Source organism: Heteronotia binoei, chromosome 2 (assembly GCF_032191835.1).
Source record: "Heteronotia binoei isolate CCM8104 ecotype False Entrance Well chromosome 2, APGP_CSIRO_Hbin_v1, whole genome shotgun sequence".
NCBI classification, from domain to species: Eukaryota; Metazoa; Chordata; class Lepidosauria; order Squamata; family Gekkonidae; genus Heteronotia; species Heteronotia binoei.
In genome coordinates, this window is record NC_083224.1 from 89,643,864 (window position 1) to 89,768,903 (window position 125,040).

Here is a 125,040-nt window from a genome sequence, read left to right on the forward strand (position 1 = left end):
TCAGGGCACTGCCTGTCACATTAGCCTCAGTCAGGGCCAAAGTGCACAGTGTGATTTTTAAGGTGTAGCCTCTGGCTTATCCTAGCCTGGCTCAGACAATCACACATCAGATGCAAAGGAACACATTCCCCTGATGGGCTTCAATTGCAGCCCCCTCAGTGGGACAAATAATGCCTCCTGCAGCTATTTCAGGAAAAATGGCACAAGGCTGAAGCCACACTCCCTATCCAAATTGATTTGGAAAATTTGTTCCCTCCCATCTGTTGAGTGAATGCCTGAATCAGGTTGGGGGAATCTGGACATTACACATTTAAAATTGTACCATGTAGTTTGGCTTGTAGATCTGAGCTGAGCTCATCTAGTACATATGATGAGGGTTTCTTCCCATGCTGAAACTTTTCAGCAGGGTATTCTGTTAACCAGCGATGCAAGTACTTAATACTGCAGTGAGAAAGGGAACTATTCATTACTCACAGAAAGGAACATTAACCAGCTCAGACAGCTGGCTAATGGTCATTGTAAATCTGGATCCAAACAGCTCATTCAATATTGCTTACCAGAAGACAGGTGAAGAGGAGCAGAAGAATAATTTTTAAATCCAGCCAATATGGCTTTCTAATAGCTAACTCAAACAAATTATTCATAACATCCTAAAGAGCAATGCATCACCCAGAGCCTGTAGCTTTTAATCATCAAGTAGCCACAAGGAACTCTTCAATCACCTGCCTTTACCCTGCAATGAAGAAGACATTTGATGTGTGTGTGTGTACACTAAGTTTGTCAAGCTGTAACCATATATCTCCCATAAAAACCCCCCTGAGCAGCAAAGATGAATGAAGCAGCCTTCCCGCTCCCATATGTTCCTTTCCCAGTGTTCTTGTCCAACTCCTTCTGGTATTACGAGTAGATCAGGGGTGGGGAACCTTTTTTCTGCCAAGGGCCATATAGATATTTATAACATCATTCGTGGACCATAAAAATTATCAACTTAAAAAACAGTGTTCCGCCAAGGGAGAATGATTCAAGCCAGCAACATTAATGCAAATAATTATTTTTCTATTTGAAGTCATGCGGAGAGAGCCTAATTTGGCACACACACACATGCACAGCCTGCTACCCTATGCAAATGCATAGGTCCAGGGCTTTTTTGTAGAAAAAGCCCAGCGGGAACTCAGAAGCATATTAGACTATATCCCCTAATATTAGCATATTAGGTCACACACTCATTTGCATATTAGGCCATACCATCTGGAATAATCAAGTGCAAACTGAACAGTGACAGTAACTTTTCCAGGCCCTGCAGCAATTCTGGCCGGCCAGCCAGGCCCTAGGGAGGCTGCCGCACAGTGTCATGCCTGCCCCTGCTGACTCGGAGCAGGTGCCTGCTTCAGACCCAGCCCCTGCTGTGCAGATGCCTTTACCAACATCGGACGTAAGTCCCGAAGGAGCAAGCCAGCAGCAGGGGCCACCTGGAACCGATCAGGCTACACCAAGCACTAGCTCATCCCCTCCTGAATCACCACCACCTGGAGATCGGCTACGCGAGAGGAGACGGCTGGAGTTCAGGAACAGGCGTAGAGAGGCACGCAGGCGTGCTAGGAGGGATCTGAGCCCAGAATACTAACAAGCTAATTAGCCAGCACAGTATATCTGGAATCCTGGCCTCAGTACAAACTGTGCTGGCAACAAATGATCACCCTCGGACGTGACCGCGCCCTGCACCCTCTTGCCTGCTGAGCAAACCTGTCTGTTCCCGACCCGGCTTGACTTTTGGACTGGACACTGGACCCTGCTTTGACTCTGCGACTTGGCTAAGTACGTTGGATATATTCGGCTTGCTTTCCCCGGTTATTGACCCTTTGCATTCCTGACACCGTGCTTTGCTACTCCCTTCGGCTGGACTGATTTATGGTGAAGACCAATTAGGACTGTTAAGATAACGCTTGAGCTCCCTTTGCAAGCACTACAGACGGCAGCCCGCGTCCTGGCCGATTGCCAGGGCAACAGAAGCTGCCCGTCGCTGCCTGCAGGTCTGGGTCGTGACACACAGTACACCTGGGCCCTGTGATCCCTGCCTGGCCCTGGGAAGGCTGCTGCACAATGCGGCTGGGCACCATGATCCTCACTGGCCAGCCAGACCCCAGGGAGGCTGCCACATGGCTTGGTTCGGTCCAGCAATCCCCAAGGGCCACACCAAGTGACCTCAAGGGCCATATATGGCCCTCAGGATGGAGGTTCCCCACCCCTGGAGTAGATGGAAGTACCAAAACAGGAATGGAAAGAAGAGACTGGGGATATCAAGGCAATTGAAAGATATATATGGTATGCACATTCTTTGGGTCGGGATGCAGTCATTCTGCACACTGAGCACAAAGTAGGGTCTGTTTGGATATGAAACATGGTTTCATGATCAAACAGTTGTCCACCTGTTCTTTCTTACCCCTGACTGCTCAACCATCTTGTTATTTTCTCCATCCTCGTTGGCTCTGCTACCACCTTTGAAGCCCCCATGACTTCTCCTTTCCTTTCTCTGTCTACTCCTGCTTCCCTCAATTAATGCCCTTCAGTTGTTGAGCACTATTTGTTTTTCCTTCAGTTCCCCTACTGCATGATGTCTACTCTTGTACAGATGCCACTGTTCAGTGTTTTTAGCATCCAGATTATTTTAAAAGTATTTATATTTTCCTGCTAACCTGAGATTTCCAGAAACACATGCCACAGACCTGTATGGTCTCCCTAATGGATGCTTTGATCCACACACCAAGAATATACCTGGCTGTATATGATAAGACTGATCCAAGCTTGCAGGGGCACATTTTTATGTGATAAGATGTGTTTCAAGGGGTTCAAAACGTTCTTCAAAAACCCCCATTTCACTTCCGCTTGCTGCCCCTCTCAGTAGCCATTTTAAAAAGTGGATCATTCCTAACTACATCATCCAGCCAGCTAGGGAACACATACCCTGTGCAATGATGTCACAGTGATGTGAAAAGCAAAGGAAGCTATAGTAGCTACAAGCAGTGTGACAGGTGAAGCACCAGCTGACCCTGCGCAATTCATCTATAATTTACCCACCACTGCATTATATAATGGGGGGGACTGTCTATGTCTCTGTAGCAACAACTTCCACAGGGAGCCAAAACAAGGGGTCTAGTGGCACCTTAAAGACCAACAGATGTATTATGGCATAAGCATTCAGGGCTTTAGTACATGAACATTTATGTCATGATAAATCTGCTAGTCTTAAGGTATTGATAGGCTCTGTGTTGGTAGTTCTCAACTGAAAACAACTCCCCTACACACTCCATAAACTGAATACATCTTGGGTATGTTTACAGTGAGACATGCTCCCAGTGGCTGTTTCCAGAACTCAGTAGAGGTATGGGTTGCTTGACACTTCCTCCACAACTAGCCTATAAAGAGCATGGCTGGGCTTGTCTTTCTAGACAACAGAAGCTACCAATGGAGGGGGAGGGCTTAACATGTAGAAATGAGTGGTAAGCGGTCACTGTCTATTCACAAGATGGCTGGACTCAAAGTATCACAGACTTTGTCAAATAATTTACTTTGGATATCATTTAGAGAGGACATGATTTTTTATTCATCCTGACATTCTGTGTATGTAATATGGGAAGTACAGACATCAATGCCCAGCAGGGGGCAAAAGAGAATTATTCTCAAACTTGTGTATGTGTTAAATGCTGGCAAGTCACTTCCAACTTATGGTGACCCTATGAATTAATGAGCTCCAAAACATCCTGCCATTAACAGCTTTGCATAGGTCTTAAAAACTGAGGGCCCTTGTTATCCTTGATCGAGTCAATCCATTTCATGCTGGGTCTCCCCTTTCCCCTACTTCCTTCAATTTTTCCCTAGCTTTATTGTCTTTTCCAGTGAGAATTGTCTTCCCATAAACTTAGACAGCCTTAAAAGGAGGACTGCATTAAAAATGCTCATAGAGCTGTGAATGTGCTTTATGCTCTCCTTTTAATGTAAATCCACATTGGTTATTTCCCTTCGGTTCACTGATGTTAGGAAGCAGTTTTTCTGCTTGCTTTCCCACAGCATCATGGTGCATTTGTGCACTTTTGGAGGTTTCCATAGTTTTTCTCCAAACCTTCTCAAACCTGCTTTGCTGCAAAGTTTTCAAAAAGACTCCCTTCAACCTGGATGGCAGCTGTGTGGGTGGCAAAGTTTGGATTTTCCTGCCTACAAGGGAGCCATTTTCTCTGGCATAGTGTCTGAGGCAACTATTTCCTCCCCCCTCTCTGAGGGCTTTTGTTTTTAAAAAGTCAGCAGCTGAATATTATTAAGATGGTACAATGTTGTAACAATCTGTGTACCAGGATGTCCAAATTAGGACCTTACAATGTCTAGTCCCTTCCAGTGTAGACATATCAGGGCAAAGGCAGTGAAAGGGGCTAGAACAGAGGTGGCCGTACTGAGGCTTGGGAGCCACATGTAGCTCTTTCACACATATTGTGTGTGGCTTGGAGAAGGCATTTATCCCTTTAAATCACTTCTCTGAGCCAAGCCAGCTGGTGGCTTGGATAATGCATTTAAAGTTGCTTTCTTTGCACCTCTCTCTCCTTCCTCCCTATTTTTTCCCTTCCTTCCTGTCTTGTGGTTCTCTCAAACATCTGACATTCATGTCTTGCGGCTCTCATACAACTGACATTTATATTTATTCTATGTGACTCTCATGTTAAGCAAGTTCGGCCACTCCTGGGCTAGAGACTTTAAAAATGAACGCTGGGAGTTCTGAAACCAGATTGTTATAATGTAATATTGCAGCAACGCTTTTTAAATTGCCATTAAAAAGCACCTCATAAACCCCTGGTGGCTCAGGGAGACGGGAGGGCCACTGCTGGGAGACTGGGGCAGGGAAACTGCAGGGGCAACAGGAAAACCACACAAGGCTGAGAATGCACATGATATTCTTACTACATGACTATTCAAGGCACAGAAGCCTTGCAGGGAATTTGGCAGCTTTCTGGTGTACCTGCATAGCACACTGTTCACATGTTACAGTTATGTAATTAATTTCAAGAGATGGGGCATGATTCCTCTAGTCTTAATCATGCTGCAAGCTCCTTACAGATTTCCAGGTCTTCTGTCACTGTGGGCAGAAAAGGGTTGCCAACCTCCAAGTGGGGCCTGGAGATCCCCCAGAATTACAGCTGATCTCCAGATGACAGAGATCAGTTCTCCTGGGGAAAATGCCTGCTTTGGAGGATGGATTCTATGGCATTATGCTCCACCAAAGTCTCCCTCCCCCTCACCAAAACTTGCCCTCTCCAGGTTCCAAATCCCCAGGAATCCCCTGGAGTTGCCTGCCATAGGTCAGATGCAAAACTGTAGCTTAGGTCCAAGACAAAACTGTATCTTACATGCAGTCTCATGTCATACATGAGTCAAGCGGGGGAGGGGGGGAATCTGGTTATGAAATTACAGAAATAGGCCAGATCATGATAAGGGGTTTGGCCCCCACATGGACACCTCACCTGAACCCTGATAAGTACACTAACCAAGCTGGGCCTGACCTATAGTTCTTTATATTCAGACTGGTCAGCAGTGTGGATGGATGTTTTTATTCTAATGGCTGGCTGGAGTCAGCAGCCAGGGGGAAGAAGAACTCTGCATAGTATGACTTTCGTTTCTAGCACTGGAGGCCGTTCCAGGCTCCGATTTTGGAAATATGGGCAGGAACTGGACGCGAGCCCTCTTCAAGCAAAGTCCCACTGTTCTGCAGCTCCCTACTCTCTTTCCCCCCTGTGGCAAATCGCAGTTATCCCCCACCCCCACGCTGACGCCTCTTTCGTGGACGGACCTGTGGGTGGGCCGCGCTTGTGCAGCCCCTCCTTCTGCCTGCCCGCCTCCTGCGCTGGCTGGTTCGCAGCTCGCTCGCAGCCTGCGCTCCAGCCCTAGTCCCGCTACTGCCGCGGGGCGGGCAGGATGGAGAGGAGCGCTGTGTAGCCCGTCGCGTCGCCGCCGCCTCCTCCTCCTCCTCCTCCTCCTCTCGGCAGCAGGAAGAGCGGGCGACTGCAGGAGGCTCCGCATGCCCGCTCTCGCCCCAGGCGGCCTCAGAGCCTCGTGCTGCTAGCCGAGCCCGAGCTTCGCCTTGGCGCTGGCCCCGCAGTGCTCCATGGTGGTTGAGGGGCAGCAGCGCTCTGCTTCGGCGCCGGGAGGAGGAGGAGGAGGGCATGGCCGCCCCGGGGGACAGCTGCAGCGTCAAGGTGGCAGTGAGGTGAGATTGTGGGGATTCCAGTGCAGGTGGGCAGACAAAGCGCCGCTTCCCACTCAGCCCCGGGCGCCTCCATTCATTGCCAGGGGGGCGGGGACGGTCTGCGGCTCCGGCTAGAGCTTCGGAGGGATGCCCGGCTGGCTGTGCAGGGGGTGGCGACGGGCGGCGAGACAGCGGGGTGCTTCTGCTGCCTCTCGAAGGGCAGAGCGGCGTGGCGGGGGCAGGCGGAGGCGTGTGTCTGGCTCCTGCAGGGGCGTGCGGGCTCTGCCGGGTGGGTCGGACGTATCCTCCGATCAGCATTGTTCCTCTTTGTCTTTGCTGCTGGGACTCTGCTTTCCAGTCGCTGATTCCCCCCTCCACTCTCCCCGTGCATGTGATAGCTGCATCGATGCAGCTATTTCTTCTCACAGACAAAACCGCCCCATCCTTCTTGCCCTCCTAGTGTGCCTCTTGTGAGTTAAAGCCCTTCTTATGAAGCCCCTGCCCTGTTCCTTGCTACACAAAACAGGTTTGTTCGCTGCTGTTTCCTTAACTGCACATATGCAAATAGAGGGGTCTGGATACTTGCTTGTCTTTTGAAGAGATACAGGGCTGCCCCCCCTCCCCCCCTTCCGAATCTAGCTGAAGGTGAAGCAAGAGAAACAAGGAAATCCTGTATTTCACACATTTGCACTGCATTTTGCTGTCTTTCCTCTCAGTCATGTTTGGGTGTGTGTGTGCTCCTTCTCTCGCCATTATTGATATTTCTGACAAACCTGTCATTGTCAGGTTTCCATTTGGGCTCGCTGGTCTTTATCTTCCTCCAACAAAAATCTGTTTTCCTTGGCCAGCGGTTCATTTTTCCTATACTGGTGTTTGTGCTCCAATCTGGTGCTGTCCACTGAATATCATCCCTTCGGTTGGGTGGGGCTAGGGGGTGAGTCTCTATGCAGTGCCTTCTGTGAATGGCAGTACTGCTTCACACCCACGGAGCACTCCTATCTGTCTCCTCACCAAATGCAATTGCTCCCTGGCTATTTTGTGTGTGCATGCAAGCCATGTCAAGTGTCAGTGGTTCACAGGTACATCATTCCCTTTTCTGTTCACCTGAAGCCAGGCAATTGTTCCCCATTGCAGGGGGAAGATGGTGTTAATGCAGAGGCATACAGTCAGAGGTTTCTTTGTATTGACTCTCCTCACTGAAGATTCCAGATGTGAACATTTTGTTTGTGTTTTGAATTATCGGTGGTAAGATTCTGGAAATAGCATCTAGTGGTAACCACTGTGAGCTCTGGGCTATGAACTGTGCTTTAGGTAGGATGGAGGACAAGTTGGCTTTGTTTCAGGTGCAGCCTTGGAATCTCAGTGCAGTCTGTCATCCTAAAAGCTAAACAGTAAGTTGAACTGGAGCAGGGAGGGCAGAGAAAGGCTCTGCCCAAAGCCCTGATACCAGGCTGAGACTGGGGACTGCCATTTTGGCAGCATTTCATTGTCACTGCCAAGGAGAGAAGTGCACACTCCACACAACAACAGCAGCAGCCATGCTGAAGGCTCTGCTTTGGAGAAAGGCTTCACCTGGGGGCTCAGTAGGATTGCTATGTGTCATTCTTAATTTTGTATCCGGGAAGCCAAGCAAAGCAAGTTGCCAATCCTGGGATGTGCAAGCTGCTATTGGCTGCTCCTTGGTTAGTCTGGCATCACAGTCACACAGAACCTTTTTTGCACAGAAAAAATACAAAGCCTCTGACTGTATGGTCACTGGTGCTTTGCATCTACCCAGGTTTCAGCTCAGTGAGATAATCCATTGGCCTGAAGGTTGTGAAAACAGGGTGGTTTTCCTGCCTCCCTTTCCTGGCTTGTGCACTCTCCACCCTGTCTGTTTTCATTTAGATTGGCTTTATGGGAGGGCCCAAAAGAAAGGAAAGGTAGAATTCAGCCATGTTAAAAGACTCTCCTTTGAAGCGCTAAGGATGTTTCACTCCAGCTAGAAATGCTGGAGGCAACCTCCTCTACCCAGTGGTGCAGATGCATAAAATAATGAAAACTGAGCAAACCTCAAGGGCACCACTCCCAGTGTTGAAAGTTGACCCTTCCTTTCCTGTTTTAGACTAAAAGGCATAAGCAGCCCAGAGAGCGGTCTTAGATGTGAACCTGGAGATAAGACTAGGTAGAAAATTCTGTGAATCAATATTGTGAATATAGCAGGCCCAAATTTACATCATACAAGAACAGAATTTGGTATCTGGTGCAGGGAATTCACTTCCTGAGAATCTCAGCTTTTATTAAACCAAGTATCTAGACCTTATGGAGATAAGCTTAAATGCACCTAGTGAAATCTCAGAAGCCAAGAGAATGGAGTAGAGGATATCAGAGGACAAGGAGTAGAGAGTCTGTATTTTGTGTAGCTTCTTGGATAGCTCCCAGAGGAAGGTTATACAGATATTTCTGTATACTGACTATACAGATATATATCTAAATCTGTTAAATTTGTATAATTCAGGAAAAAAAACATGAGCATGGATTTTTTTCCAGCAAGGTATATTGCTAGCTCCGTACCAGATTCTTTACTATGAGCATTTGCTCCACTGTTTGTGAACAGCAGCTAAGGTAAAATAAGAGAAGGACTGAACTGAGGTAAGGATGCCAATCAATTAAATTTGAGAACTGTGGCAGCAAAAGCAGAGGGTGGGTCTGTTTCTGGTTTGACTGACAGCCTGTGCTCAATCTTTTGTGGTTCTCCCTGTGCACATCAACTGTTTAAAAGTGTACCTCCTATGAGAGAGTTATTAGTATCTGGTACACATAAGAGACTAAATTAGCTGAGGTCAGTGGAAGCTTCTTTTTCTTTTCTTTTTTTTTGTCTCTTTGTGTCAGTCTTGAATGTTGAGAATGTGGCAGATTAATAGAAGTGGCAGAGTAATAGAAGTTTATTTTAAAACCAATGGGCGCCAAAACAATATAGAAAGAAGACTGCAAATTTATACCCTGCTCTTCTTTATAAATCAGAGTCTCAGAATGGCTTACAATCTCCTTTATCTTCTCCCCCCCACAACAGACACCCTGTGAGGTAGGTGGGGTTGAGAGAGCTCTCCCAGAAGCTGCCCTTTCAAGGACAACTCTTGTGAGAGCTATGACTAACCCAAGGCCATTCCAGTAGCTGCAAGTGGAGGAGTGGGGAATCAAACCCGGTTCTCCCAGATAAGAGTCTGCACACTTAACCACTACACCCAACTGCAGCCATTTCTGTTAGCTTCTCCTTTTCCCATTCAAGCTGGTTATGGGAATACCTAGATCTGAATCTTCCAACATTGTATTTACCTGGGTGGATAAATGAGCTTAAAAAATAAGTGGGCTAGCCAAAGAACTAGAAACAGACATATTTCATGCTGGAGAGGCAAGTTCATTCTTCTTACTTTTGCAATGGGAAATATGAAAGGGCCAAACAGCCTAAAACATGTCCTAGGGATTAGAAATCGTGTGTACTTTTCCTTGCATTTCCAGCAGACCTGAACCCTATTTTGGTGGCATTTTCCAGCGGAGCCTTGTGTTCTCAGATGCCTCTCCCCTCTCTTAATGCATGGAAAAAGTAACAAGTGAACTAGAGATTTCCCTTATCCAGGGATCTGCCCATATGCTTTTCAATCTAATATACATTTTAATAGCTATAAATAGTGTTACTATTTTAGAGACTAAGAGTGAAGTCCATGATGCAATTTGAAAGAGACCATCCTCTGCCAGATTGCATGGCAGAATATATTACTGGTCTGTAATTTATGAATCTCATGAATCCATAGCTGCAATATCTCCCAGACAACATTCAAGACTGACACAAAGGACCCTGGACTGAACATCCTGGCCTATTTTGGGAAATGTGTGCAGCAAAAAAGGGTAACCACAAGCCTACAGCTCTGTGCATCGTCAGCCAATGATTCCATGGAACTTTGCTGGAGGATCAGAACAATGAATGGTCATTTGTAATTGGTGCTGAATGTCAGTGATAAGATAGAGGCAGAGTGGGAGAGAACAAAACTGTGCCCCACTGTGTTTCCTGGACTCTTAGAAATACCTATGCAGGTATTATGGAGGGGGTCTGTTGGCAGAGTAGGCCTTCTGAAAGAGGTTACCTGTTTCCTACAAGAAAACATGGAGTGCTGTGGCCACCACCCAGTAAAGAGTCTTCTCCAAGTAGGGAATCTAATGACCAGATGGGAATTCAAAGAATGCTTCTTCGAAAAGAATGCTACCTCCTTCAAGATAGCTGGAATGGAAGCCCTATTTGGTGTCTTCTGGAAACCAGTTGATTTCACCCTCTTAGCAAGCTGAAATGAGCCAAGATGTGCAAGGGTCGAGCATACACAGGTAGTATGCATTTATGCAATCAGCATTTTCACATTATTGGGCTCAGGCTGTAATAGTTGAAATTCATCTAAGGAATTATGAGTGGGCTGTAGTGGTAGAGAAGAGTGTTGGAGTAAGATGGTATTCTGCTTCTGCCAGAATTTTTGTGGTGGGGATGGCCAGAATTTTAAAACATAAAGACGTAGGTTTGAAATTATTTAATATCCTTAGTAACATTTAATTAATATTTAATTAGCTCATTCAAATCATACTAAATAACATAAATTTTCATTGTATAACATTTATAATGAGTGCCTAGTGTTTGTCATCCCAATGTCTTTGCACTTATTCGCCAGAATAACCAAATACTGGAGTAGTGTATAGGTAATTGCGTGTACACATTCCACTGCCTCTTTGAAAATAAAGGAGCTAAAGACTTACTTTTTAAAAAAGGGTGACAATATGGGTAATGGTCTAGTGTCTCCATGAGGGGCTAGGCTGCCATAGAAAGAGGAAATTGCTACTTAAAATTTGTCTTGAGTGCTGGTCCAGTAGCTGTAGGAAAGACATAGGAAACTTTTCTCCATGGTGAGGCTGCTCTGCACCTGTAATGTCTAAAATGGTTTATGACTTGAGCAGTTATCAACATCTGGAGTCTTTACATCACTTCCTGATACTGCAAAAAATTTCCAGTTGGACTGTGGTGACTATTAAAGAAAATATAGTGATCTATTTAGTAGTGTAAACTTAGATGCCGGAGACATGGCAGGTTGCTTATGGTGGCCTTCTTGAAGGTTCTGTGACTCTTAGGCCATATATAGTGATTTTCATCCTTGGGCCATAATAAAACTGTGCACCATCCATTCTCAAGGTCAACCCTATAGTGAGTTGAGCTAAGAAGGTTCCGAGTTGTCCTCCAGTCCAAATCCTTTGAGTCTTGGAGCACAGGTCCATGCTACCTATTGTCTGGCCTCTAGATGTTGGTGTTAATTACCCTGGGAGAAAACTTGAAACTGCAAAATCATAAGTGGGAAAGCTGAATCTTTTCTGCCCCCAGTAGATTAGAACCAGGCACTCCAGTAAAACTAACAAGATATATAATGTGTTGTTATCTCATTCTGCCTTGACTTTGCTGGCATTCCCTTGTTCTCACAACTGTTGAAGGAATGATATTGCAGGTTGACACATGAAGTAGCAAACTAGTATTTTTTTGTAGCCCACTATTTCTTATATGTGAACAATTAACATAAATAGCTTCTGCATTAACTATTACATACAAGTGTATGTGAACAGAAGGATATGGGATTATGGATGATCCTGGAGCAGTGTTCATTTTCCTGGATGATCCTGGAGCAGTGTTCATGTTCATTTGTAACATTTTCCTATCCTAACTAGATATACATTGGTTAGGAAGCCCCATGTGTGCTGTGGACCCTCTGTAGAACTGCTGTTTCTCTCCTGCTTTTGGGAAGGATCTGGTATGAGTGCACCTGAGTAGAAATGAAGAGCATCACCCTTCTGTCTCTGTTTGCAAGCATGCTGAAGGGTGAGGTGAGATCATTCAGTGGAGGAAAGCATTCCTTTCTAGCACAGGCAGGTTCAGAGAGCCTCCTGTAAAAGCTCAGCCTTGCCTTCTGTCTCCCTTCCTGCCTGAAACAGCAATCACCCACCCCTGCCATTCAAGCCTCCATTGGTTGCCATGCATACTTGTCGCCTGTTGCCCCATGGCCCCCTTCTGGTATTTCACATGTGGGAAGGGCTCCACATTACAGACACAAGAGAGGAGCATGGGACAACTGGTGGAGGTTGTGGAGGCTAGGCTGGGCAGGGAAAGAGAAAGTAATCAAGGGGAAATCTGTGAAACCTGCCTGTTCTTTGTTGTTCTTCTTTGCAATACTACCCAAGTGGACTTGGTTCTTTGCTTACAGTGTTATCATTTAAAATGGTTAGATTATAACTCAGACTTCTCTTCTTCTCATAGTTGTGATGTCCAGATGTTTGGGTCTTGGCCCTTGAAAAGTAAGACTTCTGACCTAACCCATTCTAGAATGTTTTCTTTTTGCATTTATATTGTACTAGTGACTTAGAGTCCTCATGATTTTCATATTTTTTATTGATTATATTTTAATGCCACCTCTCTAGAGTCCTGATCAACATGGATTACAACTGAAATAACTGTAAATAATCAATGTAAAAACAAAACAATCCATTAAAAACAACCCAGAACCATATAAATAGCATAACAATAGCTATACAATAGATCAGGGGTGGCCAACGGTAGCTCTCCAGATGTTTTTTGCCTACAACTCCCATCAGCCCCAGCCACTGGCCATGATGGCTGGGGCTGATGGGAGTTATAGGCAAAAAGCATCTGGAGAGCTACCGTTGGCCACCCCTGCAATAGATGATAGACCTGTAGCAGACCATAAATAGCTAAAAAGATAAAACATTTGATTAAAATCTTGGGTAAAAGGAAATGTTTTGGCCTGGCACCTAGAAGATAGTAAGGTAGGTGCCAGGTGAGCATTCCAAGATGAGGCTCCACCACAGAAAAGGCCCCATCTTTAATTGCCACCTGCCTAACCCTTGAAGGCAGGGGCACATAGAGCAAGACTTGGGAGGCTGATTTTAATTAGCAGTCAGACAATAGGGGAGGAGACAGCCCTTCAGCTATCCTGGCTCTCAGAAGTTTAGAACCTTTAAGGTAAGAACCAACACTTTGAATTGTTCTCAGAAACAAATGGGTACAATGCAGATCTTTTAGCACGCTTCGAATCTTTTAGTAACCAATCCCTTACAGTACCCTGGCTGTCACAGGCTAATTGGAAGCTTCCAGTCTAATTGAAGCTTTCAGACCATTTTCAAAGGTAGCCTAACATACGGAGCATTAAAGTAATATAACTTGGGTGCAATCAGAGCATGGATTACTGTGGCCAGATCATGCCTTTTGAGAAAGGATCGTAGGTAGTATTTCAGCCAAAGCTGAAAGGAGATAATCCTTTCCCTCTTATTTTCAGGTGATGTTTACACTACTAGTAACAAAAAATGCCAGTGGCTTCATATTTTCTGCTATGTAATTTTGTTTCATGAGGCTGACCAAATCCCCTTTAGTAATTACAGTCAAGGTATAGGAGTTCCCACTGCTTGGCATGAACTTTTAAATGTCTGCTATCTTGTTGGCAAAAAATCCTGTTGGGGGCCAATCATAAAAGTCCTTACAGATCAATAATTACCAAACCGGAACATAATAATGGAGATGCTGTACATCCTGTCACTACCATCCTAAGCAAGAGTCAGTGGGCTTACTCTGGATGCTACTACATATTATTGCTTTTCTCTGACTTACTGGGAGCATCTAGTGGCCTGATTTTGTCAATGAATTTGATCAGCATATTTCTTATCATCCCAAGGTCGTTAAAGTAAAGCTGGGTAAAAATAGGTGTCTGTATTGTCACTGTGGTGTGCTATCTGATAAAGTCATTCCAGTTTGAATTTGGTGTGTGTGTATTTTTGTTTAAAAAAACTTCCTCCAGTTCTCAGTATCAGGATGATATAGTGGTTAGAGGGTTGGACTACGATTGATGAGACGTGAGTTCAACTCTCCATTTAGTATGGGGGCCCTTGGACTAACCCAGTGTTTCCCACTTGCAGGGTCGTGACCCGGTACCGGGCCACGGAAGCCTCTTACCGGGCCACAGGAAAAGCCAAAGCTAGCCCCACCCCCAACAAAACTAGCCACGGCCCGTCTCTGTGTTGTGCAGAGAGGAACTGGGCTGCCTCTCCTTCCTTCTCCCCCGCTCCCAGTGTTTGAGAGAAAAGCTGGCATCCATTGGCACTTTAGACCCATGAAATGTTCTTCAAGGTATGAGCTTTCACGTGCCTTGCAGTATGTTCTTTTGGGGAGATTTCCCTGGGAGGCCTGGGCAGCAAATAAAGGTGTGTGTGTTTTTTTCAGCCGGGCGGGGTGGGGAGTGGGCATTCCAGTAGCTTTTTTTTGTTACCAAATGACACCTGGGCAGAATTTTTGCTGGCTGGGGTCATCTGATGGTGAGGAAGGCTTTTTTTTTTTCTTTGTCCCCTCTTCTTTCTTTCTTTCCCTGCAAGTGATGCTCTGTCTGTATTCTTGGTGGTGGTGGTGGGGGGGGGAAGCAACTGTGGGAGGGCTTCTAGTGCCCTGGCCCCACTGGTAGACATTCTGGTGTTTTTTGGGCATTGTATGAGGGAATTTTGGACTGGATAGTCCACTGGCCTGATCCAACATGACTCCTCTTATGTTTATGTTCTTTCTTTCCATGTCTTTCTTTTCCTTTCCTTCGATTTATTTCTTTCCCTTTCTTTCTTTCCTTCCATTTTTGCTGGATGAAACTTTTCTGTTCATCATACTGTTGTTGCAGGCGTAGGAGCTCTGCCAATGAAAAGTTGGCACCCCCAGTTGTAGCCAGGTGGCCTTCTATGAGATTTCTGTGTGAGTGAGTGAGAGTAAGAGGTGTGGGGCAGAAAGAGATTATTGGAGATTACTGCGGTATATCTCAACAGCACTGGAAAAGATGGTACTATGAACTTGGCACCATTTTACTGCTCCTGTTTTTAACAGCTATCTGACATCAAAATTAAACTCCTCCTGTAGATATTTAGAAGGATGAAAGTAGTTCACTGGCTAAGTATCTGCACAACAGGTTGCTTTTAAAGGCATGAGAAACACAGCCAGTAAAAAGCTGCAAGCCCCTCATAAATATCCTTTTTGGGATAACTGCAGAAAAGCTTGTATGAATTTCATATAACTTGAAATTCATTCATTAATTGCAGTACACTTCTCTGCTACTTTTCACAGCAATTTCCCAGTGTTTCAACCAAAGAAAAGTATGAAAAATAGCTGTCGAAAGATTTTCTTGAAACCAAGCAAGCTTGGTTGTAGCTGTAGGCAGGGTTCCAGTAGTAGCAGCTGAACAAAGGGCCTACTAAATGTGTCAGCATATTTTGAGGTAGAGCAACTGCCAGGGCCCAGTGTGGGTGGTACACAGTGCTGGCATTCCTGTTGGCAATGGCAACAGCACTCCCAACTGCATACACTGGCCAGTGCTGTTGAGGAAGGGATGTGTAGGTGGTGCAGGCAATTGAACGTGGGAATTAGGAGTGCTTGCAAGCTGGAGAAGAATACACAAACAGATAGGTGCATGCAGGTGTGGGGGTGAAAAGAGAGGACCACCCCACCTTTCACCCCATTTTGGCTCAGCATGAGTTTCAGAGAGATTTTTCTGAAAATGTATTTACTTTTGAAGACGAGGCAGGTTTGAGGGAGTGCCCTGGAAATGACATCACAGGAAAAGGTGGAGTTTTGGTTCAGTGTGCCCCAGAAGTGACATCACTTGGTCCTTGACACCACAGGAAATGACATAATTCCTGTCTCCCGGCTCCACCCCCAAAGTCTCCTGGCTCCACCCCCAAATTTTAGTGGGCCATGAAGGAGAAGTGTAAAAATAACCGTGCCGTGGGAAAGAAAAGTTTGGGAAACCTTGGACTAACCAGTCTCTCTCAGCCTAACCTACTTTACAGTTATTGATGTGAGGCTAAAATAGAGGAGGGAGGAGTCAGGAGAGTATGATAAAAATGTACTAGATAGATGTATCTGGAGACACTTCCTTCTCATTTTTACTGTCCATAGGTCTTTGATTTAGAATTGCCTACATGGTACTGTATAAAATAGAATTCAGGGGTGGCCAACGGTAGCTCTCCAGATGTTTTTTGCCTACAACTCCCATCAGCCCCAGCCATTGGCCATGCTGTCTGGGGCTGATGGGAGTTGAGGGCAAAAAGCATCTGGAGAGCTACCGTTGGCCACCCCTGATAGATCATTGCATTTCCCATACTCTGAAAACCAATTATCTTTTCAAAAACAGACGCCAGATTAGTCACAAGGCAGCACAACATGCATCCCTCTCCCCCTTGGGGTGTATTCTATTCACCCTTCATTTATTGTGTTCTGTGCCAAGTGATTGATAAGTACTGTCTTTTCCCTTTTTTTTTTTTTTTGAGCTTGCCATTATGTGTTGTGCAGGCCTGGTCTGGCACAAAGCTGCCATGTCTTACATGTGCTTCTTTTCCCACATCTGTAATTATCCTCTTAACATTTGTTCTACTGCCTTTTAGCCTGTCACTGCAATTATACTTAGTTTAAGCACAGCGTGTCATGCAAGCAGAAAACGTGGCTATTAAACTAGAAAACAAACATTAAAGAGGATAGTGCTGTTCAGTGGATATAATTTGGTGTCACTGCATACCTTTAAGCCAGATGTGTCAGGGCTTTCATTGCACTATATGTGTGGTTTCAGAGGGTGGCCACACTCGCCTGCAGTAGAATGATTAGATCTGAGTCCTGTAGTACCTTAGAGACTAACAAGAGTTTGTCTCTTGCTGGTTTATACCCTGAAACTCTTGTTGATCCCTAAGGTGCTACTGGACTCAAATCTAGGTATTTGTGTGGTGTTTGGCTTCTTTTTCTTCCTCTGCCTACTTACTGATAGAAAAGTCTGGCTGTTAGCTAGGGTTGCCATTCCCCAGGTATGGGTGGGGGATTTTACTTCTACTCACTGACCCAGCCCCTATGTGCTGCTGTCACATGGACATCATCATGTCTGTCAGGACTAGAGATGTAAAATTTCTGGAAATTTTGAAGCTCGGAAAAAAACCCAGTTTTTCCCGGGGAAAAATGGAAATTTTCAGAAAAATTGAAAAAAATGCTACATTAGCTCTTTTTTCTTTTCCAGATTGAAAGTCATTCTGTTACTTTAGGAACATAAAATATGACTATGGACAATTTTACTTAGCATGAAATTATCACAGCTAGAATATTAAAAATGTAGTGTATCTAAATAATTATTAGAAACAGAATTCACTTTTTAAATAATATTTATTTGTAATTTTAACAAATAGAGCAACAATCTCCTGAACTGTTTACTAGTTTATGTGAAACAGACAAAAAAAAACCCTCCACAAAACATTTTTTAAAAATCAAGAAGTAACAATTATTCATATTTCCTCTCCACAGTATTAAATAAAAATAAAAAACTAATTCTCATTAAAAGAATTGAAGAGGGGGGAAGTGTATAGAAGGGAGTGTAGGACTAAATTTCAATGAATGGACACAGAAATTAGAATAATCTGATACCATACATATTTTTTAGAAATGATTTGGAAAATATTTGAACACATCTTAAAATATTTTATTCGTCATATTAAAATAAAACGTTCCATAATCATTTTTTTCTTTTCTTTTCTTTTTTCCAATTTTTCAGGGAAAAGAAAACTAAAGGCTTCAGCAAAAAAAATGGGGAAAAAGTCCGTCCCCCCCCCCCCCGAATTTTTCCATTTTTTCCCCGAGCCTTCACATCTCTAGTCAGGACTACTCTTACCTTGCCCCAGCATGATCGAGAGGTGTCACACCCCATCGCCACCTTATGTGGGCCGCCACCAATCACTGTCGTTGGGGCAGATCTTTTCCCACCCTTGGAAATTGCCCAAGGTCTCAGATAGGCCAAGAGACTCCCTTATTTAAGTCCTGAGACTGTGGGCAGGACAGACTGGTGTTGGCCAACTGCGCCAATGCCAGTTGGTGTGCCTGTCAGGCCATGCCACCCTTCTTTGCAGCAGGGCAGTGCCAGCTTGATATGCTGCCTTGCTTCAGGCCTGTCTCGCCTTGGTAGGGACTCTCCTCTCTCTCCTCCAGCCCACTTGGATGAGGAGCCCCAACCTCCACCAACTCCACCCACTGCTTGATCTTCTCAGGGCCAGGGTCTCGCTCTGCCCAGCTGGCCCTTGAGACTTCCCTTGCCGGTTGGCTTGCCAGGAAGGAGGGAGATATGATCACCACCACCTTCCCATTGGGGCCTTGACAGTTGAGAGGGTCTGGTTGCTCCACAGGGGTTGGAGGGTGATGGGTCCCTCATGGCCCACTGCCCCAGTGTGATGACATCAACTTCTGGGTGATGTCAGCACACTGAGGATGCTCCGCCTACTCCCAGGATGCCCCCTCCAATCTCCCTGCCAGCAAGATGAAGAGACCTGGTAATTCTGCTGTTAGCCCACTATCTGAAATGTCTATTCAGATATCTGCCTAGCCCTTTTTCCCATGAGAACATTAAAAAGGTTAAAATGGCAACTTGCAGGCACACACAGAGATTTGTTTAGAAGACCTAAGTTTAGAAGACCTAGGAAGAATCTAGGTATTTCTTCCTTAGTATGTTGCTTTTATAGATGCAACAATAAACATTTGAAAAGAACCCCCCCTCTCGCATCATTCTAAGTGTTGTTTTTCTCATTGGCTATAGAAATTGTGATTTTATGTATAGCCTAGTTCCTAAGAAAGTCAACATAGTGTAGGGTATGACACTTAAAGCCAAAAAACCAGGTAGATATTAAAAGAAAAGGGCTGGTTTTAACTTTCTTCCATCCTAATGCTGTAGTGAGTGTTTTAAAAGAGAAAGGTGATCACTCATAACCAGTTCCTTCTTTTATAACCATATTCATGTGTTTTGTACTCATCAGACAATGTGGCCAAGAGATGTGTTAGCAAATAACTATTGGTTGACTAAAACGTCCTGATTACAATGAAGACTGCAGGCAGAAGAAGGGTTACAAGACCCTGGCTAGAATCAAAATCACATTTATATAGGCTGTGATTGGTCTTGCAAACTGATTTGCTTAAATTCATTTGCACATGCTTAATTCAGTTTTTTAAGTCTGGCTAATGTCAGTTCCAAACCAAACTCAGGCACTGCAGGGCAATTTCTGATTAGACTGAATGTCTCCATAGCATTTGGGACCAATTTAATGAAACCTGTTTTAAGACCGATGTTAATTTAACTCAATTCAGCTTTGAAGGTGGAAATAATTTCAGAGAACCAAAACTCAGGCTCTGTCTGCTGTCAAAGTGACTTTGCGAGAGATAAACTGATTACAGTACTTTGTGGGTTTCCTGCTTTCTTGTGCTATGATCAAGCAGGCCTTGCCTTCTGCAGATCAGAAATGACCTACACCCACTGTTGCATATTCCTATGGCTTCAGCTGCTGGTTCTCCCAAGGGTTCTAATTCCTGGTGGGTGTTAGTGTTTCTGCAAGTACTTATGTTTCCCAGGATGGGTTGTTTCTGCAAAGGCCATCAAGTGTACCAGTTTGATCTAGCTGTAAATTTGGCCCTGAATTCTTTCTCACAGACAAAGGAGGTAAAGCAGGGCTGTTACGCAGGGTAACACCATTTTATGATTGTTTGAGAATCAAGAGTTGATTTTTACCGTTCTAGTACAACAACCAGGCAGAAGTGTAATCGACTAATCCAAATTATTATGTGAGAACTCTTATTAAACTGCTGATGAAGTGGGTTTTCAAGAAAGAATAATTTAAAAACTTAAGTTAGCCTTCGTTGAGTATTTCCTGTAGTGTCTGAGAGTTTGTAAGTACTGAGAAAGGGCCAGGAAGCAGAGCTTGTGAAACTGGGGAAGGAAGTAGATTTCAAGTTTATTTAAACCCTGCAGTCTCCAGACCTCAGCCACTTTTGTTAACGTTCTTGCTGAGATGTGGTGTGCTCTGGACCTCTCAAAGACCCAAGACTTCTAGTGCTGGTGATTCCTTTCCCATGTGGCCAGTTGTGGCTTCTCCTCATTGTGAGCTGTCATCCTGAGCTACTTTTGTTGAAGGAATTGGATTTAAATTATAATTTGCTAGTTGCAGTTTGGCTGGGTGTCAAGTTGATGGGTTGATGAGTCATATAAAGGGATGAGAATTTACCCACACAGTAGCAGCCTGCCTCTGCACCACTAGTCTTTATTCTGATGTCACACAAATAACAGGAAGACATTCAGGATAATTTTGGCAGGTATACTTGGTGTGTGTATGGGGGGGGGGGGAGATATGTTTCGAGAGCATCTCTTTAGCACTAGAAAAAGGCTGATTTTTTTTCAACAGAGGTGGCCTTTGTTTCACGGAATAAGAGCTGTGCTGTCCAGCAGTAGGGATGTAAAAGTCCAGAAGGGGAGAGGATCCAGTCCCCTCTCCATAGTTTCTCTCAATTTTCTGAGGAAAACTTTGAGGAACACTGAAACTTCTATGATATATTTTGTCCTATGGAATGAGTAAATTCTTTTTAAGACTAGATTGTACTTGATCAAAGTGTGTTCCATGAAAAGTTTTATGTAAGACAGGCTACTGCATTAGATATTGTCTACTAGGGACTTGGTAGTCAGTTTGGTGCAGTGGTTAAGTGTGTGGACTCTTATCTGGGAGAACTGTGCTTGATTCCTCACTTCTCCAGATGAAACTGCCGGAATGACCTTGGGTCAATCATAACTCTCTCAGGGCTTTTCTGCTCAGAAGAGTTCTCTCAGCCTCACCTACTTCACAGGGTGTCTGTTGTGGGGAGGGGAAGGGAAAAAGCCACTCTGAGACTCCTTCTGGTAGTGAAGGGCAGGGTATAAATCCAGTCTCCTCTTCTTGGAAGGACTTGCAGGGGGCATTTCATTTTCCACTGCATCCTCTTCCCCTCTATGTCCTCTTTGACTTCTCTGTCATTTCCTTTTCCTGCTTCTTTTTCTCCTTCCCACCCACCAGCTTTTATCTGCCTTTTCCTTCTGCTTTCCCTGCTTCCCTGTTCCCAGCAGCCTTTCCCCTGGAAAAGTCTGGCCTAGTTGCATGGTGAGTGGGCCACTTCCTGTGGCACAGTGATTGCTGCTAGTGCTGAACCAAGTGGCAGTGGACCAAGTGGTCATGCATAATTTTATAAACCTCTATCATCTCCCCTCTTAGTTGCCTCTTTTCTAAACTGTAAAATCTCTGACTCTTCAGCCTTTCTTCATAACGAGGGTGCTCCACCAAGGGGTGTGTGTTTGGCTTATCCACCCCACCCCCCAAAAAACCCCTTACCAGTATTTTTCTGATTTCTATAAGCCAAAAAGAGACCCTTTAAAGTGCCTTTCCTAAGCCGTGCTGCTGCAGCTGCTGCACAACTCAGCAAGTGAACTAGTCAGAAGGCATTTAAAGAGAATGCCTTTCCCCACTCCATTGAAAGTAATGGAGGGTGCAGTTATGTGATGTCTACTGGGTCACCATTGTATACATGCTTGTGCACTTTCTCAAATAACTCCAAAAGTTCATGTTGAGCCAGGACTTCCCTTTGCAAAAAGCCATGCTGATTTTCTTCAGCAGTTCCTCTATGTTTCTAATAATTCAATCTTTGATTACAGTTTCTATTACTTTCTTCTTTCCTTCCACCCACCAGCCAACTTATATTTATGTTCCCCTGTGCCTTCAACATTCTCTTCTTTCTACTCCTGACAGTCTCTCCCTGGAAAAAGTCTGGCTAGGATGCATGGCAAGCTGCATGGTGGCTGGGCCCAGTTGCTGGTGGCTGGTGCTGGCCTGGGCCAAGTTGCAGAATGACTGCCACTGCTGGGCCAGGCTGAGCTATGGGGGTGGTGAGTTTCCAGTAGTCTGTCCCCAGGGAGCCTTCCATCATTACAGGATACTACAGGGCATGGGGGGGGGGGTAACTTTTCTAGGGCTGTTTTGGTCTCCCAGTCCATTCCTGCTTCTCTCCACTGTGGCTTTGCTTTACAGAAACCAAAGCTTGGCATTATTATTGTGGTTCACTCGCAACCCCCAACAGTTACTGAGAATTTAACAGGCATTCTTTGGGGGAGCGTCAATTTTTTTCAGATTTTTTTGCTACCTTGTTTTTCATGGCTACAAAATTACCATAAGTCTAGTATCCAAGATTCTTCTAGGTCAGGAAATGGGAACTAGACCAGTAGCAGGAAGCATGTTGTGTGATTTAAACTTGAGTGTAAGCTGGTTGTATTCTTTTTGTGTTCTATGCTGCATTAACAGCATTTGCATAAATATTTCAGATACTTATTTATGTTGAAGGTTCATGTGTGAAAATGCCTTCAGAAATGGAACTGAGCAAGAATAAGGCAGAGTAAATAGAGAAATCAGATGGTGATAAGTTAGCACTCATTGTTCTGAACAAGTTGTCCTCATCTAGCTATCTCCAATACAAGGTGAGTTGGACCCTGCTAGTGCATATGCATAGTGTAGCTAAGGTTGCTGGATGCATGAGGGCCAATAACTCCTAGTGCCTTGAACTACCATCTAGGATCCACTTTGATACCATTTCATCATTGTATTATTACAGTGACACAGCATCCTGAAGGAGCCACATCATGAGAAAGGAAGCTTGTTTCTCAGTCACTCCCGGGGATGGCCCCCGGGGAAAACATAATGGGTAGTTAGGCCTTAAAAGCAAACTCATGAGCCTGCATGGTGTAGTGGTTAAGTGCGTGGACTTTTATCTGGGAGAACCGGGTTTGATTCCCCACTCCTCCACTTGCACCTGCTGGAATGGCCTTGGGTCAGCCATAGCTCTGGCAGAGGTGGTCCTTGAAAGGGCAGCTTCTGTGAGAGCCCTCTCCAGCCCCACCCACCTCACATGGTGTCTGTTGTGGGGGAGGAAGGTAAAGGAGATTGTGAGCCTCTTTGAAACTCTTCGGAGTGAAGGGCGGGATATAAATCCAATATCATTTTCATCTTCTTCTCTAAGCTGACTTAGCGTGAGCTAGCTCACAGATTTTTAGCCTCCAGCTCACACATTTTTATCTTAAATCAGGAAGGATGACCCCAGAGCACACTAAGCAGCAGCTCACAACTTTAATGCCAGTAGCTCACAATGTTAATGCATGTAGCTCACAAAGAAAAATTTTTGCTTATAAGACTCTGCAGCTTCTACAGAATCTTACTCTGCAGGATCCTACTCTGATTTACTCAATAGGGTTTAGTGCCAGGAAAATGTTCTTAGGATGGCACTGTTAAGAGTATTGCATGCATTAATAAACACAAGTCTGTTTGTTTCCAAATGGAAAATAGACTTTGGATTGCCACTAATGGTAGGTACTTAGGAGAAAAATAGATGTGAGGGCCAATCTGCACATTACCTGCACATTACCTGACTAGATCTCCTAACTTTTTAAATATTAAAAAAACAGCAAGGATTCTGTGATTTGGATTAGAACTGTGGCGCTGTAGTATTGTAGTGTTATGCTCCTCCCCTTGTTCTATTTCCCCTTGTTCTATTTCCCCAACTGCAGTCGCTTCCTCAGTTGACATCAACCCCTGTATGGAACAGCAAAAAGGATCCACATGGCAGAACATAGATTTGTAGGCCCTGTTCCAGCCTGTTTTCCCAGCACCTGGAGGGGCTTTTCTCCTTCTGTGTTCAACCACTTCTGCCAGCTTCCCTTCCAAGTTTTGAGGCCTTTGTCTCCCCCACTGCCAAGCACCTGTAAAATGTACTGGGTTCAAAGCATGAGGATGCCCAAGAGATAGTGAGTTCAGCTCTTTATTCAGTGATTCAGCATAGTGAGAAAGGAACAGAACTGTCTGACAGGACCAACAACCCTGCTTGTATGCATGCAAACCTCCCCACCCAAAAACTCATTACCATCATCCCATTACACACAACTATAGGTTAATAGCTGGCCTAACGATCCCTGATGGGCCTCCTTCCTGAATCCAGGTGGCTATTGTTTTAGGGTCTCCAGCTCAGCCAAGTCTCTGCTGGCCCTAAGGCCAAACTCCAGTTCCAATACATAACACTCCTCCCCACAAAGTTTCCCAACACCTAACAAACATAGTCTCTAAGATGTGCTGGTTTCCGTCACTCCCTGTTGGACCGACGAAGCTCCTCAGGTGTAGCTGAGGAGTGGTTCTCTTGTCTGGGCTGCCGGTGCCAGGCTGCTGGAAGGCTGAGGCGGTGGAGTGGTAGCAGGGTCCCTGATGTCGGAGGTGCCCAGTGGGGGTTCCTCCGATTCCTGGTGGTCTGGCTGGGCGCTGACTCCCGCTGGCTCCTGCAGCGGCACCAACTGGGGTGTCTGATGTAGCATCTGGCTCTTCAGGGAGCATGCGGCAGCAGAGTTGATCCACGTGTCTGTGCAGGACTTGGCTCCCATCGGTCAAGACCTCGTATGAAACTGGGCCCGTGACTCGGGTGGGGATCCATGCTGGGCCACTGCTGAAGTTCCGGGGCTCTATCTGGGTAAAGACGGTCCATTCCGGTCGTCAGGTGGCGGCCCATGAGAAGTTCTCTGGGCTACGACCTGTGGTAGCACTAGGGGTCACTCGATGGCCGAAAAGGAACGCAGCTAATCGGTGGTTCCAGTCCCTGTGATTAAACTCCGGAAAGACTCTTTTGTGGTGCGCACCATCCGTTCCACCTGTCCGTTGGTGGCCGGGTGGAACGGGGCAGAGCGGATGTGCCTGATGAGGTAGCGACCCAGAAACTCTTGGAACTCCTCTGAAGTGAAGGCCATTCCATTGTCTGTGACCACCGTGTCTAGGATGCCATGTGTGCAGAAAATCCTACGGAGCGCTCAGATTGCCGCTCGGGAGGAGGTGGAAGTGACTGGGACTACCTCCAACCACTTGGTGTATGAGTCCACCAAAATAAAGACCATCGAGGAAGCTAGAACATGGCTGACTACCAGCACTGGGTAGGTGTGGTCTTGTAGCACCTTGTTCAGCGTACACTTGTAGTCCACACAGATGCGAACATCTCCATTAGGCTTTATGGGGGTGACAATAGGGGTTTCCCAGGTTGCGTTGGGTACTGGTTCTAGCACCCCTTGGGCCACTAGATGGTCTAGTTCCACCTCAGTTTTAGGTTTGAGCATAACAGGGATGCTCCTGGCCTTCATTCTGATTGGCCGCACTTGGGGGTCTAGATCTAGGGATACTGCCTTCCCCTTCTTCCTGGCTCTCCTTTTAAAATAGCATGTCCAAGATGGTGAAGGTCTATGTGACACAGAGAAATCAATATTAGGATCAAAAGTTACAATTTAAATGAAAATGTTCACAAGCATATTCTTAGCACAGCACCAGATTGAGCAAGGGATTAAAAAGAAACAGGTAAAACACAATTCCCCTGTCTATCCCCTCAATACATGCCCTATAAGATACTAAATATATGGCAATTTCATTTGCTTAGAAAATTACAGATCTTTTACAGGAGTTGCATTACCTTCAGGCCTCTTTCAGGTGTGCAGGCTGGTATATGGCAGTGACAGCCACCTTCAGACCTCAGTTAAGAGCTCTGTCTGCTTTGATGAAATCAGCCACCAAGAGCCTTTCTATCCTTGCTCCTAGGAGTTTTATCATATCTCTTTCTCCACCCACTGACCAGGTCAGGCTGGGTCAAAGAAGCTTTCCCTGAGGTTTCCAGGAGTTTCCTCCTGAAGTCCTTCTAGTAGTTAATTCCTCCAAATCTCTGTTTTCTGCTGGGGCTTGATCATGTCATTGTTTCTTGCTGGAGCTGTTAGCATTTCTTAAGAGGTGCCTGAGGTGAGGCTGGAAATCCATTGGACTGACTTTCATCTTCCTGTCTGTTCTCAGCACAGAAACTTTTTAAAAACTCCTGGTGAAGGTTTTACTCAGTTCATGCCTCCATCCAAAAATGTATTTCTTCACAATCCATATTGTCTCTGACTTTCCCCCCAGTATCACAGCTAACAGCAGCTCCTTGGCTACAGTTTCTACTGGGGAAAGTATCGAGGGAAGGTTCAAACTTCCCCCTTTTCTCAGTGTCATGGCCTGATCAGACAGGAGCTCTCCACAGCTGCTTGTTAACATTAAAGAAAACATTGGGAGGCCCTCTCATAGATCTCTCACTTGACATCATGTCTCTTCACAGGTTATGGAATACATAGGATATGTCTGGGATACCCATCTTGTGCCCTGTGTGTCAGTCACAAGTTGCAGAACCTGTTGCAGGTTCTAAGTTCCCATGCATGCGTTGCCCAGTTCAGACCATGACTAGTATGCACAGAGAATGAGCTTTAGTCTACCCCCTCAACCATTTTCCTGATTTGAAATTATCTGCAGTGGACACTAGCTAGTTGGCAAAAGCCATGAGTGTGTACATGATTTTTCTCAATGGGCCAAGTATAAATGAGGCTCCACATATATGGGAATCTAGGAGAACCTGCAAGTAATATTTGACTGTTACACAAGGGGACGCAGGGTGGGGGTCTGTGATTCAACCTGTGTACTCCTTAATGTGTGAAGAGACCTAAAGTTGGGTGATGTTGCACATATCACCCTATGGAAATTTCATCCTTTGTTCCTCCTTCCCCAGTGCATGGAGTAGACTAGGAGATAAATGCACCCAGCAGCTATCATTTGGACATATATGCCACAATGTTCACTGGTATGGAACATCCTTCCAAGTAAGGTATTTAGTATCAGTGCTGGCAAACTGGAAGGGCTGGAAACCATCTGGCAGTCATCCATTCTAATCCCTGGTATTGAGGCAAATGACAGCAAATGGTGTGTTCAAGAAGATAGCAAGAGATGCTCTATATTCCTGTTTTATAGATGAAGCTAATGCATGTCTTATCCTACTGTTTCTCTTGTTACTATTTTTAGGTTCTCAGTCACATTTAAGCACAGTCTAACTATTCCCTTCTTTTGTTTTGTATTTCAAACTTTGAAGGGGGAGGGGAACTGTTTTTTTAATGACTGCTCTTATTGTCCTGATGTGAACTGTTTGATTGACTCAACATACTCTTCAAGGTACACCTGTTTTCCTGGCCACAACCATTGCACTGCCAGACATTTCAACATTATCCCTTGTCTTAATCATTCTGTGCTTTAGCTCAGCCTATTCATGATGCTCCACTGATCTGCTTTTTTTCTCCTTCTCTGTCCACTATGCAAATGGGACTATCAGCTCTTTTTGAAAAAGACCAATAGGCCAAGGCTGGGTTGCCCTTCTGGTAGCTGAAGGGTTATGAGTCAGATCTGAAGAGCATGAACTCCAGTCGAGTGTTATGAGGTCAGTCCCTGCCTGCTTGTGCCTGTACTTCAGACAGTTCTGTTTTTCTTTGTACTAAATCTTGCTTTGAGGGCTCTGAACATGTGAGGCAAATGAAAGGACTGGAGTGCTGACAATGATAGTTCTCTTCTCTGCGTTATTCTTCTGTTCTAGAATATTTCCTGTCTCACAACTATGTGGAGCTTCAAAGTTTTTGTGCTTTTCATGTACAAAAGGACTTCATTAAAGGTCATACTCTTCAGTTACTGAGGGTCATATTGCACATTGTGTAGGAGATTCTTGATGAATCTTCTGATATTTGCTTTAGAGTGGTCAGTGATATACTTGCTAGTGGTCAGTGAGACCACATGGAGAATGCTGAAGGCTTTTTTCAGAGCAAAAAGTTGCAATTCCCAAATTTAAAAACAAACCAATCCTTCCACCCTAAGCTACTGAATACATTTGGGTAAGAGAACAGAAAAATAATACTTTTATGAGTTGCTGGGACATGGAGCATGCACAAACCTAACAGCATTTTCCTGCTTTCACTCCGTGCATTCAGTACAGTTGCAAAGGAGAACAGAAAGAGTTGAATTTTAATTTGGAACCCTTTCTTGTAGCCAGTGCCTGCAAATATCATACAAGGACAGGAGTCTGCAATGCAGGAGCTTTTAAGGTCTGCTGTTCTATAGGTTTGTCATGTTTAGAATAAGGGTTGTTCTTTAAAATAAAGAACAGCGGACACCCAAAAGTCTGCTGATGCTTTTGATACTACAGTGAATGCAACAAAATTGAGGGAGCAGCTGGCCTGGAGCCCCTGAATGTCTTCTGGTGGTGATAAGCTGAGAAAAGCTAGCAGGTCTGCTGTGAGGCACAGATGTTGGTTATGAAGACTCTAATTTCTGCCAAATGACATTGTACACTAAATTGTCAACCAAGGAGGCACTGTGAGGTGATGTGGCATTGCTCGGCATTACTTTGTTCTTATGTATTTTTAGTGCATATGCAGACTGAACATATCTGCATAGGAGAGGGATGGTGGCTCACTGGCAGAGCATCTGCTTGGTAAGCAGAAGGTCCCAGGTTCAATCCCTGGCATATCCAACAAAAAGGGTCCAGGCAAGTAGGCGTGAAAAACCTCAGCTTGAGACCCTGGAAAGCCGCTGCCAGTCTGAGTAGACAGTACTGACTTTGATGGACCAAGGGTCTGATTCAGTATAAGGCAGCTTCATATGTTCATAATTGGTGGACCTGTCTAGTTATAATAAAATTCTGGCAAATGGTTTTACTACACCCAGATTATGGGCATTCAGATGCCTTGCTTGCTACAAACTCTTCTATTAAATTTATGTGAAGATCTTCAGCTAACAAAGCCTCAAAAGGAGTTGCTATTGATTATGTTTACAGCGGCTAAGTATACTACTGGTATAAAATGGAAGGCCCAATCTGCCTTGATTCAAACATGGTTACTTAAACTGTGGGAATATTTTCAGCTTGAAAAAATAACTGATAATAAATTTGCCTCTGATTTCCCTTGAGCTCATACTTTTTTCTTCATAAATGGGAACCTTTCCTTTCATGGCTTTACAATTCAATATGAGTCAATATCATTTGCAGAATATCTTTCTCTCCTAGCACTGCATTGACCATGCCTGCCTCCTCCCTCCCATCCCCCCTTTTTTCTCTTTTCCTTTAGGTTTGGTTTTAAAAAATTAATTGTACCCAACATCATTTATATCAGGGGTGGCCAGTGGTAGCTCTCCAGATGTATTTTTGCCTACAACTCCCATCAGCCCCAGCCATCGGCCATGCTGGCTGGGGCTGATGGGAGTTGTAGGCAAAAAAAAACATCTGGAGAGCTACTGTTGGCCACCCCTGATTTATATGATCACCAGAATCATCAACCCTTACACTGTTTGGGCTTCTGGATATTTCCTTTGTTTTTGTATTTGGTCAGCATTTGGTATACAGAGAACAATATGTAAGTGTTGATATTTAATGTTTCAATAAAGTTTGATCAGCTTTTAAAAAAAAGAATATGCAGACTGAGAGTTGCTTGATGGTGGGTTTGTTTGAGGATTAGTACTGTGCAGTTGCTTCCAAGTAACAGCAGCAAGCTTCATTGAGATGGTTTAACTTGTCTGTCTAGTGCATTTTTATCCTGCCCTACTTCCTAATTCAGGGCAGCATACATACCTCCCTGTTCCCCACTTGATTCGCCTAACAAGATAGGATAGGCTGAGAGAAAATGATAGACCCAATGTAGGATCCCCGGGTGGGGGATCCCCCAGTTTTCAGGGCTTCTGCCCGCCACTGGCCAGCTGGTCAGCAGTAAAAATCCCACTCCCATACAGCAATGTCCCCAATGCAATGACATCATGTGTAAGTGATGCTCTAGTTTGATGACAAAATTCTATGGTTTGAAGGCAATCTTACCATAGAGTTTTGCCCTCAAACCAGATGTCACTTCCATGTGATGTCATCATGTTGGGAATGTTGCATTGCTATTTGAGGGCAGAGCCTTGCCCACTCCTGGAATGCTGCCTCCCACCCCCCGCCAGCGAGTCACAGGGACCTGGGACCCCTAACCCAATGGCTGAATGAGAATTTGGACCTTGGTCCCTTGGATCCTCTGAGACTCTAACCCATAGGCATCAAACTCATTTGTTATGAGGGCTGGATCTGACATAAATGTCACTTTATTGGGCCAGGCCATGGATGCCATAAAATGCAGAGGGGTAGTAGGTGTGAAGATACCAGTGTTGGCAATGCGACAGGAAACCTAGGTCTCAGTTCCATCCAAGAGGATTCAGTCCAGGAGGATGCAAAGAAGAAATAGACATGAGAAACCATAACATCCTGTTGTTGACCTAAGAGCAATTTACAAAGGAATTTCAGAGGGAAATTGGAAAGAGAGATTGATTCTGTGAATTTAGGCAGATCATTAGAAGGAGGGCAGGAAGGGTTGCAACAGTGCTTAGTTCTCATGGCCCTTTGGGATCGGGCAACATTTTTTTCTCCAGGCCAGTTTAGCCAGGGATCCTGGAGAATTTTTTTTTTTTGCCATCTTCTGGGCATGGAGCAGGTGTTACTGGGTGTGTGTGGGGAAAGGTATGTGTGTATTTCCTGCATTGTGCAGGAATTTGGACTAGATGATCTGGGAGGTCCCTTCCAACTCTATGATTCTATGCTGAATTGCAATTGATAATGAACCTCAAGACAATGCATCCTCCTGGACTAAATTGAGAGCTAGTTTTCCTGTCTCATTATCAGTGGGTGCGCATCATTTGACATCTGAAACCACTCCACTCTCCAAGATACAAGGACCAATCCAAGTATTCTAATCCTAAACAGAGTCTTTTTGAAAGAAAATAATCCAGATGGAAACAGAGAAATCCAATCTTTTTTTTAAAGTTTCAGAATAAGCCAAAATAATTTCCTCAATGTACATTGTGCTTGTGTTTTTTTCCTCTCTCTCTCTTTCCTCCCCCTCCCTTCCTCCCCAAAAGAGGAGGAGCAGCTGCAGAGAAGGAAGCAGAAGCTCTGGGGGGGGGGCGGGGGTGGAAAGATAAAGGGAGGGGAAGGAGAGAGAGGCTTGTCTTTGCATCTTTCTTTTTTGCACGAAGCAGCCATGGAGTTCTATGTGTGTGTGTGTATGAGATAGAGAGGAGAGGGAGGAAGGGAAGAGACAGGAAACAGGAAGTGGGAAGCAAAGAGCCACTGAGAAAGCAAGCTATGGTGCAGCTGCAGCAGCTGCCCAGGAGAAGGAAGCTGCTCAAGGGCCAGATTTGAGCCCTGTGCAGGCTAGATCTGGTCCACATGCTACTTGTTTGAAACCCCGGCTCTGACCACTATAAAACACTGCCCCTCTACAAATGTAGTTCCTCAGACTTATAGCTTGACCAAGCTCTAGAAGCCATCATGAGATCTTTGTACACAAATAGTGGCAGTGGCTAGGACTGTACTTTAATGGTTTAGGATGGTTCTACCCTTTCTTTGAGAAGAAAAACCAGGCTCCAGTAACTCATGCTTTACATCCAAGTTGGATTACTGTGATATACTGTAAATGGTCTGCCTTCAAACAGCACCCAGCATTGGTTCAGAATGGAATGACTAAATTGTTGTCAGTTGCTGACCACTAGGACCATATTACACCCATCTTACAGTTTGTTGCTGCTAGTTTGTTTCCTGGTCCAATTTCATGTACCTTTAAACTCCAAAATATTCTGGATCTAGGGACCTAAAGGGACTGCCTGTTCTTTTTTTAATGCCTGTTCCCATAGAAACCTACCCATGTATTAAAATCTGCCTCCCAGGCCTTTCTGGATGGGCCTTCAATCATCACAAGGACAGCAGGTCCACTCCATTCCATCTCTTCTGGCGTTTAGAAATGGTGCACTTCAGAAGCAAAATACAAAATCTTTGTTGTGGCTATTCTTGCTTTTGCTATTTGCTTCTGCTCTCTCATGCTGGTTCATTATGTTACATGCTGTTATACTTTGTCTTTTATACTTGTATTTTTAAAACAAGATTTCCCCCCCCAATGTGATGCTTTTTGTATTGGGAATTTTTATAAAAGGTGGGATGAAAATATTCGAATTATAAATACTAGGGGTCCTTAGGCAAGATTCTGGCTCTCATTTCAGTTTCCTTCTGTTAAGTGGGGTTAGTAATGTTCTCAGGGCCGTCATGTGAATTTCTGAGGTAATATATGAAATGTGCTTTGTGCACTCCAATGTATGAAATCCAGAATACTATGAGAACTAAGTGCAGAAATGCTTGTATGAATAGAGTCTTTGTGTGGGGAAGGGCACTATCCAGATCCTTGATACATGCAAAACTAGTATTTGGGTGGTGGTGGGGGGTAGCAATTAGGGATGTGCAAAAAAAAAAAAATTCGGAAGTACATGGATTCGGAAGTATATGGGGGAAAAAATCGGAATCCCGTATATTTCTGAATTTCGTAGTTGGAACAGCCGCATATACGGTAGATTTGCGGCTATTTCCGAATAAAGCCTTATATGGCCTAGGACCTGCCTACTTGAAGGACCGTCTCTCCCCACATGTTCCCCAGAGAGTACTGAGATCGGGAACTCAAAATCTCCTGATTGTCCCCGGGCCAAAGGAAGCCCGTTTGAAAACTACAAGGGACAGAGCCTTCTCAGTAATGGCCCCTTCCTGGTGGAACCAGCTGCCGGAAGAGGTAAGGGCCCTGCGGGACCTTGTTCAATTCCGCAGGGCCTGTAAGGCAGTCCTCTTCCGGCTGGCTTACAACTAACCAGCACTGAAACACTGATACTTGAAATTGAGTGTAGTTGCTAGACCGCCGTATGTCTTGAATGTTTTAAGTACATAACTATGTGAATGTTTAGATTTTAATTATGTAAATTATGGAATGTCTAATTTTTATGCATAATTTTATATTTTCATGTCAGATTTTATATGTTGTAAGCCGCCCTGAGCCACCTGGTGGGAAGGGCGGGATATAAATCTTAAATAAATAAATAAAATAAATAAATATATGCCCCCATTATACCCTATGGGCCGTTTAAATCAATGGCAAATAGGGTATATTTGAAGCCGCCTGGAGGTGAGGGGGTTTGAGGGAGAGCCCCCAAGTTTTCAAGGGACCTGAAGGGGACTCTCCCCTACAAACCCCCCAAGTCTCAAAAAGATTGGGCCAGGGGGTCCCATTCCAGGGGCACCCAAAGAGGGTGCCCCTATTCCACCATTATACCCTATGGGCCATTGAAATCAATGGCAACATAGGGCATAATTAGAGGCTACTGGGGGCAGGGGGTTTGAGGGAGAGCCCCTAAAACTGCAGGGAACCAGCAGGGGACTCTCCCCTACAAAACACCCAAGTCCTAAAAAGATTGGGCCAGGGGGGTCCCTGTCTTTGGGCTCCCCAAAAGGCCCATTGCCAACAATGCTGGGGAAAGCCCAATTAGCCACTTCCTCCACTATAATTGCTGTGGCTGCAGCAAACCCAGATGCCAGCTCTCCAGCCCTGCCCCAAACAACACGGGGAGAGCTGGCCAAGCACAACAAGCCTGCTGGTTCTGGGTCTCTCACCCAGGTGCCAGCTTCCCCCTCCCCAAAACCAGAACCAGGAAAAGGGACAACAGGAGAAGGCCAAGAAACTCAACTGTTAAAAAAGTGGACTTTTAAACAATGAAAATTAGGCCAAACAGCACCTCCCCCCCCAAGAACCAGAAGAGAAAAGGAACAGCAGCACAACACAGCAGCAACAAATCAAACACAGAATCCTTTTAAAACAGTGAAAAAACTTAACTTTTAACAATACAGGAACTTTGCCAACCCCCCCCCCCCAAAAAAAACCCCTTCACCCTAACCCCAAGAAATCCAAGCCACCCAAATCAGGAAAAATAAAAGGACACTGCACTTTTAAAAGTCCTCTCACTAAAGTAAGATATGGGCAAATTGGCAAAAAAACCCCCACCCCAGCAGAACCCCCTAACCCCAAATAAGCTAGTACCCACCACCCAAATCTGGACAAGTAAAGGGACTCTGAGTCTTAAAAAGTCATTTTACCAACTAAAATAAAAACAAGAACCCCAAGACTGTCTTACCTTTTAGACGGCTTCTCTTACTCCAAGCAAGTCTGGTAAGGCTGAGCAGCAGCAGCTGCCTGAGGCCAAGGGCCAGTACAGCACAATCTCTCTCACACAGAGACAAAAGAACAACATTGTTGCTGATGGCTGGAGGATCAGCTACACAAAAGCCCTTCAAAGCATGCATTTGCAATGCATTTTGCAAATGCATGCTTTGGATTGGCTGCTGGGGCTCCTCTTCCCCCTCCTCCCCTTCCTGATCCCAGGGAGGCTATGGGAGAGGCGGGAAAGGAGGCAAACAGTTCCCCTGAGGCTGCAGAAGCCTCTTTCCCGCCTTTTGCATTGACTTCTGTATACTTCCGAATATTTATACGGAAGTATACTGGGAGCTATACTTGGCTCCCGCATAATGGGCCCCAATTGGAATCGGCTGTATGCGATTCCGTATACAGCCGAATCAGGGGTGATTTGGCGGTTGATTCGGTTCAGCCGAACCGAATGCACACCCCTAGTAGCAATGGCACTGGCACAAGATTCTCAGTATACAGTCTTGCAGTCAACAGGAAAAAAGGTTTCTCCCCAAGCAGTGTTTGGAGTTGTAGAGAGCATATAAGCCTGTCTATTTATTGCCTTCCTTAGCTCTTCCTGCATGGTTCATCTGACCCTCTAGGCTCTGGGGGAGTATCACTTACCAGATGCTGTCAAAATATTCTGCTGTTGTTACATGAAATGGAGGACAGGCTTGGGACATGGTGTATACGAAGAGGAGTTTACATGTAAATCTATCCCAGATTCCCTCTCCAGGGAGGTATGAATGAGGAGATGGTGCTGTGAACAATGGGCTGTTTCTCTTAAATACTAATATGTGATTCTCTTGCAGCCACAGACTTGTATAAGGTTTATCACATGATGTGACTGCAGCACTGCTTGAGGGATTTTTACCAGGCTTGGTTCGCTTACTCCCCCAGTACAGCAGATGCTTTATTTATGGATTAGAAGGGATTTAGATTATTTATTTACTTCATTTATAGCCTGGATTTCTCACTGAGACTCAAGGTAGATCACAAAATATTTTTATTTTAAAAACCATGTGATCAGACAGTATAAGATATCTAATAACCAATGCAGTAAAACCAGGATTGCAGAATTAGAAAACTGTATAAGGTATGTCATACCATGAACAAAGCAGAGTGTGGATTATAAAGCTAGAAAAGACAATACAATAAAAGCAAGACAATGCAATAAAAATTGGCGTGGACTACAACCCTATTGCCTTTTAAAGTGCTCTCCTGGGCTGCTAAAGAGCCCCTGATAGAGAGGAGTAAGCTGCAGTACTGCAGTCCAAACTATCTGTTTACGACCTGAGTTCAGTTCCGGTGGAAGTTGGGTTCAGGTAGCCAGCTCAAGGTTGACTCAGCCTTCCATCCTTCCGAGATTGGTAAAATGAGTACCCAGTTTACTGGCGGTAAAGTGTAGATGACTGGGAAGGCAATGGCAAACCACCCCATAAAAAGTCTGCCATGAAAATGTCATGATGTGGTGTCACCCCAGAGTTGGAAACGACTGGTGCTTTCACAGGGGTCTACCTTTACCTTTACCTGGACTGTTGCATTACACTGTCTTTATGAAAATACCCTTCTGGATGTTTCCGTTTTGCACATTCTGTGGAATGATAGAAGCATGGGAGCACTTGTAATAACCAGCCCCTTGAACTGAACCCAGTAACTGAGTCACTGGAGAAAGGGTGCGATATGTATGCTTCACCTAGTTCCGAATAGTAACCAAGCTGTTACATTCTGTGCTAAATGAAGTTTCCAAGTTGACAGTAAGAACAGACCCATGTCTGATTTTTTACACTGTCTCTAATTTTTGTGATTGTAACCCTATTGCATTGTTTGTTGGATGTCTCATGCTATCTTACTGCATTATCTTATACCGTGCAATCTGCCTTTAGTCTTAGTGAGGAAGGTGAGCCATAAGTTAATAAATTAATAGTCTAGCCTTGCCAGATTTTCAAACTGTAGATCGGGTTGACACTCTTATAACTATGGAAGGCTTTAGTGTTCTGTATAAAATTATTGGTGAAGAAGAAATCCCAGCCCTTGAAAAAGACTTTACTTCTGGTGGAAACTATCATTGAGCAAGGGACCTTAGGAGCAAGAGACCTCAGCATTTTTCTAAGAGTTGCATTGTCTTCCAGAGTTTTTTGTTGTTGTCTTGTTTAACAGTTTTCTGAGCACTCTGTTTGAAGGACTTTTGTTTGTAGAGTGGATTTGTCTAATGAGATGTGGACTGAGAAACTTACTAGTGCTTAGTTACTGTTGGAGACACATGATTTCAGTACTTTTGTTACCATTGGAAATATATGAATGGAATATTTCAAGCAGTTTTGTATAACTATTGCATATAATATATAAATCTTACTAGTAATATAAGACATTTACTTTACTGAGTATATTTTCGTGTGTTCTGCATAGCCTATAAAAACCTGACAGTTTAATAAGAAAATAGATCCAGCTACAAAGGGACAAATTATAGGCTTGCCAATCCCCAGGTCCCAGCGGGGGTTCTCCCACTCTCCCAGGCTCCTCCCCCCCCCCAGTCAGCTGGCCGGCATGGGTGGGGGAAGCCTCTCCCCACAGCCACCATGTGACTTTCCACCTCCGGAGGCTTCAGTCTTCGACTGAAAGGCTTCCTCTTGGGATGGTGTGTCCATGTTACTTTGAAGAAGTTGGCAGCAACTCATAAGTAGAGATGCCAATCCCTCGCTTCAGAGTCACCAGAAACAGTGCGGTTGGGGGGGGGGAGGGAAATGTCTGTTGGGCGCTTCATTATTCCCTGTGTGGAGATCGATTCTTATAGGGTATAATGGGGAATTGATCTGGAGGTATTAGGGGCTCTGGGGGGCTGTTTTTTGAGGTTGGGGCACCAAATTTTCAGTATAGCATCTAGTGCCTTTCCCCAAAACACCCCCAAGTTTCAAAACCATTGGACCAGAGGATCCAATTCTATGAGCCCCAAAAGAAGGTGCCCCTATCCATTATTTCCTATGAAAAGAAGGCACTTAAAAAGGTGTGCTGTCCCTTTAAATGTGATGGCCAGAACTCCCTTGGAGTTCAATTATGCTTGTCACACCCTTGTTCCTGACTCCGCCCCAATGTCTCCTGGATCCACCCCCAAAGTCCCCAGATATTTCTTGAATTGGACTTGACAACCCTAGAACAAAACCACAATCTCACTTCATGTAGCCAGCTATTCAAATATTAATTTGGTGCAAGGCTTAGAAGTGGAAGATTCCACATTTGCAACAGGCCACTATTTGTCCTTGCATCCAAATCACAAGTTTGTTTGTTATCTACAATCTAAAGGTTTAATACTGGTGCATAAGCAACAAAACAAGTTTTAGCTTGGGTTTCAACATAACCACAAAAGGGGATGGGGGAGGGGAGGAAAGGGAACATGCAAGCCCAAGGATTTCAAAGGCTAATTTGGATAGCCAGTGTGGTATAGTGGTTAAGAGTGGTGGACTCTAATCTGGAGAACTGGGTTTGGTTCCCCACTCTTCTATATGAAGCCTGCTGAGTGACCTTGTGCAAGTCACAGTTCTTGTAGAACTCACTCAGCCCCACTGATCTCAAAGGAAATCCATCTCTTCTTCATTTCTGTAAGTATAAGGTGTGGTTTATCATCATGTCTTAATGCTGTTAACAGAACAAAAAGGAAAAAAATGCCAAGTGATAGATGACTGATTTCTTATAGAAAGTCCATACACATTTTGCCATGCAGGCTCCATCAGGGGTAATCTATAAAAACATAACATTGTATTTAATACAGATAATAGAAAGACCCCTTGACAACAGTTACAGTTATTAAAAATTGTATTTAAAAGATGGGATCAAAATTAATTTTCAAAAAAAGATACATATTTGTCAATTTACAATATGATATAAACAAGCTATACATTGAACATGAAGCAAGACAATGAAAAATGTAATCTATGAAGTAAATATTGACCAGAACTTTTACCTAGTGCTGGAACTGTCCACAGCAGTTAAATTCTTTTACAGTGGGGAATGATGCAGCACTTTTTATACATTCAGTGATTAGCTGAGCAAGGTCAGAAGCCCCAGATCACAGTTTAACCCTTGAGGTGCCAAAGTATACAACCTCAAAATCCATTTCATTTCCTTTTTCAACAGAACTTTTCCATTATGATGGTAAAATTTATATAAACCCCCAAAACTGAAATCAGTGGGTCCATGTTCTTTTTTCTATGAAATGCTGTACCAGTGTTCTGTATCACGCATACCCTTAACCATACATGCTCAAATGGTTATTAATATGTAGAACTGATGGACTGCTTAAATGAAGATATCAACTTGCATTTAAAAAAAAATGTCCCTGTCCCACAAGAATTTAAAGATAGGCTTGGAAGTGAATGGGCAGGGTATCCCTTACAGGGATGTCAAACTCATTTGTTATGAGGGCTGGATTAGACATAAATGGGACTTTGTGGGGCCAGGCATGTGTGTCATATGTCAGGTAGTGGAGATATAAACTTTATAAAGGACACAGACAAACACGATTAAAGATATTATTTTATTTAAACTATAAACCTGCTTAAAACTCTTGCAGTATTTTGTTTAAAATGGAAACATGAAGGAATAGTGGGATTTGGCAATGCAATTTTAAAAATAAAACATCAAGAAAAAGCAAAAGAATCACAGCAGAAACTAAAAATATAAAATGCTCTGAGCCTAGGAAAACATGAAATGACTGGGCATTACAAGCTTCTCCCTTCTCTGGGGCTACTAACATTGGGAATGGCTCTCCAGTGTAATATCCCCCTTTGGTTGTGGGTTCCCAGGTTAGAATATTCACTAGGCACCAGTTCTCAGATCCATTAAGCAGAGATAAGCTGGGTCAAAGCATCAACCCTTTATTTTCAAGGATACAACTCCAGGAAGCAACAGCTTCAGCTGGCCATAGAAACACTGGAAAGTGAAACTGAGATCTACTCCATTGAAACACATTGCATCACAGACAATGTTGCAAGGAAATCGTGGAATGGATTTTCTACTAAGGTGTCTGGGCCCTATCTGGGCACAGAGACCTTAAAGGAAAAGCCATTTTGTATTTTCCTTGCAGCCTTGCATGCCCAGAAGAGCTTTCTGCTGCAGCTGGCAAAGACGAGGCAGAAGGATCTAGGAACTTTGGCAGCCTCAGAGTTTCAAAGGGTGAGGACAGGAGGTGTGCGGGGGGGGGGGGGGGGAGTAAAAAAAACATGGGTCTAATTAAAGCCCTGGGTGGACTAGTTCTTGCCTATGGGCCAGACATTTGACACCCCTGCCTTATCACATTCAGGGCAAAGCCTAGCACTGTTGCTCTGCCTAGGTTTTCCAGGATGCACAAACACAATGACAATCAACAAGGCAAGAAACAAGAACAAGGTCTGTAAAACAGTCCAGTCAGGGAGCCAAAGGTTCTGTCTAGGGGTTGGAGGAAAAGAGATTTCAGGGTCCAGGACTTGGAACCAGAACAGGGTCTGGCTCTCTAGCTATGAACACAAACAGAAGTTAGCAAGGATAAAATACAAAGGCAACAAGTCAGGATAGAGCAGGTCAGCTCACAGAGGTGTGTGACATACAAAGTTGAGCCTTGCTCAACATGTTCCTTTTCTCTAACTCATTCCCTTAAAACCTAGGTGTTGCATCTTACTACTGAGTGCATCATCCTCCAGGTGAAACTTTTTTGCTTTCCTATCAGCTTGTCATTCCTGCTCTTGCAAAGACTCTGCTCCAGGAATTAAACACTGATCACTGAGGGGTGATCAGATAGACAGTCCTTCATCTCTCTAAAACTGCCAAGTGCTCTCGCCTTCTTCTGTGCTCTGCTGGTTCAGGAGAAACCAGTGGTGACTGATGCTCTGACCTCTGTGTCATTTCTTCTCCTGCCAGAACGAGCAGCCTGACTGTGGCTGAAAAGCATTCTTGTTTCCTGATGCTTCTCTTGATGGATCTGCTTCTCAACCCAGCTGCTCAGCCAGGTATTACACCACTGTAGGGCCCAACTTTTCCATTTCCTCCTTCTCAGAGAAGGCTACTGGCTGGCCCATGACATCCCTGGTCCAAGGATGAGGATCTCTGCAGTGCTGTTTCCCCGTAGATGTTTTGCCCCATCCTGACTTCCTTACTGCAACACTATTTGGGGTAGTGTTCACATAATGTTGTTCTTTGTTTGTCTTGCTTCTGGGTTTTCACTGCTTTACTGCAACCCAAACCAGGTTTGGTATGATGTTTTTGATGGAAACATTCCAGTCAAAGCACCTTTGGAAAGTACATTGATGGGAAAATAGAAATTTTTGCATGTCCTACTTACATTAGGGCCATTTTCCTTACCTCACCCCCTGGGGCCACTATCCTCCCCACACCACTGGAAGGATTTTGGGGGGCTTTTGAAAAATTTGAAATAGCTAGCTTACTCTTCCAATCCTCTTATAATTGCACAATGAAAGGGGCTAGAAATCTTAACAACAGCAAAAGAAAGCGGAAACTGGTACATTGTTGCAAAAGATAATTATAATTTTATAATGCTATTTAACTATCTAAATTGAATTAATTTTGATTTTTTTTTAAGCTTCCAAAAGCCTCCCACTGTCAAGGGAGGAAGTGATAACTACAAAAGGCTGAGGCAAGGAAGGTGGGAAGAAAACTTCATCCCGAATGCTCTGTTGCCACTGTCAACGCCTCTGCATAGTTTTTTTTTCTTATAAATGCGGCACATGTTGCCATTGTTTTCAGTAGTGTTTATTTTCAGCTAGTCATAAATGTTGCAGAACTAGAAACTATTTACAGTTTTTAAAAAGTCAGATTGATCAAAACTAGTGTTTAACTTTTGTAATTTTTTAAAATAATACTGCTTTAAACATTGCCTGGTTTTAATGTTTTTGCTGGTGTTGTTTATTGTTTGACTTTGTTTATATTTCCTGGTTGTAATCTAAAAAAATCAAATTGTTCAAAACCAGTTGTGAAATCTGAAAGAAATGTACATTTGAGCAAAACAAGCTGAACCACCCCCACCCTTACCCACACAAACACACACACAAATGCAGGCCAAATTGAAAGTAGGCTTGCTTGCCGTTCCATTGTCTTGTGCAAGGCAGAATGAGGAAAGGTGATAACTGAGGGGATGGGGACAGAATCTGTAACATATGTATTGGAGGTTAATGAGGTTTTATTATATTTTGTATTTTTTTAATTTTGGAATTGTAAGTCATTTTGAGCCACAAGGGAAAGTCAGGGTATAAATATTTAAATCTATCAATGAAATGAAATAATAAGAATGAGGATTTATCTAAAATGTCCATAACTTTTGTTGTGCCTTTTTTTCCCTAGAAAAATTTCTCTCTCAAAATTGTGCTGTCTGCCATTTGCCAAAAATATTGCATAGTTACAATATCATTGCTAAATGTTGTCAGTATAGATCCTGCAAGCACAGATTAAATAACACTCAACTCCGAGAAAAGTGATGTCTTTTACATAGCCATCTCAGATTATGCTGGTCTTTGTCATTCCTTCTTCCCCAGCCTATATTTTGGGAGATAGTAGCTCTTCCCATGATAAATGGTACCCTAAAGCCTCATTATTTGTGCCTCATCTAATCTATATTTCATGGTAATAGTCCCATGGTCATGGGCATTATTGCTTAAATAGCCTCTTCCTTGATCTTCTTACATATTGAATTATGCCCAGGGAAACTGAAGCATTTGTTTAAAGGAAGTTCTGGCTGGTTCTCAAAATATGCTGTAGGTTCTGTTATGAGCTTCAGAGGATATATGGCCTTTTACTGTACACATTCCTATTGGGGTATGCTCTGTATGAATTGCATTTTAGCTGTCTGTGGAGAATACTTTGTGGGACTGAATAATCCAAGCAAGGATTTGGGAATGCAAAATGACTCAAGCCATACTAGTTGAATTGGAAGGCTTGTGTCCAGCAACTACAGTGAGAAAAGCTGCTAGTTTATTTCCTCTCTTGCTGTGGTATTGCTTAGATTATTTGATTTTGGTGGAAAGAGGGTAAGAGACAAACAATATTTAACATTTTCACCTCTTTCTCCAAATCAAATGTGCTGTATATCCTTGGAAAATAAAAATATCCAAATAAATGCAGATCAAAGCTCAACAACAGATCAAATAGTTTGTTGTTGTTTTTTTAAAAAAGAAACCTTCAGTCTGCTTAAAGGAAATGAGGCAATAGCAAGGCTGGAATTTAGAGATCTGCTGCCAGTCAGAGTAAGCAGTGTGGAGTTATGTGGGCAAACAGCTTGACTCCATTCAAGGCAGTTCCTTACATCATCATTTGTTTGCTCTTACAATTGACTTGAAAGGTGAAATATGAAACCAGAGTGATATTAGACATTTTCCCTTGGGAAACTCCATTCCAGTGCATTCAGCAGCAGCATAACACTAAATAGGGGTAACTGGCAGCATCTGGAGCTTTCAGAAATTGGAACAGCCAATTTTGGCTTTTCACAAATTTGAACAGATGCGGTTCTCCAGTGTGTATATCTGCAAGTAACTGAGTCACTTTGCAGTGGATCAAGTAACAGAGCCAAGGCTCCTCCATGTTACATTTGAGGATAGAGTAGCTAATAGCAGCTTATCCTGTCTTGAGCTACTTTTTCCAGAACATTGATACCTTCTTAGGCTGTAGTACCTGGACACATTTGCTGCTATAGAGCCTTGGGGAAATGGGGGTGCTGAATCAATGCCAAGCACTGTCTTTCACTAGGGTGATGGAAACGGCTTGAATAAGGCAGAACCTGTGGCATTTTTGTCTCAGAGGCCAGTACTAGTATAGGGTAGACTTGGTTGATGCTAATTGATCTGAGGGGAAGCCCATTATAGAGGCCTCCCACTTGTTGCCCACTGAGTCTCCTGGTAGAAAACTGAATTAGGGGCAAGCATACTTTTTAAAAAGTATGTTGCTAAAGAAAAGATTGGCGACTCCCGTTCCAAAAGAACCAAAACCATGTTTGACGGTCCTTATAGACAGCTGTGCCTGCCAGCCAAAGGAGTACATTGTAGATAAAACTGTATTTTTTAAGATACTTGATTGGCACTGTGCATAGAAGTGTGCTCATTCCTGTGAAAGTTGTCTAGTTTAATTTTAAATTAAGAAAATAATTGAAGTTATGCATATATTAATCTGCCTAATTCTTTTCCTGTTAAACTGTGCATTTTCTTCTTCTCTCCTTCTTGCTGCACATTTGAGGGAGGTGTCAGGTGTGATAGTGGGGAAGAGAAAAGCTCTTAGGCAACCAGGCTGTATCCACATTAGTGCTCTGATGCCTAGTCCATCTGCTCATTCTACATTCATAGACTCAGTAAAAGTTCTTTAAAGGTTCATAGCCTGCTGATAGTTCCACTATTCATTTCCCAACTGGTCAGAAATGGCTTCATGGAGGCAGCTTCAGGATAGCACTAATGCTCTTACTGTAGATCTAATGGTCTCTCTTAAGCTCAGTGGCAGGAAAATACATTTGCTGATTGAACCTGACAGGCTCAGGATTTCCCCCCGTTACCAGGGCCTTTTAGCTAGATCAGTTAAATGCTTAACTTTGAAACTGTTCCAGACACTGTACTTGTCCATCTTGAGTTTCTAGTCCTCATATTTACAGAATAAAACAAGAAAATTGAACAAGTTATCCTGGTAAGTGTGCTCCTCATCTTGTCTCTTGTGAGTGAGAAAACCCTAAAGTCTGACTGGCATGCAAGAGAAGCCATGAAAGAAGAGTCCTTCAGAGAATGGTGGATCATTAAACAGCAAGTTAAGGATCTTAATAAACTTTCTTTCCATAGTGTTAATGACTAACAAGCAGTTGCTAAGTGCAGTGCATAGTATGTGAGAATGAATTAAAGCTGTTTTGAGTAGAATTGTGGTAGGATGTATTCTGGTATCTAAAACAAGACTGAGAAGGAGTCAGTGTTGACTAGGAAATAATAAGACAGAATCCTCTCTGTGGGGATCTTCCTGGATCAGAAAAGTCTATACAGTGAGCCTGCCAGAGGAGGCGGGGGAGGCTGGCAAAGCAAAAAATCTCCATCTTGGCCTTGAGGCCATGGCTTTCACTGTAAGATGAGAGCCCATTTGTGCTTTGGATGCCAGCCCAATTGGTTCCCCTCTCTATAAATGTTGGCTTTTGCTGATGAAGCTGAACAGCCAGACCATTGTATGTGTCAGAGTTACTGGAGAAATTGCCTAAGTGGTGTTTTGTATAGTATGTTAGTGTGCTCCCTTTTGGGGTTTCTGTCTCCTCCCTCTCCTGCAGAAATTCAGTTGTCATGGCAATCATGTCATGGGGACTGCTGCTTTTCCATCCTGGCTGACACAGAAGGGACACATGGACTACCAGTCGAGCAGCCTGTCATTTGCATAAAGTGCTCTGTGAAAATTAGTCACAGGATATTCAGCTTGTTGATGCATAGCATATCTCTTGCAAAGGCTGCTGTGAATGTAGCCCTCTGTACATGACTGTTCTGTTTTACATGAATTGGGGGCCTGCCAGCCACACAGTCACCATGTCATATGAATTGGGTAATGTGTGGATTTTCCATGCATGTTCAACTTCTGTTCATATGAACCAGAACCCTGATTTTCCAATGTTCTGGTTTGTATGAATGGAATCTGTATGTGCTTTAAAAATCCCTGTGTTGCCCAGTTCACAAAATATGGTGTGGTGTGGGTCTGTGACAAAGTGGTATAACATCTGCTTTCAATGCAGTCAGTTCTGAGTTCAATTAAAAGTTAGTGGACGATTGAAAGACTTCTACCAGAAAACCTGGGTAACTGCTGCTAGATAGAGTAGTCAGTATTGACCTTGGTGGACCAATAATCTGATTCTGTATAAGGAAATTTTATGTATTTATGTGATATTGCCACATGTATTAGGTGTATCATGGAAATCCACATGCTCCTGACAAGTGTATCCGGCATGCTTCCTGTCTGTGTGATCAGAATGTAATATAAAATCTGTTGTGAGATGTACCAAAGAAGTCTATCACTCTTGCCAAATTGGCTAGAGTTTCAGGTGCATAGTGTACCCCACCTTTCCAAAGACATTATTTAGTGTGTTTGACCCTTAATTTGTGGTCATTTCTTTCGAGACAGCTGAAACACTTAGTTTGCAAACAGTCCTTTGTTGTGGAAAGCCTCTATCTCAGATGTTCTAAGGGAGGGTGATTACATTTGTGTAACAATTGAAATGAAATTTTGCTGAAACACTACAGCTGGGTCCAGACCAGCATATTAAGCTGGCGCATGGACGGGATGTGGGCGGACCAAAAAAGCATGACCAAACATGCATGCCTGCCTCCTGTCCCAATCCTGCCCCCGGGCCATCCCACTCACGTTGCAAAAAGCTACCAATTCAGAAATGGTAGCTTTTTGCAGCATGGCTGGGTTGACCCTTGGGCGGGTTGTGGGTGGGAGTGGGACAGGCGGCAGATGTGTGTGTTTGGTTGCACTTTTTTGGTCCACCCGCATCCCGTCCATGTGCTGGCTCAAAATGCCAGTCTGGACCCAGCCAACTAAACTATTTTTTTTGCATCAGTTACATTTTTTGTTTTGTGGACAACTGGTGAAAGTATGCGTAAGGTGAATGAGTAATCAAGGTTGCAAAAATTTAGAGCAGTGCTGAACTGATACTGTCAGCTCCAAAATGAGCTACAAGGTAATGTCCATTGCAATCGACATGTTTTTCAGGTGGCTGTTTTTTCAAATGGAAGATCAGCCTTTGAAGGGTTCAGCCATCACAGACAAGACAAAACCTGAACAGAACTTTCTTTATGCATTGTCAAGGCATTCATGACATGTTTCAGCTGTGCTGATTTGTGATCCTTCCTCAAAACGCTGATAGCTTTGAAGTCATAGGAATACAAGTCCGCTCTGCAGCGCATTCTCTCTGCATATACACTTTAGATCAAACTCAGTAGTGTCTGTTTGTGCTTAGAGGACCTTGCTAATGGCATATCCACACCATCTCTCAGTGAAGGGAGTATGGCAGATGGTACCACTGTGAGGGTATTAAAACAAGTCCTAGTATGACCTCCCCTTGCCTAATACTCCAGCCCACACACAGCAGGGTTAAGCCTCTGGCCTTTTGGGCAAGTACCAGTTTATATTCTTCCCCTCCCCACCCCCAAAAGGAGGAGAGGGCAAATAAAGGCAGCAGCTTGCATGAAGGACTTGGAATGAAATGAGCCATCAATAGGTCTTTTCTAATGCGGATTTGTGAGGTCCTTGTATTGAATGAATAAAGCCCTTTGTGCCTCTGGCACTCTTGTGTTCACCAAGCTATGACACAACTCAGAAGGGGGACACCTGCCAGGTCATGTTAGTGCCCTTACCAGTTACCTTGTGACTTCTTAAGCCTTGGTTACATACAGTATAATAGCTTAGCTACTTCCATCACTCTGATGCAAAGCTGTCAGTTTGTTCCAGGTGCAGGAGGTCAGGGTGGGATTGGGGGTTAAGCTTTTCAGAATTGGGGTAGAGGGTGATAAGACAGCCTTGTCCTGACAGCCTGATCCTACAGGAGGTATATCCACCCAATCTCTAAACTGTGATTAATTTAGTAACTAGCTGTTGGAGCAATTTGCTTTTTCACATAAATAGACTTTTAAGGCTGTAATGTACTGAGTGACGAGACGGTTTGAAGGCAACATACTTTATTCGGTGGTACATTACAAGAGAGAGAACACGCAGGCCGGGTCCCGCTTATATACATTTCCCGGAACTTCCCCCCAGTCTGACCAGTCCAATCCTGACCAGTCAAACTTCCCGCCACAGATCTTGATGGGCGGGGCGTATAGCGAGCTACATCCGGGGACCCGTGGGTTTGCCTGGGTTGCCTCTGTAGCGATCGCCTTGCGGTACCTTAGCTTATGTTTCAAGACATAAGAAAGGCCAAATTCCAAAGTATTACATTAGGTATGACTAAGACCTTTAACAGTGATTTCTCCCACATTTGATTCAGCAGACACCGCCCCCCCCCCCTCATTGTGCCATGTTATGAACTCCTTTTGAAACCCCCACTGAACATATGAACATATGAAGCTGCCTTATACTGAATCAGACCCTTGGTCCATCAAAGTCAGTATTGTCTTCTCAGACTGGCAGAGGCTCTCCAGGGTCTCAAGCTGAGGTTTTTCACACCTATTTGCCTGGACCCTTTTTTGGAGATGCCAGGGATTGAACCTGGGACCTTCTGCTTCCCAAGCAGATGCTCTACCACTGAGCCACCATCCCTCCCCCAATTTCAACAGTTACTTGTAAACCTATATGGAACCCTGCTGCTCAAGACAATTAAGTCCAAAGCCTTGTTTGGGAACAGAACACTGATGTTATGATTCTCTGAACTTTCAGCTTTGCCTTTATTGCAATATTGTTAAAGCCAGGTGGGATCTCTATAAACAGTAGCTAGAAGAATGAGATGCTAAGTTCTTGCTTGGGTATCAATATGGTGACTGTAGAGTAGATAAAATTTTATGGTTTGGCTGACATCAGAAGCCTCTCTAGCTGCGGTGTTTGTACCATGGAATAACAACTGGTGTGGGATCTCCCTGTTCTCCCCTAAAAGTTGTTTAGGGAATAATTGTCCTCATCTCATTTTGTTTTGCAGGATCCGTCCTCAGATGCCAAAGGAGAAGATCGAAGGATGTCATATCTGCACATCAGTGACACCTGGCGAGCCCCAGGTCCTCCTGGGAAAGGACAAAGCCTTTACCTACGACTTTGTCTTCGATTTGGATACGTGGCAGGAACAGATCTACACAACCTGTGTGAGCAAACTCATCGAAGGCTGCTTCGAGGGTTACAATGCTACCGTGTTGGCATATGGCCAGGTATGGAATTCTTTTGTCCTCGTCTCAATCTTTGTCACGAGCAGAGTCTTTGTTTTATACCCTACTTTTCTCCCCAGTGGTGACCCAAAGTGGCCTCACAACCAGCCTGTGAAGTAGGTTAGGCTGACTGGCCCAAGGTCACCCAGCTAGCTTTCATGGCAGAGTGGGAATTTGAATTCCTAGTCACACAAATTTAGCCTAACCTACCTCACAGGATTGTTGAAGATAGGAGAATGATGTATGCAGCTTTGGGCCTCCATTGGGGAGAAAGTGTGTGTGTGTGTTAAGTGCTGTCAGATTGCTTCTCACCCATGGCAACCCTATGAAATAATGGCCTCCAAAACATTGTATCAACACCTTGCTCAGGTCTTGCAAACTGGCTTCCATGATTGGGTCAATCCATCTCATATTGGGTCTTCCCCCTTTCCTGCTGCCTTGAACCTTTCCTGCCATTATTGTCTTTTCCAGTAACTCTTGTCTCCTCATAAGGTGACCAATTTTGGGAGAAGAGAGTGGTATAAATGAAACAAAGATTACATAAACAACCAAACCCATGTGTCCCAGATCCTAGTCTGGCACTGTAACCACTTCCATAATTTCAGCTATCTGCTGCTTATATCAGACCAAATGATTGTCTTCTGTGGCCCCAGTGGTATTGATGATGAGATTCTGCAAATGTGATAAGAGTTTCTTGTATGAAGTGCCCTTTAATAATTGTTGCATTAATCTTAATTGACCTGGCCTTTATTGACAAATTAATTTTAGTGGTTTCTGTATATCTTATATGAGTAACATATATTTTTATAATTTCTTTAAAAAAAAGTCATTAGCTGCATCTTTATTTGTTTATTTGTTGTACCAGTTCTTCTTCCAAGAGTGCAATTTTGACTTTGCAGTAACCTTTGGAGACAGTCTAAGCTGAGAAACAGTTGCTTGCTCCAGGCCACTCAGTGAATTTTATAGGAAGCAGTGTGAGAATCTGAATGTCACAACTCAGTGCCCCAGGCCTTGGACCACACTGCCAGTCACCAGCCCTCAGGAAGGGCTGGGAGAGAATCTGAAAGGAATGAATTGGATATAAACTGAATACCTTGTAAGATGTTGTTTAAAAGTATTGCACAAATAAATGAAGTAAATGATTCCAAATTACCCTGGATTATCAAGACCTCAATTTTAATTTTAAAATGGTTCACTTTTTAAAAGTATATCTTTTTCCTCAAACAGAATTCTGTCTGTTGGAGTAATCACCAGAGCAGGGTTAGGTGTTTCTGAATTGGAATTACAGAGGGAGACAAGGGGTGTACTGAGCATGGAGACTCAAAGGTGCATTCTGTGTTGCTATGTGACAATGATGTTTTGTTCTTGAGGCATGTTCATAAAACACCTGTGTTGTTCCCTTTCTAGACAGGTGCAGGTAAGACTTATACTATGGGCACTGGCTTTGATATGAGCATTTCTGAAGAGGAGCTTGGCATAATCCCACGGGCCATTACCCACTTGTTTAGTGGCATTGAAGAGCGAAAACGGGCTTCACAGGAACAGGGTGTGCCTGCGCCAGAGTTCAAAGTCAGTGCACAGTTTTTGGAGGTAGGTGCATTGGTGTTTGTGTGAAAATGGGGTTATGGTGATGTGTGAGAACATATAAATGTGCATTTGCCTTCTGCTGAAGAATGGAGGTGGATTTCTCGTTCCAAAAAATGCAGGGGCTGGGCACTGAATGCCATCAGTGATGGTGTAGGGTCAAGTGCAAATTACAGGATGGGCCATGCATCTTTTTATTTTATTTATTTTAAATGATATTTTTATGCCTCCTCTTAAGAGTCCTGCTGAAGGCAGCTTACAATTAAAATAATGTAACAACTTAAAATAAACCAACTAAAAACAGACCTTTGAACATAAACAGCACAAAACTATCCACAAAACAGAGGCAGCCAATAAGATAAAAACCCCTAATTAAAAGCCAATGTAAAAGCACATTTTTGGTTTTATTTATTTCTGTTAATTTATACCCCATTCCTTCCGTGAATGGCTCAGTGCCTAAAAGAAAGTGAAGAAGAGGCTAGGTGAGCCTGAAGGAGGAGGGGGATCCAGAGGTGAGGTGCTGTCAAGGCTGACCCTGCTTTGGTGTAGTCAGGTAACCAAGATTTACCTGGGTTTGATCTCAGTAACTCCTGAAGTAGCACACACCACAAAGCAAAAGAAAGCTTTATTGAAGACATGCAAGAAAAGGTATTAAAAACAAGGCAAGAAGAATATATTGGATTTATACCAACCCGTCACTCAGTCTCAGAGTGGCTTATAATTTCCTTCCTTTCCTCTCCTCACAACACCCTGTGAGGTAGGTGGGGCTGAGAGAGCTGCTCTGAGAAAACTGCTCTTGAGGGAACAGCTCTGAGAGAATTGTGACTGACCCAGTAGCTACATGTGGGGAATCAAATCAATTCTCCCAGACTACAGTCCACTGCTCTTAACCACTGCACCAAACTGGCTCTCAAGTGGCAATGTAAAAGCACAAAAATAGTCCAGTGGCCGTGTAAAAGCACAAAAATAACAGACCTGACTACTTACTTAGGTCCTGCAACAACATAGTTGGTTCTTAGAGAATAGAGTTCCAAAACGTAGTACAGATATCTTCTTGGCAGCAAGGAGGGGTAGGAAGGAAAAAAGTAATGGGTAAGGATTCTTCTCTGTAATGCAGATTATACTTACAGAAAAATGTTGGCCATAACCCCCTGACCTCCTCAGCCAATAACTTGGCAGTATCAGTGGAACAGTTCTGCATTGTAAAGCAGAGATATTCTGCCATGCTTTTGGTTGAGGACAGCAGTGGGTTCCACCTTGTCTGGCACCCGTTTTCCTGCCTCCCCCCCATGAGGCAGTGGCACAATCTAAAGTCTCTAGCACCATCTGAAAATGTTTTGTGTATTATTTCTTGGTTTTTAATTGTTTTACTAATTTATGTATGTGTTTTATTGTTGTTCACTGCCTTGAGTGTTGTTTGCATAGGTGGTCTAAAAAGTTTAATTTATAAACAAATAGACAAACTTTCTAGGGTGCAAGTGAGCTCCCCTCACATACCAGATTCACATCTGAACTGTGTGAGCTAGTTAACAAATCTGAGTAGATGATCTTGGCAAATAACTGCCAGCATGGGGTGGGGGTGGCTGACACCTGCAGAGAACCTAAAACTTACCTGGAAGAATCTTTTAAAATGGCTTCTATCTTGAAAGGTACCACCACAGAAAATGTTCTGTTTCTCGTTGCCACATACCTTCCCTCTGAAGAGGAGGCACAGAGAGCAGAGCTTGAGAAGCAGATCTAAATTGGCGAACTGGGCAGTATGAGAGGAGACAGTCTTTCAGATACCCTGGTCCCAAACTGTTTAGGGCCTTAAAGATAAAAACCAGCACTTTGAATTGCACCTAGATATAGATGGGTAACCAGTGCAGAAGTTTCAGCACAGGGATAATATCACCTCTGTACTCAAGCCCTGACAATAGCCTGGGTGCCACATTTTGGACCAAATGCACCATTTGCAAAGGTTGCTTCAGTATGCAAAGGAAGTCTGAGAACTAGGGGGCACAATTAAAACTTCTAGTGGCAATTTCGAAGACTCCATTAAGGATACCTCTTCTCTTTGGGCATGATGGAGCATTTTCTTGGTGAATTCCATCTGATTCAGTCACTGATCCATAGATCAATCATGAAGGAGACTTGCTTCTTTTCTTAGTTCTTGCTGGGGTTAGCAGACCAGACCCATTTGAGATGTTTTGAAATGGAGCTCCTGGATCTCTTTTAGTCTGTAAAAGCTAAATGACAGCCATGTGGACCCAGACTCAGATTGAGGCCATAGAGATAGTTTGGGTTAACCCTGTCTTCTCTACATGGCAACTAACTGAGCCCCTCTGCTGTTATTGACCTGTAAAGGAATAAGAAAACCACTTGTATTTTTTAAAGAAAATATTTTACTTCATTTATATCCTGCCTTTCTCCCCAGTGGGGACCCAACACGACTTACAATCAGGGGTGTCAAACATGAGGCTGGGGGACAAATCAGGCCCCCGAGCAGCTGTCTGTCATCTGCTTCCTTCTCCCTCTCTCTTGCTTCCTTCTGCATCTCAGCTTGCTTTGCCAGGCTTGCTCAATTGCACAGGAGCTACAGAGCAAAGCCTCTATTTTCTCCATTGACTGAGGCTTCTCCCTAGGAATAGAAGGGAAGAGGAATAGCTTGCTTTGCCTGGCTCTCTCAATTGCACAACAGAGCTACTGAGTCAAGCTTCTCTTCTATTGGTTGAGACTCCTCCCCCTCCTGGTACCCTGGGGAAGGAAGGAAGGAAAGAGCCAGAGTTTCCTTCACCCAGTTCACTGGATTGCATGGGAGAGATACAAAGAAAGCACCATTAAGACCAGCAAGTTCTAATGTTCTTAAAAGGCTTTTAAAAAAATCTTTGACTGATTTCACACTAGGCTTGCTCCGGGTGGACACTAGGCGCACCAACTCGCAGGTCCAGGGCAGCTTGTGCAAAAACAGACAGAAGCGCCGGGGGCAAAAGGGCTCTCCACCTGGAACAAGCCCTAGTGCGAAATCAGTCACAGTGTTTGTCTGCATCCTTTATAAAGTTTATATCTCCGCTACCTGGCATTATATTTTATGACATAAATGGCCCGACAAGGTCTCATTTATGTTGGATCTGGCCCTCATAACAAATGAGTTTGACACCCCTGACTTACATCATTCCTTCTCCTCCATTTACTCCTTACAACAACCCTATGAGATAGATTAGGCTGAGAGTGTGTTGTCAGGAATAATGGGAAAGGGAATAATGATAACAATTCCTATTAATAGGGGGGTTTTGGTAGTTTTTGTATTTGTGTGTGTGTGTGTGTGTATCTGTACCTGGAAGTCATGTTGACCTCTGGTGGCTGACCCCCTATTGGGGACCTGGAGAATATTCAGAGGTGGCTGAATGAACCCTGTTCCTGTTCTTCCGACTGCTGGTATTTCAAGGACAGTCTCCCATCCCAGTACTTGCCAGAATCAACCCTGCTTTGCTTCTAAGATCTGACGAGATTGAGCTTGCCTAGGCTATCCAGGTCAGGGCCATGTTAACAGATATTTTGTAACCCAAGATGTACCTGTTTTTGAGCCATTTATTTCAGTTAAGAATCTAGAATTTTTGTAACACAACTGTAGACTTGTTAATTCCCACACAGCCTTTGCTGTTGTAGTCACCAGTGGTAGTATTAGCCCTGCGTTAATCTTCAAGGCATTCTCAGTGCCAAAGGACTTACTCACTATAATAGTTCTGTAGTGGTGAACTCTTTGATAATCAAACAACCTTATGTCAAATCATTTTGGTTTGTGTTTTTGCTCAGCTGTACAATGAAGAGATCCTGGATCTTTTTGATAGCACACGGGACCCTGACTCCCGCCACCGGAAATCAAACATCAAAATACATGAGGATGCCAGTGGTGGTATCTACACTACTGGTGTCACATCTCGTCTCATTGGCTCGCAGGACGAGGTGGGTGACTTCATTCTTTATACATATTATTTTACCTTTCTACTTCATTAGTCTGAAGTAGCCACTGCCTCCCAACTCTGTGCTCACAATAATCTGTCTTCACCCTTAAACATGCATCTACAAGATCTTTCTTCATCCTTAAACATAAACTACAAGATGGTGTCCAGCATGGAGCAATGAGCAAATGCTCCTCCGATTTCTACTCACAACTATGGGATTTGAATTGATTGTTGGTGAGCTGACCTGGCCTTGGTGTCTGTTGTACTTAGACGACCAGTGTGTAGGTCCTGGGATATGCTTGGAGCTGTCGCTGACAATATGCTGGGTCTGGGAGTGATTTTCTATGCTTCGGCGTGTCTGCCAGCTTGTCTGCCAATTTTCAAAGAGAGCATCTGCACTGCCATGGTCTGTCTTGAGACAACTGTGGCACCCCTTCTACCTTCCACAGCTTGTACTGAACCAGCAATGGGGGACCTGCCAGCAACCTTCCTCAGATTGTGCAGGGTCTCTCCTCTATCTTCAGCAGCTTCCGTTGAGGTAACACTTTTTTCAGCCTGTGCTGAACTGGCAAGCCGTGACCTGACTTTCAACCAACTTGTGGCAGTTTCCTCCCTCCCTGTAGAGTAGAGTGTTTTCTCCACTCTACTCCAAGCGCATTTACCATCTTGCCTTTGGCTTGTGTTTGGGATTGGTAGTGAAGGCAGAAACAACAACCTCATCATGGTTGGAAACTTGCAGACTCCGCAGTTCCTCTGACAGGCTATGCAGTAGCACTGGATGATTGTCACAGCCTTTTCAGACTGACTGTGTTTCCTTGCAGGCTCTTCCCTATGTTCCATAGATGATTGAATGTGCCCAGACACTGTTTCAGTGTTTTCCGTCCAGTGGAGGAAGGGATGAGGAGATGGACTTGGTTACCTTTTTAGCCCTTTAGTCAATGCTGGGCTGATCCAGATGGTCCTGGATTTGAGGATTTTAAACCAAGGGAGAAGGAGCCTAACCTACTGTAGACTATCTTGGGTGTAAATTTGTATGGAATAGATGCTAGTTAGAAATTATTCCTACCCCTGTTGATTGGTTTAGTTAGCTGAGATTTTTGCTTGCTGAGTGGTGGAGGGGCAGCAAGTGGGTGGTTTGGGTGGGAAGGCAATTGTAGCTATTGCCATAGACTGAATTTCTTGAAGTTGTGATTGCTAGATTAATTTAGCTCTGTAGCCTTCAGGCTTGGTGCAGGTCTGAGTAGGACTTTGGTTCTGGAAGACCTGCAGGAGGGGCCATGTAAGGGCTGGAGATTCTAGTCATTATGGGACAAGGATGAAGAAGAATTGCAGATTTATACCTCGCTCTTCTCTCTGAATCAGAGACTCAGAGCGGCTTACAATCTCCTTTATCTTCTCCCCCACAACAGACACCCTGTGAGGTGGGTGGGGCTGAGAGGGCTCTCACAGCAGCTGCCCTTTCAAGGACAACCTCTGCCAGAGCTATGGCTAACCCAAGGCCATTCCAGCAGATGCAAGTGGAGGAGTGGGGAATCTAACCTGGTTCTCCCAGATAAGAGTCCACGCACTTAACCACTACACCAAACTGGCTCTGTAGCCTTCAGGCTTATTTTACCTTTCTACTTCATTAGCCTGGAGTAGCCACCACGTTCCAACTCTGTGCTCACAATAATCTGTCTTCACCCTTAAACATGCATCTACAAGATCTCTCTTCACCCTTAAACATAAACTACAAGATGGTGTCCAGCATGGAGCATTGAGCAAATGCTCCTCCGATTTCTACTCACAGCTATGGGATCTGAATTGATTGTTGGTGAGCTGACCTGGCCTTGGTGTCTGTTGTACTTAGACAACCAGCATAGAAAAGGATGATATAGCAGTGGGTTGAAAAGGAGACAGAGATGCTCAGTTTCCTTCTTGTCTTTGTCCCATCACGAGGAATGTTGATTGTGGGGTTAGGGAACAGTATCTTCCAACATTGGTGTTTTGTAATGCCAGGTCCATAAATAATGACCTGCACCTTTCAAGAGGCAAAAAATGGACCTGGCTTGTGTGACCAAGACTTGGGTAAGGGAGGACAAAACTGTCACCTTGAACCAACTCCCCCCCACCCGGGTTCTCAATCCTTCACCAATCTTGTATCTTAGGGTGGGGGGCATGGCATTGCTCATCCGGGAGTCTTTCTCCTTTAGGGCACCCCCCAGCCCCAAAATTGCTGGCCTTGATTGTGTTGGCCTAGTGTGGGAGGCAAAGGAAAGTTTGGGTATCTGACTGGTGCACTGACTACCTAATGCACTTGCAGATACCCTGTTGGGTCTGGTAGAAGCTGTCTCTGCTTGGGCATTGGAATACCACAGACTACTTATTCTGGGGGACTTTAATGTTCATGTTGATGAGATAGACTTCTCTCAGACTAAGGAACTGATGCTATCCATCGTAGCACTGGAACTTTCCCAATTTGTAGTAACACCCCCCCCCCCAGGTGGGCCACACACTGGATCTTATCTTTGAGATGAGGGTAGAGGTGAGTCAAATACATACTGACATAGTGCTGTGGTCTGACCATTTTGCCCTTAAGGCCTGGATGTGCATTCCAAACCTTCCTTGTTTAGGCGGCAAGCAAATTTATGCTTGCCTGTGGAGACTTATGGGTCCTGATGGATTCTGGAATGCTCTGTGGGACCCGATACCCTCTGCCAATCCACTTGATGCACTGGTGGGAGACTGGAATAGTTGACTCTCTGAAGCCATTGATACAGTTGCCCCCAGGACCCTCTTTGGCCCCATTCCAAACTAGCTCTGTGCTATACACTGGAGCTACAGCAAATGAAATGGGAACTGAGATGTCTAGAGTGAAGGTGGTGGTGTACTCGCAACAAAGTGACTAGAGCATCTTATAGTTGTTTATGAGAACCTATGAGGTGGCAATGAAGTCTGCAAAGAAAGACTACTATGCGGCTGTCATTGCATTGGCAAGCTCTTGCCTGGCAGTTATTCAGAACAATTTAATCATCAGGTTAAGTGTGCGGACTCTTATCTGGGAGAACCGGGTTTGATTCCCCACTCCTCCACTTTCAGCTGCTGGAATGGATTTGAGTCAGCCATAGCTCTGGCAGAGCTTGTCCTTAAAAGGGCAGCTGCTGTGAGAGTCCTCTCAGCCTCATCCACCTCACAGGGTGTCTGTTGTCGGGGAGGAAGATGAAGGAGATTGTGAGCCACTCTGAGATTCAGAGTGGAGTGTGGGATATAAATCCAATATCATCATCATCAAGGCAAGCAAAATATCGAATTGGACATTGGTTGCAAGGCTTTTGCGAGCCATTTCACCAATAAAGTCTTGTTGCTCTGCTGAGACTTCCCCACCACAGTTAAAACAATAAGCAGAACTGGAAACTCCTTGGCCATCTTCTGGCCCTATAATGGACACATTTAGCCACCTTTCTCAGGAAGAGGTTGACAGGACCCTTGTGGCTGTGAGGTCCACCACTTGCTTCCTTGATCTGTGCCCTTCTTGGCTGGTGAAAGCCTATGGAGACATGGTTTGTGCCACCTGTCTGAGATTGTTAATCAATCCCTGTTTCTGGGTTTTTTCCCAGGGGAGTTGAAGAGGGTGGTAATGTGTCTGCTCTTCAAGAATCTTTAGACCTGATGGTCCTGGTCATCTTCTGCCCAGTGTCTAACCTACCATTCCTGGGTAAGGTAGTTGAGAGAGTGGTGGCCAAATAGCTTCAGGTTTACCTGGAGGATGCATCTATTCTAAATCCCTTCCAGTCAGGATTCCATCCTGGTCATGGGACTGAGACAGCTTTGGTCACCCTTACAGATGACCTTCAGAAACAACTGGACTGAGGTGGGTTGGCGCTGCTGTTACTCTTGGATCTTACAGCAGTGTTCTATATGGTTGATCATGATCTCTTGACCCATCGTCTTGCCGATGTGGGGATTCTGGGGACTGCCTTGAAGTGGTTTTCCTCCTTTCTTCAAGGTTGGAGACAGAGAGTGGCACTGGGGGAGAGGGTATCCCCATTGAGGGTATTCCCAGTGAGTTGCAGGATCTCTCAGGGAGTGATCCTCTCCCAGTGCTATTTAACATCTGTATACGCCCTCTTGTACAGCTGATCTGGGAGTTTGGGCCTGGGTGTCATTAATATGCGGATGACAACCAGCTATATCTGTTGCCGGCCAGACTCAGCCCCAGACATCTTGGACTGGGCATTGGGGGCCCTGGCTGGTTGGTTGAGGCAGAGTCATCTGAAATTGAATCCATTGAAAATGGAGGTCCTGTACCTGAGTCTTCGGGACTTGAGAAAGGAAATTCGGCTCTTAGCTTGGAGAAGGTATCCTTGGTGTCTGTGTCCAGGGTCTGGAGCCTAGGTGTGATACTGGATGCCACCTTGTCTATGGAGGCCCACATTACAGCTGCTGCCAAATCAGCCTTTTCCCATCTTCAGCAGGCCTGGCAGCTGGTTCCCTACCTTTCTTCTCGTGGCTTGGCCACAGTGATCCACACAACAGTCACTTCCAGATTAGACTATTGCAGTTTGCTCTACGCAGGCCTACCCTTTTGCCAGACTTGGAAGTTACAGCTGATGATGTAGTCCAGTTCGGGATCGACGTCGGGACTCGCATCGGGATCGGTCATCGAGCAGCCGCTCTCCTCGCCACAAAAGGAGGGATCCTTCTCCACACCGGCCAGTGTCGCAGATTCCATGGGATCAGCGCCAGTGGCAGTATCTCTATGGTGCCTACCCGATGCAGCCCCCCTTTCCCTTGCTGCCACCGAGACAGATGGACTGGGACCAGATGTCGGAGACCTCCTACCGGTCTTGGATGTCGTGTAGAACCCCACGGCGCGCCCCTTCGGCTTCGCTATCGAAACCGCCCGAGGTCGAGTGTCGTGATCGGCATCGAGAGTCGGATCAGCCCGTTTCTCCGGACAAGTCATGGGCCACGCCGCCAGGCCCGGCGTTACCACCCCTGCATCAACCCTCGGAGCCGTCAGAGTCGCCTGGAGCGTCTCCTAGGTCCTTGAGAGTGTCTTCCCCTGAAGAGCAAGGGGCTTCCTCCGCTGGTGAACCTTCTCCACCGTGTAAGACCACAGAGGAGCAGCCTATCTCCCCATCTGAGGACCTCAAGTCCTACGGCGAACTTATTAAGAGGATGGCGCAGGCGTTATCCTTGCCCACCGTTCAGCCTCAGCCCGTGGTCACGGACAATGTCTTTGACATTGTCCAAAGGGACACTTCGACAGCGGTTGCCCTACCCATCACCAATGTGATGTTACACACGGCAAAGTCATCCTGGGACAAACCTGCGTCCACGGCGGTATCATCGCGCCGGCTGGACCACATCTACCGTCTGCAAGAAAGCACTGCTGAGTTTTTGTACATGCACCCTAAGCCCAACTCAGTTGTAGTATCATCCTCCTCTAAGGCGAAGAAGACGCATTCCACGCCCCCTGACAAGGAGGGCCGTAAGCTGGACGCTATGGGGCGGAGGTTGTACTCAATGGGGTCTCTTGGGGTCAAAATAGCGAATTACTCAGCCTGCATGGGCAGGTACCAATATGCCTTGTGGGACCAGATCTCTCCCATTCTGAACACTCTGCTGGAACAGAGTAGAATGGCTTTGAAGAAGCTCCAGAAGGAGGGGATGGCTCTTGCTAAGCAGCAGCTGAACTCTGCAAAGCATTCGAGCGATGCCTGTGCCAAGACTTTGACAACGGCCATATCCTTGCGGCAGCACTCCTGGTTGCGGTCCACTGCTCTGCAACCTGATATGCAGGCTTATATTGAGGACCTTCCGTTTGACAGCACAGGCCTCTTCAGTGCAACTACAGACTTGGTCCTTCAGGAGATGGACAAGAGTATTAAAACTTCTAGGAACTTGGGGGTTTCCACATCTCGCCCTCCAGCAAAGCGCCAGTGGCCTCGGCAGTGGCAGAAGAAGCCCTACTCTAAATCTCCGGAGTGTCCATGGCGTCCGAAGTCGGCAGCCACGTTTTCGAGGCCGCAATACCAGGTTAAACAAAAGTATTCTCCATCTTCTGCCCAGTCCTCCAGGCACAAGGGCCCCAAGCAGCACAAGCAGGGCCTTTGAATCTCCACCACCCGCACGCCCCCATGCGGACACGGACTCTATTCGCCTATCCAGTTTCCTCCCGGCTTGGTCCCGTATTACATCAGACCAGTGGGTCTTGTCGATAATTCAATGGGGGTACGAGATAGAATTCTTTCAGTACCCTCCTACCCCGATGTTTGCTTACACCTCACCCTCCCCAGCCCTTCGGGAGGAGGTCCAGTCCCTCCTCCTCAAGCACGCTATCGAAGAGGTTCCGAAGGACCAACATGGCCGTGGGTTCTACTCCCGCTATTTTGCTGTCCCAAAGAAGGATGGCGGCCTGGCCCGATTATGGACCTTCAGGCCCTCACCGTGTTCATTCGGTACAACAAATTTCGATGACCTCGCTGCCCTGCATCCTCCCGCTTCTGGACCATGGGGAATGGATGGCCACTCTAGATCTGAAAGACGCTTATTTCCATGTCTCCATCCACCCCCAACACCGGAAGTTCCTGCGCTTCGTGATCGAGGACGCCCACTTCCAGTACAGAGCCTTGCTCTTTGGCCTTTCTACAGCAGCGAGAGTGTTTACGAAAACGATGGTCGTTATTGCCGCCCATCTGAGGCTGAAGGGAATCTCCCTATTTCCGTACATAGACGACTAGCTGCTAGTAGTGGGATCAAGGAAGGCTCTGCTTCAGCACATCGACATCATTCTCACCCTTCTGGCCGAGTTGGGGCTTCAGGTCAACTGGAAGAAATCACACCTTCAGCCGTCGCAGAGAGTGCAGTTCATCGGAGCGGTGCTGGACACCGAGGCCTGCAGGGCATTCCTCCCTCTGGATCGAGTGGACGCCATCGTCCGAGCGGTTCGCTCCCTCCAACAGACTCCATCGGTTCCCGCCTGCTGGATTCAGCGGCTACTGGGACTCATCTCAGCCACCACCTCAGTTGTGACGTTTGCGAGGCTTTGCATGCGACCACTCCAACTGTGGTGCCTCAAGGAGTTCCGCTGCAACTTCAACTCCCCGAATCGGTTCCTGACTGTCCCTCCGGAGGTGTTGGCGGATCTCGAGTGGTGGGGACAAGAGCACAACTTGACGGAGGGCGTGCCCTTCCACAGACCGCAGCCATCCGTTACGATCACGACGGATGCGTCCCTTTGGATGTGGGGCGCACATGCGATGGGACTTTGTGTAGGGGACCGGTGGCCTGCCCATCAGGCCCTTCAGCACATCAACTTCTTAGAGCTGCTGGCCATTTTTCATGCTGTCCAGTCCTTCCAGGCACTCATCAAGGGCAGGTCGGTGGCAGTCCTAACGGACAATACTACGGCCATGGCATATATAAACCGTCAAGAGGGCACGGTGTCCCACAGACTCTGCTGGCTGGCAATGACGATTTGGGAAACGTGCGTGGCTCTGGGGACGTGGCTGCTCGCGACCCACCTCCCGGGGGTCCAGAATACCCAAGCGGATTTTCTCAGCAGGGGGGGAGCATCGCTCCACGAGTGGGAGCTCAACTGGAAGTTCCTGCAACCTGTGTTCCACCCGTGGGGAGCGCCTACGCTAGACGTATTCGCGACCCGAGACAACAGAAAGTGCGAGTCGTTCTGCACCAGGGGTGGTGCGGACCCCATGTCTCTGGGGGACGGTCTCCTCGTTCCATGGACTCACCACAGGGTGTATCTTTTTCCCCCTCTGTCCCTGATCACCAGGGTGGTGCAAAAGATTCTGAGAGAGAAGCCGGTAGGCATCCTGGTGACGCCATGGTGGCCAAGGCAGCAGTGGTTCCCGATGGTCCTGCATCTTGCCAACGGGACGTTCCACCACTTCCCGCAGGCTCCAGATCTGCTGTCGCATCGGGGGCAGGTTGTGCACCATGATGTGCCCCACCTGAAGTTAACGGCGTGGCGTCTGGACGCTCACAGTTGTCGGAGAGAGCTCGGTTTGTGATTTTGAGCAGTAGAAAGCCCTCTACGCGGAAGTTGTACTCCTACAAATGGTCGAAGTTTGCCCAATTCTCTGTAACCGAGGGGCTGGAGCCGCGGACGGCGGGCCTGCCTTGCAGTCTTCAATTTTTTGCTGTCCCTGCTGGATCGGGGTCTTGCAGTATCCTCGGTGAGGGTGTACTTGGCGGCCATTTCGAGTGAGCATTCCTAGATTGAGGGGTGCTCGGTTTTCACCCATCCAGAGACTAAGAGGTTCCTCAAGGGTATCGCTCGGCTGTATCCAGCGGTGCGGGTGCCCGCGCCGGCCTGGGACTTGCCCTTAGTGCTTAAGGCGTTGGTGGGCAAGCCATTTGAGCCTATGGCTACTTGTTCGCTCCAGCTGCTGGCGTGGAAGACAGCACTCCTGGTGGCGGTTACATCGGCCAGGCGAGTGGGTGAGCTGGTGGCGCTGAGGTGTGACGCCCCGTATCTCTGCTTCTCCCCTGAGGGTGTAGTGCTTCGCCCTGACGTCACTTTCCTGCCTAAGGTGATCTCCTCCTTTCATCTGAATGCTGAGATCAACTTACCTGTGTACTTTCCGAACCCAACGACAGAGGCCGAGCGGAGGCTGCACGCCCTGGACGTGAGGCGGGCGTTAGCGTTCTACCTGCACCGCACGAAGACCCTCCGATGGGATTCGCGGCTCTTCGTGTCCTATGCGGCACCCTCTCTGGGTCGAAGGATTTCATCCCAGCGGCTGTCCAAGTGGATAATGGACACCATTCAGCTGTGTTATCTTCTGCATAAGAAGCCACTCCCTGGGCCACTGTGGGCCCATTCCACGTGTGCGATGGCGACTTTGGCAGCGTTCATGAAGGGTGTACCGCTGCAGGACATTTGCAAGGCTGCCACCTGGGCATCAGCGCATACCTTCGTGTCGCATTATGCGCTAGACATGGGGCGGCGTCAGGATTCTGCAGTGGGCCGTGCTGTTCTCCAGTCTGTCTCTTGCTGATGGACCGTGGCGCCCTCCTCCAGGTAGGACCTTGGCTTCCTAGTCTCCATTGGTGTGATGCACAGAGACCACGAAGAAGATAAACAGGTTTCCTACCTGTAACTGATGATCTTCGAGTGGTCATCTGTGCAGTCACACTACCCGCCCTCCTTCCCCTCCACTGCCGGTCCATCTGTGGTGGGTTTACGCAGCGGTCAGAAGGAACTGGCAGGATGTCCGCTCCCGTCCCAGCGAGCATGCGCAGTGGGGAGTCTGCGCGTGCGTGCGCTGCGATAGGGGCGCGGAAATCCGCAGCTTTGAAGTTTACCGATCAGGGCCGGCGCCTCTCCCCATTGGTGTGACTGCACAGATGACCACTCGAAGATCATCAGTTACAGGTAGGAAACCTGTTTTTTTAAATAAACAATAATACAGAAACCCTGAATTTTCTGCAATCACCTCCCCATCTTTTTTAAAATTCTTAAATGTATTGCCCCCTTTTTTATATATGCCAGTCAATATTTTTTGTATTTTGTATGGTTAAGGAGTACAGAATTTTCCAAATTGTTTTCCTGTAGAGGGAGTAGTAGTCTGGGGTATGATTATTGGATGGACAAACAGGCACTGAGGGGAGGATGAAATAAAGCCTTCTTCTTTCTCCTTTCCCTGTCCATTCTTCCATTTTGCTACTGTAGCCTCCAAGGCATCATTTCATTAGAAACATGAGAAATAGACATTCAGTTGTATGTCCCATCTACTTTAGTCCGGATTGTTATGGCCTTGTATGTGCCTGTGTAGAGGGATGATTTTTGCAAGAGTCAGTGATGCAATAGTGTCAAAAAAAAGTAATACTGCAGCCTGTTCAAGTGAGGTTAGGAAATTCATTTGTATATGTTTTGCTTAGCATGTTGGTAGAAAATATGTGCCTTCTGTCATTTCAGCTGATTCAGTGCCTGAAGCAGGGAGCTCTATCCCGAACCACAGCCAGCACCCAGATGAATGTCCAGAGCTCTCGGTCCCATGCGATCTTCACCATCTACCTTTGCCAAATGCGAGTGTGCTCTCCTGTGCACTTGGTAAGGGCATAAGAGAGGATTATCTTCTCTCCCTTATTTGTGAGGGGTGGAAGACTCTCAGGAAATGGTGATACAATGAGACCTTTGGGACAATTGGGTTTGATTGTGTGCAGGCCTTTTTTGTAGCAGGAATTCCTTTGCATATTAGGCCACACCCTCCCAATGTAGCCAATCCTCCTGGAGCTTACAGTAGGCCCTGTACTAAGAGCCCAGTAAGCTCCAGGAGGATTGGCTACATCGGGGGGGTGTGGCCTACTATGCATAGGAGTTCCTGCTAAAAAAAAAGCCCTGGGTGTGTGTGTATGTGTGCATTTCACTAGAATAAGAGATCTTGCCTTAGCGTCTTCTTCAGAACAGGCAGTAGGAATTCACTTCAGGGCTTTTAAAGTCAGGTGCAGGTGGGAATTCTGTGGTCACACTTTCTGATCTGTGACAAAACATCTGCCTGTGCAGTACAATATAATTCTGGCAAAATCAACGAGAGTTGATTATTTTTTTTTTGTTTGGATTCCAGGTGAACGGAGAGACAAGCAGCCTCCTTGAGGGATCTCAACCTACTAGCGAGTATGAGACACGAACTGCCAAATTCCACTTTGTTGACCTGGCTGGCTCAGAGAGGTTGAAACGGACCGGAGCTACAGGCGAGAGAGCCAAAGAAGGGATCTCCATCAACTGTGGCTTGGTATAGCATTTGGGGCCTTCATTATAGAGATGAGTCAGAACTGGGTGTGGGGACAGGTGCCTGACCAGTTCTCATCTCAGATGCTTAGTGTTTTTAAGTCTCCTCAAACTCTGGCTGATCTAATAGTAAATTCACATGCATTCAGAGATCATGATACACCATAGCTGGATTGAAGCATGGCTTGTGCAACAAACTCTGGGAAATCTATTAGATATAAACAACAAATTTCAGTTTATGTGCTTTCTTGCTTCTCCTGCCTCCAGGCAAGGAAGACATCCTCCTTATGCTGCTGCCTTTAACCATGTGACTGCAAGGGACAATGTTATTCAATAAACTGGTTTGTGAATTCCAGTACCATAACAAAGCATCTGTGGTTAACAAACCAGCAGCTGGCCATAGTTTAAAATTTCAGCTTGATGCACAACAAACCCCATTCAGAGGTCAAAACTAACCCGGTTTGATCAAATCATGGTTTATAAATTATTTCTCTGAATGCAGCCTGATCATTGAGCTCTCTGCCATAGCATGCAGTCTGTAGGAAACAGGATTATTTGTGTGCAAATGTATGTTGCTGATGGTGGCCAAAGTTCTGTCTAAAACAACTGCAGTAAAGGTATTTTGAATACTGAAATGGGACTATAATTTGACTTTCACTCAGTGGCACTGGCATTTAAATCAAGGGACATTTCATACATAATCATTCCTTTCCAGGTGCAAACACATGTATCATTCAAGTATGTTTATTATGGGGACATGGCATTGAGTATGTCTTCCTGTTGTGTATCCAGCTTTCAACATCAACAAATGTGCAATCAGGTTATTCATGAATATCCTGAGAATGATAAATTGAGATTATTCCATCTTGGTTGCAAAACAGGGGAATAATAAAATATCAAAGGGAGAACAGCATTGATGGAGAACTGAAGATCATGAAAAGAATTCTAATCTATTTTAACGGACGTTTTCATAATTTAAGATTTTATCTATAATCATAAGGGCTAATAATATATATGAGAGTTGAATGGGTGTGTTAGTAAAGCTATGGATTCCATTCAATCATGGTAATACAGGAAGCCCGTTTCCATACTTGTTTGACATATGGTACATCCTTGTTCTGGAAGACTGGTGGTTTTTACCAGCTTGATCTTGTCCTGAGCAAAAAAAGACCCACTTCCAAAGCAAGAAAGGCTTCAGTATCATCCATGCAGAGATATGTCATCAATCATAAAAATGGAAGTTTAGAGCTGTGGCAACTTTTCTGTGAAGACTGTCTGGTTTCAAAATAAAGGGGATGAGGATTGTTTTCAATCTTATGTACTGATATGCCCATTCCCTTGGCAGTTAGCACTTGGAAATGTCATCAGTGCCCTTGGGGATCAGAGCAAGAAGGCCTTGCATGTGCCCTACCGAGATTCAAAGTTGACCCGGCTCCTGCAGGACTCTCTTGGTGGCAACAGGTAATGGGAAGAGATCTAGTATCACAGAAGTGCTTGTGTGGGGTTGCAGGCATTAGAGGTTACAGGTGAGAAAGTGGTCTAGGTAGTGTGTTATGGCTGACATTCCCATTAACAGTGGCTTGACTAATTAGAGGCCCTGCAACTAAACCCCAGCATATCTCCAAGAAGAAGTATAATTTTATACATAAATCCTGGGCTTTGTTTTCCCCCCTCTCTCTCCTCAAGTTCAAAATACAATTATTGGCTTCTGTAGAACTGGTGCTTACATAAGAGATCTAAGCTGTTTTTTATCCAGGACTTGGCAGCTGACCCTCCTAATAATGGATCATTATGATCTCCTCTTTGCCCCCCAGTTTGTTTCTTCAACAACCACCCCTCTTGCTGTTATGTTCTCTATCTAGTTTGACACATCCTTTATCATTTGGGATCCTCCGCCTCCTGCTAAGCAGAAAAATTGGGAATTTGCCCAAAGCAAATTTGCCCAAAGCAAAGGAGCTGAGGTTGTCCAAAATTCTTGCCAGCCCAAACTCTCCTTATCTGGTCCTGATCTTTTGTCTCTTAACCCACACACACTTTTCAGCAAATTGGAACACTGAAGTTTTGAACTTGGGCTGCCTAATTGCATCTTGGTGGAAGCCAGTGTCAGGAATGGCTTGACCCCTATATGGTGGCTGTCTTTTAGAGAAAGCTGATAGAGCATGATGGCTAGCAACCCTCCTCTGTTTGACCTCTATCTGCTCTTCCTCTCTTTTTATAGCCAAACTGTAATGATCGCTTGTGTGAGCCCTTCAGACCGAGATTTTATGGAGACCCTGAATACCTTAAAGTATGCCAACCGTGCTCGCAACATCAAGAACAAAGTGGTGGTGAATCAGGATAAGACAAGCCAGCAAATCAGTGCCCTACGAGCTGAAATTGCCCGACTCCAGATGGAACTTATGGAGTACAAGGCGGTAAGGAGAAATCACAAGTATTTTGCTGATCCCTTGTCATTGCTGGAAATTGAACCACAAACCTTCAGCACCAGAAGTGGTGTCACTTTCCCAATGGTGACTTCTTTCTTTAGGCAATTGAGTTCTGCACATCTGTTCAAACTTCCAGGAGAAAAAGTATTCAAAATGCCTTTACTGGCTTATTTTTCTCTCCACAGAGCTGTTCCATCTCTGTGACCGATTCTGGGAATAGGCAAGTCTCTCTTAGCCTAAAGGGCAGAGAACTTATTTTTAATCTTTGTTGATATTAGAGGAAATGGGAAGGGAGTCATCAGCAATTACAACAGTATTTTTGAACACAGCACTGTATGGTCTGCTGCCACAGGCACGAAGCCTAGCAGTGTTGATTCTGCTTTTCATCCTATAGCAGCTACAGTGTGCTGTAGGCAAAGTTCTGTGCATTTAAAATAAAGTTTTGTTCTCAGGGAATCTAAATTCAGTACCAAGAACAGCCTGACTGCAGTCAATATATAAATTTAAAAAAAATAACAAAATGTAATAATCCTGCCCTTCCTCCAAATTGATCAGGGTGCAAGCAGCACACTGCAAAGATTATTCTAGTTCTGTTAGTTACAGGATGGACAAGTATCACTGAAAAAGTGTTGTTTAGTCTGCCTTATGAGCATGCATTGCTTTCTGACATATTATCACAGATATAAGGGCTAGAAACTTGCTTTTAATTATTGAAGACAATTCAGATTCTCGGAAGAACTTGTTATCACTGTCTAAAGGTGGAGAAAACATAGTCTGTATCAATACTGTCCAAACCATTAGTGATAATGTTATCTCTCTCCCAAGAGAAATCTGGTCTATTGGCAGTTTTAGAAAGGCAGAAATAATCATTTTATTTTAACAGGCCTTTGAGTTATAGATTGTGGCATGGTTTAATGCTGGTTATAATTATGGTGATGTTTTTAGTGGCCGTGTTAATCACTTTAATGTTATACTTTGAATTTGTTTTGATTTTCTTGTATTTTAAAATTCAGTAGCCTGTTCTGAGGACTTGATGCTGAAAATGGCGGATATAAATTATATATATACAAATCTAAATCTTCCTGCATATACAAAAGCTGGATGGGGACTGGGAGGCACTATTTTGCAGTGGTTCCAGTCCTACCTGGATGACACTCAGCTGTATCTCGTGCTTCTGGTCAATCCCAGGGAGGCTGTAGAAATCCTGAACTGGTTGGTGACTGGAGTGGGTAGTAAGAACCATATCACTCCATCCTAGGCCCATATATACTGACTTCCAGTCTGTTTCTGGGCACGATTTAAGAACTTGATCTTTAAAGCGCTGTGTGGCTTGTGACCAACATACCTGACTGCTACTTCCTTACAAGCCTTCCCAACCACTATGGTCATCCTACAAGGCCAGGCTTTGGAGAGCCTCCGCCATTTGAGATTAGGTGGGTGGCAAGATGAGAGAGGGCCTTCTTAGTGGTGGTGCCAAAATTCTGAATCTCTTCCCACAGAGACTTGCCTGTTCCCTTCTGTTGCTACTTTTCACCAGTGAGTGAAGACTTTGTTGTTGTTGTTTAGCATTTCCCCAGCGAGCCCTCTTTCCTGTCCTATGTTTTAAATGTTGGTCTTATGTTTTTGTAGGTGTATTTTAGCTCAGTTTTATTTGCTTAATTACGTGTTTTGTTTGGTTTTAATGGTTCATAAGATGTGTTTTTACTGTGTATATTTTTAGGCTGTTAGCTGCCTTAGTGACCCTGATGAGGACAGAAAGGCAGGGTATAAATTGTATAAATAAATAACAAATGAACAGTCCTGTGACTGCCTTATGTTTGTCTCTTTGTTGGGATGTGCATAGGTCAGCTACCTTCACTTACTTTCTGTTTATCTCCTGCCCATCCCAATGGTGTCTTCTTTCACTTCTCTCTGCAAAGGGGAAACGTGTTATTGGAGAGGATGGCTCTGAAGGATACAGTGACCTGTTCCATGAGAATGCCATGCTGCAGAAGGAGAACACCACCTTACGTATGCGGGTGAAGGCCATGCAAGAGGCTATTGATGCCATCAATGTCAGGGTCACCCATCTGATGAGCCAGGAAGCCAGTCTGATTCTAGCCAAGGCAGGTGAGATTGAGAGGGGAACCAGCTGAGATTCCCAGATGACTTCTGTAGCCAGCACACACTGAGTTCCCAGACTTCAGTCATAACTTTGCTGTCAAGAGTTGAGGGCAAGGCTCACTTTGTGGCAGGAGCTCCTTTGTATATTAGGCCATACACTCCTGATGTACCCAATCCGCCAAGAGCTTACAGTTGGCCCTGTAAGAAGAGCCCTGTAAGCTCTTGGAGGATTGGCTATATCAGGGGTGTGTGGCCTCTAATACGTAAAGGAGCTCCTGCTACAAAGTGAGCCCTGGTTGAGGAATGCTTTTAAAAAACTTCCTAGACTTTTTAACGTTCCTGATCCTGCTTTGTGCAGTTGTTTATATAGATAACTGATATATGTAATTCTCAATGCTGCCATATCTGTGGATACTTAAATCCAGAGATTGGAGCCATGAATGAATTAGACAGTTATTTCTGCAAACCTGAGGAAAGTCTCATGTGTTCAGAAAAATCTTGCATTAAAAAGTACATTTGGGAATTTAACCCTCCCATAATACAGGGCCGGATCTAGAGGGGGGGCAGAGGGGACACCTGTCCTGAGTGCCACTCGAGGGAGGTGCCGAATTGGGTGCCCCCAGAGGGTGGGGGGGAGCAATAAAGGCTTTGCCAATCAGCGGGTCCTTGAGTGCCCTCCTGCACAAATGCACCTCTTTCTCCCTCCTGGGTCTGTGCACATTTTTTAGTTTCGCCCCCACTTAAAAAATAAGTAGTTTTGCCCCACTCAAAAACTAGGTAGATCTGGCCCTGCCATAATAGATACAGTGCCTGTAACTTTGAGAAATGAATGCCCTTGGTGGCCATTGCCAGCCTTCAGGTTTCTGTCAGGAAAAGGCGGGGGGGGAGGAGTCTTCCCCAGATTGAGCTTTGATGGCGGACTCATCAGGCCCAGGCCTGCCAACAACCACTACAACAACAACAACAACAATTTTTATTTGTATCCTGCCCTCCCCGCCGGAGCAGGCTCAGGGCGGCTAACAGCACTGGGAGACTTAATATCATGTGACTTGCATGACTCTCCCTGGACTGGCTGTTTGCTACTGTTCAATAGTAGCCACTCCATGAAAACCACTGTGGTGTAGCAGCTAGAGTTTCATACTAGGATCCGGGAGATTCAGGTTCGAATCCCCACCCTGTTGTAAAAGCTCACCTTGGACCAGTCACATTTTCTCTGTCTAACTTAGGTCACAGGATTATTGTGAGGATAAAATGGAAGAGATGAGAATAATGTGAGCTGCTTTGGGTCCCCACTGGGGAGAAGGATGGGGTATAAATGAAGTAAATAAATAAAACAGCTGAAGATGAGCAATTAAAAAGTAGGTTAATTGGTGCTTGGGAATAAGAGAAGGAAAAAGGGAAATATGAGGATATGGGGATTGCCAGGAGAAGGGGAAGTAGTATGGGGAGGATTCAGGGGAAAGTGAGGTACCACCTGCAAGTCTTTGCAGGTTGCGTACCATGCAGTTGGGGCCAGTAACCAGCACTGTGCAACTCAGCCATAGTTTTCCTAGATGGTAGCTGCTGGGGGAAGGAAACAGGGAAAGCTGAAGGTATTGAGACTGGTAAGGTAAGTGAGTGGGAAGGAAAGAAGGAAGCAGGAAAAGGTAAGAGACTGTGGGGGCTTTCAGGGAAGAGAAAGAGGAAATAGTGGGAGATGAAAATGAGATGTCCTCAGCAAGTAGTTATGGGTCCATACAGCAAAGAATTTCCATAGTGTGGGGGTAGCCAAACTTGCTTGATGTAACAGCCACATACAGGGATTTTTTGGGCAGGAACGCAGTTCCAGCTGGCTTGATATTATGGGTGTGGCCTGATATGCAAATGAGTTCCTGTGGGCTTTTTCTACCCAAAAAGCCCTGGCCACATAGAATAGATGCCAGATGTTTGAGAGCCACAAGACATGAACATCAGATGTTTGAGAGTGTAAGACAGGAAGGCAAATAGACATGAGGAGGGAGGGAGAGATGGAAAGAAAGCAACTTTAAATGTATTCTCCAAGCCATCAGCTGGCTTGGCTTGGAGAAGTGATTTTAAGAGACAAATGCCTTCTGCAAGCTAGCTGGCAGGGTGGTGGGAGCTTTAAGAGCCACATAATATGTGCGAAAGAGCCCCATGTGACACCCAAGCCGCAATTTGGCCACCCCTACTACAGGATTTTCCCCCATCTCTTGTCACTTTCTTTGAGGAACAGAAAGGCTATATGTTTCATATAGTTCCTTAATAGTTTTTTCCTAACTCTTTATTTTTAACAGAATGTAGTTGCAGGGGTTGTGATTTCAGTGGGGTAACAATGGGGATAACAGCACTGAGCAGGGATTTGGGAAGACTTTCTGTTTCAAAAATCACCATCTTGGGCTGCTTTTATTCTTCCTGGGGAAACTATCTGTGTATTCATGCTGTTAATTTTCAGTAGGAAAACTACATGAGAGGAAAGAGTAAATAGCCACACTCTGTGCATTAGTCACCCCTTTACATCACAGTCTTTGAGGTGAAATTCTGCATAAAAACTGGGGGCAATAATCAGGCAACTACATTTAACATGTTGTTCTCCCCTTCAGCTCATTTTTTTAGCTGCTCTGTTTGCTGTCCCACATATTTGTTATCCAGTTCTATTTTTTAGCTGCCTGTAGTAAGTTCCTCACCATCGTTTGCTGTTTTCTGAGGCATCTTTGATTTCCTTGAATCCTTCTTTAATTCTTGTCTTGATTCTTTTGGCCTACTGCTTAAATTTTATATAATTACCCTTGGTGCTTTGCTCCTTTGTTCCTGTAGGTGATGGCAATGAGGCTATTGGTGCTCTGATCCAGAATTATATTCGAGAAATTGAGGACCTCAGGTGAATAGAATTTTTCTCTCTTTTTGCAGGTGCTTGAGAAGAAATCTTTATAGACAGGGGAAGAGTTACAGTTACAGCTGGATAACACAGCTGAGTGGTTTATGTTTCTCCCTTGTGCTTTCAAAATTTGCTTCATCATTGTTGATAATGACCATTACCTAAATAAATACTTTCCCTTCTAATCTGCTAGAATGTGAAAGTGTGTTTAACTCTATCACCATTTGAAATCAACGAGACTTGGTTACAGCAAGATCACATTTAGCTTTTTAATTTTTTCTGGGTTTTTTTTTAAACTTCAAAGGAACCTCTCAGTTCCAGACAGTGTTAGAGGAAGGCATGCCTTATGTCTTATTGGAGGTGTGTGTGTGGGGGGGTGTATTTTAAGGGAGCAGTTCATTCGATGCATATATTGTTGCTATAGTGCATATTTTGCCTTCTGGGAGTCTAATTTTTAAAATTAGGTATCTTTCCTCTGAGTCTCTTAATTCTTCTAATATTCCTAATATTGGGTTGTTTATATAAATGGCTTCCTGGCATTTTTTATTTTGTGCTGAAGCAATATATGCTTTGCCTAATTTTTAATTGTTTAAAATATGTTCTTATGTCTTCTTTTGATGAGTTTCTTGTAAGCATAACATATCAGTGCTTTCTTTTTTCAGATGATTGAAGATTTTTGTGCGTTTTGAAGGAGAATTCAGTCTATTGATATTTGTTAATAATATTTTTAATTTATCCATTTTGCCCTGATGTTGTTGCTACATCCAACTTATCCTTTTCTATGTTTGTTTGTTTTGTTGGAGTTTTTAGTCTTTAAACTTTGCTTTGAGCTACTAGCAGATTGTTTTGAATTACTAGTAGGTTCTCCTTCTGTTCCTCTATGTAAGTCCTCTGCTTACAGTTTTTTGGCTAATTGCTTGGCTTGTTCCTCTGTTGTGATTATTCTTCCTTTGGGTAAAAATACTTCTATTGAAAATGGTATTTTCCAACAATATTTTATTTATTTATTTAGAAAAATCTGTTTCAAAAAGTCTTTCCGTTTCTTTAACATATTTGTTGGTAAATCCTGAAAGATCTGCACTTTTTTTCCTGCAACCTTGAATGGTGATTACCTTTGGTTCTTTAGTATTGTGTCTTGTGTTTTCTTGTAGGTTAATCAAACCAACCAATATATCTCAAAGTGGTTTATTCTTGAATGCAGATCTTGAATTCACTCCATAAAAATCTGGTCAATGTCAGGAAAGTCTTCCTCTACCTTCAAATACTTACGAAGTAAATCATGAAAGCCTTTTTTCCCCAAATATGTTCTCCTAGAATCCGCTGGGATTCCTCTGAAACACAGATTATTAGATCTGCATTGAGTTTCCAGGATTTCAGTTCTTTGTTCTGCTTTTTCAGTCCAAAGATCCCACCTTTCTAAATGTGTGTAATTATCTTTTTGCTTCTCTTTGATTTTTATAATTTCTTGTGTTTGTTTTTGTAATTTTAAATTAATTTCTGATAGTCCAGCCGATATCTCTTAACACACTTCATGAATGTTCGTCTGGATTCTTTCTTCAGATTCTTGAATATTTCTCTGAATACTCTGGATAATCTTTAAGGTTCCTTTCTCTGAATCTTGAATGGTTTTTTGATTTCTTGCTTCAAATTGTTTCATTTGCTGCATCAATATTTGCAATTTTCCCCTTTTGCTCTTTTATTTTAAATATTATACACTTCCCATATATTATTCCCATATACTGTTTTCTATGCATATATTAAGTGCACAACAATCAAAGTGTATACTATTTTAATAACTCAACTAAAATATATTTCCATTAGAATAAAAAATATATATTTTGTACAGTTCTTATTAGAAGGCTGAATGTAGCAAGTATAGTTCTCAATAGATACAGTATAGATGGGAAAGGTAGCTTATGTTCTAATAATACTAATCATTAATTCACAAATATCAATTTCCCCCCATTAAAATTATAATATAGTAAAGCAGGGGAGATAGAAGATAAATGAAAGGGGGGAAAGAGAGGGAGAAAGGGAAGGGGAGCAACAAGGAAAAGTGGGGGAAGCATCATCTTAGCTTTCTTTCCCAGTGTCAGGCCATCCCTGTCACCTTTGAGGTGACCCTAAGGTTGCTGTCGCACTCACTGGTCCCTGGCTGTTTTCCCCCTTAGGCCAGAGGTCTCAGAATGGTGAGGAAGCCAGGTTGCGTAACCCTCTAGGCCCTCCTCCTCCAGCTAGATGCTTGCAGGCTCCTCTCCTCTTTCTGGTGGCAACCTCCTCTCTGGCATCAGCCTCACTTCTCCCCGACCTCATCCTGTGGCCTCCTTTTATTCTGTTCCTGGGACTCTCCTGCCCTTCCTAGACCCTCCCCCCTTATCTTTGCCTCCCCTTTTAAGGCCAGACACCCGGGGCGGCTCCTCCTGCATGCCCATGCTCCCTGGGCCCTCTGGGGGCAGGGTCTTGATGCTGCCGCAGCTTTGGAGGTGGCCTCCAGTTGACCTCCCTGTCATTCCTCTCTTCCACGGCACAGGCTTTCATCCTGCTGCCCTGGGCTGCAACAACGGCTTGCCACTCCCAGCAGGTGCAGGGCCTCACCCAGTGGGAGCTTGGGCTAAAAGGGGCTCTTGGCTGCATCACTGCTTCACACACAAACACACACATGGTGGGATGGGCTGGGACTCCTTGGCTGTGGCGTGGGTGGCAGGAACTGGCAGATAAGCCAGGGATGGCTTGGCGAGCTTCAGGGGGCTTTGCTCCTGAGTTGCAGGTGGCGTGTTGGGCTGGTCTGTGGTGGGGAGGTGGCCCACTTGAGTCCTGACCTGAGCCCGTCAGGACACCCAGTGTACTGATTCATCTAAGGCAGAGGTGAAGCTGAGTTTTATTAATCCCTGATGCATCATGTCATAGCCAAAGCAGTGCACACTTCAAACAAATGTCTTTAATTAAAGATTAAAAAGATAAGAAAGATTAAAAGTGGAAATGAAAATAATCAATTTTATATTCTGCTGAGTAAATAATATTAAAAAATGCTTCACTTATTATTTTAGCTCTGTTATTGAAGATGAGGTTTTCTTAGAAAGCAGACATGTACCCTTCTTCCAAAATATAGTTCTGTAAAACTGGCTACATAAAGCTTTTGCTGAATAGCTGTAATTAAAGATCAATGTTTATCAAAAGCCTTGCTCCAAGAGCCATAAATTTTCACTATATATAATTTCCACTATATATTGGAAGCTGACTTCAAATGCTGCTTGAAGACTGCTAGTCTTTTCAATTGTGATCACATTTCCAAGAGTCCAGAAATATCCAAAATATTGTGGTTCTGGGAGTCCAAATTTTTACAAAGCTTGCAAAGATGACTAAATCCAGATTTTTTTAGAAAATAAAGGAATAAAAAAAAAAAAGACCAGTTGGAGTTGGCTGATCTTATTGGCAAAAAACCCTCCTCATCTTAACTGCCCTTGATATTTTCAAAACCCAGGTGAAAGCCTAAAGCCACTCTCCCCCATGGGTTCACTCATCAGGGTCTCCCCGATGAGGGAGAGGTAAGGATAGATAAGTAAATTCCCTCCTTTCCTGGTGTTCACTCCATTGCGAGAAAAGACTGGAGTCTTTGAAGTGCTCCTTATCAGGTCGCCTGTTTCCCATAAGTCCTTCTAAGCCCATTGATTTCAGTGGACTTAAAAGTTGTAACTTTGCTTAGGGGGGTTCTGTAAACCCGCTGATCTGTAGATTCAGGTGTAGAGTTACTTGGAGTTTCATCAAATAGCCTGGCTGTGTAGCAGGCAGCTACTTTCTTGCCTTTTTATCTTGTGTATGAGTGGGGGGAGTTTTATAAGCACCATGACCAGGCTCAAACATCTGTATTGTCCTCTTTAATCCCCCCCCCCGGGAAAAAATGTGTAGCCTGAGGACAGTTTCTGTGTAATTTGCATCCTGCATTTAATTCTCATGGATAGTATTATCTCATTTTTAATGTATAGGATGTTCTAGGCAGAAGATATTCAATCAGTCATAAGTGGATTTGGAAGCAGTAATACTTCTTACCAGGGTTGCCTCTAAGCTGAGTTAGTGTGAGCTAGCTCACAGTTTTTTAGCCTCCAGCTCACACATTTTTGTCTCAGTTCAGGAAAAATGGCCCTAAAGCAAACTAATTTATGCGGTAGCTCACAACTTTAATGCCAGTAGTTCATGAAGTAGAATTTTTGCTCACAAGACTCCACAGCTTAGAGGGAACATTGCTTCTTACCAGTCTTTCATTCAACACTTCTGTCTCAGCAAGCTCCTGCTCCAGTGCCTGTTCTCAGCTTGCTCACATCTCCAGTACTTGGAATAATCTGCTCCAGTTTCTACAAAACAGTGGCAGAATATTCTGCTGCAGACTAAACCAAGAATCCTGGTTTACTTTATCTGCTGATGTGCTGATTATAGACTTTGAGGATCAAATGATAGCATCCAATTGACTGCTTCATGTAGTTGTGGGTGAGCAGTTAATGCCTCTATTGATACACTAGCACCTCAGTACAAAATGACACTCTCGGGTGACTGCAGTCTTTATTTTCTTGATAGGACAAAACTTTTGGAGAGTGAAGCTATGAATGAGTCACTGCGTCGCAGCATATCTCGGGCTTCTTCTAGGCTTCCCTATTCCTTGGGCTTATCTCCAGGGCCTGGTCTGGGAACTTCAAATAGCCCTGTTACCGCTGTTGAAAAAGAAGCCTCTGAAATCCTCCAGTGGGCCAAGCAGGATCTAGAACGGCTGAAGAAAGAGACTAAACTGCAGAGAAAAAGGTAGAAAGAGGCATTTGCATCTGGCTTTTGCTCAGTATCTTTCCCACTCTCATCTACATTGCTCACTTAAGGTAACTCAGAACTTCAGAGCAGTGCAGAAATATAACTGCTTTCTAGCCTTCTCACTCTCCACCCAATTCCTGTAATGCAGCACTAATTTTAAACAATGTATCCCCTTTCCACCATTCCATGCTTTCATTTTCCCTTGCAAGATGGGGGCTTTTCTTGCTGAAGGCTTGTGAGAATATCTGTAGTAAAAAGTTTGTTAGTGAAGCAAAGGGAACAATATACTTCAGATTCCAAAACCATTGTGTTCCCCACTGGTGATAGAAATGGAATGATTATGTGCTCAGTAATAGTAAATGTCTTAATTGTAGCATTTATTTAGTTGGGTCCTTTGGGGGCCCTCCTTTTATAGCCAAAAGATGAAATAAAAATAAATTATTCCCATGTACTTTTCTTCCTATAGCCCAGAGAAGGAAGGGTTTAAGAAGAGACTGAAGCTTCAGCAGGAAAATGAGGCAGATGAGACGGATGAAAATGAAGTGGAAGAGGTAAGCAATCTCACTGTTAATAATAATAAATTTTTATTTATACCCCGCCCTCCCATACAGTCAGTACGCGGTTTCGCCACCCAGCTGTATGGTGTCTTGCCTGCCTGGTGCAAAGGTAGCGGACATTACGCGTGTAGTAGATAGGCTGATAGACAGTGCTGGGGAGGAGCCAGTGGTCATGGTGCATGTTGGCACCAACAATGTGGGGAAATGCAGTCGTGAGGTTCTGGAGGAAAAATTTAGGCTGCTGGGCGGGAGACTTAAGGCCAGGACCTCCCAGGTAGCCTTCTCAGAAGTGCTACCTGTTCCACGTGCAGAGCAGGAGAGACAGGCACAAATTAGAAGTCTCAATGTGTGGATGAGACGATGGTGTAAGGAGGAAGGGTTTAAGTTTGTTAGGCACTGGGATGCTTTCTGGAACAAGCGGGAGCTGTACAAAAGAGACGGTCTCCACTTTTCCCCGGATGGAACCAGGCTGCTGGTGCTTAAAATCAAAAAGGTGGCAGAGCAGTTTTTAAATTAAATCTTGGGGGAAAGCCGACAGGAGATTAAATGTCTCTGGTTTGGGAGGACTCGTCTCAAAGAGATGAAGGATTGGCTGCTATTTTTCTACCGAGTAACGGATCAGAGTTATCCACTGTGATGGTGACAAACAGTATGGACTGTCTGCCAGAGTCTCGAGGCGGCAGGAGGAAGGTGGCGGGCCTAGCTTGCCTGGGAAATTATAGATACTTGTATGCAAATGCTAGAAGTGTTTGAAGTAAAATTGGTGAATTGGAATGTTTAGTGTTGGGAGAAAACATAGACATTGTGGGAATTTCAGAAACTTGGTGGAATGAGGAGAATCAGTGGGACACGGTGATTCCTGGATATAAGTTATATCAAAAGGATAGGGAGGGAAGGGTTGGAGGTAGGGTGGCTCTGTATGTCAGAGAGGATATACGGTCCAGTAAGACAGAGGTCAGAGAATTAGATTCACTTTTAGAAATTCTTTGGGTTGAAATAGAGGGCCCAAAAGGAAATTTAACTATGGGAGTTTGTTATCGCCCACCAAATCAAAAGAGAGAGGACGATTATAATATGATGGAAGGCTTAAAGATAGCGGCTAAACGTAAAAACTGTGTCGTAATAGGTGATTTTAACTACCCACAGATTGATTGGGTCAATATGTTTTCTGGTCGAGAGAAAGAGATTGAGTTTCTTGATGCTCTCAATGACTGTGCTATGGAGCAGATGGTCTCAGAACCTACCAGGGGTGGGGCGATTCTGGATTTGGTCCTAAGTAATGCCCAAGACTTGGTGAGAGATGTAAAAGTGCTTGCGCCGCTTGGGAGCAGTGACCATAATGTTATTGATTTCACCGTTTGTATAAATAGGGAGTTGCCCAAAAAGACCGCAACAACCACGTTTAACTTTAAAAGGGGTAAATTCACTGAGATGAGGAGGCATGTGAGGAGGAAACTGAAAGGAAAGGTAAATACCGTCAAAACCCTTGGGGAAGCTTGGAGACTATTTAAAACTATAATCCTAGAAGCTCAGATAAAATACATACCACAAGTTAGGAAAGGCACAAACAGGCATAAGAAAAGGCCGGCATGGTTAACAAACAAGGTAATGGAAGCTGTAAAAGGTAAGGACTCCTTTAAGCGGTGGAAAACCAGTCCAAGTGAGATTAATAAAAGGGAACACAAGCTGTGGCAAATCAAATGCAAGACTGTGATCAGGCAGGCAAAAAGGGACTATGAGGAGCATATTGCAAAAAACATAAAGACGAACAATAAAAATTTCTTCAAATATATTAGAAGTAGGAAACCAGCCAGGGAGGCAGTGGGGCCCTTGGATGACCATAGGGTAAAAGGATTACTGAAGGAGGATAGGAAAATGGCTGAGAAGCTGAATGAATTTTTTGCCTCTGTCTTCACTGTGGAAGATGAGAACTTTTTGCCCGCCCCAGAACCACTAATTTTGGAAGGGGTGTTGAAAGACCTGAGTCAGATTGAGGTGACAAAAGAAGAGGTCCTACAACTGATAGACAAATTAAAAACTAATAAGTCACCGGGTCCGGATGGCATACATCCGAGAGTTCTGAAAGAACTCAAAGTTGAACTTGTGGATCTTCTGACAAAAATCTGTAATCTTTCATTGAAATCTGCCTCCGTTCCTGAGGACTGGAAGGTAGCAAATGTCACCCCCATCTTTAAAAAGGGTTCCAGAGGAGATCTGGGAAATTACAGGCCAGTCAGTCTGACTTCAATACGGGGAAAGTTGGTAGAAAGCATTATCAAGGACTGAGTAGGCACATTGATGGACACGGGTTATTGAGGAAGACTCAGCATGGGTTCTGTACAGGAAGATTTTGCCTCACTAACCTGTTACATTTCTTTGAGGGGGTGAATAAACATGTGGACAAAGGAGACCCGATAGATGTTGTTTACCTTGACTTCCAGAAAGCTTTTGATAAAGTTCCTCATCAAAGGCTCCTTAGAAATCTTGAGAGTCATGGAGTAAAAGGACAGGTCCTCTTGTGGATCAAAAACTGGCTGAGTAATAGGAAGCAGAGAGTGAGTATAAATGGGCAGTCTTCGCAATGGAGGACGGTAAGCAGTGGGGTGCCACAGGGCTTGGAACTGGGTCCCATGCTCTTTAACTTGTTCATAAATGATTTAGGGTTGGGAGTGAGCAGTGAAGTGGCCAAGTTTGCGGATGACACTAAATTGTTCAGGGTGATGAGAACCAGAGAGGATTGTGAGGAACTCCAAAGGGATCTCTTGAGGCTGGGTGAGTGGGTGTCAACGTGGCAGATGCGGTTCAGTGTGGCCAAGTGCAAAGTAATGCACATTGGGGCCAAGAATCCCAGCTACAAATACAAGTTGATGGGGTGTGAACTGGCAGAGACTGACCAAGAGAGAGATCTTGGGGTCATGGTAGATAACTCACTGAAAATGTCAAGACAGTGTGCGTTTGCAATAAAAAAGGCCAACGCCATGCTGGGAATTATTAGGAAGGGAATTGAAAACAAATCAGCCAGTATCATAATGCCCCTGTATAAATCGATGGTGCGGTCTCATTTGGAGTACTGTGTGCAGTTCTGGTCGCCGCACCTCAAAAAGGATATTATAGCATTGGAGAAAGTCCAGAAAAGGGCAACTAGAATGATTAAAGGGCTGGAACACTTTCCCTATGAAGAAAGGTTGAAACGCTTGGGACTCTAGCTTGGAGAAACGTCGACTGCGGGGTGACATGATAGAGGTTTACAAGATAATGCATGGGATGGAGAAAGTAGAGAAAGAAGTACTTTTCTCCCTTTCTCACAATACAAGAACTCGTGGGCATTCGATGAAATTGCTGAGCAGACAGGTTAAAATGGATAAAAGGAAGTACTTCTTCACCCAAAGGGTGATTAACATGTGGAATTCACTGCCACAGGAGGTCGTGGCGGCCACAAGCATAGCCACCTTCAAGAGGGGTTTAGATAAAAATATGGAGCAGAGGTCCATCAGTGGCTATTAGCCACAGTGTGTATATATATATATAAAAACATTTTTGGGCCACTGTGTGACACAGAGTGTTGGACTGGATGGGCCATTGGCCTGATCTAACATGGCTTCTCTTATGTTCTTATGATAGAAGGGATGTGTGATAGCTGTCAGAACAGAGAAAAAGTATACACTCCTTGGTTGTATTATAAGGGTTGGGCTGCTAGCTCCCATTACTTGCACTTTTCCTGATATGGCTCCTGTTGACTCTTTCTGCTGGAAAGGGTATTTCATAGCCTTGGTGGAGACTGTGGTGCCATATTTTTCTAGGCCATGGGGTGGAAGAAGCAGAAGTAAAATATGTCTGGGAATAGTGAAGCTTAGAAGTGGGTCAATGAGTTAATTAAAAAGTGACAATTATGCCATTCACAAAATGACACTGAACGTAAGTTATTTTTGCTTTCCAGATCCTTAAGGTAGGGCTTTCCTAAAAAGTGGAGGGAGGCAGGATATTATCTCCCCTGTCCTGTAGCAATGATTTGCTCTTTAGTGATCCTTATTTAGTATTTTGTTTTGTTTTGAGCAGAGAGACTGTTCCTCCTTGGATTAGATAGATATTTATTTTTTTGCCAGCAAAGATTGATTTTCAGGGATACCAGACAAAGGTTTAAAATACAACATGCTTTTTGAATGAGTGCTATCAACACTGTTTGTTAAGAAAGTGAGATAGCAGCTCCCAGTTCCTTAATCTGAAGAGAAGCACTACAAGGGAAAGGGCTGGGGTGAGCTGGTGAACCTAGAAATATATATTGTAGATGACTGTTCATGATAGAACTGAAACTGTGAAGTCCTTCTGATCATGGCATCCCTTCATTTAGGAGGAAAGAGATGAGAGTGGCTGTGAGGAAGAAGGTGGTCAGGAGGAGGAAGAAGACGACGATTCAGGAAGTGAAGAAAGCCTGGTCGATTCGGACTCAGATGTTGAGGAAAAAAGTAAGCACCTGAAACAAATGTTAAAGAACTGACTCTTTCAGGGTTGCTAAAGGAGAGTGCAAGGTAGCAAAGCCCCTGTAAAGATCCAGCTGAATATACTGTGGACAGATTTATATCCCGCCCTGAGGCGCCTCGGTGGGGAGGGCGGAATATAAATCGAATAAAATGAAAAATATATAAATCGAATAAAATGAAAAGGTGTCTGCAGAGACTGGATTAATTAATTGGGGATGGGAACCCTAAAGCACAAGACGCCCCTTCCCCCCGATTGCTCATTTATTTTTGTTGAAGTAGGCTTCTTTTCTTCCCATTCAGTACTATAAAGGACCCTTCTGCCTTCAATTTCAGCAGGAGGTTGCAATGAATGTAGATGCCATTCTCCTCCTGATGGTGAAGTTTGTCTCTCTTTCTGTAGCAGCAAATTTCCAAGCTGACCTGGCTGACCTGACTTGTGAGATTGAGATCAAGCAGAAGCTGATAGATGAGTTGGAGAACAGCCAACGGCGCCTACAGACACTTAAACATCAATATGAGGAGAAGCTGATTCTGCTGCAGAACAAGATCCGTGACACCCAGTTAGAGAGGGACAGGGTCCTACAGAACCTCAGTAAGGGCATGCTGCTTAGGGAAAACTGGGCTTTGACAAGTTGATGCCATGTATATATAATGACTGAAAACTAAAAGGCAGTTGGGGGCCTCAAATTTTCCTATCTAGGCATAGAGATATTGATTTGAATCCTCAAAACCTGTGGATAATACTTCTTTCACCTGACCATCAGTTGGATTTTGTCAAAGGTGGTTCTTTTATTGTTACAAGCCGCCCTGAGCCTGCTTGCAGGATAGGGTGGGGTATAAATCCAAAAATTAAACTACATTAATTAAATTTTCTACTCTTGGAAAGATGCAAGTCTTAATGTAAAATCAGTCACATAAAGATGCAACTAGTGAACCAGTTTCCAAAGTTCTGCCAGTTATGTGTATCAGATATTTGCATGGGATCCAGTTCACTTCAGCAGTGTATATTTTTGTTTTCTTTTATACAGAGACTCTATTGTGGCTGAGAAATAAGCTTTATGTTCAGAGAAAGTAAACAGTAAAATCTTCCTAGATGTTTTCCAAATTGGTTGGCTATATTTCTGAATGTTTTTCCCATGTAAGAACTCTCTGCACACAGAAAACTGTCATTCTAGGGGAGGAGTCTAGCCCTCAATTATTCCCTCTCACATTCCAGGTACTTCTTTGACAAGCAGAGGGTATTTGGTATGGGAGAACATTCAACCAGATGATACCCAGTAGGGATGGGCATGAACCAAATTACAGACCAGGTTTCATCACAAACTAGGCCAGTTTATGTTTTGCAAACTCCTGGTTCGCGAACCCACCTGTTTTGTGATTTGTCCACAAATTGTTATGGTTTTGTAGCAGTTCAATTTGTGGCTCCCCCTTCCCTCTCCGGAGTTGTGCTCCTCGGTGGCATGCAGTTTGCCTTCCCTTCTCTCCTGGAAATGTGCTGCTGCTGCAGCAGCATAATGCTGGGAAGGAGGAGGAGGTATTGAAAATCCCCCCCTTCTCTCTCCAGATTTGCATCTCCACAAGCGACTAGAAGGCAAATTGCCTTCCCTTCACTCCTGGAAGCATGCCACAGCTGCAGCACAACTTCGGGAGGGAGAGGGAGGCTTCAAGAAACTGAGAAGTTATTGGACGTTCACTAACTGTGGTTCATGAGACTCCCATGAACCTCCATTGTCCTGATTTGTTCCCACCACTAATATCCAGTTTGCCTTCTGTGGTAGAACAGATTTCCTCCTAAACATACAGATCACAACTTAATATAAGGTTCTGCTGAATATGAGATTTCCAATAATTTAGGATTTTTTATTTAGCTACCCAAAAAAGTGCTATAGGGGTGTACACAAAAAAAATCAATATTTGCCGGATATGATATACCAACACCAAAAATATTGGTATTCACCGATATTCCTGAATCTCAATATTGATTGCTTTCCCTTCAGTGAAGGGAACGTGCCGCCACTGCAGCATGACTCCAGAGAAGAAGGGGGTGTGGTTGAATGCCTTTGTGATCTTTTCTCCCTTCTCCACCTGGCCTGTAGCTGTGGGCCAGCTGAAGAAGGGTGAAAAGATCCGGGAGGTATGTTTAAATGTCTCCCTGTGCCTTCCTCAGCCCATCTGCCTCATTGGGCAGGTTGGGGAAGGCTGGAGAGATTGGGGAGGTGTGTTTCAATGCCTCCCTGCATCTCCCCCAGCCTGCCCTCTGCAGCAGGCCAGCTGGGGAAGAGAGAAAAGATGGGGGAGGCATTTAAACAAGCCTCTCCATTCCTTCTCCAGCTGGCCTGTAATCACGGGCCAACTGGAAAAGGAAGGAAAGATTGGGGAGGCATGTTTAAATGCATCCCCACATCTTCCCTAGCCAGCCTGCCTGCCACTAGTATTGCCTAGAAGGAAAATTAAACATGATAATGGGCCTTCTTGCTTCAGAAACACTGGCATTGAGTACAGAGATCTACATCATTCTCTTTGTTCCTTTCTCCTTTTCTTCAGGTACCATGGAGTGCTATACAGAAGAGAAAGCCAACAAGATCAAAGCAGATTATGAGAAGCGTCTGAGGGAGATGAACAGGGATTTGCAGAAGTTGCAGGCAGCCCAGAAGGAGCATGCCCGCCTCCTCAAGAACCAGTCTCGATATGAACGAGAGTTGAAGAAGCTGCAGGCAGAAGTGGCAGAGATGAAGAAAGCCAAGGTAATTTAACTGTGACAAATAGAGAAGTTGGGACAGGTGGAATAAACGGAATGTCTGTCTGGGCACTTACAGTCTCATGCTTCCACTGGACTCCATGCTAGAAGCAAAGAACATGCTGGTGATAGTGAACATTTACTGAATAATCAAGTATGAACATTTTCTTTTGTTATGTCCTTTTCCAAGGTTTCAAAAGGGATAGGTGTCTCTCATTTTATCTTGATAACAGCCCTATGGAGATTGTTTATGGTGAAAGCAAGTATCTTGCCCAAAATTAGTCAATCAGCTTTGCAACTGGGCAAGGATTTTATTTGACATCTTTCCCATTCAATCCCAGCACCATACCTGCTACTCTGTATTTTTGTGTACTTGAACCAAACGATTTTGTTGATTTGATCCAGAACTTTCTTCTTAAAGATGGCTTTCAATAATAAATAAAAACAATCAATAAAAGTCAGCCATCATATAAACTCTAAGAAGCAACAGCACATCAATTAGGGAACATATCAATACCATCCATAATAATGTCAGAAAATGAGCAATAAAACAGGCTAACCAGTTTCTTCCAAAGGCCTCCTGGAATAAGCATATCTTTAAATTACTCTAAAAGGGATGGTGTTAACTGTACCTCCAAGTGGCAGGAGCTCCATAACAGGAGGGCATCATCTGAAAAGGCTTTCCTGTGGTGGTGGTGGTGTTAACTTTACATCTTACATCACAAGCTCCTGAAGCAAAGTACCACCAAATTCAGAATCCAGGCTGGATCATATGGCTGGAATTTATCCTTCAGAAATGTTGGGTTCAAGCTGTGTAGGCCTTTGAAGGTAAAGCCTCAACAGCTTGAATTGGACCCAGAAACAAGTTTACATCCCCAGTTAGTTATGGAGTCTCTGCATGGATGTTGGGCTCATAATCTTTGACTATGCTAGTTGATGATTCTGTCTGCAGGTGGCTTTGATGAAACAAATGCGTGAGGAGCAGCAGAGGCGGAGACTGGCTGAGACCAAGAGAAACCGGGAGATTGCCCAGCTGAAGAAGGAGCAGCGCAGACAGGAGGTGGATAAGGGCTCCACTGGGGATTGTTCATGCTTAAGGAGGCTTTTTTTCTGGAGAGATTTGCAAAAATTTTGGCTTACAGGGGAAGGGACTAATTTCTCTAGTGTACCATTATTTTGGGAGAATTCCAGACCTCACCTTGAGCTTGGTAATAGGGCTGTCAAGCCCAAGAGGGATCCCCTGCCACCTATTCCTGTTGCCCACCACCACCATTGCCTGGGAGAATTTTTTTTTAAACTGGAACTCCAATTGTGGCATAACAGGGCTTCTGGTAAAAATACCGAAAGTAACATAAGGTAGTCTAGGAGTCACCAGAAACTCTATGGTTTTACCACAGAGTTTCCAGAAATTCCTAGAGTTATTTGTGTCATTTCTTCCAAGCACTTCTTAGTAACCATAGTTGGTAACTTTAGGCTGGCCTGGAGATATTTCTTAAACAGTGTAGCTGTAGTCTTGCTACCCTGATTAGGTGAATTGTTGTTAAGCAATTGTAGGCACAAAAAGGGGATGAAGTAACATGGTGTTAGACCTGTCAAAACAAAGTGCCATACTGGATTGCAGGTTCTCTAAGGATTTCAGGAGGTCTCGGTGATGAGGATTTTCTGACAGCCACCCAGGACAGTCACAGAAAGGGAGGACAGGGATTTCTAGTAATGTCACAAAGGCAAGTATAGCCAAACAACAGGAGAAATATGAAGTGCAACTGTGTTTCCCCAGATTTGCTGTCGGTCTAGGTGCTCCTCGTACAATAGCATGTGTCCTGCCATTTAAGACTGAAGCCTTCCTTCAGCATTAGGTGACTTCTCTCAGTTTATGTTGCTCTTCTGCCAGAGGAGGAGGAAGCAGTTAAGTTGGAGGAAGGCTGCTTGGGCTGGAGGACCTCCTCAAGCTTCACTGAACAGAGTGGTAGGTTACAGGCCAATGGCTGCTACTGACTTTGTATGTGTCTTGTTAACTGTTGGTCAGTGACAACAATAGGCTAAACCACTAGCTCTAATTTCCAGTCCAATAACAAAAAGGATGAGCTTGCTTCCAGCTACTGCAGCACTAAATAGTGACCTCTAGTGTTGCCTATAATCACATCAGTGGAACATCCCATATACAACTATGTTTGAACGAAGCGGGAGTTCAGTGGCACCTTTAAGACCAACAAACCTTTACTCAATGTGTGAGATTTCATGTGCATAAAAGTTCATTGGTCTTAAAAGTGCCACTGAACTCCCACTTTGTTCTATTGCTTCAGATCAGCCTGGCTGCCCACCTGAATCACACAACTGTGTTTGGTTATTGAGTAAAGATAACTGAGCTGGTTCCTTGGATCCTCCAACATAGGCCTTTAATGGACATTTGTGGTGGGGTAGGGGGCATTTTGAGGTGATAAAGCTACATAGAAGAGAATAAGGGATGCTTGAGAATTGCTATTAAGGACGCCAGAGAATTTTTTTGGTTGTATTTGCTGAGAAGAGAACAAGATCCATTGATTATAAATAATAGATAGATAGAGGTCTGAACATTGGAAAACACTTAACTGTAAGAGCAATTTGGAGTTAAAATGTGCTGCTGAGGGAGATCATGGAGTTTAGTCCTGGAGGATCTCAGGAACAGTTGGACAGACATCTTCAGGAGCAAGAAGCCTACATTAGGAAAGAAAGTAGAACCAAGTCACTTAGATCCCTTGTTCAGAAGATATTTTGTGAACCTTTTCTATATAAATTTGAATGCATGGAGTACATCTGGTATTGTTGCCAAGTGATATTCCCCTGCATTCATAAAAGTCTGATTGTTTCTCCCCATCTTGGACTTTTGTTATTAAGCTGTCTTCTTTCTTCTCATTGTGCCTGCAGTTTCAGATTCGAACACTAGAATCTCAGAAACGTCAGCAGGAAGTTGTACTGCGCAGGAAGACCCAAGAGGTGAGTGGCGGTATTACTGTCTACAGGGAAGACTAGTACTGTGCCTCTTCAAAACCATAATCTGCATCTCCCTGTAACCTAAAAACCCAAGTGGATTCTTCGGGTCTGCTTGGTTTTATCATTCATGAATTGACTAGGGGCTTTAATGAACCAGGCAAGGAACATCTTTACTGCTCCTCAAGTGTCACCTGAAATTCTGCACAAAGCAACAGGGGTTGGAATTGGAAATGATTTCTCTGGCATGCAAATGTAATTCTGCAGGTCAGCTTCTGTTTCTCCAAAGTAGTTCCCAATCTGACTCTTTTTTTTTGGAAAAGAAGACTTAAGCTTGTATGCAAGTATTGTCTTTTGACATTTTGCATAACATTCTGTGATGCATTCATCCAGGACTATGGGGAATCTCACCTGTTCTTTAGACAGAATTCTGTAGACATTTTAAAAGGAGTTTTCCCTTAAAGTCAAGTGGCTTTAAGAGCCTTGGCACTCTGATCTTGGTTTACAGTAGATCTGCAAACATGAGTAAAGATCCAGCTGCTTAGTTTCTTATGCCATCCCTATGTTTCCATTCTTCATGACTGCTTCTTGTCATTATCTAGGTTTCTGCTCTGCGCCGCCTGACCAAACCTGTGTCTGACCGGGTTGCTGGAAGGATGAACCAGAAGTCAGTCATGCTGGACTCGGGTGCTGAGATCTCCACCAGCACCACCTCCTCAGAGCCAGAATCTGGTTCTCGTTCTGTATCCAGCATTGTGCGCCAGTGGAATAGGAAAATCAACACCTTCCTGGGAGATTCTCCTCCATCCACAAATGGGACTCGAACCATCAGGTGAGATTTACTAGTTTGGTCAACATTTAGAGAAGTCTAGCAAAAGTGTATAAAAGCACTGGGCAGCTGGGAGGCTCTTCCTCTGTCCCATGTCCTAACCCTATTTCTTCTCGTCATTCGCTGTTTTCTTGGCTGGCTTTCAGTGAATTCAAACTGGTATAAAAGCACCTTGGGTAGAATGAAGTAAGTTCCTTCAGGTGAAATCATGCAGGTGTGACGGAATCGAAAGGTTAAAGTAGTAGCTGAGGACTCAAAGAGCACTGAGTCATGTGACCCGAGGGTGGGGGCCAGGTGTGCTCAGAACTCTCAGGTCTGGAGTAGGGAGTTAATGTTAGGGTTTACAGATACTTTAGCAGAATTGTGTGGAGAGACCCACACATAAACAAGCCAGGCAGACGGTTTAGCTTAAGAATAAAGTAGTTTACTTTTCTATGAGGAAAAGGTAGACTGGGATTTCTAGAAAATAAGGACTCAGTATCCTTTCTAGCTTCTAAGCTACATCTCGACTCTTTGGAGTCCAAACTCTAACTGCAGAGAGATCTGAGGGCTTTACACAAAGGGCAATAAAAACTGACCAAATGGTTTCCCCCAGACCACCTCCCAAATATATGGATTAGCCTATTAGGGCTTTCCTTCAATGGTCACTATACATATTGACACCCAGCCTGAGCGGGAAATACGTGCACACATTCTCATTGGCTCTTGGTTTTTCTCCTTTATTTTCTATGTTTAATGTGTGTTATTGTATTGGTTATTTTTATTAATGTATGTAACTTTTATACTTATCTATGATATGTTCATTTTCAGAATTTTCATTAATAAAATCATTTGAAATTTAAAAAAATAAATAAATAAACATCAGCATGCATATACATTCGTTTAACAGGAAGTGAAATTGCAATAGAAAACCCAACAGTTAACTGTCAGAAAACGGTCAAAAACTTGGAGTTGGAGACAGAGTGCTGTGAAAGAGACTTCGTGGGGAGGGAAGCTCTCGGTCAGATCGGTGAAATCAGCCAGGTGGCTGTGGAGGGCATATCTCTTGGTCGCAGGTGCCCTCAGAGAAAGAGGAGGGTGACAAGAGAGTGTCAAGGTGGAAGACAATAGTGGTCACAGACATATCTTACACTGCTCCTAAGAACTTATAAGGTGGCGGAGGGAGAGCCGCGGGTCTGAGGGAGTCAGGAGAGCTGGGGGCTGTCACACCAGATGACTCCAGGGACCAGGCACATAAAGCCCAAAAGGCCAGCCTGAGTAAAGTTTTGGAGAAGGGAATAATAAAAGGACTGTGAACCCTGAAAAATCTCAGTGCCCTACTGAAGGTGTCAAGCCTACAGCCTGTGTATAAACTGTTATTCATCAGAAGACACAAACTATCCTCTGTTCACCAGAAGGCACAAACATCCCATCACCCCCAGTTCAAGCCTATCTGTAAATAAAGTACTGTGGTTGATTGTTTCGATCTTCGGTGCCTGAGTCTTTGGGAGAGACATCTATTCAGCAGTGATCCCCTCATTAACTATCAACAGGACCCCCGAAGTGACTAATATCATTATACGTCCTTGCTCAGTCACGGAGAAAGGCGGGCAATAGGCGACCATTGCATTAGATGGTTATAGCAGGTGATTGGCTTCTGTGTATTCTTTTCTGTGCCTTCCTTTAATTTGTAGTGTTCAGTGGGGCTCTTGGTCCCATTTCTATGCACCAGCAGTACTTGGAATGACATAACTCAGAGTATTTACAGTGTTTGGTTTTGATTACTGCCTGATTTCCTTCTGCAGAAAGAAGTTTGCAAAGAAAGGGGCAAACCATACCTTCAGCAAGACAGCCCGCCTGAAGTGGCAGTCACTGGAGCGGCGTGTCTTTGATATTGTCATGCAGAGGATGACTGTCATCAATCTGGAATCAGATATGGAACGGCTTATCAAGGTGAAGGAAGCTTGTTGGCTCCTGTTGCAGCACCTCATGGAGCTTGGGGAGGGATTCACACAACACTGACTGAGAATAAAAATTCCATGTGCTTTCTTTTGATTTCAGAAACGTGAGGAACTGTCGCTGATGCAAGAAATGCTTCTGGGGAAGAGGGAGAAACTGCAGACAGAGAGCCCTGAAGAGCAGAAGGGACTTCAGGAGCTGAATGAGGAGATTGAGGTGCTGGCAGCCAACATTGACTACATCAATGACAGCATTTCTGACTGCCAAGCCACCATCATGCAAATTGAGGAGACCAAGGTGAACAGTGAGCAGTTTGGGAGGGTAGCATACTAAAGTTTTGGAGGCTGGGTTAGAGGAACAGAGCTGGCTCATTTGTTTAGATGCTAGGATGTAATAAACTGCATTTAGTTGTTTGAGAAGATCTAAATTTTCTGGATTTAGCAAATCAAAATCTCACCTCATCTTTCTGAAACAGTATAGCTTTTTTTTTGTCTCTCTCTTTAAAGATAGGGATGTGTAAAACAGACACTTGAAATACAATCTGTGAATCTGAAATTTCCTGGAACTATGCATTAACTGTTAGCCATCGAAACTTTGTTGTCTCTCTGAGGATGCGGTAGGACTGAACATTATTTAAAGACAGGGTAACTAGATATCCATGTCAGAATTTAGTACTTTATGTGAATTTAATACTCTGTAGACCTCTATAACACAGGTTGTCTTGAGTAGTCAAGCTAACCCAAGTTACATCTTGAACATTGAGTAGTCAACTAATATTCTGGGAAGAAAGTACTTTTGTCCTTCTCCAGACTTTTTCATTGTACCTCACCTTCTTCCCTGGGTACTTTCTTCTTCCTAGGAAGAACTGGATTCTACTGATACCTCTGTGGTAATCAGCTCTTGTTCTCTGGCTGAAGCACGACTACTGCTGGATAATTTCCTGAAGGCTTCCATAGACAAGGTAGGTCAGCAGAGACTAACCCTTTGTCTGGATGAGTAGTCTGTTAGTCACAGCTTAATGACTGAGCAGCAAATCAGCCTTTTCAAAGATCAAAGGTAGGATATCATTGAATTTAATATTCGAAAGAATGGGGGCATGCTTTCAGGTACTAGAAATCCTCTGTATCTGGCCCATAACTATCTGAAAATTCTGTGTTCTTGTCTAATCATAACATTTATTGCAAAATTAAAATCTCAGGGCTAAACTAATCTAGGGTTGAAGAGAAGCCAGCCTATCTGTACCATGAAAGGAAATATGCAAAGAACCCCATTTACAAAAATAATATTCTGGTCAGGGCAACGTGCATGCATGCTTCAGCACAAAACTTGTGGAGTGATTGAGTCCAGAACCATCCCCGCTCCCTCACTTTTTATCCAGGTCTAGAAAACTTTCATTGAGGGTCTTTGGTTTCTACACACAGAGCCTGCAGGTGGCCCAGAAGGAAGCTCAGATACGACTTCTGGAAGGACGCTTGAGACAAACAGATGTGACTGGCTCCTCCCAGAACCACCATATCCTGGATGCCCTGCGGGAGAAGGCAGAATCCCATCCTGAACTGCAGGCACTCATCCACAATGTTCAGCAAGGTGGGAATGTGGATTCAGTCCCTTTTACTCTCTGAGTAGGATCAAATGTTCCCTTAGCAATCAACTCACGATGATGGCATATTCTCTCCTATAAGCATCTTTCCATTAAGAGCTGCTGGTTTCTTGTAAAGAAGAAACTGTGACTCAGTGGTAGAACTCATAGCTTGCATGCTGAAGGACCACAGGTTCTGTTCTGAGCATCTCCAATTAAAGATCTCAGGTAACAGGTGTTAGCAAAAACCTTTCTCTGCTTGAAACCCTGGAGAGCTGCTGCCAATTGGAGTAGACAATATTGTGATAGATGGACCAATGTGCCACACTCTGTGCTAAGTGCCTACCTGATAAAGGCTTTGTCTATGTGTCAGTGAATGTGATCTGAACATATGTTTTTGCTTTATGCAGAGAATGGCTATGCCAGTACAGATGAGGAAATCTCTGAATTCAGCTTGGCCTCAGAAGGGAGGTAAGTACAACCCCTGGGCAATCTCTGATGTCCTGCAGTGGCTATGAAAATGAGAAAATCAAACTTGTTGATCAATAGAGGCACCTCAAAAAAGTCAGTTTAAGCACTGTTTCATTCTTTCATGGGCTTTTTCCCCTGATGAAAGCAGAGATAAAGATAGATTTCTCATATAGAAATGAAGAATTGTCCAGAATATGGGGCCAAGGGATCACTGGGCGGCAGCTGGGCTTCCTACTTTACTTCTTACTCAAAATTTGTGTGCACCACCCTCTTTTTGTCTTGCCTACAGTTTTTCCCAGTCTTTCTCCATGAAGGGCTCTGCCAGTCAGGATGACTTCAAGTGCCGAGTAAGTTGAAAGCCTCAGTCTTGCAAATGTAGTTTTAGGGAGGACATAGCTACAAAGAGCTGCAGATCTACATGGGCCTTTAGTGTATATAAACAATTCTCACAAGGCTGGACATTTTGATGAAGGGACTCCTGTGATGAGATTTATAGCTAGCCATGTTTTAAAGAAACTTTATTTACTGACATCATTTAAAATATAACCTAAACAAGCAGAAAGGAGAGCTTCCACAAGGAAGTTAAACTAAGGCGGCAAGAAAGGCCTTCTTTCAAAGGTATTGTCCATCCATAATCTGTCTCTTTCCCCTTCCCTTCAGGCTCAGAACAAAGGTTTCTCCACTGTTTTAGTGCCCATCTGAGCCAACTGGTCCAGCTCCATTCTTATGCCAGTGAAGAGTGTCAGTGGCTATATTTTGACCATGGCTTCTTCTCCAGTTTTTATTGGAGCCTAGATAAAATATTTATACTGAATTTTGCCACTAGAGATAGTAGTGTTGTAAATCCAGATGTTCTTAAATCTTAAATCTTCGTTCGCGAAGCCAAGCCGAGAGAAAATCCAGATGTTACTGCCATTACTATCCTGATCTGGTAAATCCAACAAATAAAATTAAAACAAAGCCCTGATCGTAGATTTATACCTCGCCCTTCTGTCTGAATCAGAGTCTCAGAACGGCTTAAAATCTCCTTTATCTTCTTCCCCCACAACAAACACCCTGTGAGGTAGGTGGAGCTGAGAGAGCTCTCACAGCAGCTGCCCTTTCAAGGACAACTCTTGCGAGAGCTATGGCTGACCCAAGCCATTCCAGCAGCTGCAAGTGGAGGAGTGGGGAATCAAACGTGGTTCTCCCATATAGGAGTCCGTGCACTTAACCATTACACCAAACTGGCTCTCATGTCTCATGATGTGTCTTTCCCACTCATTCATCTGCCTCCTTAGTGCAGCCATCCAAATTATTACCTTGGTCAGTTTTCTCTTTCTCAGACTGTAAATCTAGCAGCTGGCAGTCTTGGTTAAAATAAGTCACCTGCTCCAGTTCTGCATTTAATATGGAAAACAAAACAGCCCTAGTAATGTTGCTTTGCCCCAATTCCACTGGATTTCAAGTGTACTGGTCCACTTGAAATCCAGTGGAATTGGGGCAAAGCAACATTACTAGGCCTCTTTTGTTTTCCATATTAAATGCAGAACTGGAGTAGGTGACTTATTTTAACCAAGACTGCCAGCTGCTAGATTTACAGCCTGAGAAAGAGAAAACTGACCAAGAAATGCAAGTTTTCCAGTTCTGAGTACATCTGCACTGGCAGCCTAGGAACAGCTTTGATATTGGTCCTTTAGGTAGTGTGCCTTTTGGGGTGGCTCATGCCTCTTGGATCTTTGTTCTAGGGAGAGCCCAAGCTGTCTGGCCAAATGAAGGCTGTGTCTGCAGAGTGCCTGGGACCCATGCTGGATATCTCCACCAAGAACATCACCAAATCATTGGCATCTCTCATGGAGATCAAAGAGGATGGAGTTGGCTTTTCCATTCATGATGCCTACTACAAGGAGAAGGTTTCTCGCACCATCAGCCTGCCCACTCGAGGGAGCACTTTGTAAGTCATAGTAGCCTAGACCCTGTTTGACCGACTGGGGAGCAGCTGGTCATTGACTTGGAAGTCTGAGATGCAATACTTTAATTTTGTTTAGCTAGACCTCACCGCCACTTCTGCAGACAGTACTTGAGTAATCCTCTTGATACTCAAATGGCTTCTTCACTTTGAAGCAGAGAGGCTGTAGGGAAAGAGGCAGCAGAGAATAGTGCATGGTTCGGGGCCAGAGTCAACTTCCTCCTCTGCTAGCAAAGTCTTGATTGCAGCAGAGCAAGATGGGTGACTTCTGATTCCAGAAGCCCTTCTTCATTGGCTCTCAAGCCTGATTTAAATCTGATGCTGACTGAGGGGAAAACACTCTCCTGTGGGTCTTTGTGCTCAGACAACATCTCCTTTAAACTGGGCTGCTACCCATGCAAAGCAGCTATACAGTGTGCTGCATGTAACTGTTTTGCATGGGTAGCTGTCCAGTTTAAACACTGTGGGAGTGCAAAGTCCCTTGGGTGAGTCCTTTTGCTTCAGCCAGTGCTGTATTTAAATCATGCCTCAAACTAATATAATTCCAAGTTTTCTTCAGGCCTCTTTCAAATGTCAGCTTCCTATGTTTGTGGGTTACTGCACAGTAGGATGTACAGGAAGATCTTTTCCCCTCAGATTTCTAATGCTGTAGTGAATTCAGAAACTCAGATTGTATGAATTGCATAGGCTATACTAGTCACCATCAGCCATGGGAACTGGCAGGAACAAAGTCAAGCTAAAACAAGCTGGCTGCTGTGTGGAGACCCGGAGTGCTGAAATAATGCTTTCAGTCACATGTGAGGACTGGTAATGAGAGCCACTTTAAATAGTTAGCCGGTACCACTTGTTGCCATCCTCCAGGGGCCTGTACTATTTTATAATTCACTTAGGGGATTAACTCAGTGAGAGAACCAGTGCAGTGTAATGTTAAGGCTGTTCTGTTGAGACTGGCCAGTCTTGGGTTCAAATCCCCCACTCAGCTATGAAGCTGAATGACCTTGGGCCAGTCACTGCCTCTCAAACCAGCCTACCTCACAACCTTGGTGAGTAGATAGTGAAGAAGATGATATTGGATTTATATCCCGCCCTCCACTCCGAAGAGTCTCAGAGCGGCTCACAATCTCCTTTACCTTCCTCCCCCACAACAAACACCCTGTGAGGTGGGTGGGGCTGGAGAGGGCTCTCACAGCAGCTGCCCTTTCAAAGACAACCTCTGCCAGAGCTATGGCTGACCCAAGGCCATCTCAGCAGGTGCAAGTGGAGGAGTGGGAATCAAACCCGGTTCTCCCAGACAAGAGTCCGCACACTTAACCACTATACCAAACTGGCTCTCCAAGGAGAGGAGAACCATGTGTGTCACTCTCAACTCCTTAGGCAAGATAAAAATGTGATAAACTTTGCATGGGCAAAAGGAATGCAGTCATTATCTGTAGGAGGCATGTTCCTATGAGAAATTTCATTATGAAGGCACTTTCAGACAAAAAGAAATCCTCGGGTCAGGGTAATACTCCAGCACTCACCAGGCATAGGATATTCCACCTACTTAGAGATAAATAGCAGCCTGTGAATTAATCCAGCATGGAGAAATTTCTGTACGGCACACATTTTCAAGAAAGCAGTGTTTAATGACTATTTACAAAACAACATACTGGCTAAAGCTTAGGAGGATTCATTAACTTTACCTCAATATAATACATTGTAATAATGAGGAGAAAGAAAAGCGACAGTTAACTCCATTATAACAGTGAAGTTGAAGAGATGGGAGGGGCTGATTTCAGAGGGAGAAAGAGAAAGTACAGCGTATCAAACCTCCTCCCTCTGGAAACTGTGGAGCTTTCTCTCATTCAGATTAGGTTTCAGAGACTTACCAACATGTATCTCTGATGATACTCTGTGTGCCCTGCCAAACAGTGGCATCTACTCTGTGAACCATATGGCTAATGTTCATAAAAAGAAAGCCTAACCCTGGAAACTAACCACCTCTTCCTTCAGTCCTAGGCAGTCCCGTGGCTCAGACACATCACCCCTCACAAGGAGAAAATCCTATGACCGGGGCCAGCCCATTAGGTGAGTGTCTGAAAGTGCAAGATCACATGACATTTAGCCATTGCTGCAGGGATGGATTGCTTGATGTTGTAAGATCCAACAATACTGGGAGCGTACAGGCACTGGAAGGTCAGGTCAGAATGAGTCTGCCGTTAGTGCAACCCTTTGCATCTTTCTTTCTCACCCAGGACACCAGAAGTTGGATTCACTCCACCCTCATCTCCTCCCAGCAGGCCACGCAATGACCGCAACGTCTTCTCCCGCCTCACCAGCAACCAGAGTCAGGGCTCAGCACTGGACAAGTAAGACCAGTTGTGACTCTAGGGGAAGATGGCATCCCAGAGTGAATAACAGCAACAATCAGTGGTGAAATTGGTAGTTATAGGTGACAGCTGATGGCATCAGCAGCTCGCTTGATGGGTCACAGGAGGGACTCAAGCTATTGCTGTTGACTGCTGTTGAAGGGAGAAAGTGTTGTGCCTGGGCATCAAGATGTGGTGCCAGTGGAACCACTATAGCAGCACCATATGAGTACACATATCTTCCAATCACACCCTACTTTCTACCTAGTACTACATGTTTTCTCAGCCTTTGATAGTGTCTAATATTGCAGTTACCTGCATTTGTCCTGGAGGTAACTGCTTGCCTTTACCACCAGCTTAGATAATTAGATGTAAGGACACATGGAATATGGAAAGAACCTGAGCAGGTCTGCTCAGAAGTCATTTTATCCAAGAGGGCTTCCTCCCAGAAAAGTGTTCTTAGCATTGCAAGCCACAATCACATAAAGGCTTCTGATCTTAGGTCTCTTCCTCCTCACTTTCATTAGAACTCACAGCTAAAAAAGCACCAGGAGCCTCCCTATTGCCCCTCTTCCTAATTACATCAGAGACAGGGATAATTGATGGAGAGGTGGGGAGATCCTGTCTGCAGACTATATGGTGGTCCTTTTATCCTGGGGGTATGGGATGGGGAGGCTGATCTGCCTTATCCAGGACATCAAGTAGAAAAACTGTGAACAGCTCAGTCCTTCAAATCACCTAACACCATGCTATTTCCCACAGGGGGATGGGCTTGTGCAGTTTCCCCATTGTTGCTGTAGCTGCTGATTCAACACAACAGTGTCAACAGGACTTCCATAAGTTTTCAGGGTTTTTTTTTAAAGATAAGCCTCTAGTGTCTGTCATTGCAGAGGTACAAGTGGAAAGGTGTATCTCACAATTATAGGGCCTAGAGATTACCTTAAAAAATAAAGTTGAGGATCCAGAGAATATTAAAGAGTGTTATAACATTTTTTTAAAAGCCCCCCAGTCACGGGGGAAATGGCCTTGGGTAATTTGGACACAGAAAATGAGGGGATATGAGTGGTACTTAGAAGATCTGGACTTTGCTATGGTCTTTCCGAGAAAATTGCAGCAAAACTGGTTTGAGAAAGATTCACAGGAAGGACAGAGAAAGTGTGGGAAGTGCATGGAAGCACCACAATGCTGTGGGGAAGCAGGAAAATCCCCACTTTCTAATAGCATCCAAGTTGTGGCAAGTAATCGGGATGCAAGTGACTGATGGGAGTCAATAGAAAGGGCCATAGGGATCCTGCCTTGTCAGCTTGTCTGCTTTTGAATCTGTACAGTCTTTTTCCTGAGCATTTTCTGACACTGTCTCCTGGGTAGTAGAGTTGTTGAATAGTTGCTGCTTCATCTCTGATGAAAAGAATAGATGTCTGTGACATAAGGGAACTGGCATGGTATTGAAAGCACCTGGCAGGAGCAGTCTCCGCCCTGTCTTCTGCAGAACGACCAGCATGTCCCTCTCCCTGTGCAAGGGAGGCATAGCAGCTACCACAGATGTTGCTTAGAAACAGACCAGCCAGTGCTCTCCAGCAGCCCTGCTTAGGCATTCCCATGATTGTGCATAGTCTCTGGCTCTGCACAAGAGTGCAGAAAGAATTTGGATGACATGTGGACTTCACAACCCCAAGAAACTCTGTGTTTTTTTAAAAGCAAGTTTCTGGTCCTTAAGGCTGAGAAGATAAACTTGCTAAGTGAAGAAATGGTTAGTGCAAGAAGGATTCTGCTCCTGTCCCCTCTGTTCCTGAGCCCTTTCTGTCTGTGGTCTGCTGTCCCCTGTCTGCCCTGCTAGCTTGGATGCAATAACCACCTTCCCCTCTTCTGACTTTGCTGCCACCTTTCCTTCTCCTGGTTTTAATTACCCATAATCCTGCTAATTTTCTGTCCCTAGGTCTGATGACAGTGACTCCTCTGTCTCGGAGGTACTGAGGTATAAAACTTACAATTTATTATGTAATTCTTCTTGTCTTCCTCTTTCTTATTCTTCCCCTTCCCTGCATAGAAAACCTGCATGCAATCAAACCCAGTGTGGTGTTTCTTTATTTGTGCTGCTCCTGTTTGCTGAATACCTGATTTGTCTTCCCAGGTGAATAATAGAACGTTCCATCAGGCTCACTACATAGGCCACCTGGCACAACATGCTTATTCTTTTTCCTGTGGTTCTCAAGGGTAATGTCAGCAATCCCTGCCTGCATAGCTAGGGATTTAGCATCACATTAGCATGGCCACTTTGAAAACCTACTTCCCAGGACAGAGAAGTTGCACATTGTTTGGCCTGGGCCAACCACGTCATCTGCTGTTACATACCGTTAATAGTACTTCAAGTTAGTTGCTAACAATGGTTGCTATCTGTGCATATTGTTAGCTCCTAATTTTAGTGTAATACTGCAGGAATGAATCTAGCTTTTGAATGATAGCATGTATTTGAGCATCATTAGTTGTTTCTAGGCCTTATGACAGCAGAAAAGGATTGGAAAATGTCCAGGCAGCTCCAGCTTCATGATAGCCAAGAACTTCTTCACAACTTGTAGCTTCCTGGCCTTCCTAAGTCTTTGTCAGGGCTCTTCCACACAGCTTCTTGTTTACGCTGCCCTTCGTATCTCTCCCACAGGACTAGTTCGCCTTCCCAATGTAGTATTTATGTCCAAAAGTGCAATTTTCCTGTTTAATCCTTATTCTTGTTATACAGACTGAATGCATGCATCTTTTTCTAGTTTTCATAATGCATTCTACTATTCTGGTAGCCAAATTTTGGAAGTTGTGTATGCAGAATAATAGACTGCACCAATAGTTACATTCACTGGGTCCTGTAATAAAGTTGTACTGTACTGGGTAGAAATGGCTTTCCCTTCTTCTGCATAAATTAAATGTAAAAGAAAGTTCAGATTTTATCAAGGCCATTTAAAGGCGTGGTGGAGGCATAAAGGCAGATCTTCTTTGGTTTTTTAGCTCTGTCTCACCATGAAATTCAGTTAAGCACAGCCAGGAAGTTTGCACCATTTGTGAAGAAGGCGGAGCATGATAGGTGGCCGTTTTGTATTAAGGGCTGATAGCAGCTCCTGTTCCCATATTGTCTGGACTTTTGCAGGTTTCATGAAAAACATTCCTCTTGACAGTTTGTGGTGCTGGGAAGATGTTTATCTCCTCACACCAAAGTTTGCGCTGCTGATGCATAAGGGTAATTACTTGCAGTGAGAATTCAAAAAATGTCATCTTTCAGTCCTTTATTTTACTGCTAATGGGCTTTGTTTCTAAGTTTTATTTTGCTGCTTGGTTTAATTCTCTTTCTAATGGCATCATTCAGCCGGTGTTGAAGCAAAGCATCCCAATCAGAGCAACTCTTCTGACTTTCAAGTCCACGTATGCATCTTCTATCAAGCTAATGGTGGATATGCATATGATGGCACCAAGATGGGTGTTCAATGGAAAGGCACAAAAATCTGCAGAATTTGTAAAATGCCCAAGCCCTCTTCCCAACCAAAGATATGCTGGTGTTTTGAAAGGCTGATGGGGCTTAGGAGCATTTACTTGGTCAGTTTTGCACATTTAGTAAAATTTACATGACACACACAGAGGAATGATGATGATGAAATCTCCTCTTGCTGGCATCTGATAGAATCCCACAGAAGTTGTTTTGAGATGCTATGGTCTGTCTTTCTCTCTCTCCCATTGCAATGAACCTTAAGAGACTTTTCAGTCAGCAAAGCTGTGTGATGTTTGCCACAGCCATACTCTGTATTTTCCAGTGGTCTTGTTGTTTGCTGGTTGGACTCAGACATGAAGGCGTGAACGTGGTTGGGCATTTCACTTAGGGCTGTATGCTGAAAGCCAGCAGCAAACTGAGCATTAAAGGCTGAAGGTTCATCATGCCTAGGCTCCAACGCCTTTTAAATTCTTTTGGATATTTTGCCTTTATGATGCCAGTTCTTACTTCCTCCAGTGTGAACTCACTGAGCTTGTTGTGCGGGGGAGGGAGGGCTAAAAATTAAGTAAATAAATAAAATGTATTACTAATTGATGAAAAAAATTGGACCTGGAAGGAAATATTTCCATGCTAGTCACTGGATGTTGCCCTTCTTGCATGCACTGCTAAAGATGCAGCTATGTTTAGGGTAGGGAGAGGAGATCCCATTTGTCAAAGGCTTTTGATGACTTTCCTTAAGATCAGTTTGTATCTTGAGGAGGTCATGTTGAGGAGGTCATTAGTCCTTATTGGACCAATGAGTTTTTTGAAATAATTATGCTCTATTTGAGCCCACGTATCTTTTAGAGCAAAACCTAACCAGATTTTATTAAACTTCCTCTTTAATATTGCTGAAGATTGTGCCCAGAATGGTGTGAACTGCTCTTCATCCTGATGTTGCATGTGCCTGCCTGTCTTTCTTTTTCTTGATGCTTGCTGTGGATTGGGCTCCTAGCAGGCCATGTCTCCTGAGCAGCGTGAATTCACTGGTGCATGATAGGTCTCTCTTAGGAAGTCTTTTTGCTCCAGTGGCAGAAGTGCTTCTCCTTAGTAATTTTCACTTTCTCCCATGCAAGGGGCATCATTAATCCAGTGGGGGGTTCCAGGGGTGCCCGCACAGCCCCACTACAATGTGTCTCTGTGGCAGAAGGTCACACCAAACCTGTTCTGTGCCTGGATGCTACTGATGAATTGCTGTTCACTGGATCCAAAGGTATGTTTGAGAAGGGGCACAAGTTGTTCCTGATGGCTTAGGGTTGATTTACATGTTGTATCCCATATGTGGGGGCTGCTGAAAAGCCTTTCCTTGTGGTGGCACTCATATGATGGACATCACACTTAAAAGCATCTTAATGCCATACGTCAGCCCAATATTCATGCAGTTCCTTCACACCATTGGCTATATGTACTTGAGTGGGTACATTGAGGTAAGAGGAGTGTAAATATTGTTCCCTTTGCATGGTGGTTTGCCATAGGTATGAGCTTTTTGGCAGGCTCCATGTGTAGGCTGTAATGTTTAAATTAATTCTAAATTTTACAAAGACCAGTAAAGCAGTCTAGCACATGAGGATCACACTATACATGACAGGCAAGTGACAGGAAAAGAAGCTATAGGAGACTGTAGTTTTGAATGGAAAATAGAGAGAAATGGAGACTGCTTAAGAATTTCCTCTTTTCCCAGTTTACCATTCAAAATCAGCTTCTTGTAGGCAAATGTTCTGGACTCAGGGATAAAGATACCAGTCCCTCTATCCTTTTCCTCCTAGAGAGAAAAGTAGTTTTAAAAGGTGATTCTGAGCAGAAAAATAGCTCAGAGGGGGAAAGTAAGCACTTTTTTCTTATCTACTAATCTTCAACCGTGAATTGCAGTGGTTGTTTTTCTTTCTTTCTTTCTTTTTTTAAAAAAAGCAATGATATACATGCCACACTAGGCAGCAGAAATGTCTCATTCTACCTTGAAATTTTCTCTGGTTCTGCCTGGCAGAGGGCTGTGCTGACATAGCACGCATGGGTCTGGCTGGTAAGTGAGCAAAGCCTTACTTAGGCCCAGTCAGATGTACTTATGTGCCCTATTATAGATGTTATATACATGTGTCAACATAAAGAATCCCCCCCCCCCCCAAAAAAATCAGCTTTTAGGGCTGCATTTAGAAGAGATGCTTATGCCCAGGTTTTTGTATTTCTTTTTTCCATGTATAATGTATCAGTTTACACTGAACATGCTAATATTTTCAGCTCTTGGGGCTGCTTTGTCAAATTAAGACTGCTATGCATGGAACACATGAAACAGCTTCTGTGTGAGGTGACTTCATGTGGTGGCACTGTGTGCGGTTTTTAGAATGTGAGTCTGAGTAAGAATTTGTTTGTGATAACTGTTGTACAGAACTTTGTACCTTTTAAAGTGCTAGCACAATCACTGATGATGAAGTTATGACCATAAAGGTCACTGTGTTATTTCTCTCTGTTACCAAATATTCCTTGTGGCAGTTTGTGGCTACTTATGTGCTAAGCCTCATGCATTAGTTCACTATATGGAATAGCTGCCATGTGGTGCAGTTTTGAGTGGCCTTCTTATTGTAGCCATACATAGCAATGTTAGCTGTTTAGCAAAGCTATATTCCATTATGAAGAGGCTGTCATTCACATTCCTTAAAAAGATAACCCAGATATTATATTTCTGTATGGTACAGGTATTGAATGGCAACCAGTAGTGTACATCTGCTAATACCACATATATGTATGAAAAAAGAAAATAAAATGTGCATCTGATAGAATGTTCAGTGTAATAGTTACTTTTCTAGGGACCAATGACTGAATTAAAAATTGTTGTTTCCCATCTTTATTTCTCTGTATTCACATTTTTCAAACATGTCAGACAAATTGGCAGTCTTGGCATTCCTGCTGAGATATCTTGTTGCCCTGCTATAAGGTGGTTGTTTCTGACTGTTGGGAACAGGATCAACACTGACATAATTTAAGTATTCACTTATTTTTTTTAAGATCGGAGCTGCAAAATGTGGAACTTAGTTACTGGCCAGGAAATTGCTGCTTTGAAAGGACATCCAAACAATGTAGTCTCTATAAAGTACTGCAGCCACTCCGGCCTGGTATTCACAGTCTCTACCTCTTACATCAAAGTGTGGGACATCCGGGACTCTGCAAAGTGCATTCGAACTCTCACGTAAGTAGTCAGAAGCTCCCCATGTTGCATTTCAGAGTTTCTCTAAGCTTTGAGTTGGCCTTGTTGAGTTTCAAGCATCCTTAATCATCACTAGCAATGATTGTAACTTACACCAAACCATAGTTAAGGTGGACATCCCCAGTAGTTAAACTGTGGCTAACCTATGGGTAGCATTAAGCTTGCACTGATTCCTACTCTGATGCTGCTGAACTTTGCCCCCCCCCCACACATATACACATTGTTAGATGAGTACTTGGCAGTTCCACAGTGTGCAGTCCCTTTTCCTGTACACCAACCAGGAAGCTACATTTCCAAAACCCTACCAGACTGCATCCATTCACTGCCTCTTAACATCCACAATAGTCTTTATTTTGGTCTGTTGAGCTAGAAGGAAGGAGTTTGAACTTTTCCTTGTGAGCCCACTGGACTGTCTCTGCCCATGTACAGTTTCTTTTTTTTTTTTAAATAAATATTTTTATGTTTTATTGACTTTAGTACAATTGGCCATTACAGCATATGGATGTTGAAATTACAAATAACCCTCGCCCCCCCCCCAACCCTCCCCATCTTCTTTTAGTCTTTTCCCCTCAGCCAAGGGCACAGAGTCCTGATCTTCCACTGAATGTCCTTCCTTGCTTCTCCTGAGATCCACTCTAAATAAGGGTTCCATCTGGTCTCGATTTCCTTGACTTTATCTTCCCACGTGGAATCCTTGTTGATTGTTGCCACGATGTCAGACTGTATGTAATCAAACAAATAGCTGTGCCAGCTTTCTATTGACCATTTACTTTTATCTTTCCACCCCAAGGCGATGACCGCCTTCCCCGCTAGTATCATTGCCTTGACAAGGTTTTGCATGGGTCTACTTAGTGCCGGACTTCCTATTATGCTTAACAACATCATATTAAAGCCAATGGTTAATGGTACATTGCAGACTTTTCTAATAAATTGAATAATTTCCCCCCAAAAGGGTTTTACCTCTTCACACTCCCACCACATATGTGCAAACCAACCCTTAAATTGTTTGCAATGCCAGCACTTGGAGCTCACTCCTGGGAATATATTGGCTATTTGTGCGGGAGTTTTGTACCATTTTGTGAAAAAATTATATTCCAGTTCTTTAAATTTGGTTACTTTAATCCTTTCTAGACCATCCAAGATTTTCCCAGCCAACCCCTCTGTTAACTGACCTTCATGACTCCAAATCTTTTGTAAATGTACTATTTTATCTTTATTTGAAATCATTTTTCTGTATAATAACCCCACTAGACCCTTCCTTTGTTTGGCCATTACCTTATATATCTCTTCCATTGGAGTGTCTAACCAAAGCTCTCCCTTTTCACTGATCATCTTAACTCTCTTATGCAAGCCTGCTATGTTTAACCAGTATTGATTACCTAAATCTTCTATAATTTCCTGTAAGGGTTTTAGCTTACCACCCCTAAACATATCGTCCACTCTAAAATAGCCTTTGTTTTTAAGCCTTTCCCACCATTTTATAGCATGCACCTCCTTAACAATAGCTTCTAGGGGGCTCCACCTTGAAACCTTCCCTAGCCACTGTGGGTACCATTTCATCCAGGTTTCTAATGCTGCTCTTCTGGGCCCTATAGCTAATTTTAGATCTTTTGTCGACACTGTGGGAAAAAATCCAAATCTTCCAATGCCACTGTTGACCGCATTCTCGAAATTAATCCACTTCTGTACCTTATCCTCACTCAAATCAAGTAACGCTCTTAGTTGGAAGGCCTCATAATATTTACTTAAATTTGGGATTCCCCAACCTAATTCTGATTTAAGGTTGTATAGAATTCTCTTATGAAACCTACTGTTTTTATTATTAAAAATCCACACTTTGATTGCTTTATTCCATTGTTCAATTTGATTTTTCCTCAAACCTAAGGGTAACGTTTGGAATAAATACATTAACTTTGGTATCATGAACATTTTAAGAGATCTTATTCTAGATGATATCCCTAGTATTTTATGATTCCAATTATTCATATCCCTCTCTATTTTCTTCCATATTTTACCATAGTTCTCCTTTATCATTTTGTCCATATTTTTTTGGAGGACTATCCCTAAATATTTTAATCTCTTGGCTCCCATTCCTATATTCGTAATCCTATTTATTTCCTGTTTTTCCTCTCTATTAACATTAAGGTATAGAATTTCTGATTTTGCCATATTCACTCCGAGCCCTGAACACTTTTCAAAATCATCTAAAATTATCTTAATCTCTTTAACTCCGTCTTTTGGGTTAGACATAATTACTATGATATCATCCGCAAATAAATTAATTTTCATTTCTTCAATACCTGACTTATACCCCTCTATTCTCCCGGCATTCCTAATTCGCTCTGCTAGTTGCTCTATAGCTATTATAAATATAAGCGGGGATAGTGGACAGCCTTGTCTTACCCCCCCTTGAATTGGGAACGCTTGTGAGTGGTCAGTGTTGACTCTAACTTTGGCCTTACCTCCGTTGTATATTTCCTGTATAGCGTGTAAGAACCGTTCCTCTAAACCTATCTTCTTTAATATTTGCCACAAGAATTCATGTGAGAGAGTATCAAAGGCTTTATAAACATCCAACTTTAACAGAGCTATTTTTTTCTTTTGGCAATGGTGCAATACATTTAAGATATTTCTAATAGGATGGGCAATAGATCTACCCTCAATAAAACCGTATTGGTCCCCTTTTATGATTGACGGGATAACTCTCTTAAGTCTATTTGCTAAAACCTTAGCAAAAATCTTATAATCTTGATTTAGTAAACTAATGGGCCTATATGAACCTACTTCTTCCGGATCTTTCTGGGGCTTTAATATCAAAATTATTTCTGTTTCCTTCCATGAGTCCGGGGCTTTCTTTCCTTCCAAGACTTCGTTAAAAACTACCTGCAATTCAGGTGCTATAATTTCTACCATTTCTTTATAAAAGTCAGAAGTAAAGCCATCCAGCCCTGGTGATTTACCCTTTTTGAGCGCTTTTATTACTTCCTTTATCTCTTGGAGTGTAATCTCAGCACCCAGTGAGGCTTTTGCTTCCTCCTCTATAATTAGCTTAGGTGCGTCCCACACCTCCGTTATATTCTTTTTCATATATAAATTTTTATAGAAGTCTTCAAATGCCTTAGTGATTTCCTTAGAGTTTTGAGTTGTACTATTATTAATTTTAATAGTTCTAATTGATTGTTTTGCCTTTTTAACTTTCAAATAATTAGCTAATCTTTTTGCTGTATTAATGCTATTCCTCTGGAAGTCGTTCTTAACCATTATTTCCTTTTTCCACATTGTTGCCATATCTAGGGCCTCCAACTGTTTTTGAATCTCTTTAATTCTAATCTGTAAACTAGGATTACACTTTCCCACTATTTCTTTTTGTAACTCCTCCAATTCCTTAAGTTTTGTTTGCCTTTTTTTATACCATTCACTTTTTATGTCTTTTTCCTTCCTAACCAAATGGCCCCTTATTACCGCTTTAGCAGCGTCCCACAATATATTAGTTGACACAGTTCCTCTATTTTCCTTAAAATATAATTTTAACTGTGTCATTAAGTATTCCCTATCCTCTTCTTTTGTCATTACCAAGTTGTTATACCTCCAAGGTCTATTTTTCGAGGGAAGATTTAATTCTAATTCAATACTTAGAGGGGCATGGTCAGAAATCAAAATTGGATGGGTCTTGATCTCTTTAACCACCATATTATTATTTTTTTCCAAAATTATATAATCTAAGCGGGATGCTGTTTTATGTCTACAAGAAATATGTGTCGGGCTGGGTCTCGTATTGGTGAACTCATGAGCGTCCTTCAAGCCCCAATCTCTTAGGTTAATACTATTGTTCTTAGTTATGTCCATATTTAGATCGCCCACTACAATTAGTTCACCCTCTGAAAACTGTTGTATCTTCTTAAAAACCAAGTTTAAGAATTTCCTTTGTCTTTTATTTGGTGCATAAACATTTACTATAGTGATTTTTATGGCTTCCAGCTTAAACTTAACTAAGAGGTATCTACCTTCCTTATCTACTAATTTTTCCATGTTCTCCACCTTAATATCCTTACGAATCAATGTAGCCACGCCTCTAACTTTGGAAGACCCTCTTGCTTCTGCTAAAACCTGCCACCTCAGATCTTTTATCAATGGTTTTCTATCATTTATTTTTTTGTGAGTTTCCTGTAGGCACAACAAATCTATTCTTTGTTCTTTAGCCATTTTAATTACTCTGAATCTCTTAAGATTTGATGATAGACCATTCGCATTCAGTGAAAGGACTCTTAAAGATCTATCCATTCTCTTTATATGTAACAGACTTGGGCCCTAATGGCTGAGGGTATTTTTCTATACTTCTTACTGAACCCCCCCCCCCCTATTCCCTTCCCCTGTGGCACAGACAACTTCCTGGATGAAACCATCATCCTGTCTTCCACCTTCCAGGGGGCACGCATCCCGCCCTCCCCTTCAAGCTTATAGCTAAATTTAGCTCAAAATATTTTATACTTCCCTTTAGTAGTCCGTTCTTGGCCTTTTCTCTTGTCTACTTGAGCTTCTTTCTCCCGGGTCCACACCGAGCTCCACTGTTTCTTCTTCTTCTTCTTCTTCCTCTCTCGGGTCTCTCGGGTCTCTTAGGTCGTCTGTGGCGATGCCCAGGCGAGTGAGGAGATCTCTTGCTTCTTTAGGGTTGCGGGCCACCAGCCTTTTTTCATCTTTAAAAATAATTATTGAGGAGGGGTACCCCCAAGAGAATTTAATCTTGTTGTCATATAATTTTTGCCCAAAGGGTCTCATTAGCCTTCTCTTTCTGATGGTTTCCTGGCAGAAGTCTTCTCTCACCCAAACTTTCCTTCCTCTAAAAGAAAGGTCTTTCCTTTTTTTCAAAGTCTTGAAAACTGTCTGCTGAGTCTTTTCCCTTGAAAATTTAATTATGACTTCCCTTGGGGCACCCCCATCTTGTCTCCTTTGCAGTCTATGAGCTCTCTCAATATCCTGAGATTGCAGAGTGACTCCTTGCTCACCCATCCAGTCTATAAGGGTTCCTTCCAGGAGCTTATTATTTATTTCCTCTGAAATTCCACCCAGGATCAGATTCGCTCTTCTGTTACGATCAGAGAGCTCTGTAAGTTGCGAATTCAGCTGGAGTATTTTTTGTTTATTAGATAAGGCCAGCTCATTAGCAGAGATTGCAATGTTCCGTGTGTCCTTGAGCTCTGCACTCAACTCTGTAAAAGCGTCCCTCAGTGATTTAATTTCAGATCTCATCTGGTCCTGGGACGACATTATTAAAGTCTGGAAAGCTGATATCTGCTCAGATAATTCTTTAATTGTCTTAGCCATGATGATTATTTTCCGGAGTTACCCGCGACCGCTGAGTAATTAACCAGGGCGTTGCCTCGTTAATTTGATAGTAAAAGTTGTTGTCTTACCCTCTGGGACCCCAGAAAGGAATTCTTATGATCTTCAGACCTTCGTAAGTAAGCTCGTTCTTCAAATAGACTTGCCAAAGAGCTATTTACATTCTTTTGAGCTATTTAAAATTCCAGTTCGAAGGGGAGGACGAGCACACAGCCGGCTTAGTTAACGCATGCGTACAAACCCCTGCCCATGTACAGTTTCTTCCTTTTCCCATCCAGATGACATTCTGACTCCATTGAAGCCACTATGAGGTCCCGTATTTCTATTTACATCTCCCTTTCTCTGTGCTTAGTTCATCAGGTCAAGTGATTTCTGGGGATGCCTGTGCTAGCACCACTACCCGCACGATCACTAGTGTGCAAGGCGAGCACCAGATCAACCAGATTGCACTCAATCCCACAGGCACCACGCTTTATGCAGCCACCGGCAACTCCGTCCGCATCTGGGAGCTGAACAGGTCAGAGGGCAAACCCAAAGCTGAATTTACTGGGGGAATCCAGGAACATGTTATGGAAGGCGATGCAGACTAGGAATGAGAGAGCAGCAGAAGCATTCTTCCTGCCTAGGTGTTTCATTTGAAGGAGAAATACAGCCAGCCCATAGTCCCAACCTATTGTCAGTTTATTTATTCATTTAGAATAATTTTATGCTGCCTTTCCCGGAACCTGCCTGAGACATTTTCCAAAATAAAAATAAGAGCAAAACATTAAATTAAAGCATTAATTAAAATCCAGCATAAAAAAGCTCCAGCCCAGCACAAGAACATAAATAATAAAAATAGACCACAGACTGTTTAGACAACGGTGTCCAGATACAAAATAGTGTTGATATATCAGCCTCTTAAAAGTCTGGATGAACAGAAACATTTTGGCCTGGTACCTAATAGAAAGCAATGTAGGTGCCCAGTGAGCCTGAAGCAGAACAAGGTGCCACTGCTGAAAAAGCCATGCTGCCACCTGCCTCGCTTCTGAAGGCAGAAGCAAAGAGAGCAGGGCTCATGAGGCAGAACTGAACTGGCAGGCTGGACGGTGTGGAAGCGGGGGTGAGGGAGCCTTCAAGTATCCTTGCTGCAAGCCATTTAGGGCTTTAAAGGTGAGAACCAGCACTTTGAATTTTCCCCAGAAACAAATGGGCAGAGAATCTTTAGACCAGAATGGCAAAAGGCTATGGCTATGCCAAAACTTCTTAAACAGCCAAACTGAGGGGTTCTAGGTGGGGCTTCTAACATAGTATAGCCGCCCTGAGCCTGCCTTTGGCAGGGGAGGGCGGGATATAAAAATTTATTATTAGTAGTAGTATTATCTGTACTCCTTTGTGTCTGGAGCTGCCTGTGTTTGAGAGAAGGAAGGAGGGAAGGTGCATTCTCAATGTTTGGTCTTACATAAGAGCTTTTACCCACAGAGAGACTTTCATATCTTTTTCTTTTTGGCCAGACTGCAGCCCATTGGAAAATTGACAGGCCACATTGGGCCTGTGATGTGCCTCACAGTAAACCAGACTGCAAACAATCATGACTTGGTCATCACAGGATCCAAGGACCACTATGTCAAGGTATGAGGCCATTTGCCAAGGGTCCCATGGGCAGCATTCGTGTTTTTCTTTGCCATCCCACCTCCTTTTCTCTCTATACAGTAAGCTTTTTAGTATGGTGTCAGTGGTATTGTATTAGCATGATGTTTCTGCAATATTTTAAAAACACCAGTACCTTTACAATCACAGTCTGTGGTTCAATAGAAATGTTGACTTCTGGCAGAGTGTTTCAGTCAAGCTGCAGAAAGAGCCTTCTGTCCCAACAGAGAGCCCAGGGTCTAATATTCATGGGTCTAATCAATGTCTGAGTTATTCTGATGATCTTCTTCGTGGTCTCTGTGCTTCACACTCATGGGATAGAGTGCCTGCGCCAATCCCCGAATTGGTACCTAAAAAGCCCGGGATTTTTTTCACGCTCGGCACCAATGGGCATGCGCAGGCGTCCCAGTGCGCATGCTCGCCGGCACCAGCGCGAATTTTCCACCAGTTCCTTTCTGACCACTGCGCTGAGAGGATCACCTTTTGTGTCCCCGGTCCGTAAAGTAATCTTGGATTGCTTTTTTGCCTGTGTTTATAGCCCGTTTGTTATTTTCTTAGTGTAGTTAGTTAGATAGTTGTTAGATAGTTAGTGTTGTTAAAAAAAAAAAAAGTTTGTTGGACTTGCCCTTCGGGGCTCGGTTCCCCCCCCCCCCCCCCCCCGTTTTCTCCCCTCAGAGACTTTCCTGGGCGGGGTTTTTTCCTGGGTGTCTATGGAAAGACGTTGGGGTTTTTTTAAGAGATGCCGCTCCTGTGGGAAGAAGATTGGCCCCCCCCCCGACAGCCATTCCCTCTGTCTGTCTAGGCGAGGGACATCGTGTTGATTCTTGCGCTCACTGTCTGAGTTTCTCGAAACAAACTCGTAAGAACAGAGCGGCGTGGCTTTGGTCAAGTCGGCACTTCATCCTCAGAGGATGGCATCGGGCCCGTCGGTACCGATGGGTGAGGCTGTGGCCCCGACGGTCACATCGGCTGAGACTTCGCCGATCAGGACTGAGATGCCGGTCAAGCGCGGGCGTTCCACGAAACGGCCTTCTGAAGGGTCAGTGGACATCCCGGCTAAGAGGTGTCGGGATGATTCGGGGACCCGATCATCCGCACCGAAGAAGAGGAAATCGAAGGAGAAGTGGAAGAAGAGACCATCCCGCACCCCTTCGCCTTTGCATGACGCTTTGACATCGACAGCTTCACCGAGGAAGACCTTGGCGTCCCCGTGTCGTAGCCCTTCGGTGTCGAGAGGCAGTGCTTCGCAGCTGTGCCTATCGGCATCGGAGCACAAGATCGACCTGACTCAGTGCTCCCACTCTTCAGGGTCCAGGCGTCGCAATGAGAGCAACTCAGTCTCGGAGGTGGAGGTGTCGGTGCCGATGGATCAGGCAAGAGGCCGGAGAGAGCCGGAACTGACTACAGTAGCTCGTTGCTTCCACCATGGGAGCAGCACCAATGGCCTCCTTACCTTTATCCTTACCCATCGTACCAATGGTATCCTCTTCACGAGATCGCAGACTGGGACCAGCAGTCCGAGGCATCCCACATGTCCAGGCTGTCTCAACATTCTAGACAGCGTCCTTCGGCATCGATCGCTGTCCCGCCTGACAGACGCGGCGTGGTGGTAGAGGAAGTCCAATCTCGGTCATCAATGTCGATCCGGTCGCCTGTCAGAGAGTCTACTCCGGTGCTCTCAGAACGATCTCTACACAGAGAGTCTTCATCATCGGACTCCGAGGCCGGTACCGACAATCCAGACTGGGCTTTGGAACCTTCCCCGGTGTCTCATATGGCTGAGGATCTTCCCATCTCACCATCGGAGGATCTGAAGTCGTACGGGGAGTTGGTGAAGAGGATGGCACTCTCCCTCTCGCTTCCAGTGACACAGCCGCAACTCGTTGTAGACAATAACGTGTTCAACATTATGCAACAGGATACGTCTACAGCGGTTGCCCTGCCAGTGACGAAGGTCATCCTACAGGCGGTGAAGGAGCCCTGGGCAAAGCCTGCTTCTACACCCATGTCTTCGAGGAGGTTGGACCATATGTACCATGTCCAAGAGTCAGGGGCTGAGTTCCTCTTCACACACCCAAAGCCGAATTCAGTGGTCGTTTCCTCCTCGTCAAAGGCCCGCAAGACGCACTCCTCTCCACCACACGAGGGAAATAAGCTGGACAACGTCGGGAGGAAGTTCTATTCTGCTGGGGCGCTGGGAGTAAAGGTATCTAACTATGCCGTGTGCATGGCTATATACCAATACTCAGTATGGGAACAACTAACCCCCCTTCTGTCTTCCCTGAGTGAGGAGAAGAGGTTGGCTGCAAAGAAGTTGCAGAAGGAAGGCTTTGCTGTAGCCAAACAACAACTGGCTGCAGCAAAGCACATGGTCGACGTCTCAGCGAGGACCATCACTTCTGCTGTCTGCCTCCGCCGCCACTCCTGGCTCAGATCTACGGCTCTCCAGCAGGACACCAGGGCCTTTGTTGAAGATCTGCCCTTCGAGGGCGAAGGCCTGTTCAGCTCTACCACCGACAATGCTCTCCAGGAAATGGATAAAAGTATAAAAACTTGCAGGAACCTGGGCGTACCGGCGTCTTCCAGAGCCATGAGACAGAAACAGTGGCATAAGCCTTGGGCAAAGAAGCCGTACCAAAAGTTCTCCCCGGAACAGCAGTGGAGACCCCGCTCTGCTCAACCTAAGAGTAGGTCCCCATACAGGGGGAACAATAGGAATCAGTATGCTTCACAGACCACCGGCAAGTCCAAGGGCACTCGCCCTCAAAAGCAGGGCCTTTGACTTTCTGGCAGCACACGTCACCGTCCCCTCTTCCACTTCGTCTATCCGCCTCCACCCATTCCTGTTGGCCTGGGAGTCTATCACTACAGACAGGTGGGCGCTTTCCATCGTGGCAGAAGGCTACAAAATAGACTTTGCTCAGATTCCGAACCAATCTGTGGTAATTACCACTCCCCTTTCCCCACCTCTACTGGTGGAGGTGAGCAACCTCTTACAGAAACAAGCCATAGAGAGGGTCCCGATGGAGGCCAGGATGGGAGGTTTCTACTCTCGTTACTTCCTGGTTCCCAAGTGGGACGGGGGTCTAAGACAATCATGGATCTTCGGAATCTGAACAAATTCATTTTGTACCAGAAGTTCAGAATGTCCACTCTGCAAACAATTCTGCCCCTCATCAACCAAGGGGATTGGATGGCAATGCTGGACCTCAAGGATGCATACTTGCACGTCAGCATCCATCCTGCGTTCAGACGTTTCCTTCGGTTTGCAGTAGGTTCTCAGCACTTCCAGTTCAAGGCCCTTCCATTCGGTCTGTCCACTGCACCTCGGGTGTTCACGAAGATAATGAGCGTTGTGGCTGCCCATCTTCGGCTTCAAGGGATAGTTGTCTTTCCATACATCGATGACTGGCTCCTTGTGGCGGAGTCGGAAGAGAGTTTGTCATCTCACATTGCCATCACTCTTCGTCTTCTCGACACCTTGGGTCTGCAGGTCAATTTGGAGAAATCACACCTTACTCCATCAAGGACAGTTCAGTTCATAGGGGCTTTGCTGGATACGAACCTTCATCGTGTGTTTCTGCCTCAGCAAAGAGCGATGGGCATTATCAACCTTGTCGAACTTCTGCAGAGTCGAAAGTGGGGCACGACGCAGCAGCTGCAGCGGATGCTGGGGCTGATGGCAGCGACTACAAGTGTGCTGCTCTTTGTGAAGCTGAAGATGAGAGGCCTACAGCTCATCAGTTTCGCCCATTACGAGACTCACCTCGAAAGAGGTTTGTAATTCCACCTGTGACACTTCAAACGCTGCAATGGTGGAAGTCAAAGGACAAAATTCGTCAGGGAGATCCCTTCCATCTACCTGCACAACTGTGACTATCACGACAGATGCGTCATTATGGGGTTGGGGGGCCCACATGGACAATCTGTGTGTGGGGGGTCCTTGGCCTTTGAAATTGACTCACTGTCACATAAATTACTTGGAACTGCTGGCAGTTCATTTTGCTCTTCGGTCTTTCCGCCCCATGGTGGCGGGGAAGATTGTTGCTCTGCTAACAGACAATACCACTGCCCTGTGTTACATCAACAGACAGGGAGGGACAGTCTCTCGATGGCTTTGTGCGCTGGCACTGGATCTGTGGTCGGAGTGCCTGGACCACGACATCTTTGTGAAGGCAGCGCATCTCCCAGGGGTCCTCATCTTGCAAGCAGACTCCCTCAGCAGGGGTGTGGCTTCCCCACATGAGTGGGAGTTACAGTGGCGCTTCCTTCAACCCATGTTTCAGCTCTGGGGGTATCCTCAGGTGGATGTCTTTGCCACAGCCAAGAACCAGAAGTGTCCTCTGTTTTGCTCCAGAGGGGGCTCAGATCCAGAGTCATTGGGAGACGGTCTGCTGTTCCTGTGGGAAGGTTGGTTCCTTTATCTGTTCCCACCTTTGCCACTACTGACAAGGGTGGTCAACAAGATCGCAAGAGAGAGACCATGCTGTATCCTGGTGCCTCCCTGGTGGCCTCGCCAGAACTGGTTCCCGATCCTGCTCCAACTGGCGAGGGGGGGGGACTTCTACCAGTTTCCGGCAGAACCGGATCTTCTATCAGCTCAGGACGGTCTGTACTCCATCACAACGTGCCCCACCTGAAGCTGACAGCATGGTTCATCGACCCTGTGGGTTCTCTAGCAGAGTCCAACATGTTTTCTTAAACAGCAGGAAACTTTCTACCCGCACTTCCTGTGATAGGAAGTGGCGGAGGTTTCTGCAGTTCTTAGTTGATCCCTCAGTTTCACCCCAAAGGGTGGGATTGTCGGTAATTTTTGAGTTTTTGTTATCTCTGGTGGATACTGGCCTTGTTTTTTCTTCCATCAAAGTTTATTTGGCAGCAATTTCTACGTTCCATGAACCAGTTGAGGGGCACTCTGTTTTTGCACACCCTCATTCTAAGAGATTTTTGAAGGGTTTGCTTAGGCTTCATCCTCCATCAAGATCACCCCCACAGTTGTGGGATTTGACTTTAGTGTTGGACAGGCTGACTCGACGTCCTTTTGAGCCGATGGCCACATGTTCGTTACAGCTTCTATCTTGGAAGGCTGCTTTTTTGGTAGCCATCACATCAGCACGCCGTGCAGGGGAGCTCACGGCTATGCATTGTGACTACCCATATCTAGTTTTTCAGGAGGCTGGAGTGTCGTTAGCTCCTGATATGTCTTTTCTCCCCAAGATGGTTTCTCAGTTCCACCTCAACTTAGAAATTTGGTTGCCCACTTTTCATCCTACACCTTTCTCAGATGAGGAACGTAGGTTGCATGTTCTAGATGTGAAGCGTGCTTTATTGTTTTATTTAAGTCGTTCCAAGAGTTTTCATAAGGACCAGCAGCTTTTTGTTTCTTATGCTGCTCCTAAGTTAGGTTCCAGGATCTCATCTCAGCGGCTTTCGAAATGGCTCACTGAGACTATTAAACTGTGTTATTTGTTGGCTAAGAAGCCGTTACCTGGGACTATTCACGGACACTCTACAAGAGCGATGGCGACGTCGGTGGCGTTCCTGAAAGGCGTTTCCCTGACGGACGTTTGCAAGGCTGCCACCTGGTCCTCTCCACATGCCTTTATGAAGCACTACGCGCTGGACGTGCATGCTCAACAGAGGACTCGTCTGGGAGCTGCAGTGCTGCAAGCTGTTTCTTCTGGTTGACCGTCTTCCCGCCTCCAGGTTTGTCTTGCTTGCTATTCTCCCATGAGTGTGAAGCACAGAGACCACGAAGAAGATAGACAGGTTGCTTACCGGTAACTGTAGATCTTCGAGTGGTCATCTGTGCATTCACACTACCTACCCTCCTTCCCCACTGCTGACGGTCTCCCTCCAGTAGGGGCTTCCAGCGGTCAGGAAGGAACTGGCGGGATCCTCGCGCTGGCGCCGGCGAGCATGCGCACTGGGACGCCTGCGTATGCCCGTTGGTGCCGAGCGTGAAAAAAATCCCGGGTTTTTTAGGTACCAATTAGGGGATCGGCGCAGGTGCTCTATCCCATGAGTGTGAATGCACAGATGACCATTCAAAGATCTACAGTTACAGGTAAGCAACCTGTCTTTGTATGTTATGTATTTTTTCAGTCTATTAATGTACATTAATTTACATATTGTTTGTTTATTTAAAAAACTCACAGTTACTCTTAGCCAAAGGGAGCTTGCACAGCACAAGAAAATTCATCAACTGAACTAACACTAAAATCCATAGTTTACAATATCTAATTGAAAGCTAGCCAAAAAGCAATAAAAATCATTTTTTAAAAATCAACGAAATATCTGAACAAGCAAATTTCATCTAGAAAATTTTAAGAGATGTGAACTTATGCTGGACTCTGTCCATAATAAATATTTATTGATCTAGAAAATCTAAGTGCCTGGTGAGGAGGAGTGGTGAAGAAGTACCTAAGAGGATGAGCCACCAACAGAAAAGGCCCTCTCTCTGTTTAGCATTTCCAGTCTTGTACTGATGAAATAGAACTGGTGGTTTGCTTGGTCCTTGGAGCTGAAATCCATCCTTCTTTTTGCCATTCTGCTTCTTCAACAAGAGAGGAACAGAGCTATCTTATAAAAGGCAGATGGTATAGGACAAATTCATTAGTTGTTTACACTATGCTAAGTACCACAGCTATCATTTATTGATAGATAACTGAGTGCTCATTGGGAATGGACTGGAAAACAAAAAAGGAACTATGCTGTAACTATAACAGTGTTACCAGCATTTATAGCTGAAGAGGGCTAGTGAGGGCTCCATTTTCCCACACCCCTTCTTTAAAATAACATGGAACTAGCCCCAGCATGATGCAAGTGGCCACAAGCCCAGTTCCTGCTAATCCACATTTCTGTCTCTTGGTGTTATTGTTTCTGGTAACATGCCTTCTTTTCTTGATATGTGTGTGTGCGGGGAGTGCTTAGGAGGGGAAGGGTTGCCTGTAGGGCTCTGTTGCACTAGCACCATCCCTCCTTCTGTGGCAGGGGTTGGGCACTGAGCCTGAGGCTCAGCTGGAGACTGGAGAGTGAGTTTTGATTGAGACAGCTTGAGAATGGGGAGCGGGTTTTGATTGGCAGTTTCTCTGAGATCTCTTTTCTTGCAGATGTTTGAAATCACAGAAGGTGTTGGTGGGAATGTCGGCCCAACCCACAACTTTGAACCCCCACATTATGATGGCATTGAATGCCTAGCTATTCAGGGAGATGTTCTCTTCAGTGGCTCCAGGGACAATGGGATCAAGAAATGGGACCTGGAGCAGCAGGAGCTCATCCAGGTATGGAGGGTGAGGAGTGGCTGAATGAGGTCTAGGGTAGATGAATGGGGAGAAGGCTGAGAGAGAGAGATTTCATGTAGCATCTTGTGTGGAACACACAGTGGTGAAGATGCTGACATGCAGATGGTGCCTAACTTACATTTGTGGAGCAGGAGCCAGATGATCATTTGCTGACATCCCTGAGTGACTTCAACAAAATTGTTTCAGTCAGTCAAAAGGCAGCCAATCATAAGGTTCTGTGTACAGTTCTGCACACAGTTGCACTGTACAGACATTCCAGATTTATCCTTACAAATGCCAGGGCACAGATCCTACAATGAGTATCAGTCTATAGATGTCCTGTTCTTGTTTGGTTTCCAAACTTCTGTCTTATATTTACAAAATCCTCAGAGGCCTTTGTAAAGGTAATGTTTTGTTTGAGAGCAGGCCTTTGCTAATTCAGATCATTTTATCCCATTTCTAGCAAATCCCCAATGCACACAAAGACTGGGTTTGTGCTTTGGCCTTTGTGCCCAGCCGGCCCATGTTGCTGAGTGCCTGTCGTGGTGGGACAGTGAAGGTCTGGAATGTTGACAACTTCACTCCTGTTGGGGACATAAAGGGGCATGACAGCCCCATCAATGCCATCTGTACCAATTCAAAGCACATATTCACAGCATCCAGGTGAGTGTACGGGGCTGGAGTCCTCTTTGTCCCACAAGAAGTTCAGGTCTTTGCCCACTCCATCTCATCTCAGGGAGTTAACTAGTCAAGTTAACAAAGCTTCCTTGGGCTTGTTGCAGACCTTGCTTGAGGGAAGAGCCATAGAGAGAGGCATTGCTTCTATTATTGTTGTGCTCCTTGAGCCTTCCCCTCAGTACAGATGTGTCTATCTCAGAACTGTGGGATGTGCCACACCAATTGGCTTTGCCTCTTTCAGACCCACCCATCATCATTTACTTTAGAGGTTCCTTCTCTGTCACCAGTGATATCCTGCACTTTTCATTTCCCTTCCTTGTTTGTGCAGTGAAGTATAAAGGAGATTGGTGAAACTACCCCTACAAAAAGGTTCTTTTCTATAGCAAGGCACCGAGTATGACTGAGTGGGGAGTACCTGAGGATATCTCCCCTGAGAGATGAAGCGGCTTGTTCTAGTAATCACCAGTTGGCAATTGAGATACAGCCAGGATTGATAATCTGCCATGATCACATGGAGGTTCTGGCAGAGCTAGTAATGGAATGCTCAAAAGTAGCAAAGGCTTGGCAAAAAAGGCCATCCCTGGCAGGGCAGTCCAGACCACATCACTTACTTTCCCTCTCTTCAGGAGTCTCTTAGCTCCTCTTTTCCGACCATGTTTCTTTTTTCCTTTTCTGTCTTCCTCTCTTTCTCTCTTTCTGTTTCTATGTGCCGCAGTGACTGCCGGGTAAAGTTATGGAATTACGTGCCTGGGCTCACCCCCTGCCTTCCACGACGAGTCCTTGCCATCAAGGGCCGTGCTACCAGTCTGCCTTGACCCTCCTCCTGTCTTCTCTGCTCTCCTGCTCTTTCTTGCTGTGTTCTCCCTCCCCTTTCTTTTTCTCCTCCCTACACCCCTCTCCTCTACAAACTGATCTCAGCTGCTTCTTAACGGTATGCAATGCTTTACTTGCTTTTCTTTCCCTTTAGGGTGCCCTTTTCCAAGGGAGACATCACTCCCCAGCCCACTTCTAAAGTGGCTGTTGAAAATCCAGCTCATTTATCTTCCTGACTTGCCAGTTTGGTTTAATTAGTAAGGCTGAATGCTTAGTTTGGAATCTGTGTCCCTTGAAATCAGAGGAACTTGTTTCCAAAAAAAACCCTCTAGAATTGGGATGTAAGTGTCAGTGAGGCTCCATGAGATAGAGCCACAGGTGTCCCATTAACCAGCATGTGGAATTCTTTCTGTATCTCTATCCATAAGGGAGCTTGTTTGAGGGGAGCACCAATACCTTCATGATGCCATTGGGCATTGCAGGACAGTAGAGATGGGAGCAAGTTAAGTCCATTGATCTGTTTATTATTGCTCTAACTTCCTTTCCCCCCAACCTGTACAATGTTTTGCTTCTCAGTTTGCATGCTCCACATTCTCACCCTTCTGTCTTTATTCCCCAGTGATTGGACTGTGAAGCTCTGGAGTGTGAGGAAGCTACTGAACAGCACAATCTAGAACTGGGGGAAGACTAGGCATGGCAGCCACAGCAGGGTTGACCAACAGTGGTGTCCTTGTTGAACATAGCTGACAAAGGCTAGGAAGCAGTGGTAACCTTCCCCCTGGAATCTTATACTCTCAGGGGCACAGGAACACAGGGCAACCCTGGTTTGGGGGATTCTGCACCAGCAAATGGGTGGCAATTGGATGACACTGCAGAATCTCTTTTCCCTCCCATTTCCCATCCTGTATACTTGCTTGATAGGATTTTACAATGTCACTTAGTGACAAAACGAAGCTTCATGAGGTTGCCATCTGAAGAAAGCTGAAGGTTTGAGAGCATTGCCTAGTGAGACTCCATGTAACACCAAAGCAGGACTTTTTCAACCTCTCCCAGGTGATGTGAGACAGTGGGATGTGGGAAAAGTTCTGCAAAATCTTTTAATCCATCATCTGAGGAAGCCACATTCATTTTTTCCATACTTCCTATGTATGGCTTGTAGTTCAAGTCTCAATGGTGACGTCTACAAAAGGAAACTGGAACATGCCAGCAGCTTCTTGGATGTATTTCCTGCATGGCTAATTGTCATGATTTTGGAGGATATTTGTTGCTGTGAATGTTAATGAAGTACTGGTTTTCTTTTTATTATTCCCATCAGTGAGAGGGAAAGGTGGGTTTGAGAGGTGGCACAAGGATCCACCTTGTTAAGCACATGTCATATTTCTCAGCTTTATCTCCAGAGGTGGAATCACCAAAGCTTTTCATTTTCAGCTGCCAGACAGTCATGACATTGTTTTTTTGCCATCTTGAAGATCACAAATGCTTCTGACATAACATACAAAGGAATGTTTCTGTTGTATTGATGTACACCTGTACAAAGTTGTGACAGATACAAGAAGATTTATTACAACCTTCTCTTCCCTGTGGCATCAAGAATTTTTGAGTTTGGAAGAAACTCATCCTTTCTGTATTCCAGTTTAAATCCAAGAAACTGCAGCACTAGACCCTAAACACAGTCATAATTACTGAGATTAGTGTGTGGATTTTTTTACTGTCTTGTTCCAATCACAAGCTGGCAGTAGTCACAGAAACCGACACTTTCCCATAGATGGGGAAAGGACACATTTGTGTAGGAGCAGAAATGTGTGGGATTTCTACCCCCCCCCCGTCCCCCGCTTTCAAACATGGTTAAAAATGCATTTGAATTTCATAATGCTCGGATGTGATAGCATCATTTGCAGCATCTCACTCCCCCAGGTATGGAGGGAAAGTGCCCTTCACAGCTTCACTTCAAGCAGCTCTTTGTTTACACCTCTTTGAGATGCAGTCCTTCTGGCTGTTTACATGTGTACCGTGTGGTGTCATTATCATCAGTTCTGCCAGGAAGAGACAAGAGATTTTCTGTGCTTTGATTGACTTGAACTTTCATTGGATCTTTTGACCCACACAGTTTACTCCTGGACACTAATTTAAGCCCTGTCACTGTGTGACAGAGGAAGTTTTCATCTGTGTGCATCAAAACAGACCTGTCCATGCCTCACTGGAGAGGTACCAAGAACCCTTCAAATTCTTCTTCCTCTCAGTCATAAATTAGTATGCTGTGCACACGAACTCTTAATATGCATTGTGTTTTTCCACCAAAGGGTTGGGGACTGAATTATGTATGTATGCTCATCTCTTCAGCAAGCAGGTTTGAGGAAGGCAACTTGCCAGTGGGCCAATGCAGACAAGCAGGTCAAAGTAACTTGCTTCCTCTGCATGATTCAGATATTTTTTCACAGCTCTGCCCTGCCCCAATTTGGAGGAGTCCTCGGCTCTAAGAAACTGGGATTGCATTGGCTGTGAACAGTCTACTTGGATGCATTGTGAAAACCCTGCATTTAAGCTGCAGATTCTTCCATTGGAGTAGGAAGTTGTACTGTAATTCTGTAGGGATGTTTTGAAGCTTTTGTGTATTGTCTTGTGCATTATTTGGGGGAGGGAGGAATGTGTGTGTGTGTTTATGTGTGTTTGAGAGAGAGAGAGCTTTGAAGAGGGTAAAAGCTTGTTTTGTGTTAACCTACCTCATGGCCCAAGGTCTTTTTATGTTAATGAAACTTGAATTAGTCTGGGGAACAGACATTCTCACACTGGCCCTGATTTTTGAGCTTGCAGTTCTGACTGCCAACAGTAGCCAGGATGAGAGTTGTTGGGACTTGGTGCTTTGCCTTCACTGCTTATTATGTTCAAGTGCAAGACATGTTCACTTTCAACCAGATGTGCCATTTCAATAAATGCTGAGGCTGACACTTGTTGAATCAGGGTATGCTCGGCAGTCTTCTCTTGACTTAGTATAGTGGAGAGAAGTTTGGGTGAATCAAGTCTTGGAAGATGGACCATCTGCCATTGGTAGTGAAATCAGCACAATCCCCTCTCCCCTGACAATCCTGAACTCCTTATGTTATCACTCAACCTATCTTGTCTGGTATTTAGGGAAGCATAGTTAGTTACCCATGAATTTTGTTTTGTTATTGCTTGTAAAAAATTAGGATCAGAGTTTGAACTAGCTGCACACACCTACATTCCTCCTTGTAGGAAGTTGTGTAGAACAAAGACTATGAAATGTCCTATAAAGTAATACTTGATATACTGGAATCAGTCTGGCACAGAGAGTACTTCTCTCCTGACCACGTTGCCATACAGCCCCATGTGCCCCACTCTTCTGCTGTGCTTTGAAGTATGAGATTATATTTCCTCATATTGAAGAATTTCCCACCACCCTTATTTATAGGTCTGGTCCTCAGTAAGTGAGGGTAGTGCACATCTCTAGAGCTGCAGTTAAATGCAGTCCCAATAACCCTTTTGTTGTTGTTGTTAAATACTGTTGATCATCGTCTTCAAGCACGTGGCATAAAGGTTTAAAATGATGAAGCTGAAAGTTGTGGTTTTAGTGGACTTTTGATTGAACATGCATGTTCATGAAAAGGTCAACATAACATGACTCAGAAGAGGGTCTCCATACTAGCTTTAGTCAGCAGCACAAGAAAATTCAGGCCATGTTAACATGGTAATCCTGATGCTTATGATTTGGCACACAGAGATGCTACAGCTCTGCTATTATGCTTTCTGGTGGCAAGATATAACACCCTCCCTTTCTAGGAAGATAGATAAACCTGGAACCACCCTCTGTGTTAATGCACATAAATGCCATAGGTGAGGACCAGACTTAGTCACATATGCCACCAACTGGTTTGTATGTACAGCACATCATTTCAAATAACAGGTGCCTTTACTGGCTCTGAAATGTCCTTTACAAAAGGCCGGTGCTTGTTTGGGGCTTCTAATGGGTGCTGTGTCATCAGGCAAAATGGTCTGTGTGTGTATGAAGGATAAGGTGTGTAAAATTTTATACCTCTGTGTAAATAGTGTAAGTTATTTATGGTTCCTGATGTACATGGTTTTCCAATGTGTGTTTGTTCTTCTTAATAAATAAGCTTGTTAAAATGAAATCTATGAATAAGGGGTTTTTTTGGGGGGAGGGGGGTCCTTTTTTGGTCATTAGGCTAGAATTGGATGCTCTTTCAGTAGAATGAAGAGAAAGATGCAGAGGTGAGCTTGAAGGAGCAGTCTTGATAGGAAAACCGCTGGTACAGAAAAGGTCGATACTTTTGCTGGTAATTAACAGTTTCTGCAGGTTACATAAGATTGAATTTTTGTCCCCAGTTCCTTATTACACTAAGTTCAGCCTCAATTCAATACCTGAGGTGCAGCGGATAGATGTTCATTTGCTGAAACTCCAACGAAGCCAATTATTGTTACATAGCTGGAGTTCAGTGGGCCGTGAGTATGGTAGATAAAGGAATCCTGTTTTACTGTGCACCCCTCACCTTTCTGCACACATTTAATTTATGTTACCTAGTTTTGTGCACCTTGCAAAGGAGGACAGCTAATGTGGTGTAGTAGGTAGACGAGACCTGGTTTCAGATCTTCTCAGCCATGCAACTCACCAGGTGTCTTTGGGCTAATCAGTCTCTCAATCTAACTGGCTCGTGTGAGCATAAAATAAAGATGGGGGAGAAGCATGTTCACCACCTTGGAGGGAGGGGCAGGATAAAATGTGACAAAATACTTGTAGTCTAATCTTTTCCTGCTGTTGCATGACAGGCCCCAAGCCATTTATATGTTTGTAAGTTGCAATTATGATAAATCTGTTGTCAGACTTCTTTTGGGCAACTAGTGGCCTACAGGTGGTCGTCCTTGATAATTCAGGTTACTGCCTTGAAATTATCTGATGGTTGGTGTTTTCTAATGACTGATCTTTTTTGATTTGGAATAAATTATCTGCTAGCTACAAAGTTCAACCTTGTAGGAGCTAGAATGCTTGATTCTAAGCTTTTGTCTCCAGATCCACTGGGAGTAGACAGTCTCTTCAGCATCAATTAGTTTTGCCTAAACTGTCCTTGCTTTGCTTTTGTGAATGCTCAACTGTTTTTGGGTTGCTGGTAAAGTGCCTGGAGGGCTTTATATATGTCACCGGATGGCACCAGTCCTAAATGTATCCTTGAACTTGAGCACTTGGGGCCAGTGACAGAACACTGACTGTGACAGTTACCATAATAGAAATTATAACAGCACTGTGAAGGAACAGATCACAAGAACTCAAATAATTCACTCCATTTGAGATAAAATGTTAAAATACATTTAATGCTGTTCAGAGGTAAGTCCAGACCAACTGTTACAAACAGGGACACAGGATCACCAGTGGCAGAACTTAAATAAGTTAATCTCAAGAACATTGTGTGTTCTGCAGATACTGCACATACTCAGTCATTATGACATCATAATTACTGATTTAGCATCCCTATTCTATCACACAAACAGGAACAAAGGCTAAAGACAACAGGCTGCCTAGAATAGAATTGCAACAGAAAGCAATGAGGAACAGCACAAAAGGGAAGGGCTGTGTCCATTCTGTGACTGCATTTCTATTGCCGGAAGAGCCAAGTACCTAAGTTTATGAAGGCAAGCTATTTGTGTGGGCAATACTGTTGAAATGAGAGAAGCCAGAGGAAAGACAGAACATGGTTTTTCAGTAGGGAGAGAAGCTTCAGTGTTTTCCATAACCCTTTTCTTCCTTGACATAACTAGTGAAATAATTATACATATTTGTTTATCTTGCAGAATTAATCTGCACAGGCTGTAGAATTCAGCTTCCTGGGCACAGAATTAAGGCTATTGTGAAGTGGAATTTTATCTTGAAGCATGGCATAAGAACCGCCCTCGTGATAGGCCAGCCCTGAATGACAGTGTGTGACTTGGTGGGAGATGTGCTAAAGCACAGAGTCGTTCTACCACACTGGTGGTAAAGTTGCTCAAATGACAGATTTCCACAATGGAAGAATGGGAAAAGTGGATTGAGAGAGGGTGGGATAGGTAAAAATCTAGACACACTGTAGTATTCTCACTGAGCTGAAAAGTAACTTTGGATAACCTCAGTTCAGAGTCCTCAGACTGCATACTTTAGTACTTTGGTCTCTTAGCCACTACATGGCAGTGAGCTGTATCCCACCACTCCACTAAGCAAATTGTGAAACCTTCCTGTAGCAGAAGGAGACTTCTCTGATGTCTGTGGCTCTCTTCAACAGAAATGAAGGGAAGTTCCTTAGACTGGAGGAACTTCATCCAGTCAAAACAGCTAGGCTCTTGTGCAGCTGTATAAACTTCAGCAGATCATGGGTGAAGCTTTTAGC

The 125,040-nt window shown here is 44.3% G+C and overlaps 1 protein-coding gene across 4 annotated transcripts; it reads left to right on the plus strand.

Annotated features, from left to right (window-relative positions):
• The first annotated feature begins 6,012 nt into the window (after nt 1–6,012).
• Nucleotides 6,013–119,613, plus strand: KIF21B (kinesin family member 21B). Of its 4 annotated transcripts, XM_060231564.1 has the most exons (36): nt 6,013–6,247; nt 47,669–47,891; nt 49,296–49,478; nt 53,268–53,417; nt 63,342–63,476; nt 63,991–64,158; nt 65,500–65,615; nt 66,373–66,568; nt 68,500–68,689; nt 71,498–71,561; nt 76,128–76,349; nt 76,819–76,903; nt 81,258–81,372; nt 81,788–81,979; nt 83,932–84,131; nt 85,077–85,184; nt 87,029–87,097; nt 87,694–87,923; nt 89,705–89,852; nt 89,961–90,155; nt 90,718–90,819; nt 91,280–91,445; nt 91,848–91,908; nt 92,198–92,255; nt 93,636–93,841; nt 95,849–95,923; nt 96,091–96,204; nt 98,141–98,179; nt 100,789–100,925; nt 102,713–102,893; nt 108,604–108,768; nt 109,745–109,862; nt 116,993–117,163; nt 117,627–117,826; nt 118,557–118,772; nt 119,274–119,408. In XM_060231564.1, the coding sequence occupies exons 1-35, from the start codon at nt 6,204–6,206 to the stop codon at nt 118,654–118,656; spliced, it is 4,926 nt and encodes a 1,641-aa protein (XP_060087547.1). In that variant the 5' UTR covers nt 6,013–6,203; the 3' UTR covers nt 118,657–118,772; nt 119,274–119,408. The 4 variants fall into 4 exon arrangements, with proteins under 4 accessions (XP_060087547.1, XP_060087549.1, XP_060087548.1 ...); XM_060231566.1 differs by lacking the exon at nt 118,557–118,772 and having other exon boundaries at nt 119,274–119,613; XM_060231565.1 differs by lacking the exon at nt 98,141–98,179.
• The last annotated feature ends 5,427 nt before the right edge of the window (nt 119,614–125,040 follow it).

Bases quoted from the DNA above. Each gene is read 5' to 3' on its own strand.
- KIF21B (XM_060231564.1), top strand. From the start codon at position 6,204: ATGGCCGCCCCGGGGGACAGCTGCAGCGTCAAGGTGGCAGTGAG. The intron at 68,690-71,497 runs GTGAGATTGAGA...TTGTTCCTGTAG, and splicing joins TCTGATTCTAGCCAAGGCAG to GTGATGGCAATGAGGCTATT. The intron at 117,827-118,556 runs GTGAGTGTACGG...TATGTGCCGCAG, and splicing joins CACATATTCACAGCATCCAG to TGACTGCCGGGTAAAGTTAT.